Source organism: Myxocyprinus asiaticus, chromosome 6, assembly GCF_019703515.2.
Source record: "Myxocyprinus asiaticus isolate MX2 ecotype Aquarium Trade chromosome 6, UBuf_Myxa_2, whole genome shotgun sequence".
Classification (NCBI taxonomy): Eukaryota; Metazoa; Chordata; class Actinopteri; order Cypriniformes; family Catostomidae; genus Myxocyprinus; species Myxocyprinus asiaticus.
The window spans coordinates 35,278,063-35,412,718 of NC_059349.1; the positions used below are offsets into that span (position 1 = coordinate 35,278,063).

General features: G+C 38.9%; 2 protein-coding genes across 4 annotated transcripts; both read right to left on the minus strand.

Annotated features, from left to right (window-relative positions):
- Positions 1 to 2,128: 2,128 nt before the first annotated feature.
- Positions 2,129 to 30,001, minus strand: LOC127442770 (protein patched homolog 1). Its single transcript, XM_051700942.1, has 22 exons — positions 29,555 to 30,001; positions 27,712 to 27,904; positions 19,474 to 19,663; positions 19,297 to 19,366; positions 19,044 to 19,135; positions 16,774 to 16,969; positions 16,549 to 16,670; positions 15,751 to 15,898; positions 14,713 to 14,844; positions 14,469 to 14,624; positions 14,292 to 14,384; positions 14,042 to 14,167; positions 13,165 to 13,283; positions 12,300 to 13,036; positions 11,298 to 11,440; positions 11,000 to 11,180; positions 10,587 to 10,867; positions 9,294 to 9,431; positions 9,034 to 9,176; positions 5,038 to 5,428; positions 4,431 to 4,929; positions 2,129 to 4,281 (listed from the first exon to the last, which is right to left on the minus strand). Exons 1-22 carry the CDS (start codon positions 29,813 to 29,815, stop codon positions 4,247 to 4,249), a joined length of 4,446 nt encoding a protein of 1,481 aa, XP_051556902.1. The 5' UTR covers positions 29,816 to 30,001; the 3' UTR covers positions 2,129 to 4,246.
- Positions 30,002 to 36,200: 6,199 nt separating this feature from the next.
- On the minus strand, positions 36,201 to 102,015 carry LOC127442276 (translation initiation factor eIF-2B subunit gamma-like). Of its 3 annotated transcripts, none has more exons than XM_051700162.1 (12): positions 101,992 to 102,015; positions 95,627 to 95,813; positions 91,603 to 91,760; positions 75,394 to 75,553; positions 74,721 to 74,832; positions 56,590 to 56,679; positions 48,780 to 48,913; positions 48,487 to 48,677; positions 48,260 to 48,322; positions 46,807 to 46,955; positions 41,757 to 41,860; positions 36,201 to 37,581 (listed from the first exon to the last, which is right to left on the minus strand). In XM_051700162.1, the coding sequence occupies exons 2-12, from the start codon at positions 95,772 to 95,774 to the stop codon at positions 37,529 to 37,531; spliced, it is 1,362 nt and encodes a 453-aa protein (XP_051556122.1). In that variant the 5' UTR covers positions 95,775 to 95,813; positions 101,992 to 102,015; the 3' UTR covers positions 36,201 to 37,528. The 3 variants fall into 3 exon arrangements, with proteins under 3 accessions (XP_051556122.1, XP_051556121.1, XP_051556123.1); XM_051700161.1 differs by lacking the exon at positions 101,992 to 102,015 and adding an exon at positions 96,110 to 96,303 and having other exon boundaries at positions 95,627 to 95,783; XM_051700163.1 differs by lacking the exon at positions 101,992 to 102,015 and adding an exon at positions 95,896 to 95,960 and having other exon boundaries at positions 95,627 to 95,783.
- Between the last annotated feature and the right edge of the window lie 32,641 nt (positions 102,016 to 134,656).

Sequence of the window (134,656 nt, forward strand, 5' to 3'; positions counted from 1 at the left end):
TTGCTTGGCGTTTCTTATATTAACATCCTTTATGCTTATAAAATTACTTGAGACCACTTGAAGATATACAAAATCATAATAGTGTATTTGTTGTCTTAAAAAAAAAAAAGTAAATATCTGTTAATCTGTCGACTGTTTTAAGAGAACGAATATGGAACTTAATCTCTAGACCAGACACAGGTGAGTTTTCTGGATGATAAATTCTGATTGTCAACTGATGTCTGAAAATGAACATGAATGATAATTCTCTAGCTTGATATTGCACTTTTTTAGCTGTATGATTTCAGTTGTAAAACAGTAGTCTATTACTGATGATTGAGGTTAAGACATTTCAAATGATAAATGGTTAGTCCCGATGACTTACATTGTACTAGACAGTGAAATGTACAGTACAGGAACACTGAATAAATGAAAAGAAACAAGCCTCTAATGTGTACTAATGATTGTATTATGTAATATGAATATTGCGTATTATGTGTACATATTGTTCAGTGAGTGTTGTGTATTCTGTGTATCTTGTATATTATCTTGTAACTATGAGATGCAATGTTGGTGGACTAATAAAGTGCACTAATAAAGTGATTTGATTTCCATAACAATTTTAAACATTAAATTCATTCAAACTTTAAAATCAGTCATTCAGTTGGTTTTGTAGAAGCCATATATGAAGCAGTGTTAAAAAAATTATATTAACAAAAACATTATTTGGATTGAATGCCCATGAAGTGCAATACCATCATAACAAGCAAATTAAACAGCATTTTATATAAAATAACACATTTTAATATATGTATTCATAATATTAAATATATCCCCAAAAATATTTTAAAAAATCGATCTGGTCACACAATGCTTGGACATCTTATGTGGGCCAAATTATTTTATTTTAAACGTAAAAATTATTTAATTATTTAATTTGTATTTAATTTTATTTGTTTTAATTACAGATCTGCCTCTGGGTCAGAAACGGCAGCATCAAAACTGTTTCAGTGCATCATATCTAACATTAATTCAGTGAAGACTTAGAAGCAAAAGAGAAATGAAGTTTTATCCTCAGTATTTCTCCTTGTATCTGGATTAACTGTGCATCTATACGCAATAATTATATATACAGTAGTTGTCTAAAAGTTCTTCAGCATGTGACAGAAGGCTACATCCACAACGTGAATTAAGGCAAAGAAATGTGTGATGCCGCAGTTTCCTTCAGAATCAAAGCACATGCTTTTCATGTTCAACTAAAAAGAGAAAGAGAGAAGCCTCATTTTTTGGGCAACAGGAAGTGGTGTAATTCCGAAAAAGATACTGTAATAAACCATTTGGACTTTGGTATCACGAAAAAGCTATCAAAACGAAATTAACCGGTTATAAAACTTTTTCATTCCGGAACAATTGAAAGGGACTTCGTTCAAGTTTTCGGTTACGTTCTCCAAAAATTTTTGTTTGTTTTTCATTTTTGTTCCTTGGAACGTTTTAAGTACCTGATCAACAACATGCCACAGTAAAGCTTAACTTGTATTGAACCCAAAACATTCCTTTCACAAGGAAACAAGTATAACTTGTACTCTACTATGCTGCAGTTACTCTCCAAATATTACCCTAGATAGCCTGACATTATTCTTGCTTCACACCAGCCATTTTGACAAAGCAACAGCTTTCAACACACACTTTTTGACAAACTAAAACTAACATGTTGAACGAGATCTTGCCCCGTGGTCTCATTCGTTGTCTATGACTCTACAAGATAAAACCCCTGACCTGCTCTCTGCCTCTTGCAATACTAAGGGGCCTCAACAGTAACTTCAAAAGCCAGAGGTGTATCAGATTCAGACAGGCCCGAGGTAGCTGACAGATCAGCCCGTGTTGTGGGAAGCAGAGGAATTTACAGCACACACCTTTCATCTTCATAGGTGGGCTTATTGTAATGAGGACACTAGCCTGGGGAGTCACAACAATAAAACAGGAAGTGTGGAGCTGATACATCTATACTGTGTTCCCTCCTCTCACCTAATTACCTCACTCACACATTCTAAAAGTAATTAGATGGCAAAAGTGTTGTGCTGAAGAATGTGAACCACTTTTTTAGTAGTGAAAATTCAATGGTACAATGTATATAAACAACATCAAAATATGACAATTGTTCAAGCAAGCACGCATACAATCTTGAAAAATGCTAAGTCTTCTTCTTTTTCTTTTTTTTCTTCATTTATTTTGTTAGTTGAATTCCTATAAAGGGTGGAGGAAATGATGGTCACAAAAGGTTTTTTTTTCCCCCCTCAAAGTTTTCTGAAGTCACAGTGTTTTACACAACAACAAAAACAGAAACTCTTCAAATCTTTACATGAAAAAGGAAAGACACAGAGTCTACAAAATGTGGACAACCGTAGCCACCTCTTTCCTTCATTATTTCCAACAGCAATATGAAGATCTCAAAGCCCACTCCACCCAAACTCCCCCACCCCAAAACACAACAAATCTCAGAAACAAATAGATATAATTATATATTTATATTTATAATATATTTACTCTTTAAAAATATAACTTCAATCTAGTGACTAACATCTGTACAAACTACAAAAATAAAATTTTTATATAAATAATTTATATGGCATGACATACATTTGCAACAAAACCCCTATGCAGGACCCCCATCCCCTACCCTTGTCTCATTTCTGCTCAAGCCACCCCTGTCCTTAAGCTGTACATGTGCTTTAGATTGCTCGCTTTGTGTTGCGTTGTCTTCCAGATACAGTAGCTACTTATTTAGTTTTCATTAAAACTTATTTTGTTAAATAGAGAAAGAGTGTGTATGAGAAAAGTAAGCTGCCACTTACATTTAACCATTTTTCCCTGCATTTAATCTGGCAGTGATGTGACAAATACTGAATGAGTGAGCTTTCTGCTGAAATACTGGCTGAAATTGGACCTAAGTAAGAGAACTGGATCAAAGACAGTACTGAGAAGACCCTACACCAGCCTTGTGGGAGAAGCCCAGAAGGCAACTACCTGGTAAACAATTGTGCAGGTATTTTGCGAAAGCAGCCAGCAAGATGGAAAAAAGAGAAAACAAACAAACAAAAATCTCCTTTTTCAGTTAAACAAAATTCCCTTTCTGAATGATATTTGGGTAAACAACCCATTTGCCTGATATCTCCCAAAATTTCCTAAACAAATAGTGTCAAACTGTAGCTTACTCAATGTATGGCTAAAATAACCATAAAGAAAACAACTAAAGTGTAATTTAACCACCCCTTCAAGTATGTAAATGTAGACATTAAAAGATTATATACTGAAATATTGTAACAAATCACTAGACCCATAGTCTTGCTGTTCACTGAACACTGTACTAGACATATGAAGCAATTCACACTAACAAGGATATCTGAGACTATGAGAAGTCAAAAAACTTTGAAAGAAAATGGATGATAACATTTCTGTAACAGTCCACAACATTGAACAGTCGGTTCCTGAATAGTACAGTAACTCATTAATGAACAGTTTGACAGATCAGTTTTGTAAGATTGAAAGTTAAGGCACAGTGGTTGCTGTCAGTAAAATAAATAAAATAATATCAATGGAAGATTCAACAAAGAAAAATTGCTATGTAGGTTTTGATTTTGTACAGTGCAATCAAAGATAAGTCAACATCTTTGAACAATACAGATAAGCTTCCTATTGGCTGTGGTTTAATAAGTTGTTAATCTAAAGTTATATGTCTTTTGTTGGGGAAAGGGGTACTGCAAGTGTAGCAGCAAAAAAAAAAAAAAAAAAAAAAAGAAAAAGAAAGGAAGAAAAGAAAAAAGAACACTGACCTTACATTTCAATAGTCTAATATCATTTCACTTTTTACATATCACACATTTCATAATCTATACATAGTAAGGAACCAGAAGGCCTCCAAATCCTCTTATACATCTGATTTTTACACAAGAGAATACACAAGTTATACAGCATATTTTAAAATATTTTCCCTCTTTTTAGTATTATATATATATATATATATATATATATATATATATATAAACATACACACACACACACACACACACACACACACACACTTATTTATTTATTTAGAAATGTCTAAGTAGACCTTTTTTTTTTCTTTTTTTTTTTAAATTAAATATATCCTCTTTTCTGTGTAAGGTCTATTTACAGTTCAAAGAGACAAAAGACACCAGGCTAGGGTTGGGGACTTCCCAAAACAGCCAGAGATTCCAGACAAAGGGATGTGGGGGCTGGGAGCAGTCTAGCAATCTTTGGCTGCTTGGATCCATGCACCACCTGTAAAACATAGCAAAAATAGAATGTGGTAAGGATCTGTACGCACAGCTGTCTGTTTCTCCATAACAATTTAAAATAAATTATCTCTATGTCAAGTGTGGGAGTATGTTAAACTAAAACATCAAATATAATTAGGTCAGAGCTTTTACCTAGCGCCTGGTTAGCTTGATGCTGGCTTTTCTCTGTGGATTCCAGATCCTGAAGTTCCAAAGAGTCACTCTTATAATGTGTAGCTTTGCCATAAGTCTGAGAAGTCCTCTTAGAGTCCTCAAAAGAGTCCAACTCATTATCCTCGAAACCCTCGTGTATGTAACTCTGGTACGACCCCGGTAAACTGGGGTGCACTGCCACTGTCACTGAGGCTGTGGCTGTAACCATGGTAATGGCATTGTTGGGTCGCTGCAATGCCCCAGTGGTGTGAGTAGTCCTGTTTTGCTGCTGCCCTTTCCCTGGTTGTGACCCTGAGCCACACTGAGTAGTCCTGCGAGGACAGTGGGTCCTGTCACTAGGTAAATGTTGTCGCCTCTGCCCTTGGTACTCGTGTTTGTTATCCCATTGTGTGATCTGTGAACTGACCGAGTTGACGGCATTCTGGGTAGACTCACTGATCTGTCCTTTAGAGCTGCTTTCACTGAAAGGTTTTACCACCTTGGAGGCAAGAACAAATGCAAATACATTACAAAAATGCTCAATGGAAACTACATCTTAAGCAGTTCAATCCTTATACTTTCTGTCAGGTCAACATGAGGGACTTACTGTGAGCTTAGGGAAGCTGGGGTTCTTGCTGGCTTCAAGCAGAATATGAGAGGTGGGAGGCTGAGCTGGGGGTGTGATGTATGCGCTCCTGTCACAGTACTTGTACTCCTCCTCGCTGATGCCAGAGTTGGTGGTTGTTTCAGAGTAGTATTCAGAGTCTGAGGTGTCGGAGAATGCCTGACGTGGTCCCTTGGGGATGTGCCCAGCGTAGTACCCATGGTGGTTCATAGGTGGAGGCATGGGCTCAGGGGAGGGACTTTGTAGATGACTAGAACTGTTAGCAGGCACAACCTCAGCTGGGGGGCCCATGAGGGACAGCAGTACTGGAAGTAGCACCAAACCATTCAGGATTCCCAACAATGTCAGTATCGCCAGCACTGCAAAGAAGTATCTGCAAGAGACAAAACAAGTGAAGAGAATGTTAAAGCTAAATCAGTCACCAAAGAATGTTCAAACTAGATATGGCATAATGTTGCCATCTTCAAGGACAGTGGAGTGGGGTGAGAACAAGAGCTCTTGTAAGTGCTCTTAGGATGTAGGTTCCCCTCTTATTCATCATTTCTTTTCTCTTTTCCCTGCATTTCCTCTTCCTGCTTCCTCTTTCCTGGTAACCAGACAAATCTGGAAAGACATTCCTGGGTTCCATCTTTGTAGTGAGCGCTTTCTCTCTCTCCCTATGGGAGCCCTCATCTATCACCACTGCCCTGCCACTTCCTGAGGAGATGTGTTTACATTAGTGAGCAGATTCTACATGTCAGAAACACTCACCCTCTCTATTGCTTTCTCTCTCTCTGCTTTCTTCCCTCCCTCTGGCTTGAAAGCTGCCACTGCTGTTAATGTAATTTTACCCACAGCAACTTAATAGCCCCTCTCATTGAGGTACTATTTCACCAGGGCACCAAGGCGCACCACCTTTATGCTTATGCAGGGTAGGCCACGCCAGACCTATCTTTTTTCTATCTTTTCCTTTCTCCAACACTCTCTACCCTCTGTTGGCCCCCTACAGCCATATTGGCTCAAGAGCTAATCACACAACACTAGCATGGGAATCTGTTGAAAGGCATTTCTTTCACATGTGTTATAGACTGTTCTGTGTAGAGCCAGTAAAACCGACCCTCAATAACAGTCCATCAACAACAGTTCCAACAGTCAACAAGTATTCCGTGTGCGTAGGGGAATTATGCTGACAAATCTCACTCATTGGTCCAGGATGGTCTGAATAAGACTGTTACTAAGACGAGCTGTTTTACTCTTTGGACCACACCATTTCTCAGTAGAGGTGGCTAAAATGCAGAACCCTCAATGCAGTGCTGAAAACAAGCAGGAAACACCATCCTCCAATGCAAGAGCCAAGAAAGATGGAGGTCTGGTTGGCACTGGCGCTAACGGGTCTGGTAGAACAGTGTGAAGCGTTGCAGAGTTGCTCAAGGCTGGAAGCGGCACTGAAAGCGCATGTTTGAATGAAGGGGCCAAGGGAGAGGGTGGTGAATGAAGCTCTGGCTCATGTGAAAGCATTAGATGTTAGCTATAAAGTGGTGACTGATATAGGGCTGAAAAGAGCTATTGCAGTTGCACTCTGTGCCCTGGCTAGCATGTTAACATGAAGGGCTCGATAATAGGCTGCAGGGCTGCAAGGGTGTCTGCATCTCAGTGCTTCAGCTCAGAGCATTAAGGGAAAGCTCTAATTCATCACAAGGAAGGGAGTGCATAAGAAAATTAGAGAGGACTCCAGTTAAATGGTTACACCAAAAAGAGACAATTCAGCTTTTTTTAGCTGTGGTTCAGACTTCTGCAGTTAAGAAAAAGAGGGGGGGGGGATCTAGAAAAAAGTCTGGAATGTTCTCTTAACCTCCCACCCTCTTACCATTTTTGCTTCTGTCACATCTACCAGAAAGTTAGTTTTAAGAAAGAAAGAAGGGGGAAAATGTTCATCTTTGGCATATCTGCTTGGAGAATTCCAGGCGTACAGTGGAAACTGCTGTCCATTGACTCGTCTCCATCAATGAGGCTATGCGTTTACTTTGGCAGTCTAAGAACTACCAAGCACATGAATAAAAAAACCCTGTTAAAAGATTACAGTTCTGATGGTCATCATACCACTGAACCTCCATTTTGTATTTATTTTAGTTTTGCCTCTATCGTAGCTCTCTATGGAACTGAGACCTGTACTGTGTCCTAGTACCTTGGGTTTAAAAAGACTATAATTACCTATTTCAGTCATTATGCTCAGTCAGGGAGAGGTAATGTTTAAATTGACCTCTAAAACCCAAATTTCCAAGGTGGCCTGTCAGGGTCTGTGTGTAAAATGCAGCACTACAGGAGATGCTGGTCAGAATTACATGCCACATTTAGACCAGAGGTTGAGCTATGCTGTGGGTTTCTCAGACAGAGAGAAGCAAGCCTGCTCTCATTCTCCCAACCCTTTCCTCCCCTGTTCTCCTGTGCTTGCCTCATTAACATAGATGAATCAGACAGCTTGAGTGTGAACCATTTTCTTTTTTACTCAGCTTTATGAAACTCTCCATACCAATGCCTGAAAACAGTTCTCACACAGTGTGAGTGGCACTTTGATTGGAGTTCGAGAAAGGCACAATCAACCCTTCAACAAAGTTTGTAATGTTCAGTGAAAACATAAGTGCTGTTTAAGAATGGAAAAACAAAGCCGCCAACCATCTCTAGCTGCACCTAAGTCCACCTTTTGTTAGCTCATTCTCTCTGATGGTGCTGTATACATGAAAAGATTGGAAAAAGGGTGCTTGTTTATTTTACTAAGTCAACATTCCGAAAGTGGAGCGTGATTTATTTAAGGAGTAAAAAAAGAAAAAAGGAAAAAAGACTAAACCATCCATGGGCCCCGCTTGGGTTAGACCTCCAGAGTAGACCTAGTGTTAGGAATTCTGTTGTTTATATAAACTGTAATCTTTTCCATTCCAAGTCAGGGGTTGGAAAGGGTGGCTCGTTCTGAGAGGGGCCTCTGAGCTTGTTCTCCTGTTTATTCAGTGTCCCACAGCCAGGAGATGTTTACAGCAATGTATTTATGCTACTCCCCAACTAGAGGGCCAGACCTCTCTCTCTCTACATCAAAACAGGACCTCCCACTGTGAATGCCCCAGTGCTGGCACACTGTTTCACCAAATGGTTTGCTCCAATCCCCAATCTTTTCTTCAGCTTTACCACTGTCCTAAAAGCAATCTGCTTTAACACCCCCTGCAGTTTCCTAGAAACTCAAACCACACCGCTCTTACTCGTATTCAAGTTCTGCATCCATCTTTGGTGCAAAACGAGGGTGCTACCCTTTAACAACTAGAGACTGAATGAGTCAAGAGGCCTCCATCCTGGGCATATTTTTTATTTTTCACTGTGCTGCAAACCTCTAACTAACCCATTTTTATGTCATGGGTCTGTTTGAGGCGGCTCTCAAGGTTTTGGTTTGCTTCCAGCAGAGCCCAGATCCAGTCATAAAACACTGCTATTTGCTGTTTTATCTTCCTGTGAAGCAAAACAGTGCAGTGGTTGGAGGGAGTTTGTCATTTCTAGCTATTGTGTGCCTGACCCATTGAACCCAAGACTGGGCAGGGCAAACTTTTTCTTATGTGGTGCCCAGTTTAGGTGCAGATGCTCTCGACCGAAAGATTGGACTGTTGACACCTTCCCCACGATCAGAGTGATAAGTACTGCGAGTGTGTGCATGTATGAGTCACCACTCAGTAGGTTGTATATTTACATGTTTACAAGCAGCTGCTACACTCCCTTGATGTTTCCTCCATTTGTTGTGCATTCAAGCGAAAATTTGTAAGAATGCTGTGATGGTCTGAGGGGAGTTAAGATCCAGACTGATAAAACCAGGTGATAAAAGAGAGGTGAGATGCAAACATTACCACCTGTACCCTAGAGTCATACAGACAAATGTCTCCCTGCCTAAGGACCGTCAACCTTTTAAAAACCAGCATATGGGCCAACTACAGAGACCCTCCTGGAGAAATGTCAATCACTCACCTCATGATGAAGTCAAACTCTGAGCCGGCAAGCATGAGCACTCCCAGCAGAGTGGAGATGGCGCCGTCAATCACAGGAGCGAACATATGCTCCATAGCCACTGCTGAACGAGTGTTCCTGTCACCAATGGCAGTCAGGAAACCCTGCACAATGACAACAAAAAGAGAGTCATCGTTGCTGCTTTGTATATATATATTCAGCCTCATTGGCAGAAAAACAAATAATTATAACATCAGAATTAATGTGCAAGATGTTCTAACCATTGCAATATGCACAGTAAACTCCACTCCAATACCCACGGAGGCAATGAGGATGACCACAGGAATGGCGCTCAGCTTGATACCAATCAGGCCCATGATGCCAAAGAGTTCTACTGTCATCATGGCCAAAATAAAAACCTAAGGAGTGAAAGGAAAGATTAGAATGTAAGCTGCTACATCCAGTTATTCAACAGCATGTATGGCTGTTCATTGACTCCAAGAGGGATTATTTGCATGGAAATACTCAAAATGAATCATAACAGAGATGGGCCTCTTTGGCCAGCACTCTCTGCATTGCACAGTCATCTGCCCATGTTTCAGATTACATAGTGAACCATATCCTGGCCCCTCCCCCTGTCTTCTCAGTTTCAGGTCTTGGAAATTGAGTGACACTATATGATAAAAGAGCATAAGCATTACTGTGCTCCTATCTGCTCTTGCTTTTCTTGTACTATTTAGCCTACAATTATTTCCTACTCAAGAGAAACTTTTTTATACAATAAATAGGGCATTTGGTTAAGTCTTTGCCCTGAGAACCTTTGATGTTGGCAGGGGTCCCAATTTGGTCACGCTTAAATTGGAGATGGTAAAACCCATTTTTACTGCGGCCACATATAGGCTGTGAAACTGAAGAGGACAAGGCCAGTTTCAGAACAAAAAAGTGCATTTGTGCGGATAAAATACAAAACACTCTTTTCTTTATCATGTAAATACTGGATCTTACACCAAGTGAGTTAAAGTGACTAAAGCTAAACCACTACTACATCTTAACCAAAGCCAATGGCAACTTCTGGTCTCCTTGTTTCTTCATACAGAGCAGAGGACCCCACCAGCCTGTGTGAAATGCTTCCAAACCATGGAACTAACCCACACTCTCACTCCCCCCACTACACCCTGTCCCTGATGGATGAGTTTAGCAGGCCAAGGTCGTGACTGGGCAGATCCGTCCTATCCCCAAATTTCTTGACAAAGGCCATTGGAGGTAAAAGCCTTCAGAAAAGCTTTGCATTTCTTCTTTAGAAAACCTTGCTGCATCCAATTTGAATGATAAAAGAGGTAAGGGGGAAGAGTATGTATGTGTGCAACTGTGTGGATATGTGTATGCAAGCAGCATCTTCTAGACAACCCGCCAAGGCCCTCCCCAGAAAACTGCCCTGGTGGCAAACTTATTGAGCTGTGTAGAGGGGATCAGGGGGAGCAAGCGAAATTAGAGAATAGGGGAAGAGGGTAAAGAATAAGAAAAGACAGAGAGGGAGTAAGAAATGGATTAGGGTGAGAGGAGGGCAGACTTACGATGATGCCTGCGGTCCAGGGGTTGAGCAAGAGGATGGCGCACACCAGGAAGGTGCAGGCCAGCACCACGCTAATGGACAGCAAGAACCAGTGGCGCAGGCCAATGTACTGTTCCCAAAACAGGAAAGGATAACCGTTGGGATAGTTCTGGATTCCCTGACGCATGAACTCCTCACAGATGGAGCGCACACTCTCGATGGCTTCAATGAAGTCTGAGGCTTGTCTGAGGCCATTCAGGTAAAAAGGGAACTGAGCAAACTCTAGATGCTCTGCTGCTGGGACTGGAAGAGAGGAGAGGGAGAGCTTTGAGACAGATACATACCATTTATAAAAAAAGTAATGTTGTTTATAACCATGTTTATGACTGTAAACTAATGACACTGAAATTAGGAAGTTTAAAGGTGGTCACTTACTGCGAAGGTTCTCCCCGGTGGCATCATACTTATCATGGATCCATTCTCGTGGGTGGGGGTAAAAGTTGGCCTGGGAGGCTGCATACCCCAATGGGTCATTACTGACCCATACTGTCAGGTAGATGTAGAAAACCTCAGGGGGGATGACACCATCCTCATCCACCAGACGACGGGATGTAAGCTTTGAGAGAAATAAACAGTATTAATGACTATGCAACAAAGCAACTACAATTTTGGGCTTGATGACAATTATTTGGAGTGGCATTTCAACTGAATGCTCCAATAGTGGACCACACACCTGGCTGTAGTTGAAAGGGTCTTTCTTAGAGCCAGTCTGAATGAGAAGCTTGTAGGCCAGTGCTCCATCTTCTGTACCATTGCGATAGCTGTCATAGGTTATCCTGCCAGCTTCCCAATCAGCATCAAATGTAGCCTGCAGACCTACATGGATCATGGAGTTGTGCAAATTAGACATATACATTTTGACTTGTGAGAAAGCTGCTCAAACTTTTCTATTCTTCAAGTCACAACTTGGTAAGGTATAACAGAAGATGGTAAAATCACTCTTTCTTCACAGGAGGGAAAAAATGTTTGGTCAAAATGCATGCCAATCCACGCACACAAACAGACGTATAAACCAAATGCCCCCCTCAACTTTGCTGGGTTCTCCATCTTTCTGCCTGGTGCTGAATAAGTGTGTGGGCTGAATAAACTAACCAGAGAAAGGCTTTCGTGCTCTCCAAATTACAAAGTTTGGCAACAGCTGAAAAACAGTTTCCACAACCATTCTGTAATTACAGAGATCTCCTCACAAGAAAAGGAAATAGCTTAGGGGAGAACAGGGAGTGGAGGGAGAGAGAGAGAAAAAGAGTCTTTCAACTAACTCCAGTTTCCACAGCTTTTCAGTTCGCTGGGTTCTAACTATAGTGGATTCACCTCACAGTTAAGCTCTCATCATAAGCAAATGTGAACAGAGGGGTCACAAACAGTCAGAGATAACACCTGACCCTCCCTCATAATCCTCTCTATGGCCAGGTGGGAGGAACACAAAAGCAAATGACAGAAGTGAACTTTCACTGAACTCTTTCTCTCACCTTGACTGATAAGAGTGATTCCCACATAAAACAATGAACACAAATGAAAACATTAGTCTAGTTAGCATTCTTTGTCATAGTTATGTTTAATAGTTACCCTTTGGCATTTTTTATATCTTAATCTATAACCAACACAGAGATCATTATCATGTGAATGCTAATGCTAATAAAGAAAATTATAACTTCATAATGAAACCATGGCTTACCTCTGAGCCAGTCCTGGAAGTAATGTAGCCACATTCTGGGAAGTTTGTGATTGCTGTCCTTAACCACATATTTCACAGAGTTAAAGGAATTGTGAAGTTGTAGTAGCTGCCGTTGGGAACGAGCATAGTCAAAGCCGTCCATGGTAACCAGATACATGTTGTAGAAGGAGAAGTATTTAAACTGGGCTGTAATGAAGTCATACTCCTGTGTGTCTCTGGGGACAATGTCATTCAAGTAGAGTCCATCATGAACCATTGTGGTACCATAGAGGCTGAGGCTCAGAAGCACCACAAAAACAACAACCACCACAGTCTTGGTCTCGGGCTTGAGCAACAGAGGGGCATACTTTTCCCGTGCAAATCTTGACAGGTTCCAACGAAAGAAGGGCAGAGGCACGCATTCGCGACCCACTTTGGGCTCCTCCGCCTGGGCTAGAAGGTCTCGAGTGGAGCTGGAGTTGGTGAACAGCTGAGAGCCATAAGGGTCGGTGGTTGTGGGGGTGGAGATGACCATGGATGGATGGCTAGTGGAGATCTGGGAGGTGGGAGGCAGAATGGTGACAATATGCTGGCCAGCTGCATCACACTGGGTGAACGCCTGGACAGTGGTTGTGATGTGGGTGCTGGTGGTAATAGTAGAGCCAGTGTAGGTGGGGGTGGCAGGGGTGTGCTGGTGGTTATCATTGGCGTCAGAGAATTCTTGAGGCTGGATCTGGATTACCCGAGATGAACAGGGGCTTGAAGGAGTGAAGAAAAGAAACATTCAGTAAACATCTTGATGCTCTGATCAACGTCTTGAGCACAATAAAATTTGTAATATTGAAATAGGCTGAGATTAAAGAAGAGGAAAGTGCATTTTAGTTACCTATAGAAACAGCACAGGATGTCCAGTCTTTTGTCCTCCCGTCTGTGCAGGTCCAAGCTCAGAATGGCAGGGAAGATGAGCAGAACCATAGCAAAGTTAAAGACCACCACAATAGCCGCCTAAAATAAAAAATGAGCGAGAGAGACAGAGAGAGAGAGAGAGAGAGAGAGAGAGAGAGAAACAAAGAAAGAGAGACTTTAGGAAAGAGGCCAAGTCTTTTCGTTCATGAGCTCTACGCTGCCACCCGACTCCACAGTTGCTGTCTGAACTTGAGAAAAAACACTCCGCATTCAGGATCCCTCGCTGTTTTAGTGCCTCGGATTGAATCCCAGAAAGTAAAATATGCACCCTAAATCAACCAGCAATTCCCTTCCCTCCTCCTTCACTCCTCAAATAGTAAACAAGCCAAGCAAAGGGGACTCCCAAGGTCACAGCGAGTCTGAGCAGAACCAAACAACCCCACCCCCCCCCCACCCCAGCAGCCTCAGACATACATTATATTTCGTATCATTACAACACAGACCACCCAGGGTTAGCCTGGGGAGATCAGAGAAGCATAGTCTGATGGCTGGGTGATATACTGATATATTCACTCATCTCATTACCACTCTCTCTCTCTGTATCCCCTCCCCACCTGAAAACCAGGCTGTGACTTTAGGTGGATGAAGAGGTTTTGACCATAAAAGAGAGAATGCGAGAAAGAGAAAAGAACAAAAGCTGTTGTCATTCTGAATTAACTATGTCCACTTGTTTATTAAAGCCACTTTTCACTGGCCTTTTAGATAGTCACTACTCCTGCCAGTCTTCTGAATGAGCATCACATGGTGCAATGGTTTATGACATGCACTCATACAAAACACACTATGGATACTGGTACCTGAAGTGAGAAAGCCCGGAGAGCAGGAATGGGCACCAAGGCAGCCATGAAGAATGCAATCATGTTATTGATGGAGGTGAGAGCCACACTCGTGCCAGTTCTTCTCAGGCAGTCACCTGTCCTCTCCTATGCAGTGGTAATAAAAATGGCAAAGCATGAGCTAAGATCTTCTTCAGCAACAACAGAGATCCTCGGCAACACTAATATCTTCTACTAATCAAGTTCCAGAAATAGTTTAGGATGTACATACCTTGAATGGGATGTTGGATCTGGTCTCAGTGAAAGAATGAGCCAGCAAGAACATGTCATCCACTCCAATGCCCAGGGCCAGGAATGGCAGCACCTGTGGAGGAACGCACAGCACTGAGTTACAGCCAAGCCCTAGGGGAGAGTGTGAATTTAAGACGGTATTCAGGTGTGTACATACCTGTGTGGTGGCGGCATTGAAGGACAGCCCCAGCAACGAGCACAATCCAAGCCCTGCAGCCACAGACAGAGCAACCAGCAGCACTCCTGCCAGCCCTACAGCACCCTGGGACTTAGCGCAGTCCCAACGTAGCATGGTCACGCATGCGTATGCCAGCTGTGCACAGAGAGACATAAGTGTAAGGGAATAGCTCCACACATTCTATTAGCATTTACTGTATTTGCCACATTAATGGATGTCTCACCATGAGCAGATAACCACCTGCCACCCTGATTACGCTGATGTCGGAGAAAGACTTCATGATGTCATTGAGAGTGGTGGTAGAGAAGGCATATACATTAGAGGAAGAGTTATGAGGAATGCTCCCATGTATGACCTAGAAACAAAATCGCAATTTTAAAATTTAAAGCTTATCATGACAGTCCTTTATATGCCAAATTTCAATATTTAGATTGGAAATAGCATATATACGTGTTATTTGTAGATCTAGCTTGCAAATGACTATAATATCGTCATGGCCCATTAAATTACAGCCTGACCAATGTTTGTGTTTTTTGAATGAACTTGTGCACTCATTGCGGAATTCAGAAAAAAATCTTAAATTACGTTTTCTGACAAGCCACGAAAACGTTACATTATTCACTGTGGGCAGTATCCCCATACACCTCATATTTTATCCTAATAACACACAAACAAGATAGAGTCCCTATGAAGCTTGACAAGTGAGAAATAATGAGCACAGATGACAGAGGTCAGATGGATCAGATGTGATCACATGGTCTCTCAGGCTACTCCTTCAGCACCATGAATGGCCAACAACCTTAAAGGGAATGAAATACCCCTGCGTTTTGTTTTTACAGTGCCCTATCCCCCAGCCTCCCCTGTCTCCACTTCCCTCTCTCTCTCACTCTTTCTCTCTGAGGCAGTAGACTTTGCTGGAGACTCTTCCCTCCCTCCCACCCCTCTCTCTCTTTCAGTCAGTGTGCTGGGTGTCAGTTATCACAAAAACAGCTTGTTCCTATAACTGAGAGTCTGTCAGTGGCCTCCTAGGAGGACTTCGTTTACTAGGCATCTGAGAATTGATAGCATTCAGTCAAACGTTGCCATCCTTGGGTCTAAAGAAAACAACCTTCTTGCACCACTTGTGACCTCCTACGCTCTAACCATTCCTCCACTCTCTTTACCTCTCTGTCCCAGTCCGCCACCCTCCGTGGTCATTCATCCCATTCAGACCTCACAAATTTATGAGGGGGCGTGGATGTATTATGAAGCAGGAAATTACCTCAACAAACTTTCTTTGCCAGGACTCCAGGATGGCAGTGGCCTTGTCCTCGTTCCAGTTGATGTCATGGATCTCATAGTCATCTTTAAAGTGCTCGTAGAGCTGTTTGGGACTCATAAGGAGGAACATGGTCTGAAGGGCCTCCGCACTGTGGGGGGGAAGCAGAGGGCTGGGTGAGATCAGAGCGCATTCACATATACACGTGCAGATAACAGGGTGCAATGTGAGTGTTAAGAGCTGGAAGCGTTATAATACAGGCTAAAATGATGCGCGTGGCCCCTCACAGGCTGCTGTAAATCACTATCACTTTCAGTGAGATTAGGATGTGGTTCAAGCGTGTGCGGAAGGTCAATGCACTGCTCTCAGCTGCAACTTTCATTTATTGCAGATTAAAATCTGCATTAAAATACACACGTGGGATTAAATTACGAGGGTCATATAAATGTACCTTTGCATTTGTTTTAGGCTCATTTTTTGTTTAATTTGTATCATATGCATTTTTTTTTTTCTGTTTCCATTCTGCATTTCAGATCTGTCTGTATGTTATGTGGCTGTCCATCATGTTTAATTGGTCTTTCCTATACTGGGGTCAAGGGTGGAAACTGATCCCTCTTCATACAAGGAATTCTTTGGATGTGTGAGGTTATTAGAAGTCAGAAAGATTCCTCCCTCTCTCTCTCTATCTCTGTCTCTTTTTGGTTTTCTCTCTCACTTTCTCTCTCATCAGGGCCTCCTTAGAAAGAGGCCCACCCACATGCCCCTCCTTTCCCACTCCTCTCTTTTCTCCCTCTTTCTCACCTCTGCAAGGCATTCTGGGAGTTCTTTACTCTTTCACCCAGGATCAACTCCTCCTGCCAATGCATGAACTTCTTGGAAAAACCATGGCAACCACCCTGAAGTTCTGCAGAAATGTCAGGGACCTAAAGACAACACAGACAGTGCATTTAATGCAAATGTATAAAAACTTCAGACTCAGTTCACATTAATATCACATTGTCTTTTGCATTACAACACTGTGCCCACCTGCCACAGATCTTTATTAGGGGCACTCTGAGGGCAGTCTGTATCGTTGGGATCCAGGCAAGGCCGGTTCATATAGGCATGGCCCACCTGAGCCTTATCCAGCATTTCTCTGAAACCCTCTAGAGACGTAAACTGGCTCAACTCCTCCATTAACTTGAGAGGGTCCAGATTCATCCACTGAATGTCAGGCATGCCCCTATAAACAAATTAAAACATACAGTTATTAACTTAGCAATGTTTTCATGTATACCCCCTGCAATCAGAATGTATTGACCACTATGCGACTCTTTCAAAAGGTTGTATGCTTTTTTATGTAAAACCTCTTTCACAAACACCTCTCCCTTTCCACAACTGCTTCTTCTCTGGGCCTGCCAGCCCCAGTCTCTCCCTGGTGGTGGCAGGCTACAGATGCCGCATAAAGTAGCGTTTATTATCCTGTTACACGGAGAGGAATAATGTGCTGGCGGTCTACAGGCTGCTGTCTCTTAACTTTGTGCATTGAGTCATAATGATTACCTCTGCCTCTAAAACATCTTGATAAGGATGAGGGAGGGTAGTGGGTAGGCTGGGAGAGGCTGTGCCGATCGCCTTGCAAGCTTTGAGGCCAGTGTTCTCAAACCCTCAGCCTGCAGGTTTTAATCTATTGAGTCTCAGCAGGTGGGTATTGAAAGAGTGGACTTTTGTCTATTGATGTGCCAAGAACTAATTCTCTAGGTGTAGTGGAGTTACAGTTGGGTTCCTTTGGCGTGCTGATTTGTTACGAGGTAAGATGTCAACAGAGTGTTTCCGCTAAAATGTGCTAACACTGATAACTAGAGGACTGAAAGCATGCAAATATGCATTATCTTGTTATTATTCCATTATCATGGCCTTCAAAACTGGGAAAAAGATGCAACTCTCCCAGTCAACACCTATGTAGCTAAAAAAAAATCCCACTTAAACAAGACATAGAACCCAGATTGTTACCCACTGAGTGAGAGGGGCCATTCACTGTGATGAGAATTTGAGGGTAAAGAAGAATAAAATAGTGTCCTAACTACAGGCCCAATCTCATTCCAATAACTCATGAAGAGCAGCTTCAAATAAAGCTGGTCCTCTCTCATTCCCACATACCAAGCGCCTTTGCTTCTGCTTGCAAAGAGAGTCTCCTTTATCTCCTATTTTTTGCTTGAGTGAACCTGCCTGGGCCCTTTTGTTTTTCCATAGATTGCTGCTCTTTGTTCCCTCAAGTTTTTTTTCCTCCCTCCCTCCCTCTCTCTCTCTCTCTCTCTCTCTCTCTCTCTCTCTCTTTCCCCTTTGGATAAAAAAAAACAAAAAAAAAACAGCTGAACTGAAGCGGAAGCCTGAGAGGACATTAGCCTTATTGGCTACCACAAGCCTTCTTCGTACATGGCAAAATAGAGAGAAAACAAGAAAATATATAAAAATATTTTACAGGCCACTCATTCTTTTCATACAACATAAGTCTATGAGGATGTAAAATTTAAAAAGTCTCAATGAGAATTGACAGAATAAACCTCTGCTTAAAAAAAAAAAAAAATGTTTTTCAGGCATGAGGTGCATTTTCCACCTCCAAATTTTTTAAGCAATGTAATGCCTGGAAATGTATTCTACAATGTCCAAAGTCCACTGTTGATATCTCCCTCTTTTTCTCCCTCTCTCTGGGCCCACGACTTGAATAATGGCCATTTTATTTGTTAGACAACTTACAGCTCCGAGCCTGGGCGATTACCATGAGAATGCACAGTGTTACCCAGTGCTCACAAAGCCAGGCCCCCTCCAGGGCCCCCTCACTGATGGACACTCACTCGTAAACTGAAAGAATGCTTACCATTGTCTGACCCAAAGAGTCCCCTAAACCCCCCACCCCCCACCCAGTAGCAGTCATCTCTCTCCTTCTCTCTCTCTCTGTCCCCTTTCCATAAGGGCTTCCTCAGCCTGGAGTGGAGGGATTGGGTGGTGGGACAGGGGTGCAGGATTAAAGATTGTCCTGTAAAGCCCCTCACCACATTGATGACAGCTCAGCTTTTTCTAGGGACTTGATGTCGGAGTTTGCTGCAGTCAGCACCATATTTGGTTGAAGGTAAAGCTCAATTGTTATAGGAGCGTGTATTATATATATCTGGGAATGGTGCCACAGTCTAGACACAGTCCCCTAATCCAGGGTTAACTCTGTACCCCTGAGCTTAGATCTATTAATAATAGTACAATTAAGCAATATGTGACTTAATTACAGAAAAGTAGTAGGTAAAGTTTAGCAGAATGCTTACGGTAAGTAGGCAGAGCCTCCCTGCAATTTGGAGCCTTCCCAAAAGCAGTCCAATGGAGTCACAATCATACAGGGAAAAAGCTTGTCAATCATCTGTGGAAAAATGGCATATAATCTTCAATAAGGCAGAACTGATAGCATCGTACAAAAAGTAACAAGCTAAGTGGATCAACACTGTAATAATCGTCTGAATTACTAACAAGCAAACATTAATAAGAAAATAATTACAAAGCAAGCCAAAAAAACATCCTTACCCTCTCAATCATGACATTTTCTATAATTGGGACTCCGGATTTGAAGCAAATTTTATTAAGATCCCAAGATCTACAGATAGAAGTTGCACAGTCACATATTAAAAAGACATCCTTTTTAAGAGCAGAACCACATGTACATAGCTGTTACGAAATTCCCTGTAATCCCGCTGTACTCACTTTCCGAAAAGAGATACCTGGACTTTGCTGGCTGCCAAAGCAGCCTCCAGGTGGAGCAGCAAAGCCTCCTGGGTAAGAATATTGGTTCCTTCCTGTTTGGGTGTCTGTATGAGCATCTGTGAGGTGAACACTGACTCCTCTCCCTGCTTCTCCTTTGTGTAGCGAAGCTCCTTGCTCACCCGACTGCCAGCTGAGAAAATGTGGTAACACAGTCTGTTATTTTTCGAACACAGGGAAAGGGGAATCCTCTGTGGTCATAATTTAATTCCTTTCTGCTCTATTAGATGAATTGATTTAGGTCTATAGATAAATACACTAAAGAAACAATACAGTTCTATGGTCATGGTAACACTGCAACAATTGTTTCAACTAAAAAACAACCAATATCTTTAATATGAGTGAGAATAATGTCATAATTAAACTGAAATTACAGTCACTACATTTCTCATTCCCCTGTGTACCCTCCATCTAAACTCAGAAATAGAGGTGAGGGTCCAAATTGCACATTAAAGAGAGTGGGAGCGCTCCAAGATAGAAGGAACACTTTCTCTTAAGTATACAGTAACACAGCTCATGCTGTCAAACAAAGTTTACAAACACGCTTTTGCAAGGCTGATAGCCGAAATGTTGTTTAATAAATTAGACGATATTATGAGTTGTGCAGTTATAGTCTCTTTTTTCTATATTTTTTGCCAAAAGTTGCACCTCTGAATCTAAGGTGTGCGTTTATTAAATTGTCATTTCTTTTGCACAAAATCTCCCATAAATTCCCCCCCAACAAATGTTGGTAGCTAAAACACTCAGACCCACAGGTTCTTTCCTGGGTTAATCTTACTACCAATGGTTTAGGTGTTGTCCAACAGGAAGACTTGGGTAAATCTTAAAGCTTTTTCACTTGACCATTAATGGATAACCCAACAAAGTCTGTTGTTTATAATAGGAAGGTCCCAATCCCAAGGCTTTTGGTCTTGATCTTCAGGTCACCATGCCTGGATCCAAAATGTGAGCAGTTAATGGAAGGAGGGAGTGAGGAAAAAGAGTAGAGGCAGAAACGCTGTTCATGTGGTATGCTGAGCCGCAATGAAAAGCATCAAAGAGCGCAGAGGAAACTCCGGAGTCCAGCCCCCTAATTAACAGAGGCGATGGTGAAATGAGGACGCAGGGTATTTGCGGCCATGCCAAATGCACTTGAAACACCGGCCCAGATCAGAGCCTGCCCGTCTGCCTCTCCACATCCCAATACATGATGACAAGCTTGCAGTGGCTGGCTGAGCCCACCGGGTCACTTTTTCTCCCTGGCATATCTCGCTGCCTGCCTCGATTAATTGAGAGAGGGAGTGGAGGGGCAAGAGACATAGAGAAACATAGAAAAAACAAAAAGAGAGAGAGAGAGAGAGGAGTACAACACTGCTGTTCTTGTGTTAACCCACAAGCAGCTTTGTAAGAGGCTAAGAGATCCTATAAGATCTTTCCTTTAGCACACATGAAAGGTTCTGTTTAATGAATGAAAATGCCAGCAAAGAGCAGAAACAAAGAAATTACACCGCAAATACAAAGTGATCTTAGAAATGTTGTGAAGTTTCTCATATAGTAACTTCAAATTGAACAGATGAATACAGCATGCATACATTCAACCTCCGGGATCCATTCATGCAGCTATCAGCTATTTGACATCTGGGTTATGTAAACACATTACTTCAAAAAAATGTGGCGGGCTAAATCCGAAGGCTGTATCCTTTTGCAAAATGCAAACACTCGTTTGTGTCGATCTACAGACACTGTGTTCATATTTAATGCATTCAGGCATCTGCAGGAATTGAGCCCCAATCCTTGGGCCTGTAATTACAGGGGCTCCTGAAGTAAATTATAGCTATTTGTGTCTGGTTCCTCCCATCTGGACCACCCAGCTAGAGGCCCGAGTGGGCCCCGCCGCTCAGTCACCGCTCCACTCAGCCACCCTCCAGATGGAAGCTCTGCTCTGTTCTCTCGGCTCACTGCTGCTGCCGAACACTTAAAGAGACAGGGACGCAAATACTTTCACAGCCAGAAACACACTGCAGGAGGAAAAAAGGAACAACGATACACAAAATTGAGCCAGGATGTAAATTTGAGACTTGAACAGCTAGAACTGTTAAACGCAGGATTTATTTTGAGGCCTGATTTTCAAATCGCTAATCTTTGCTTTGAGTTGCTAGGATGGGATTGGAGTTGTTCATGATTAAAGCAAGACTTATTATCTATATAAAAAAACTGCAAAAATTCAGAAAATTGCCAAAGTCAAGTCTTGTGTGATATTGATCCAGCAGTACTCCCGTACCGAGCTTTTGTTTTCTCAAGCAGAGCCCCTCCCTTCTTTGTTGTCCTTCATTTTTCACAGCCTTGGGGGTGACATCACAGGCCAATTATCCATGAGGATCCAACCAATGTTCCCCAACATAACAGGAAACCAGCCTCAATGTCTCACAGATTATGCGATGGACTCTGTAAATTGTAAGAGCTGAAGCTAAACTCCAGTCAAACTGATGCCTCTGTCCTTGTTGGAAAAACCTGGGTTGGGACACAATAGTAGCAGGCTTCAAGGGAACTGTCTCAAGCTCCCACCCAGAAGCAGACCAGCAAAGAGAGCTGGTGTGACGAGGTTCCCTCCCAGTGGGCAGTATGGAAAGTGACATGTAATTAACCATGGAGAAGAAGCCCCCTGCTCCCCGGTATCACCCCGCCAGTGGACCCTGTCAAATCCAATCTCACTCATGTCTGCTCCAGCCCTGCTACTTTGACACTCTGCAACATATCACCCACAAATTCTATAAAGTCACACTGACCTGTACTAAAGTCACACTGACCATCGTACATACATTTCAAAATGTTTCTCTCTTCAGATAATATGTTTCAAATGTATGGTTTACTAAAATGCATTCGCATGCTTTAAAAGGAGCATAAGTGAATTTATTTAGCAGATAAGTGCAATATGCTTGTGCAATAAGACAAAGTTAAGAAATGTAAATGGAAACATACTAAGAACTGCACAGTTACCATTAAAAGTAATTATGACAAAGTTCTTGCCAACAGGGAAAAATAAATCTATTTTAAGATTCTTCAAAAAATGCCTCTAGACAATCAATGATTTGGCTATTTGTATGTGGCTCAGTAGCACTGAGCAGCAAAGTCTGAAACCCAGTGCTTTCTCCATTAGGACATGCCACCTTCAAAGTGTTGTGGGACAGATTAGAGGGATTTAGAAGCTTCTGAAAGGACTCACGCTGTTCTGGAGGAAGTCTCTCAAGGAACAGTGCTGAATCTTTTTTTTTTTACCTGTTTTTGCCACCCAAGTTACCCAAGACCACAGATAGAGTCAGGTGCCAGTGCATGCCCACTCATACACTCTTCCATACATGCATTCACTCTCTCTTTCTTTTTGCCTTCTTTCTCCCACACACATTAGTATATGAAACCTTCAAGAACAAAACAAGCTGGTCCAGCTCTTTTGCCTTGGGTCCGTCAAGCCCCCATCTTGTCCATTCCAAGCTCATTGTTTGATTTTTTCTTTCTCCTCTTTTCAGACACATAATGTAGACAAGAGGGATAGATTTGGCTTCAGTGCAAATCTTTTTAAACATTTCAGCTTCAGTGAAACTCTCAATCACAGATAGTCTCAATGGCTTGACCATGACTGAGAGAACCACCCCATCTCGCCCCAATACAGTGGCAGATGGAGACTGCTCCACCTCTGCCTCTATGAGTGCTAACTCAAGGCCACCAAGAGACTCAATGTGGGTTATTGTCACCCTCATTTTCAGTCTCTTTCAGTTGTTTCCCAACAAACAGGAAAAAATAAAGAAAGAAACTCACAACAAAAGCAATTGGACCCGGATTTTTCTCAGCGGATAAAACAATGTTCAAGAGAGGGAGGAAGGGTTGGCACAGTATGTATGGAAATAGTGTGTGTGTGTGTGTGTGAGAGAATGTGTGCAGTGCATTTGTACATCCACATGTGTGTCCTCCCATACATCTTTCGAGGTAATTTTTGGCCAGTATGAAAAAAAACAAAAACACACCTCATAGCGTGTATAAAAAATATATTGAATATTCCCATGGTAAAGAAATATTAAAAACAAATCAAGATGGCTGAAAAGTACGCTTGAGCTAGCACCTATTCAGACCTGTTACTTCTGTCAGCATTGACATAAATTTCCACCGGTTCTGGCATTTAGGTCCTGGCCATTTCCATATGTATAGCCTTCCCTGTACTAATTATGCTAATCAGCCCCAGTGTTGGCTGCTGTGAAAAATACCCACATTAGGCACTCCACTGGCTGCTAATGCAGCTTAATGTGTGGTTGAAACATACATTCATCCCATGGTGAAAGGCAAAATTTTTCCACATTGCTGGTCTCATTCAAACTGGAAATGAATTTATTGAGCCCAGAAACCATTTCTTTTCCAGCAAGTACCAAGAATTTTTTTTTTTTTTTTACCCTAACCAAAAGGACAAACTGTTGAGTGGGACAAAGGAGACCTTTTTTCACAAAAAGTGACCAGTTTCTCTTTTTTAATATGTATCAAAGAGAATGACCCTAGTTGGACTGAATGTAAGAAATACTGTCTGAATCGGGCAGTGAGAGGGGCAGCTTCATGGGGGTCTGGACCCCTCATGCCTCTGCTAACGTTGTTCTAGTAACATTAGCTTAAGAATATAAACACAAAGGTGTACCATAGCACCTTAACCATGGATTTAGGCCTTAACTCACCATCAACACTAGCTCTCTGATAGTGCCATGAACAGCAATTGCATCTTTCTCTTAACCATCCAATGTTTAAAAAACAAGTGTGAGGCCAAATGAACTGATTAAATGCAGAGAATGAAAATGCTGGCAGTGTGAGCGAAGCTTTAATTGGCTATGCTCTGATTTGGGGTAGAGGCTAAACTTTGGAGAAGGGATGCATTCAGTTCATGTGGCTGTTCTTGAGTAATGGGGGCTGGGGGGGTTGATAATAAACATTTTCAACTAACCCAAGTTGACTCTGGCCTTGTTTGTTCTTTCTACTGGTGAGGTCTAAGTCTCAGCAGTTAGAGTTTATTTATGTAGCTGGGGTACTGCAGCTTTCCATTCACCTCCAACAATGCCTCATAGAGCTTTCTTTCTCTTAAATTCGGCACCAGGACTGCAAGACTGTATTTTCTAATGAATTATTGCATTTACCTAGCATTTCTTTTTTGTTTAGATAACTGCTCCAAACATTGAAAACTCCACATGTGTCTCTGTAAAGCCTGGTCTTGTGCTGGATCCCTGGGAGGTACACTCTGCCTACATGCATGTGGACAAGGTCATTCATGTGATGTGTATATGTTCTTTATTCCTCTCTTCTGCTGCCTGGTGGCCTTATAAAACTCAACCAGGCCTGCTACCCAGATATCCCTGCGCACATTCACTTAGAGTTTGCACAGCTTGTCTGTGTGTACATGTCTGTCAGCCACACCAAAACTGTGTCAAAACGGACAAGAAAAATTAAGTTATGAGTGTATATGAGCACATAAACACATCCGTCTGTTTGAGAAAGTTTGCTGTTTGTTTAGCCCACCACACATTTTTGCAATGACCGTTAAATGCCAGCAATCCTTTTGGGAGGCCAGCATTACTCAAGCATATAATCACATATCAAAGTCTGCCCTTGTCCCCTAAGCTGATGGGCAACATGTCACTGACAAAGCTTTCCTCATCCTTCACTCTAAAAAGGGAAAAAAATATATAAATAAAATATTAGAATCCTTACAATTAAAACAAGATGTGGTACTTCTTGGTTTAGTGCAAGAAGCCAGATGAAATAACTCAAGCTCCTTTGAAACAATAACTTTTCTCCCCCTCTTTTAATTCTCCAAACAAATCCCCCACTGCAATCTGACACTTCACATAAGGACCAAACATGCAATCCAGAGAAATTTAAAGGTGTAGAGGCTAGAATGTTTCTTCTCTCACCAGCCCCCAAGTTTTCATTTCACTTTTTTATCCCCTCTATTTTCGGTCTTACAATGCAGGCTAAATAACACTTTCCCAAGAATCAACCAATGACTTCAACTTAAGTTCAACCCTGCTTCAGTAAAGTTTGAATTTTTAAACAACAAAACATCACTCTTGGTCTAGAATTTCAAATAACAAGCCATAACTTGGTCAAAGAGAGATAATAATCATGTGGTCATATCAGCAAACCATTCAAAAATGTGTTAATATCTATCACAGTTGGAGAGGTGAGGTTAGATGTAACCCACTGATCTATTTTAGGCTAAGTTTGATAGATACGTATATCATTAAATTCTGACTTCTTCTCTGTTTATAAAAGGCAATGAACAAACAGTGTAAATAAACTCCAAACACACTCATGCAAATGGAAGTGGGTTTTTGTGACACAACAGACAAAACACACTTTATTCTTTACAGTTTGTCAACACTTGAGTACTAAAGGTTAGTTTTTTAAGGCATCTTAACACCTTTACTAGGTTGCTGATTTTCACACATTGTTTGATGGAAGGCGGAAGCAAGTACGGATGGCCGGGTGGTCCCTGAGGACATGGACACTTGGTGGCCTGGGTGACATTTGGGTAGGGGGCTATAGCAGGGGTGAGGAAGGGACAGTTACCGCCTCAGGGGGTAAGTAATGAGGAGGCATATGCTCCAAAATGCACAGCTGGTCAAGTGTTAGTTCCACAGGTCAAGACTGCCACACTATTCAAAACAGCTCCCACACACAGCATATTTGAATATTTGTGTCTTGCTTGGACTTTTAATTGCAATGCAACTGTCCTATTCATGTCGATATAATATTGTTTTCTTTATGATAAAAAACGTTGTGGCTCGATAAGTAACTGCAAAACACCCTTAATATATGCAATTATTTAGTAATAACTTAAGGCACTAGGATGCTTTTTAAATTCAATTCCCAATCACAAGACCCATAATAAAACTCTTTTGTTTGCGCCTATGACTTTTTATGTGTATGTGTGCAGAAGTGAGTGTGTGTGTGTCTGTGTGTGAGAACTAACCTCTCCTTGTTACCATACCACTTACTCCCCATTCAGCCCTGAGCAGCTTTGTCAATGGGCTATTGGGGGAAACAACACAGGCAGAAACTTTAGAAACACAGGCACTGCCTCTTAAAGGCACAGCATTCCTTTTCAGCACTTTGGCGTTTCACTCCAGGAGCCCCATGCTTTATGCCTGCTTTACATTTAAACACAAATTTCACTGACAACATCTGACAACTCCCTTTGCTTTATACTCCATCTAACGTTCCCACTGGAGAGCACACGTTCATATATCACCACGTTTATAGTTTGGCATATTTTACAAGTAATTACAACAACAATACTAAACTTTGTGTGCTTTCTGACTTGCTGAAATACATATATTTGAATAAAACACTGTTATCTTCACGGAGTATATATATAGTGAAATAGAATGTGTGAGTGTGAAACAGGTGGGTAAACTTCAGCTGTATTCACTTTTTTGGTAAAGGGGGGTGCCGTTATTGTTGAATGGAATCCAAGAGTAGTGAAGGACCACACAGCGAGCAGGAGGGGGAGGGTCAGCTCCTCAAAGATGGCTAACGATTCACACAGCCCATCTGTGCAGGGGATCAGCACTGTGGTGAAAGCCTAGGGGGCTTAGAAGGAATTTGGCAGTGTGAAAACCAAATAAAGCTGCCCGAAAATGCACAGATAAGTGAGGTGCATGGAAAGGACGTCAAACGCAAGAAGAAAAAAAAACCATATAGTGCAGCACCCACCGCAAACAATATAGGCTGAAAGGGAGAGAACAAGAGACGGCTTGCATGTGCTAGGAAAAAGAATGCTACGTGTGCGTGACAGGAGATATGGAATTCCAGAGGCCATGGTCTACGTCCGCTCAAAGATCCAGAGACTTCATATCAGAAGCCCACACAAAGCCTGGGTCAAACATCACCCAAGAACTGCACTACGATTACCACAATCAAATTTTCAGTCAGAGAATATCCATAAAGCTAAGCACATTCAATCTGAAAGCAAAGACATTTAAATTGTATGGGGGCAATGGATCTAAAATTGAGCTGTGATAAAGGAATTTGTAAATGGTGCCCTATACCAAGCTAACATCATTGCGTACAGCCCCCAAATAAGTTGACCTGACCTTGTACTGCAGATCTCATCGATCAGCCCCAAAACCCACCCACACAGAACACAACCAGAATATGAAATCTCAAACTCACCTTCCACCCATAGTTTTTCAATGTCCGTTTCAATGGCAGCGACCCGCAAACCAACAGATAAGGCTCCAAACACAAGTAGTCCAATGAAAAGGACTTTTCCACAGTGTCGTTGGATGTGACAGCCCAAAGAAAAGAGAAAAGCCTGGAATCTCGCCCGAATCCACAGCGGTGCTTTCTGTCCCACAGCTTTCCCCTGAGACACAAGAGAGGAACACTTATTCACATGTTCAGTGATGCTATTGCAAATCAGTTGTAGCACACAGTGCCCTGCCAGGACGGTGAAATGCTTTGACAATGCAGAAATCAATATTTACAAATGAGGCTATTTAATTTTCATGCAGACATTTCAAATTGACATGATATCTCTTTTAATACAACAGGGAAGGTTAATAACATACAGCCTGGCATTCTTTACCATAAAAGTGCCCATTCCCAGAGATAACTGACATTCATTCCCATATCTTCACAAAGTTTGTCTAGCTCAGCAACACAAAGAAAGCTAAACTATGTCTTTAAGGCTAAGTTCAAATACCAGTGTAACCAGTTCAGGATTGTTTCCTCATTAATCTACACTGGGGATAAATGCTGAAAACCCTTCAATTCAAGTTTGTTTATTACATAACACGATAACTAGCATGAGCTGTAGAACATTCTTCAGCGGACTCACAGATCTCACAGGCCTTGAGTTTCTCATCTGGGCTGTAATCTATGCTTATCTCAGTATTAAGTAAGACAAAATGATTATTAAAAGTGAGAGGTGTAACAATGTACATGAACCAACATTACAGTTAGACCTAAATAAAAGTATCTTAAAAGTTGTTTGCTCAATTAGCATGTCATACACTGGAAATCCTTGACCAGAACACTACAACACATGGGACTTGGTAACCACAACTAAAAGCTGTCAAACATGTGTTTTATTATAAGCTATACTAATTGCTATGAGATATCCAATTCTTCTGACACTAATCATACATCTTTACTATGCTATTACATGACCAAATAGTAGAAGCAATTCAGAGCTTCAAGTGGCAAACATGGGAAATGTTTTCAGCAGACCCGTATTTGTAGAAATCAAAAGCCCACCATTACTGCTGCTGTGGCTAATGTCTTGCTAAATCTACTTAGACAGGTTCTCAAACTGTAAACTGTAGAAAAACAAACACTTTCGCGTGTAATTTGATCAAAAATTTAGATTAACGAAGCCAAGCTTGGTTTCAACAAGTTTCCTCTAACTGGCAGTGCTGGCTGCAGTATAACTGGACATGTTTTGGTTTCACTCATGGGAGTTTTGGCACATAGCCAAGCGTTCGTGCGCTTCACTGATGCTTTGTCAGATCAAACTTAATCAGCGAATTCATCAGCAGGATGCGCGCATTGTCAAACAAACACGCAACATTGTATCTAGACCAACCAGACTGAACACTGAGGCGAGTTAAACGTCATAAAGGCTCAAAACGCGCGTGTACCTTACTAAAGATGGGCTAAATGAATGGAGACTCTACTTTCATTCATGGAAAACACTGTCTGGACTCACGCTTTCCTATTGAGTGTAGTTTACTCTCTGCCTCTAAACCACTTTCTACTACACTAGATTTAATAACAACCCCTTTGAGGTGTACAGCTAATGTAAAAGTTGTCTGTTGATAATTTCAGTCTCACTTTCTTCAAGTTAAATCTACTAGTGTATCGTAACGATGATTAATTGGGATTTCCTCGAACAACACAACTAGGCTAAAGATTGTCCTTTACAATACCCAGACTTTTATAAAACTCTAAATAAAACTAAAAGAACAACAAAGCGGTGTGTAACCTATATTCCACTGGAAAATGTGTTTGTCACCTTAGAAATCTGTTTTAACGCAAACGCAGCGTGGCAGTAACTGGGTCTCCGGAGGAGTTCTGAGCTCACAGGCGGCGGAGAACGCGTGTATTTCGGGGGTAAATCTCCAAAAACATCACTGGCCCCCGGGTCTCTAGGATCCGAGGCCATAGTCCAAACGAGAGAGAGAGAAGAAGAAGCGTTGAAGAAAGTTAAAAGACAAACGCCGCGCGTTAGGCTGAAGCGATAATAACAATAATCCAACAAACAGATCGCGCGCATCCACCGGGATAAACTTGAAAGAATCTTCTTTAGTCTTTCGCTGAGCCGAAGTCTTCCAACTCCATCCCAACATTATGCGCTCGAATCCGTATAGATCCTTCGGTCTTCATTCGTCCGGCTATAGCTCGTAACTCGTTTTAAAACGGTGGAAAGTGGCGAGCGGATTCCTTCAGTCTACCTCTGATCCTGTTGCACTAACATTTGGAGAGGTAGCCCCCTTTGCAAATCCTGAAAAGGGTGGTTTGATGGAAAAGTGCTCTGGTTCTCATTGGCCGAGGAAGAGGCAAATTACTTTGCAAACATCTATTATTAGCTGCTAAGCAACAGCTCACCAAAGTGGAGGGAGAGGGAGACCACCCAGGCAGCCCTTCACATCGGTGCCGGGAGGGGGAAGTGCAAGAGGAACTCTTTCAGTACACTCACTGCTCTGCTGCCCTGCTCTGCACATTTCCAATAGCCCGAGTTCGTATTTTAACACGCTATCACACATGCCATCTATTGATACCACAGGCACAGATTTCTTTTATGCTGACAGTCTGATATAGAGCGCGACATTACAAGTTAATCTGGTGTAAACTCGCGCATACTTTCAAAAACTCCAGGAAGAGGACTAACAAACAAAATAAAATAAATAAAAATATGATTATTATTTAACTATAGGCTATATAGCTGTTTGATCTGTATTATTATTGATAATAAAAATAATAAAAATAATTGAATATAGGCTATGTAGCTGTTTGATCTGTATTATTATTGATAATAAAAATAATAAAAATAATTTAATTAATAATGATATATAATTCGTTTATTATTATTATTATTATAAACTAGTTTATCTATATTATTAGACAATAATAATAATAATTACATGTATATACTGTATGTGTATGTGTGTATATATATACACACACACACACATTCAGTATATACATGACACTTTCATCAGAACTAGTATTAATAACAACATTCTGAGACATGCAACTGGTGTACATGTAGCCTGTTGAGTATTTCCTCCCATTTTCTTAATTCAAGTTCAATCTGCTCTATGTATCTTAACAACGATAATTTATTATTCTCTCAGACACTTCCAAAAGTAGGCTAAATAAATTCCTGTAAAAAGAACAATAATGTGGTGTGTGTATTCCACTGAAATTTGTTTTAACGTTGTGTAAAACATGAAACTCATTCAGTTTTTCCATCTTGATTGGACAAAGTATAAATGAGTAACATAACATTCTGTTGATCATCCTTTATTGCTATTCTGGCAGCCATGACACTTGTGAAGAGCAATACACAGCTCTGGTTAACCTGACCATGCTAAAGAAATAATAGGTATCCTATAGTCCAATAGTTTAGATGTAAGAGAAAGATGTACATCAAAGGCTAATATAAATAAATTCAGACTCAAAATATATACACAGACAAGAGATAAACTGTCTATTGTGTTACGATGTTGATATGCAGTTGTACAGAGTTCAGTGTCCCTCACTTTTATACACACTATAACCAACATATTACATAATTAGTTCCTCCATTTATTAAACGATTATTCACTTTAACATGTATGACGTGTAACATTGAATTCTTACTTTAAAAGTACGAGTGTCCCGATCTGCATACTACTAAACGGGGTGTGCGCATGTGTGCATGCTGTGGCAGCCACAAATGCATTTCTTGAAATTATTTAATTTGATGAGGGTAAGGGCAGCTGGGAATGGGAGCTAATGTGGAATCTGAGGAATTGCTCCATGCGGTAGGGGGCCCCTTTAAGCCTAACAAACTGAGGGAGGTCCAGGCCGAGGTCTAGAGGCCTTGGATAAATAAACTGGGGAGATGACCATGCACTGTCCAGAAATCTGCCATCACACCATCCCTAAACATAAACGGCCAACGGCCCGTCCTTGCTTGTGTAAAGGTAATCTTCAAAAGTATAGAGCTCTGCAATCATATGGCAGCTGAGAGGCTCTGCAGACAAAGACGTATTTATTTTCCTCAAAAGCTTCAGGGCTGAATTTATTTATCTTTACTAAGGCATCGGCACGATGAACGGATTGCTTTGAAACTACCAGCTGAGATGGTTCCGCTTGCAGTTGACGTGTGTAAGCATCAGTGAGCCTGCAGTTGGGTTTACACACTTACAAAAGAATAACAAAAAGTACTTTTTGGGCAAGGGACTATGCTATTACCATGCTAATAATGCCATGGTAATAGCAATAAAAAAATAACAATAGTATTTTTTGAAGTGCCTTGGAGTACCATGTGCAAACCGTGTTACATGAATATGGTAATTATTCAGTACCATGGTATTACCATCCATGTATCATGGTACCACCACAGTACTTTTTATAAAAGGTAGTCTGAACAATATTTCTAAAAATACCAAACATAAATATTAGTTTGATCTGGTTGCATGTGCCACAATGCTGTTTAAAGTATAAAAAGTTTCGGAATCAGCTTTGTGGGCTATTCCGTAACAAAACCTATACATTAAGAAAAATGTAAGGATCCACAGGCTAAATTCGTGACTGCCTAGAATTATAAAATGACAATATATGTCTGCAATCTCAGGAATTGGACTTACAAACGATTCTTACCCTAAAAAATGTCCATGGTAACCATGCAAAGGCAATGGGCTTGTGGGGGGCCGGAACCCCTCATAAAATAATAGACTTGGGAGAATCCCAAATAATTTTATTTTAGTAAAGATAATAATGACAACTCTCTCTTGCATAAAATTGCCCCGATTGATTTTTTAAAATTATTTTTATTCTTCACCTTTGTTTCAACCAAACACAACAACTAAAAGCACTATAACAAATAAAAGACTGGAATCAATTCAAGCACTATATAGCATTACAAACAAATGAAACTCATAAACATCAATAGTTACACACATACCTGTTTCAAAAACAATAAAAATCCTCACGGAATATCCTTGACCTCTAGTAGCTACCTAAACAGGGCAAATGTGTGTTGTAAAACACATTTTGGTAGGTGACAAATATTATGTTAGTTAAAAGTTACAAAGGAACATAACTTTAACTTTGGAAATTAACCTAAAAGGGGGAAAGCATTCATTTTTCACACCAACACATACTTACCAACAAAAGTGTTTCTACATTATTTCCATGTTTAAAGTAGTACAAATGTGGCGCCTCACATTTATTAACATTAAATTAGCAATGTGGAATTTTTCACACAGGAAACATCCTTGAGAAAGGAAGTCAAAATTTGTATTCAAATTGGCAGTTACTGACTGTTTTGATCTTTATAAAGGCATGGGGAGACACTAGCCTCCAGCTAACATTCAGGACTTGTTTGGCGAATGTTTACAAAGCTTAAAATATTCTTAGCCCCCAAAGTGCTTTGTGACACAGTGATGTGTACATGTTGGCATTGTAAGGGTCCGTCAGTCTCAAAAGGAAAGGACCCGCCACCCACAGCCACAGATAAGATTAATTATGATAATGTATTTCTTTGCCCTTTGTCATCGTAATGAATGGCTTGCTTAAAAAACTTTTTCAGCCAGCTTTGTTTGTGGCCCTTTAACAGCGGTATTGTTGGGACAGAACTAGCAGGTGGCAAGATGAAATCAGACCCCTTTGTTTTCTTATCTCTCTACTTATTTAATTCTTTCATAAGTGTTTGTTTGTGTGTGTATATATGTGGTATGTACTTGATATAAACAGAGTTTGTGCTATAATTCTATGAGATGATCCATGTTCAAATTGTCTAAACCATGAATAAGAGTAGCTGATATGGAATACTTATGGGAAGTTTACATGTCCTACAGCGTGACTTACTACACTGTCTCTAAAACTAATTTGAACAGTATTTTGAGAATTATTTTATAATTATTACGCATTCAGTACTTTTTAAGTTAAATTGTCACACTGAAGGACCATTTAAAATTGACAATGAACTGATAAAATGTATATATTAATTAAAAGAAATGGTGACCAGTCACACCATCAAAAACATAAACTTTTCCTTATACATTCATATAACTTTTAACCGAAAAATATTGAGGTTGATTACAAAACTGCTCATAGACTTGCTATAGACAGCCAATCATTAAATCATTAAATTATAGAAAACTGCATATCCAATCCAAATTAGGAACAGGTCCAGTAAACAAAAAGAGAGTAAAAGTCCACACACTGATATTATTGCTCCAAATTTTGCTCAACAAGTGCGATGTTTTAACCGTTTTCGATTCATTAAAATTCACCCATCATATCTGACAAGCTGTTATGTATGTCTTTGACTTTATTTCTTACAGAGAGAATAGACACACCAGTCACAGAGGTGTAGGGGCTGTGTGGGATAAACAAGGTTTACCGTAATTTAGCGAGTGTCCTGGGGAGCATTTTAAAGGAGCCAGCATGTTCATTTCAAAGACCAAGCAGTCCCTCACATGTCATAGAGGTTATTGGCCTTTACAGGCCACACAGCATCCATACTGTCTTTGTTCAGCAGTAAGAAAGTACTAATTGTTAAGTGTGTGTGCACTGAAGGTGGGCGTGAGGGTTTGCAGGACGCTTGTGGGGGATGCGGCGTCTTAAAAGGAGTCGAAAAAGAGAGGAAATTTCGTTTGTGCCCCAAGAACACAGAAGACAAATTGAGGAAGTGTTCTGTTAATGTGTAGGGGTCAGCAGCAAAAATGCAGGATTTCTGCCACTTGGGTGGCCAACAAGCCTCTCAGCACCCTCCACCATGCTTAGTCCTTCAGACTAGCATCTCTCCACCCCACACAACCAACTACACAAATCACCAACCCCACCCCACACACACACATTCATACAGTCCCATAGAGCAGATTCGTTGACCATGCCTGTCAATTGGTCAATCAGGTCACTGCTTCTCTTGGTTTTGGGAGACCTGTGACACTATCCCCCTTTAAGACAAGTGGCAGAGACACTGGGACGTGTTGCAATTCTGTATTTTTATCCATGTCTCTGTGATTTATGAGGACACAGGCTTTCAAAAGTAACAGTGAACTTATAGTACTTACAGTAACTGCCACTCACACACATTTAAGCACAGGCTTGTTCACATTAGCTTCATTTACAGTGCAAAGATAAGCAGCCTTGGACCTTTGGAGACTTTTAAGAGCTAGCATCTCAATCACTCTAAAACAAGACAGAGCTTGCAATGGACGTCAACAATAATTTTAATTGAATAAATTTGAATAAATTTCAATTGAAGATTGTGCATTCTTTTCTATTGTTTACCATTAAATATACTTGTCAATGGAGATAACCTATCATCGATGCTGAATAACTAAATAACTAAAACCAGCCTAAGCTGATTGGCTGGTCAAAACGGGTTTAAGCTGGTCTCCCAGCTTGGCTAGCAAAAAAAAAAAAAACAGTCAAATGGCCATCCTGACCAGGCTAGGACACCAGTTAAAACCATTTAACCAAAAGAGCTAACTTGATATTCAGCTGAATATCTCTATAAATCTGTTTATTCCTTATTGTGTGTTTCACTTAGTTAGGCCCATCTTGAATCTTGTCTCGCTTCTACTTCTAAGCAGGCCTAGAAAACCCAGGCTGGAAGCTACACAGAGACAGCGAAGTGGACCTGATATATGATCTGTCAGTTGACATCTGATCCCAGGCCCAGGAAAACACAAGCATCTGTCACATTTGGCCCAAAGGGCGGGGAATGACACTGAACACAGCTCCTTGGAGCTCCAAACCAATGCAGCCATGGGGACTCCAACTCTGGGAGGCTGTCTAAATATACAAATGTTTCAAAAACCACTGCTGCCACATCTCCTCAGCCAGGTCTGGTGGTCTGAGCATGGACACTGCAGTGAGAAGGGGCAGAGGGCACGACATCTGATTAGTTATCACACTGGCAAAATGGAGAACATATGTTTTGCATTAGCAGAGGACAGGCATTCAAAAGAGATTGTCTCTGGGGCATTTGGGCTTTTAAATTATTTCATTTCTGCTTATCCTTAACATATCAGATACATCAGAGAGCCAAACAATCTTACAAACATTACATGTCTCCAGGGAAAAATTAATCAATTTGGGAAAAATGCCTTCACTACCTTCAAGCTTAATCTGCCAGAAGTCTTGAACTAGACAGAGTTCAACTGAGAAAAGGGAAAACAAATGAAGCAGAGATAAGCTCATAAAAACATTATTTTATGGATTTAGAGAGAGCAAGGAAAAAAAAAAAGAGATGTCACTGTAAATTAATACAATACACCTAAATACAAAACTTGGGAAGCACGGTCTTGAAGACAGACGACAGGCAATCATTCCACTGGTGACACTAAATGACTTGCATTGGCCCTAAAAACAATAAGAAGAGCTATAAATCACACTAAGAGTCAGAGCATCTTCCTGAGGCTCTGAATCAATCTTCACCAAGGATCTTAAGTCCTGTAATTTAAGAGATGCAGAAGTGCTGAAATGCTATAAATCGTTGACAGCAAAGAGAGATGGCAGAGAGAAAAATCTTAAGGAAATTCTCCTTTTAAGCATTTTGTGAAAGGAGTATGCGAGAAAACGAGAGAAAGAGAGAGAGAGAGAGAGAGAGAGAGAGTGTGTGTTAGTAGTCAGTCTCTGACTGGGTGGTCTATTTCTTTCATTCTTTTTGTGTACAAATAAACTTATCCCCATTGTGGTTATCTGTTCTTTTCAGCACTAGAGCTTGCAGTCCCAGTCACGGTGGTCATGCAGATGGGCGCTGGGATATCCACTGGACAAACACCACAAACAAACTGCAAACTACACAGACGCCCACCTAGAGCAACAACACCTGCATCCAAACATCATTCTATGAACTCATTTGCACTCAACTTTAGTATAAGCGTACAATTTAGAGCCACAATATATTTTAATAGGTCCTCTATTGAGCCATATCCAAAGAGCATTCTGTCACATGACTTCCAAACATCACTTTGTTGGAAGTTTATACAATTCTGTAAATGCATGTCCCATTTAAAGGTGAAGTGTTTTATTTCTATGACATTATAGGGACACAGAATGAAATTGCAAATATAATGAATGAACCAAACATATGGAAGCCCACAGAGGCCATGCATTATTTTTCTCTAGATAACTTTGTAAAAAGTCACAATAACTTCAGATCATGGCTTTTTTTTCCTCAAGATCTTGAGAAAATGAGTTATAACTTTAGACAGAAAAATACTAATGCACAGCTGCTTGTTTGGAATAAGTAATTCTTTTTTGCAATTCCTTTTATTACCACTAGTGTCACAAATTACATAGTTTGAACCTTTTTCTGTTGTAAAAAAGATGTAAATGTGACACCACTGTGTTCTTCCAAAATTACCTGTTAGTAGCAAGATTCAGTGAGGGTATCAGATGATAATTCAATGGTTCTTTGATATATACCATGGTACATTTTGATAACTATAGCAATAGAACATGCTACTTAAATGATACTATAAGGTACTATGGTAAAATGAAATTACCATCATGGTAATGTCCAAAAACATGTCAACACCATATTTATGGTAATATCATGATACTTTTTTGTTGGGCCTGCACCCACCAAACTGGTGAAATAAGAAACAGAAATAAAGAATCAGAGTCTTAAGATAAATAAATCCACATTTACACATAAAAAAATGGATCCTGTGCAAGGGGTATGCACATGGAAGCGGGTTCTTCCATCCCGGTTGGTCTGTACTTCAGGACTGTGATCCATCCCTTCTCCACCAGGGTTCTAGATCTCCATGAGCTGGTCGGATCCAACAATGATATCATTGGTTCTTTCAGCTGTAAGGGGAGAGAACAAGATTCTGAGAATGAGCTGTCAGGCATCTGTCATGCCTCAAAGGAGATGAGCTGTGTGTTCTGTAAAGATTCAAACATCTGAAAACAGGCTTTATTCACAAGAGTCGTTTCAGCATCAATGATTGTTCCACTGAATCAAAGGGAGGAAAATAAGTTTGAACACACTTTAATAAAGTTTATCTGGACTGTATACCCTTGTGGACCATTCCATCACATACTGACAAGCACACAGTTTACAAATTTGTTAGGCTTATACACATTCAGCCTAGGAAAAGCTGATATCCTCTTGCAGAAATGTGGCTATTCCAAACTAAACTTTTGAGAGCAAGATTAATGATCCATATAAAGACATATTTTAGGGTGAAGGAATCTGCACAAAAGTCTGTTTTTGTGTCCTGAGTTTGGGGAAAGACAAATAGAGCATGTTATGTCAGAGAGCGAGAGAGAGAGAAAGAGGGAGGAACATGGAGAGGGAAGGTTAGAACAAGAGAGTTTAAACAGTATGAGGAAAGGTACATGTCAGCAGGCTTCGTAACACCTGCAAATCTATTGCACTTTGCAACACAGTGAAAAGTGACAGGCCAGGTGGTCTTGGAAGTACAACCCATCTCCAGGGCATGTGATGCTTTTAGCAGCCATAACCCAATACACTAATTCCCCCAAGGACAAGGATGCTGGGAACACAGGACCTTATAGAGAAAGTGTTCTGCTAGAGTTTATGAGATGTCTATCACTCCTTTGTGGCCAACACACGAGAGCAGTAGTGGTAAACAGCTCACAAACAGAAAGAGCGAGCTTGAATGAGACAGAGGAGAAAGAGAGTGTGTGTGTGTGATGTTGACTACAAGACCACCATAGTGGAACAGCTATAAAGTCTACTTAGAGAAGTCTAATAACTCAGCAGCTGGTTGAGATGATTACCAGTGAAAAGATGTCAAATGTGACATATAAACTACAGGTACCTAGTCAAATACCAAGTCATGTGCTGAAATAGAAATAGAAATTTTGGCTGATACCAATATCTTATGATTATTTTAGCTTTTGGCTGATAAACAATTTGATGGCCAATGGATAAATCTATACTGTTTTGTGTCTTTTTTTTGTGTTCATGCTAAAGATTAAATCTAGAATTTTACATGCTTCAGGCATCAAAACACAATGTACGGTAGAAAAGATGGGACATTTATTTTGTGAATCTCAAAGATATCAGGGTAATTTTTACACCCCAAAATCAAATAAAAAAAAATATAAGCACATTTTCCCCCAAATTCCCAATACTGTAATGAAAAACGAAAAGAAAAAAAGAACTCACAATCATTACTATAATACAGTAATGACAATCATCCTGTCGAAACAATTACTTTTTTTTCCTTTTTTTTTTTTAAATCAGCATAAATAAAATTCAGTATAACAAATAGTACCATGACAGAAAAACTTAAAACTGAACTTGAATGTGCTGAATGTCCCATATAATATATATATATATTATGTAATATACACTGGCAGCCAAAAGTTTGGAATAATGTACAGATTTTGCTCTTATGAAACAAATTGGTACAATCAGGGTAACACACGTCATCGGATGGAGCCGAACAAGAAGTAAACAAAGCAGAAAGACTTCAACATTTCCGGGAGTACAGTAGGGAAAGCACATACACAAACTATACTCATTTATAAACGGCAGTGTAAATTATCGACTGTCCCTTACCTCTGTGTATATGCGCTTGTACATTGGGGGAATACCAGTGTTTTATGTAAGAGAGAAAACCCCACTATTGCTGCGCAAATTGCAGGTTGCAACAGAAAGTTAAGGAAACAAACACAGCGGGGGCCTGGGTAGCTCAGTGGTAAAAGACGCTGGCTACCACCACTGGGGTTCGCTAGCTCGCTGGTTCTAATCACAGGGCGTGCTGAGTGACTCCAGCCAGGTCTCCTTTGGGGTTGCTAGGGAGGGTAGAGTCACATGGGGTAAAGTCCTCGTGGTCGCCATAATGTGGTTCGTTCTCGGTGGGGCGTGTGGTGAGTTGAGCGTGGATGCTGCGGTGGATGGCGTGAAGCCTCCACACGCGCTATGTCTCCGTGGCAACGCACTCAACAAGCTACATGATAAGATGCGCGGGTTGACGGTCTCAGACGCGGAGGCAGCTGGGATTCGTCCTCCGCCTCCCGAATTAAGGCGAATCACTACGTGACCATGAGGACTTAAAAGCGCATTGGGAATTGGGCATTTTGAAAAAAAAAAAAAAAAAAAAAAAGGAAACAATGTAAATAAAGCGAAGCAACAGAGAGTAAAATAGCAAAATAATTTATTTTTTAAATGTTATGTAAACGCCTTAGTCTGACTAAGATCTTACCAGTCGGATTTATGCAAAGTCAGATTAACAGACCTAGACCAGGAGTTGTCAAACTGGGGTCCAGGGGCCCCCAGGGGGACAGAAGGGGATAGTAGGGGGTCCACGGAAACATTCAAAGGAAAAAAAGTTTTTTAAAAAAGTTTTACATTTCAATAACATTTATTGTGAGAAGCACTTTACAAATACATTTGAATTTAATTGAAAATGTTTATCTTCAGCTTTATACATTTATATTCTAATAGCGAAAATAAGATACACACTGTTAAGGTAATAAATGAAAAGTAAATTCTTTTATATATAATATTTTAATAATTTATTTTGGCTTTAGTTCAATGACAAAATAAAAGCCAATTATTATATTTTGCTAACATGTCTTTATAATATCACTTAATATTTTTCTCACAAAGTAAAAATAAGTCTTATTACATGAAAATATAATACTGCATTTAGATTTTAGGAAGGTCCCTTGCAAGGGGATCATCATATTTGGGGGCCCTTGGCATCCAAAAGGTTAAAAACATGACCTAGATAATGCGATTGTAGCTCGGCTTCGTCCAGCATGTACTGTAAACACCTTAATTGGACCTCAATTGGTCTTGGAGAGGTAATGCACGACCAAATGTTTTTCACCTGGACATCGAACGCAAAACAAGCAAGTGGTATATTATTTAATTATGCATCATGTATACTTGGACAGAGCGATAACTGCACACGTAAACATTCAGACTGATATATCATTCATCTCTTCTTTTGTTTTAAATGACAACATTTGTAAGCAATATCCTTAACCATCAGAGGGGTTCAGAGTCTTTCAATTTTCTAGCCCTGACCTCAAAAGGAACATCATGCTCTTTATTTCAGGAGGGTCGACATATCAAAAACACAGAGCGTCTCTGTACTTTAATAAAGAGAGAAATTTCTGTTCATTAAAGTACGGAGATGCTCGGAGTTAATGTTCAATTTGTGTGTCTGCATTCAAAAGAACTAGTGTCATCCCCAGGGCTACTGGAAGGAATGTATTGCAGTTATTATAAGCAATGCTTTTTAAATAATAGGTTACATTAACCACTACTCTAGGTTTTTGTGGGAAAACTTTGAATCATGGTTTCTTGCTGCGCTTTAAGCAGTGAAGACTGAGGGGTGTGTGTCTGTTGGGGGAAGTACAGGGGGTCTAGCTTGTAATTTGGGATTTCTGGGAGCACTTCAATAAGCCCCAGCGTTTTTAATGGTTATGGCCAACTAATCGAGTCCAGCTCAAGTGATGATGGAGAGGTAGGGGGTGGTGGAGATGTAGAAATGTTGCAGGAGGAGGTGGTGGTGGGGTTTGGTTGAGGCAGCAACACCCTGTTGTTCAGTCAATTAGACCGGGCAGCCTTTGGACATCTTAGAGACGCCTTAAGGCACTGTCATTGATGGAGAGGCTAGAGACCAGGCGCGGACCACCCAGAATACAACAGGCTCAAGCCAACCCCCCCCCCCCCCAACACACACACACACACACACACACACACACACACACAAACCTCACAGTGATCTAAGACTGTGAGGATTAAGCATATTAAAAAATAAAGCTCAATTGTACACACAAGCTTAGGTTTTAATGCGCTATTAAAACAGATTAAAATGCACATACACACACAAAATCACACAAACAAAAAGGCAGACATGGGTGTGAGAGCGCACACATAAACACAAACACAAAAGCTGGTTTTAATACGCACAGAACGGAACTCCAGAAGTTTAGAGTGTGTGTATTTTGTGTGTATAGTGTAACACACAGTGCACCGGACCGAATCTTCTCACCCTCTGGCTCGACGTGCTGACTGCTCCCCACAAGACAGTACTTAATGTCAGCTCCACGTCCAATCACTGCGTTGCTGCAGATCACGCTACCTTGAATGTTACACCTGGTGGAGGAGAGCAATCTTGGATGAGTCTCATTTCAGTGTCTATAAACAATGGCACACATTATGATGATAGTAATAATCACATACATTCTTTATGTCCTACCTACAGGGTTCCCAAATTTTTGACCAATGAATAGTCATGGCATTTACATTACTTTTCTAGTTGTTTGGGACAATGAATAAAAATGTCCTTTATTGCTGCAGCAACTAATCGATAAAATTGATTTTCTCCAGCACATAACTTGCACTTACTGTTATTTTCTTTTATTTAGGTTTTGCATTATTTTTATACTGTCTTTACGACCAGGGAGCGAGCAAGCACACGCAACTGCGTCAATCAAACAAGAGCAACAGAGTAAGGGAGCACAATCATTTTGATTAAACTATGCAGTATGATAAACATTTGTTGTTAGATAATAAATCTAGGTTTAAATGCAACCGTAATTGAAATCCAACATATAATGCTAGAAATGTTGTTTTATAAGAACAGTAACTGTAAACAGAGTTCCTTATATTTATAAAGACATTATAGTAACATGTTACATGTTCAGTGGTGTGTGTTTTTCTGCATACAATCATGTATATTTTCGATAAGTAAATTTTAATAAAATATAGTAAGTAAAATTTGGCTTTGATCCGATTTATTGAAGAAATAATCGAAGATTAGTCGATTATAAAAATAAGAGTTGCAGCCCTAGATTAAAAATAAATCAATAAATAATAATTTTATGGAAGTTACTTTTAAAAAGAGCAATGACTTTCCAATGAAATAATTAAGAGCTGAGCATAACTAGAAAAATGTATATTTACTACAAGAAGTTTCATGACTCTTCCATGACTTTCAAAGATTTTATAAATTTGTCCGACTTTTCCAGGACTGGATATTACAATTTTAAAATTCCCTGATATTTCCAGGTTTTCACTGACCGTGGGAATCCTGTAACTAGTAACAGAGACTATTTAGCAGAGACGGGGCACTTCTATTAAAATGCATGGGAGAAACTGGAACACCTAACATTCAATGGGTATAGAAAGAAAGTCTCTTTTTAAAGGTAAAAGAGCCAAATCACCTTTTAGATACAGACATCGCCTGTCAATCAACTCGAAAACGTGCATGCGCATTAGCAATACAAGCCGGGAATTTTTTTTTTTTTTTTTTAGGGTAATCTGAGGTTAAGAAGCACAATTTATGATACCATTGATGTCAGATTTTACTGCTGATTTGAAATATGCTTTTTGATCTTAATCTTGACCAACCGTTTTGGAGATTTCTGTCTTTCCCCATTCAAGTAGATAGGAGCTGCACTTGTATGTCACTTGTTTACATAGAAAAATAGCTGCCCGAGAGTGTTCCAAAGATGGCCACCAGTGGACTGACTTGCTAAAAAGACTTTGCTAGTAATAAGTCCACCAGGTTGATTAATCAGGTGTTATTTGGCCATTTTGAGATTATTGGTATCAGCCGATAACTGAGAATAATATTGACATTATTCTCATATTCGGCAATTAATTTCAGCAATTTTTCATTTATAACCATTATATCGGCCACACTGCTTTGTAGATATCAGCATTGTCCATTGAAAAACCCTAATCAGTCCACAAAACTATTCTATCTAGTCCTAACCAAACATTCCAGATATTATGCAATAAATAACTTCTACATTTATATAATACAGGAACTGAATCAGTAATCATTGGCAATGCTTACATGCTTCATTATTTCTCTTTGAAAAACCTCAGTTTATGTCTGGAGTTTTGCGCTCAGCAATGCATTTCCGAGCATAATGAAAGGCTGATATTTGTGTATCTGAGTTGTAGACAGCCAAGTGCTAAGGAGCCCAACTTTGAACAGTGTGCACTTAGACGGATACACACACACACTCCATGCACACACACACATCCCTGTGCTGCTGTCTGTTTACACCATACAAAGAATAATATTTTCCTGGGATCGCTTTGGCACCATAAAACTTTATTTGCACAGTTTTATGTTTACTTGGATTGCCTGTGCCAACTCTTAACTTTTTTTTTGCCCTCTCTTGCGGTGAAACATATTTACCATGAGTGTTCTACTTTCATGTCTTTTTGCTAATTGCACAGCTGAGGGTCTTGTCCTTTCCTCACCCGACCCTCTAATACCCTCCCTCCCTCCTTCACTCATGACAGTCCTTAGACCCCCCCATCACAAATCTGAAACCTGATATCTCAGTGTTTTCAACAGGCTTGTTTTATTTTCCTTTAGGCACTATTAGCATATATATTAAAGACAACATCACCGTGTGATGTACAGCAACCAACACTAGGCAGCTAGGACAGTGCTCTAGTCCTGCTTTTAAATTGTGTTCTGTGGTTTAATGTCCGGATGTCATAGGACCTACGGGAAGTGTTATTTCACACTTTCCCTGGCTGTACCTGCCATATAGGGAACAGAAATTTATAACAACCACAACATCTTATTAAACACACTCCATGATTTTTAGTTCATGGAACAGGGACAGCGGACAGGACCTCTTGTCTTTCAGATCAAGGTGCGTCAGACAGCAAGGCCGTGTAATAGCTGACGGTGGCAGGTTTCTATTGGCAGCTACACAGGGCGCTCTATTCAGGTGCACGGATGTGTACAGGCCAGAGAGAGAGAGTGTGTAAGATTGGAAGAAAGGGAGAGAGTGGGCGAGACAGAGGGGGTAGATGGGAGATTACAAGGTTTGGAGTTTTAAACAGAGAGACCACCAAAGATGCAGTGCTGAAATACCACTAATTACTGACACTGTGCTCCTCATCGCTGTGAACCAACAACCCCCCCCCCCCACCTCCTTGCCCTACACCCCCACATACCACCATCATGCCCCCCCCCCCCAGCTTTGTAAACAACCACTCCAACATGCAAACAAAAGGCCGAAAAATGCAAGTGGCGCTTTTAAATGCCAGGGATTTCCTAATCCCCTCTTTCATTTTTTATGTTTTGAAAGAGTTGCTGTTCCTTTCTTCTCTTCCTCTATCTTTTCTTTCTCTATTTCTTTCATGCACATGACTAATTCGTACATGAGGGTCACTGTGCTGGCTCTGGGCTCATTTTTTAAGGGGAAAAACTGGTTTAGAGCAAAGCTCTTCCCTTCGATCTCAACATAACAGAGTCTTTTTTCTACCACCCAGAGCTGATTTGGTACAATTCATGTTATCCTCTACTTTCTCAATGGCAAGCAAGATCACCATTAACTCAAATCAGCTTAAATGTAAACTCTTTTTGAAAAAGGGGGTGAAAAAAATCAATTGTTCATTCAATAGTCTGTGATCTCAGAAAAGAACCATCCAAATAAAACTCTCAAACAAGACTTGTCCAAGTTTAGCAAGATGTGAATGAGGAAGTGTCTTTTAGTCATGCGTGTAACACTTTTAACGAGACACTTGTTTCTTTGAGAATATTTACATCTACATTCATCGCTTTTCTGTAAATTTTTTGTACTGGGGGCCTGTTCAGGGTCAGCGAACACCTTTAGCGGTTTGACAACGCAAGTTTCTGTTTTTTTCTCAACACAACAGAAAGCAGAAGCGGCCACCCCCTGACACACCGCCCACAGGCAGAAGCGCCCAGTCTCTGGATGTATCCACAGCACTGTCTGCACATTCAAGCCTACTTTTAACCGACAGCATCTGATCTTTGGTCTCTACATGTTAAACATCAGATCCAGACCAATAAACACCCTGGAGACAGTCAACATGTCTAGCATCTTTGACTGGGGATGTTACAAGACAACAAAAGGGGTGCATGAACTTGCAAACATTTTGATGACATATGGGAAGTTCACATATCCTGTGGTGTGACATGCTACACTCCATCTAAACTATTTGAAACATCATTTTGCTAATTCTTTTATAATTATTACACATGCAGTTTTTACGGTCACATTAATTGAGATGCTAACACTTTACAATAAGGTTGTATTCATGAACATTAACTACATTAGTTAATATGCACAATATTAACATTATAACATTAGTTAAACATTCATTTACAGCATTTATGACTATTGCTTAATGTAAATTTCAACTTATACAAATACATTTTTTAGGAAGAAAAGCTTTATAGGTTAACATTAGTTATTGCATTATGAATTGACATGAATTAAAAAAATCAAATAATTTGTATCTTCATAAATTAACATGAACTAAGATAAATAAATGCTGTTAAAGTATTGTTCGTTGTTATTTCATGATACCTAATGCAATTACTAATGTTAACAAATAGAACCTTATTGTAAACTGTTAACATTGAGACTTCACACCGCAAAAAGGCAAAACGTGTTTAAAAACAGTTAAATCCTTGTGACCAGTTACAGGATGTAAGATATACACTTTCCCTTAAATATTCATATACATTTTAATCTAAAATCTTGACATTTTGATAAACATATCTATGGACACGTTATGCATCACCTACTCATTTACAAATTATGTCTTTTATTTACCTGAATTTCTAATCAGACCAGTCTACCAATCCCTGAGGGATTTCATTTAATTGAAACTAACAGCAGTAGACATTTCAACATCATTAATGTGATATGTGAGTTAGCTATGTTAGGCGTTTTGTTACCTGATATCTCAGAATTTTCTTGTTATTTTAGGGGTTATACCATCTAATGCTTTGGAGTAAGTAGATACACAATTAACTTTACATTTTTCAGGTGTCTGAAAGTAGCTCAACCTAGCCTTTTTCAAAATAGTGTAGATTTTTCAGTAACAAGTTATTTATTCAAACAAGTACCTTGAAAAAAACACTTTGCTAGATGTATTTTGTCCCATTGTACTGCGCACACAGACTTTCAACATAATCGAGCTGAGATGATGATCAAACCCACTCTCATAGAACATCCTCTCTCTCAAATAGACTAGTTTGGGTGCTGTTGCAGTCATAAGCAGTCAGAATAGACTTGGGTGAGATCACCTACCCTTCTTCAATATTCACACCATTCATGATGATGGAATTGGTTATCTTGACCTTCTCCTTGATTGTCGTTGATGCGCCAATTGTCGAGCGCTTGATTGATGTCTTGTCTGATATCTGACAAGACGGCCCAATTATGCTGTCACTTCCAACCTAAATAAGAGAGATGGCACCATTTTACAGATGCAGTAATTTATTAAAATAGCACACTGGATTTATTTACCACACCAATTATCATTGTATGTGTATTCTTTAAAGGATTTGTATGACGTATAATATGAAATATGTATTTTTAAGCATACAAAGACCAGAGTCAGTAATTAACTTTTCCAATAAGGAGCAATACTGTCCCCTGGCTTTGATATTCAGGGAAAAATATTTTACCTTTGTGAGGGTATATTTTTTTCTTACTATAAATTATAAATTTCTTATATATAAAATACATATGAATAAATTAGAATTTATTCCTTATTATCCATAAAATAAAATCTGCATAAACTTATATTTTAAGAGATTATATGTAGAATAACTTGGGCTAAAATAGAATTTTAAGAGCTATAACAGGTTTCAGATACAATAAAAAAAAAAGAAAAATTCATTACAGGGGCATTTTTTGTCCCAACAATTTGAATTTTAGGTACATTTTTGTCACTTTTGGTGACCCTTTTCTCCCCAAGCCCCTCTGAGCCACAGACATATCATAGTGACCACGTTTACAAGCACTCCTGGGTTTTTGCAGTAAGCGGCGTTCTGAAACGTCATGTAAACAAGAATGCTGATTTCCTTACGCCATTTAAGGGATTACGAGAAAAAGGTTTAACACGCCCAGGTTTCTCATGGAGAATGCGGCTTATGTGGCCATGTACACACATAAGTGGCTTTCTAACAGGTTTTTGAGGAGTATGCAAGTACTTGAACAGACAGAATAATAGACGTCATAGGATGGAGCCTAACAACAAGTCAACAAAGTGGAAAGAATTCAAAATTTCTGGGAGTACAGTGGGAAAAGCACATGCACTATAAACTATACCCATTTTTACACACCAATGTAAAACATCGATGGTCCCTTTCGTTCACATTACTGTATATGCACTCATACATTGGGGGAATCCCAGAGTATTATGTTAGAGGGAAACCCCACTATTGAAGTGCATTTCCTCTGCAGGTTGTGATAGGAAATTAAGGTAACAAGCGCAGCAACAACTCTGGAATATCTAGAAATAAAGTGAAGCAATGGAGAATAGCTTCCTCAGATCCCATGTTTGTTATTTACAGAAGCGTCGCAGGGAAATTACGTTGCTGTGGAGAAAGCTGCTTACTGACCGGTTAAAGAGTATGCCGCTTATACAGTGCATGTAAACCGGAACGCTGCTTTCTCACAATACACCGCTTTCTCATCTCCATGTAAACGCAGTCAATGACTACTACTGTATTAGTGATATGTCTAAAGGACTCACCAAGGAGCGTTCTGAGACTACAGCAGTCGGATGGACTGGAGGGTCCTCAAACAGCCTGGGAACCTGCGGGACAACAGAAACCATCCAACAAATTCAATGCAACCAATATATGTAGCTCAAATAACATATTTGATGGTTGTCAGAGACAACCGTTTTAACAGTATAAATAAAACCAAGCACATTCTAGCCTCTGCTCATATAACAACAGTTCTTTCGGTTTGTCTCACCACACGGTTGGCCTCTATGTAAGCGGCAAGCGTGTTGACACGGTAACACATGCCCTCCTCCATGATGTGAATGTAGCAACGTAGCTTTCCGCCATGATAGGCCTCGCTCATGTCTCCACGGTGATCGTTCCAACACGACCTCTCACGGGCAAGCTGCAGCAGAGCCTCACCTTTACTAGAGTTAAAGAGCTCTGTGAACACATATGAGTTTGTGAAAGGCCAACGGTTATTATGCAAACATAACATTCTCTTAATAGGTGACTAATTTTAATCAAAACAAAAGGGAATTTTACCCAAATTAGCGTGGACATCCTGTTTTTTCTGATTCTTTTCAGAATCGTCTGTAGGATTTGGTGAATTGCAGGACTTTAAGAATTGTTTACGTACCAAATAAGGCACTAATTCTCCCCTAACTGAAGTGACAGACCTGTAAATATAAGCATATTGTAAGAAAGCAATTGTACTTACAGTCAACATGAAACAGTGCTCCAAAACCACTTTACTTTTGTAATCTGACATATTTCCAAGTGAAACAAGATATTCCACAAGGAAAATCTCTCATATCTGACTGGAACCCATTTTACAACCCATCGGACATATTTCCAAATCAAAGAAAAATATTTGATATCTGACAATGCAGTTTAATGAAAGGTACATTATCATTTACTGTGGCAGCACAGTACTTTCTTTAATTTCAGAATCAGAATGAGCTTTATTGCCAAGTGTGCTCACGTACACAAGAAATTTGTTTTGGTGATAGAAGAAACAAGCAAGTGCACACAGAACATTACAGTGAGACAGAATATAAAACAAGGTAAGATTATAAATAGACATACAAAAAAAACTGGACATATAACATAGAATGGCGTATGTACATGTGCAAGTGGTAATATACAGTATGTGCAAGGTAGGGGTATGTACAGTTATTTAATTAAATATGAGTGAATTTACATATGTACATGACATACAGTATTTATACATTATTGCACTATGGGAGTTCTGAAGGCAGTTTAATTGTTCATGTGGAAAATGGCCTGAGGGTAAAACCTGTTCTTGTGACTGGATGTCCTGGTGCTGAGTGCTCTGTAGCACAGGCCAGAAGGCAACAGTTAAAAAAGGGAGTGGGCAGGGTGTGTAGGGTCCAAAGTGATTCTACCTGCACCTTTCCTCACTCTGGAGACGTACAGGTCTTAGAGGGTGGTCAGGGGTCACCAATAATCCTCTCAGCAGCCCTGACTGTCCGTTGTAGTTTCATTCTGTCTGATTTGGTAGCTGAACAAAACCAGACATTTAGAGATGTACACAGGACAGACTCAATGACGGCTGAGTAGAACAGAGTCAGCAGCTCCAGTGGCAGGTTGAACCTCAGCTAGAGAAAGAAGTACAACCTCTGCTGAGCCTTCTTCACAATGGTGTCTATGTGGTTGTCCCACTTCAGGTCCTGAGAGAGCAAGCTGTTCAACCTCCCACCTGTATGCCGACTCGTCACCATCGCGGATTAGGCCAATGACCGTGGTGTCATCTGCGAACTTCAGGAGCTTGACAGAGGGGTCCTTTGCAGTGCAGTCATTTGTGTACAGGGAGAAGAGCAGTGGAGAAAGAATGCATCCCTGAGGAGCACCAGTGATAATAATGAGGGTCCCAGATGTGATTTTCCCCAGTTTCACAAGCTGCTGCCTATCTGTCAGAAAGCTACTGATCCACCGACATATTGTGGTTGGCAGAGAGCTGTATCAGTTTGGTTGAGAGAAGATCAGGCATGATGGTATTGAAGGCTGAACTGAAGTCCACAAATAGGATCCTAGCATAAGTCCCAGGTCTGTCAAGGTGTTGCAGGATATACTGTAGTCCCATGTTGACAGCATCATCCACAGACCTTTTTGCTCAGTCAGCAAACTGAAGGGGGTCTAGCAGGGGTCCAGTTATGTCCGTCAGGTAGGCCAAAACTAGTTTCTCAAATGACTTCATGACCACAGACGCGAGAGTGACTGTGTTTTTGTTTTTTTTTGTTTTTTTTGGGGGGGTAATGATGGTGGAGCATTTGAAGCAGCAGGGAACTTCACACTGCTTCAATGATCTATTAAAGATCTGTGTGAAAATGGGGGCCAGTTGGTCAGCACAAACTTTCAGACAGGCAGGTGAGACACCGTCTGGGCCTGAAGCTTTATAACACCATTTACAAAAATGTACGAAAAAGCTATTTTTTATTTATTTATTTTTTTTTACAGGGTGTGTCGTTTTTTTTTCTTTGCCCGACGATGAAATGCCCTGACCAATAAAATATAAGCTTTGGATCAAGTGTCAGGGACCACTGCAGTTACCAGAACCAGTGCAGCTGGTGGCACTAAAGCACAGAAAGCTGTTTTGACCACCAATACTAAACACTAATGTAAATCGTGAAAGAAATCCTAAACAAGCAGTGAGGATGTGTATTTCATTTGCATCAAATGCCATAAAAACTGTAAAAAAAAATAAAAAATAAAAAATAATTATCATATGGGTTCTCTTAACATGTAAATTACATTGATGCATCACTGCCTTGCATCCCCTACAAAAAACTTGCTGATCTTACGTGGATTGTCTTATTCATATTGCTGAATAATGTATTTCATATTGCTGCATTTAATCTTACGTGAGTTCTCTTATATCCCTAATATAATTTATATTGCAGCCTCTTTTCCATTGTATCACTTTTTAAATAAACTACTTTATGTATTCGCCAAATATTAATAATATTAATACTATTGCTGTGACTTGCAGTGCACTGTGCCTTTGTATACCAAAAACGTGGTGGTGTCTCCATAAAATTATGTAATCAATATTGCTATGCTATCACTAAGTCGTTAACAGTAAAGTATCTTATAATGGGTCAGACTGAAGATGGGTTTTGTGTTTAGATACCGTCATGATTAATTCGTAACATGATGAGTTTTGAGCAAATGTATAATACAAGTAGATATACATGGCAATAAGGTACAATCAGTACTGTTCTGATTAAAAATATTTGTTTGTATTACATGTGTGCATTACCAAGTGATTATAAACTCAGACTGTGTCTGCATGATAATACTGTCAGTCAACTTGTCCAGCAGGTGAATTGCAATAGTTTGTGAAAGTGTCTCGAATGTTTTCTTCCTCGTTGAGAAAATAAACAACACACTCGTCATTGCTGCTGCAGCTTTAGAGAGATGCGGTTTTATTTTATTGTTCGTCTCGCTAGAGAACTCGCTTGTCTTTCGGTGCTTTGAGCCACCTACCATACTGGGTTCAAATTGATTGCCGATTAGCAACACCTTTTGTAAAAGGCATGAATGTGCTAACAGCGATCGTTCGCTTCGCCTTTTAATGTGAAAGGACCATTTCTGACTCACTTTTTTCCAAATATTTTTTCGCTGCACTGTCCTGTTCCTAAGTTGGGTTGCACATGCACACATTTTCGGTTTAAAAAGATAAAACAGCCACCCTAGTGTCCATATAAAAAACAAATGCACATCATTTCTGTACCAAAGCAGAATACATCAATAAAGAGCTTTTTAGAGTCTCAAGTGTTACATATGTGCTGTCAGCAAACCTCAAGACATTGCCCCTCATAATAGAGCATGTCAGTGTGGGTTTTTCCAATGTAAAATGCCCTCCAAAAAAAAAAGAAAAAAAAAAAGAAAAAGACAAGTAACCATTTTTTTTATATATAATTTATGATGTCCTAAACAGTTAAAACTGAATCATGGTTTGAAAACATATAAGCTTGAGAAATCAGTAAATTTGAACAATTCAGAATCTATGCCATATCCTTAAATCAGTCTCTCTCTCTCTCTCTCTCTTTATTTTCTTTTAGGCAAGATTAAAATTTCCATCTGAATGCCTAGAGAGAAACAACAGTTACTATGTCCATTTTCTCCTTCAGTACGCCATAGCACTGCAGGCTCAAGGGCGACAGAGAGAGAGAGAGAGAGAGAGAGAGAGAGAGAGAGAGAGAGAGAGAGAGAGAGAGAGAGAGAGACCAAGAGAGACGAAGGGAGGGAGGATGAACAGAAAAAAAGAATGTAAACGAGAGAGAAAAGGCAGCATAAAAAAGTCAAACTACTTTGATGAGAGAAAGTGGGGAGAGGGGAGAGGAGGGGTTTAGGGGGCAGATTAGATGAAATGATATTTATATCAGGGGGAGAGCAAATTAAAATGTCACAGCGGAGAGAAGCCCCTCGCTTTTCTGAAGTCTGTAAGAGGGAGAGGACCTAAGAGAGGCCATGCATGGCACCACTTTACAGCAGGCTGCCCGGCCTCACAATGTCAGTTACAGGAGCACAAAGGGGACTGAAGGGGAAGGGAAACCGAGGGCTATTGGAGAGGATGAATGGAGAGCTGAGGGAGGAATGAAGGGGTGGACTGTAGAGGACACAGGCCGACTGCAGGATTAGAGATGCTGCCGTTTGAGAGAAAGACTAGGAGTGAAAACGGTGCTGATAAGATGCTTGCAAAGAAGCACTGAGAGCATTTTTTGTTATTCCATTAAAGGAATATTTCACCCAAAAATGAAAATTATTTCATCATTTAATCACCCTCATGCCATCCCAGATGTGAATGACTTTCTTTTTTCTACAGAACAAAAACAAAGATTTTTCGAAGAATATCTCAGCTCTGTAGGTCCATACAATTACATTTACATTTATTCATTTGGCAGACGCTTTTATCCAAAGCGACTTACAAAAGAGGAAAACATAAGTGAATCATCTTAAGGAGACAGTGGTACGAAAAGTGCCATATTACAAAGTTTCACTAGCATCAGAATAGTATTCAAAACAGAATAAAGTGCAACAGGATTTTTTTTTTTTTTTTAAATGACTGGTTAAGTGCTCATGGAAAAGATGTGTTTTTAGTCATTTTTTGAAGACAGAGAGTGAGTCAGCTTCACGGATGGAGTTGGGAAGGTCGTTCCACCAATGTGGTATGATGAAGCCGAAAGTCCGGGAAAGTGTTTTGGTGCCTCTTTGTGTTGGTACAACAAGGCGACGTTCCTTAGCCGACTGCAGGCTTCTAGTGGGCGCGTAGCTCTGCATAAATGTTTTTAGGTATGCTGGAGCAGACCCAGTGACTGTTCTGTATGCCAGCATCAGAGCCTTGAATTTGATACGTACATCAACCGGCAGCCAGTGGAGAGAGACAAGGAGTGGTGTAACATGTGCTCTCTTTGGTTGATTAAAGACCAGACGTGCTGCTGCATTCTGGATCTTTTGCAGGGGTCTAATTGCACATGAAGGGAGGCCTGCAATGAGAGCGTTACAGTAGTCCAGTCTAGTTATGACAAGTGACTGGACAAGCAGTTGTGTGGCATGTTCAGAGAGGAAGGGTCTTATCTTCCTGATATTGTAGAGTGTAAATCTATATGATCTTGCGGTCTTTGAGATGTGGTCTGTGAAATTTAGCTGTTATCGATGGTTACCCCTAGATTTCTGACCGATTTGGAAGGTGTTACTGTAGTTGCACCCAGCTGCACAGTGATGTTGTGTTCAACAGCAGGGTTGGCTGGAAAGACGAGTTCAGTCTTGGCTGGGTTGAGTTGCAGGTGGTGCTCCTTCATCCAGACCGAAATGTCTGCCAGGCAGGCAGAAATTCGAGCAGTCACTGTGGTGTCGTTGGGCTGGAAAACAAGTAGAGTTGCGTGTCATCAGCGTAGCAGTGGTAAGAGAAACCATGTGTCTGAATGATGGGTCCCAGTGATGTTGTGTATATAGAGAAGTGGCCCAAGCACTGATCCCTGATGTACCCCAGTGAGTAGCTGATGTGGCTTGGATACCTCACCTCTCCAGGCTACCTTGAAGGACCTACCTGAGAGATAGGCGTTAAACCAGTCAAGCACAGTTCCTGTGATGCCCAGAGAGGAGAGGGTAGAGAGTAAGATCTGATGGTTGACTGCGTCAAAGGCTGCAGAAAGGTCCAGCAGAATCAGGACGGATGATCTGGATTCAGCTTTCGCCCGTCTCAGCGACTCAGTGACAGACAGCAGGGCAGTCTCGGTGGAGTGTCCACCATACAATGCTAGTGAATGGTGATCAGCATTTAAATCTCCACAAAGCACAAACAGTAGTAAAAGAAATACATATGACTCCAGTGGTTAAATTAATGTCTATAAAGCAATACGATCACGTTGGGTGAGAAACAGATCAATATTTAAGTTCTTTTCACTATAATAGTTTATTTTTGGTTGCTCTACAATGCGCATTAATGAGAGGACCGAGTTCACACAGCCTCTCGTGTGATAAAAACGCGTTGGCATGTTCACGCGAGAACTGATCCATTACAACTGGAATTGCAGCTTGGTTTATTTACAACAGAACGCTGTTCACAATCTTCATTGGTTTTCTTTTTCATTTGAACATACCAACACACTTACATCACGCAAGAGGCTGCGTGAACTCTGTCCTCTCTTGAACGTGCACTGGAGAGCGACCAGAAGTAAACAACTGTAGCAAGAAGGACTTAAATATTGATCTGTTTCTCACCTATAGCAATCATATCGCTTTAAAAGGCATTCATTTAACCACTGGAATTGAATGGATTACTTTTACTACGACTGTCTGTGCTTTTTGGAGCTTTAAAGTGTTGATCAGAGCTGAGAATGTCTTCTAAAAATTTTCGTTTGTGCTCAGCAGAGGAAAGAAAGTCATTCACATCTTGGATGGCATGAGGGTGAGTAAATGATGAGAGAATTTTCATTTTTGGGTGAACTATCCCTTAAAGGCATAAAAAATAAAAATGGTTTTATACACTATAGTGTGATTTTCAAATACTAATAATGACCTGATTTCAGGTCAGAAAAAACTCCAAGACAATGTGAGATTAAAATTGACCCTATTGACTTTCTTAAAGCTGATGTGTTATTTCTTCCAGCTTAATATGCAAAGTCAACTATAAGTAAGCCATTTGTAGGTTGATTTCACCTGAAAGTGTAAAACTGTGGCACTACTAAAATAGTCCTCTGTTTGTTTGAGAATCTAGTCCAGTCAAACTCAGCAACATTGGCTTGACTAATAGTGTATGTTGGGGCAGAAGTATCTGTTTGTAAAAACCAATGGAAGACGGGGGAGTTTTCTGTAATCTGTTTGAGAACAGAGACTATTTCTGAAATTCTTTTTGGTGATGTTAGTGCTGCAGAAATTAGGCTACACACATCAGCTTTAATAAATGTCTCTGGTTTTACTGCATAATTCATCAGTGTTCATTACTGTTTTTGTAATCTTTAATCAAAATGTATCAACTTTCTCCATCTCCGATACAATTTGTTAAAAATAAATGTAATTATGGAGAACGCAAACAAGACAGGTCAGACTGATCCTGGGTCCCCATGAGCACACACAATACCCACTAAACCACAGCTCTGACTAATGTATCCAAAGGTATGAGTAGCAAAAAAAATTATTCAGCAACAATTTCAAAGCCTAATTTTCATGATCCAATCAAATCACAACAAATAAAATTAAAAATGTAAATTATTTATTTCCCATACATTTTTTCACTTAGAAATAAATTACAGTATGGAAGTTAAATACATTGTGAATGCTCTTTAATTATGTCTTTAAGTGGGGTTAATAGACAGAAAACTAATTTAATTAAGCATCATCACCAGGGGAAAAACATTTATTATGACCACCCTGATTATCTTATCACCCTGATATCAACTGATAATCCTAAAATATTAAAACAAAGTTAAAGGCATAGAAAGACTTTGTGTCAGATGTGAGATTAGGGTTAACATATAACTGCAACCCCAAATTCACAGGGGGTGCAGACAAGCATTATCCTTTTAGGTGGCACATTGTAAAACAACTTAACACCTCCAAGGAAAAACATCTGACCAGCTCAAGGGCACGCACACACACCCCACTAAAATACATGTATACACATGGCCACACATAAAAACACAAGTACACAAACATACACACACTGTAAAATGTCATATATTCCTTTTTAACTGTTAAAAATGGCTGTAGTAGCTACATCTTAAAATCCCCATAAAAGTAAGAGTGAATGTTATGGTACAATATGCAGACAGGCAAAGACAGACACAGAGTTGTGAAATTCCTGTTGCACTGGGAAATACCAACTCACTTGTTGTTTACTAAGAAATCAACCACAGATCTCTTCAGGCAGTACAGGTGGGCATCCAGCAGGCCTGTTTTGATGAGCATTCTGGGATGTCTGAAAGAGTGACACAAACAAAAGTGTAAGTAAAAGGCAAAGAACCAGGAAGAGAGAGCAGTGAAGACAGCAAATAAAAAATAATGACAGTAAATGTGTCGCAGAGAGATTGTGGCTGCACCAGTACATCGTGCAGGGTAAATATGGAATGTGTCTTTGTGCTTGAGGGCGAAACAAAGTAAATACATAACAGCTTTGACAAAAAACATTGTTAGGCACACTGCTACCCTGGTTTCCTCAGATGTTATATAATTAGACTATATAGCTTGCCTTTACGTTCCATGCAGCCTTTAATTTTCCTGTCTCACTCCCACTCTAATTGGTCTATTTGAGGCTCTGTTAGAGTGCTATAATGACCCCCAAAATAAGAATAATAAGTGAAACACTTGTGAGGTGACATGAAAGAGATGGAATGTGGTTGCATATTTAATTTGTCTCCAATAAGAATGTTAAAATGTAAAAGGTGAAGAAAAAAAAATTACCAACTACTCCATTCACTTTTTTGCATCACAAACGTTTACATCACGGCTGCCATGGCAACCTATGCCGGATTATGGTTGCTGCCACAGCTCACGAGTAGTGAGATGTCAGGCGCTCCATCAGACCCCCCAGATGGTTTTATAGGCTGCCATTGACATGAAAATGCTCCTGGAGCCCCTCCACAGTGCCACAAAAGGCCCACAAAATGGCTGCCCTGGGGCCAGAGCATTTTACGTGGAAAAAGAGTTCAGTGCATCGTGACGGACAAGACAAAGTGTTACTGAATGCAAAGCAGAGTGGACAGCAATGAGAGTAAAGCTGTCAAAAGTATGTGAGGACTTCCAGTCACATCCACATGCAAAACACAGTGTCTGGAGAGATGAGTTATTACAGCAAGTTTACTGGGTCATGGTTTTGTAGAATGGCCTCAATTCAAGATGATGCAAAGTCCATCAAGCGGCAGTGCAAAGTTTATACGGTGGGGTTCAAAAGTCTACATTGAAAATCTGGGATGCAATATTAAATTTAAACCTGGAAATAAAAATAATTTAGGATTTTGAAAACATTTCTACACTATTTCTAGATCACCAATCATGTCAACAAATTTGTGACACTGACCATGTTAATGCCTTTGTGCAAGGTTTAGAATTTCTTGCTTCCATTGCAGCACACAAGATGCTCTTTGGTCACTGAGTCAATGCCAGCTTGAGTGCATGCTGTCAATTAAGGATTAAATTGCCCCAAAATTTAATTTTTTAATCACTCAAAATAAAAAATGTAAGAATATTACTTACCTTAAAATTCTTTCATAATTTACTCATATTAATGTAATTTCCAAGCTATTATGACTAACATCCTTCTTTGAAACACAACAAGAAACAGAGTTAGAAATTGTTTTCCAGAGGCATTTTTTTTTTTTACTTCACATGGGCATATTTTTTTCCTAACCATGTACAAGTTGTCAAATACTTACATTTACATTTATTCATTTAGAAGATGTGTTTACCCAAAGCGACTTACAAAATGAGGAAGGATACAACATAAGCAGTTTATCTTAAGGAGACAGTAACACGAAAAGTGCTGCATTACAAAGTTTCAACTGCATCAGAAAAGTACTAGGCAAAACAAAGATTAGTGTGCAACAAGAATTTCTTTTTTTTGAAATACATTTTTAATTGGTGTGTATAGTCAAGTGCTCATGAAAAAGTTGTGCCTTCAGCCATGTTTGAAGACAGAGAGGGAGTCTGTTTCATGGATGGAATTGGGAAGGTATTTCCAACATCGAGGTACAGTGAAGCCGAAAGTCCGGGAAAATTATTTTTGTGGCTCTTTGTATTGGTACCATAAATGAACTTCAATTTAGTAAGTCACTTTTTCATACAATGTATTTAAATGTATTGAATTCATTACCTCTTCCCCATACAATTAACTCAACATCATCTCATATTTTATGCAATAATATGTATAACCAGGCCTAAAATGGCATATTAAGAACTAATTTATCAGTTTTCAGACGTTATAAATAAAAATACAGAGTAATTATTACAGGTGCATTTGTTGCCCCCTTAGGGGCATTTTTTTACTCATTTTCTATGGCACTTTAGCCCAGAGTTCCCCTTAATGTCTGCCCATGACTGGAGAAATGTTGGAGAATGTTGATGCTGACATTCTAAAATTTAACCTAACATCTCGTTTTGTGCTCAATGGAAGAAAAAAAGTTAAATGGATTTGGAAAGAAATGTGAGTAAATAATTACAGTTTTTGGGTCAACTATCCCTTTAAAAGCTGGGGTATTCCAAATACTAAGAAATTTTGAAATTCGTGTCAATTTGTCAATTCTTTCACTCAAAACTTTTCACTCAAATTGTTATGCTGATACTATAATGTAAAAGCAATGTAAAAAAAAAAAATTTAATTAGAAAAATGGACTCTTTTGAACACTACAGTATACAGAAAATACTACCACCTGTAGTAATGCAGTGCTTGGCTGCTCTATACCATGCAGCCTGCTTTAAACACAAAACAGCCCCCCACTCCGACATTTACGAAACGAGAAGGTAAGAGAACCATCTCATCTATAGAGCTGTACTGCTTCCCTCCACCAGATGACACACAGACAGCCTGAAACACTACAGTATTTACTCACCCAAATCTCAAAAACAGACTCACAGTGTGTAAATCAGGGCGTGCGTGGGGACGGGTGTATGTGTGGATACATTACATATGAGTTATGATGACACTGAGACGTTCCATTAGGCAGCAGTTGCTGGATTCCTGAAAAGCAGGAAAAGTGCATGCAGAGACAGAAGAACACTCAGATGTTCTCGGCTACATATGGCACCAATGTGCTTGGCTCACACACGCAGCTAGTGCTAGCAGACTGCAGGGAGAGATCCAGAGGAGGTGAAGAATGAACAAAGGCATGATTTATGGGAACACCCAACACGTGACATCATGGTTTGGCACCTGCGGGCAGGAGAGCGAGTGAATCAGAGAGAGAAAGAGAGAGAGAGAGAGAGAGAGAGAGAGATGGGCTGAATGAAGGAATGATGAGTAATAAATATGGATACTTGTGGTTTCGGAGGAGGAATGAGTGGTAAAGAGAGAGTGGCAGAGGGGCAGGAGGAAAACGGCGCAGTCAAACATAGAGCAACAGGTGTTGTTTATAAAGTGAGAACACTACAAGGCTCACAGAGCAAACCCTAACCACAAATTATTCCTATTCATTCAAACTATTCACTACTATGTTGTGCAACTAGATTTCTAGAGAAAATGCGAGTGGTGCTTGCCTGTGCAAAACTTGCAAAGAAATTGCTATGTGGTTGCTAAGGTCTTCTATGGTGTTACTATGTGGTTGGTAACCGGCTGTACCAAATGGTGGCCAGGGCACTGCCATGTGGTTGCTAAGGTGTTCTGGCAGGTTGCTAGGTAGTTACTTGTTGGAGCAAGTCAAAAGAGACCATATCACCATGTCTCTATGATATTGTCCCTAGATATGGTTTAGGTTCCTCCTTTAATGTAATTCAATGTGCATCCTTCAAGGCTAGTTAATACTAGCTCCTTTCTAAGTCTGATTGCTTAGAAAAGTGAAGCCCACACGACTGAAACTCGTCTCCTTCTATGTTTTGAGTTGGCGACAGGTCTGAGACTATAAGTTTAAGATCATGCGACCAGAAGTCTCAGATTGCATGACAAACGGTCGTGTAGTGTTCACACTCCTGCAACTCAATCAGACTAGTTGCAGACGCTATGATGGATTTCAAACCTTGCTTTTGCAAAAGATGCTTTTACATTATAGTATCAGCATAACAATTTGAGTGAAAAGTTTTAGTGAAAGAATTGACAAATTAACATGAATTTCAAAATTTCTTAGTATTTGGGATACCCCAGCTTTTAAAGGGATAGTTTGAAATCCCAAAACATAATTACAAAACATATGTCTCCCAACCATTGTCTCGTCAATACGGTCAGTTATTTTTCTTATTTCTTCCCGTTCTGTGCAAATAAGTAAAAAACAGACACTAGCCATTCCATGTTGGTTGTTGACATGTTTTCACGAATAAACTCTCCCGTTGCTATGTGTGTGAGTTTGTGAATGAATCATGGGATTGTAGCATCAGTCGGGGACGAATGGCTGAGTAGTTGATACAACCAGTGTAGTTTGCGCACCAACACAAAAAAAGACTGAGTCGTTAAGTGTGTGCAAGGTGCTCACTGCAAGTCTTGTAGCATGCACTTGGGTTTACACGCTTAAGTTAGTAAATAAAATAGCTTTTCACTATTGTATCCATTAGTATTATTATTTTTATTATTCAGGCTGGGAGTCTATAGCAGCCCTATGAACCATACATAAGAAAATTATTACATTTGGCACACTGATAGGGGTGGGTATGAATAGTCCATTTTTCCAACATCAGCCATATAACCTCTCCACCATTTTGAATTTGATGAAAAAGTAATGTATATTTTAAACACTTTGTCCGATTTCAAAGAAAATAGGAAGGGGTCTTCGACATCATGTCCTGAGGGTACCTAAGCAGTTTGGAGACAGCGCCACATAGTGGTCAAAATGCTTAGCCAATTTAAATGAAACTTTTAACGTATCATTGCTTCATTATTCTAAGTCTTCTGATATTGGCAGATATACACATATAAATGTATTTTTTATTTTTTTTATTATTTAAAACCTGCTGCTCTCAGTTTGGAATGTATCTTTGGCACTTTTAAGCTGTGTCAACTGAATGGCCCAGTGGTTAACGCTTGGAACACAAGTCAAAAGGTTGGGAGTTTGAGTCCAGGAAAAAGTGGTTTTAAAATTTTTACTTGTGTTGATCTCAGAGTCTTCATATTGTGCTTACTAAAATGCAGACTGTACTTTATTGCGTAAATACTGCTTCAATTAAAAAAATTAAAAAAAATATTGTCAATTTTCCAACATCAGCCATATAACCTCTCCACCATTATGAATTTGATGAAAAAGTAATGTATATTTTAAACGCTTTGTCCAATTTGAATGAAAATTGGAAGGGGTCTTCGACATCATTCCTGAGGGTACCTAAGCAGTTTGGAGTCAGCGCCACATAGTAGTCATAATGCTTAGTTAATTTAAACAAAACTTTTAATGTATCATTGATTCCTTATTCTAAGTCTTCAGAAATTGGCAGAGATACATTTCTAAATGTATATATTATATAATTTTTATAATTTAAAACCTGCTGCTTTCAACTTGGAATGTATCTTTGGCACTTTTGAGCTGTGTCAACTGAATGGCCCAGTGGTTAACGCATTGGAACACAAGTCAAAATGCTGTGAGCTCGAGTCCAGGAAAGAGCCGTTTTAAAATGTGTACATTTGTTGATCTCTGAGTTTTCATATTGTGCTTACTGCAATGCAGACTGTACTTTATTGCGTAATTCCTGCTTCAATTTGAAAAACATTATTCTGTAAATATTTCCAACATCAGCCATATTACCTCTCCGCCATTTCGAATTTTATGAAAAAGTAACCTCCTATGGTATTAAAAAAAAAAAAAATGACACTTTCCTTTGGTATTCAAGGTCATTTTTGACCAGGTTTAAATGTGTAACCCTTTTTTTATAATTATTATGATACAATTTGTTCTTCCCTGAAGAACAAAAAATTATGCATTTCTTTTGGGATTTTATGCTATTTTCATCTTATTTACATGTACATTTCTAAATTTTACCATTAATTTACATATACAAATAAACAACTTTTTTGGAAAAAAATAATAATAATAATAATAAATTAGAACGCACACTTCTATAAGTTGAAACAAAGACAATTGGAGAATGTGACATAAATTGGAGGCAGATTGCTGCCATGTGGAGAACAAAATATAAATAACATGACTTGAAAACCATGTCATGCCAGTAACAGCCAGTAGATGGCTGTAGTCATCTGACAATGGTGTTACAAAGAGAAGACACAGAATAAGCATTTTCTACCAATAATTTTTGAAACATAAAAGTGCAATAACTCAAAGTAAATGCATAATAATTTCAAGAAAATTAACAAAGAAACAGAAATGAACTGCACAATTCTGAAAATTCAATTAGAGTATAAAACAGAAGAATCAGAGTAAACATTCTGCAATTTCAAACTTTGTATAGTAAAAATTTATTTAGCAAGTGAGTGTGTGCGTGTGTGTGTGTGTGTGTGTCAGATTGCTGTCATCAGTTGGAAAACAACAGATGACTTGAACTGGCAACAATGATCAAAACATCTCCAATTATTGATGCCCTGGTTCTGTGTGTGCATGTTCTACATTATGAGTGTGTTATTGTCTCAACCCTTCATTTCTGAGTGTGTATGTTTAGCATTGTGGCTGATTTATTGGTTTTATTTGACCAATGCTAAAAAAAAAAAAAAAAAAAAGCATTGTGTTAAAGTCTCACCAGTTCATTCTTAAGTTTGTGTAAGTGTGTGTGTGTGTGCGTGTGTGTGTGTGAGTGGGTGTTTATGTTTTGCATTGAGGATGTTTTAGAGTCTCACCCTGTAATTTCTGTCTGTTTTCTTTCTGCATTGTGGCTGATATATTTATTGTATTTGACAGATAAAAGAACAAACCAAAAAAACGTTTTTTTTTTCTCGTTTTTTTTAACGACCACTTAGACTTATTGAATTAAGCCCAATCTTTTTTCTTTTTCTTTTTTTGTATGTTCAGATGACAAATGGAGGAAAAGTCACCAAGTCTTGTACTGCTCAGAAAAAAGGAAACCATTTTTATAAAATTTTAAAAATGTTGTCCGATTGTGTGGCACAGTGTATAGAGCTCTGGGTTTCAGTTCAAAGGACTGGGTGAACCCCAATTGGATACCCGCTTCAGCTGGTACAAATGTTGTGACTCTGTTGTGCCAGAGCTCTTTGCAATGTGCCTAGAGAATGGCTTTAGGGATTGGCCCCGATCACCGCTGCTTGCAGCTATCTTTAATTGTCAGAGAAAGGGTCTGGTAGTTAGTAGGGATGTGCAAAACTACCAATTATCATAATCAACTAGTCAATTGGTTGTTTGAACGACTAGTCGGTGTTGAGGAAAATAAAGTATAAATAGGCTCTGTTATGTTCATGTGACTCTGATCAGTTGCCTTTTAGAGTGATATACGAAGGCAATGTTCAGCACTCAACTTAGTGACTAATGGATATTCAACAAATAAATAGACTAAATAAATATAAAATTTTATTGCACAAAACTATCAAAGCAAGAAATAAGACTCCAATACAGAGCAGCACAAAACCGCTTTTGCACACCCTGAATGCATTATGATGCACTTCAATGTAACAGGAGTGTTTTAGGGTGTTTTATTGGCTCCTTTTTAAATCATAATGATAACAGAAATCACCCAAATGGCCCTGATCAAAAGTTTACATACCATTGAATGTTTGGCCTTGTTACAGACACACAAGGTCACACACACAGGTTTAAATGGCAATTTAAGGTTAATTTCCCACACCTGTGGCTTTTTAAATTGCAATTAGTGTCTGTGTATAAATAGTCAATGAGTTTGTTAGCGCTCACGTGGATGCACGTGACGGTGTGGTTGTTTCATCCCCGAATTTTCCACTTCTTAATAAGTGATTGAACAGTACTGACTGGCATTTTCAAGGCTTTGGATATATTTTTATATCCTTTTCTACCCATTACCTTGTTAAATGGGTCTTTTGACAGTTCTTTTCTGCTCCCCATGGCTCAGTATCTAGCCTGCTCAGTGCATCCACGTGAGAGCTAACAAACTCATTGACTATTTATACACAGACACTAATTACAATTTAAAAAGCCACAAGTGTTGGAAATTAACCATTAATTGCCATTTAAACCTGTGTGTGTCACCTTGTGTGTCTGTAACAAGGCCAAACATTCAAGGGTTTATAAACTTTTGATCAGGGCCATTTGGGTGATTTCTTTTACCATTATGATTTAAAAAGGAGCCAAACAACTCTGTGATAATAAATGGCTTCATATGATCACTATCCTTAAATAAAAGACAGTTTTTTTGCATGATCAGTCATATTTTCAAAATCAATGCCAAACTTTCACAATTTCTGCCAGGGTATGCAAACTTTTGAGCACAACTGTATTTAAGCAGTGTAAGACAGAATCAGCTAAATACTTTAATCTCTCCACAGCACCTCATAAATACAGGAATATTGTTGATGCAGTACTTTTCTGTAACAACAACGCATGACTAAACCTAAAGCATTAAAGAGACTGTTCAATGTTAAGCACAGCAAGATATCGTCATGCAAAAACGCTCTCTTATAAGTTGCGTCCCTCAATTAATTTGATAATTGCATCTCCCTTTAAAACTATCCCCCACCTAAAATACTAATGTTAGTAGTTGACCCCACTAATCGACTAGTCAGTTGTTACACAGATAAGTTACACGACTTATACTTCTGATAAGTCGATTAGTCAACCACCCTGGCACATCCCTAGTAGTTAGTGCTAGAGGTCGACCGATAGTGGATTTTACAGATACCGATAACTAAGTTGGGCAGTACCTGTCGATAACAGATTAATCTAATTTAATAAAAAAATAAAAATAACACTCAAAGTAAAATAGTGCTGAACTTTATTACAAAAATAAACAGTACTGACTGAACCATGAAAATGTACTTTTTTTTAATGAAATAAATATATAAATATATGAACTAATATTCTAATTTCTAAATCAACGTTGTTCCTTAGACGACAAGAGGGTGCAATTAATAATTAAACCGTTATATTATTACATAGAACATTCCTATCCTGGCTGTTAAAAAAAGAGCATTTCATTTTCAACTAATGCGCATAAAATAAATAAATTAAAAGTTTTAGTCGGTCCATGTTCTCAAATGTTAAGTCAAAAGTAAAATGAGGGGGAAAACGCTTCAATAGACAGTTCACATGGTGTTACACTTGCACTGATTCCTACTACTCCAGACTCAAGCTTCATAATAACAGTGAAATACCACACTGATTCTTATTCAGTACAATTGTATGTAGAGTAGCAATATTCACAGATAGCTGTTGGTATTTGGCTGAACTCGGAGGTGAAGTGGCTCAGACTACGAGCCCAGGCCAAGGGCTGTTCAAACAGACGGAACACAACAGAATGGAACAGAACGCGAGGATCTCGAGGCACACATTTCCAAGTTGAACATCTTTCCTGACAAAGCATTTAAACAACTCATAGAAACGCTTATAAAGAGAGCAAGACGCAATGGGCATTTTGTTTTTCTATGCAAACGCGTGCTGTTTATTCAGCGTCTCGTGCATGAGCGCCGTTTTTTAGATGATGTGTCTAATTAAAAAGGACTTTAAAAGCATATAGAAACAACTGCTTTCTGTTAAACTGTATTTGTTGCGCTGTGTCTAGCCTTTTTTGGTGCAAGAATGTGATCGATCAGAAGTCATCGTATTACAGTGAAGATAAAAAAAATTATTGAAATCAGATGTGTTTCTGATTTGTTTATACGTTTCTCTCGGCTACATGAAGATATTAATTTGCTTTCTCACATCACTAGCTTTAAATATGCAACTTAGTTGGCTAACGAATTCATAAACGTGACCAGCTGGATATAAACTAATGCAAATAGATGGTAATAGATGGTAGCAATCGTGACATTTAAACGTGGATAGGACTTGCGTGTATTTTTGTCACATGTTCTAACTGCTTGAGGTTAGCTTTAATGTTAGCATCCTTTCAGCCTTGTCGGCAAACATACTGCTGTTCTCTACTAATGCAGCATCTAGTCAACAAATTAATTACTTTATAATGATATAACAATGTGTACTGTAGTGTATGACAACATGTAACAATGTACCTTTTCATTGTTGATGTTTTAAATCTGCATCTGAAGTGTTCCGCTCCATGCAGAGTGTAGTCTCACTTGTCAAAACAAACACCATAAGCCATCAGTGAAGTGCCGCTCTCATACTGTATAACTACAGCGGACCCTACCCAGCTGCTCCAGCACCGGACGCAACGGGGAAAAACTATCGGTGTGGATTTTTGCCCATAATCGATAGTTCCAGAAATCTGTTATCAGTGCCGATTAATCAGCAAAACCGATATACAGTTGAAGTCAGAAGTTTACAGAGCTTTGTGATGGCCACTCCACTACCTTGACTTTGTTGTCCTTAAGCCATTTTGCCACAACTTTGGAGGTATGCTTGGGGTCATTGTCCATTTGGAAGACCCATTTGTGGCCGAGCTTTAACTTCTTGGCTGAAGTCTTGAAATGTTGCTTCAATATATCCACATAATTTTCCTTCATCATGATGCCATCTATTTTGTGAAGTGCACCAGTCCCTCTTGCAGCAAAGCAACCCCACAACATGATGCTGCTACCCCCATGCTTCACGGTTGGGATGGTGTTCTTTGGCTTGCAAGCTTCACCCTTTTTCCTCCAAACATAGCGATGGTCATTCTGGCCAAAAAGTTAATTTTTTCTTTCATCACAACAGAGGACATTTCTCCAAAAAGTAGATCTTTGTCCCCATGTGCACTTGCAAACTGTAGTCTGGCTTTTTTATGGCAGTTTTGGAGCAGTGGCTTCTTCCTTGCTGAGCAGCCTTTCAGGTTATGTTGATATAGGACTCGTTTTACTTTGGATATAGATACCTGTCTACCTGTTTCCTCCAGCATTTTCACAAGGTCCTTTGCTGTTGCTCTGAGATTTGCACTTTTCGCACCAAACTACGTTCATCTCTAGGAGACAGAATGTGTCTCCTTCTGGAGCGGTATGACGGCTGTGTGGTCCCATGGTGTTTATACTTGTGTACTATTGTTTGTACAGATGAACATGGTACTTTCAGGCATTTGGAAATTGCTCCCAAGGATGAACCAGACTTGTGGAGGTCCACAATTGTTTTTTTTCTGAGGTCTTAGCTGAATTCTTGTTATTTTCCCATGATGTCAAGCAAAGAGGCACTGAGTTTGAAGGTAGGCCTTAAAATACATCCACAGGTACACCTCCAGTTCCGTACACCTCCTATCAGAAGCTAACTGTCTAAAGGTTTGACATCATTTTCTGGAATTTTCCAAGCTGCTTAAAAGCACAGTTAACTTAGTGTATGAAATCTTCTGACCCACTGGAATTGTGATATAGTCAATTAAAAGTTGAACAATCTGTCTGTAAACAATTATTGGAAGAATTATTTATGTCATTCACAAAGGAGATGTCCTAAATGACTTATCAAAACTATAGTTTGCTAATATGAAATCTGTGGAGTGGTTAAGAAATTAGTTAGAGTATGTAAACTTCTGACTTCAACTGTATCGGTCGACCTCTAGTTAGTGCATTACTTCCATGTTGACACATACTGCTCATGAGGGTGAAATTTGAAACCGGCTCGCAACATTCCCCGATCTCACTTCCCCTTGCATTTTAAGTCTGTTCTCTACTGTGTCTAACAAAACTTTTTTATCTTGAAGCAACTGTCATGGAATGTCATTTAGCGCAACACTTCACAAAAGTAAGGACCATGATGTGAAACCAAATGTCTGCAATATTTTTTGTCAAATAAATGCAGTAATTTCCTCTCAGAGTCTGTTTCCTCTTGGCGTTCCTTCATGTTGTCCAAGCTGACAAGGATGACAAAAATCTGGGAAAGGCTTCCAGGCTCGCTGAGTGACTCACACTATTAGTTTTAATGGCTTACTAAACAGCCCAGCACAATGAGCAGCGTAGCAGCGCAGTGAGGTCATACGTTGCACAGCGCGCTGTCAACGTCGACATGGAGCCCGAGCAAATTTATCTAGGCTTCTTTGGGTCCGGACGCCCCACAAGACGCAGGGCCTTTGTTCTCTGCTCGCTTGTCTGAATTGACAGGGTAAATAACTAACAGACTGAGAGAGGATGAGAGAGACAGGAACTGACTGGCACTACCTGGGTTTGATGGGTTGGTAAATCTTAGCACAGGACATATGGCTCACACCTACCCCTCAAACATTTGCAGCCAGTTCAGAGAGAATCATGTTTGAGCAGCATGTTTAAAAGAGTGAGCTGGATTACATACCATGTTAAACACTGTTAAACACACACAAAACGAATGAGAAGCAATGTTGACATGCCTTTTCTCTGAGGCGTCTGTGAAATTTTACTGCTTCTTAAGCTGTCGGTGTGAGAAACATGCACAATTGTAAACAATTACAACTGTGTGTGGGAGACAGAGAGACCTCACCTGTCAACAATTTAAGGTGGAAAAAGAAGCAAGATGAATGAGATTAGATTCTGTAGGAAACTGTAAAATCAATTCAAGTGTCAACTAACATCACATGTGTAACACTCTTTCGCCATGTTCTGCCACTACCAAGAGTCTTCAACCCTAGATATTCAACAGGGCCACCTGTTAGATGTCTTTAACCCTTCTACTGTCTTAGGGTCATTTTGACCCGTAAAGATAAATAATCACTTCTAAAAAGTTTTTGGTATTGATAGCAGGCTTTGTGACATTGTCAAGAACATCTAAACAAAAAATAAAAAGTACATTTTCAGTTTTTTATCAAATTTAGTTTAAATAACTTTTTTTTTGTTGTAAGTATTCTATCTGCAGTCTTACATATTTTACAAACCAGTTATGGTCTTTCACCTTAGGCCTTTTAAACATGCTATGCAGCTTTAAATAGTGGTTTTGTAAATATATGAATCTAATTCTGAATCAAATTTCAAAATTTAGCACTTCACACATACTGCTGTTGTGATGGAAGTTGTGTAAATGTGTGAAATATCATGAAATATTCATGTATCTGGAAATGGGACACCAGTTCATGTATCATTTTTTGTGACTGCCGAATTTAACCCAAGGATTACAGGTGAGTACTGTTTTTTAGGAAAAAGGAGGGTTCCTGCATCTTATGATGATGTTATGATAAAAATGTGTCAGTCATCTGCACGACTTGATTTGAATTGTCAAAAAAAAAAGCAAGTTGAGGATTCCGTTAGGACAGAAATGTATAGGATAAAAAAGAGCAGCCTTGAGCCATTGTGAGAGAACAGTGTTTTTACAGGTCTTACAAATAACAAGGAATGACATAACGCATGTGGATTGCACATATAGGCTTTGCTCTGTATAAACACATCGGAGACGACTCAGACAAACAGACCAGAATCCAAAGTACTGTTAAACATTAGCAGACGTCTCTTACCGCATGGAGAATTCCTGTGTCCTTGAAAACAGCAGAAACTCAAAAAGAAGCCTTGGTCTTGAAACATATAGCAAATATGTGACAAGAGTTTGACAAAAAAACAAAACAAAAAAAAGATTACAGATTAAATGGATTGGTCACCCAGGGCGTTCACAATATAGACAAGAACCAATACAGTTTGCATAAAGTTTCTTCACCTCTTCCTTTTATGCCATTGAGTGTGAGGTGCTTACAGCTGTGTGCAAACAAACAAGTTATTGTGTAATATCAAGAACAAACTAGATTTGAATAAGTGAAAAGACAGATTTTGGTTTGCTCCTCCCATAAAGCTATTTTACGACATAGAATGGACCTTATTCACAGTAACGACATCTTACATTTTTGAGAGGAATGACAATAAGGATGTAAGGGATAGAATTACAGTCTCCTTTAATGGGTTGTACTGCTGTTTAAAGTGTTATGGATCGTTCCATATCAGTGTAATATGTGTCTTGAGATAACTCACCTGTATCTGTGACAGTACTATTTAATGTACAGTAATTTCAAATCAGATGATTGCAACATTCCAAAATAGTTGGGGCAGTCAAGTGTTTACCACTGTAAAACATCACCATTTCTTCTAATAACACTTAAGCGTTTAGGCACTAAAGACACAAGTTTAAGTTTAAAAAGTGGAATTTTCCACCATTCATCCATTATGCAAGTCTTCAGCTGCACAATTGTACGGGGTCTTCGTTGCTGTATTGTGTGCTTCATAATGCACCACACATACTCAATTGGAGATGGTCAGGACTGCAGGCAGGCCAATCTAGCACCCACACTCTCCGCTTATTTGGACAGTATGTGGTTTGAAGTTGTCCTGCTGAAAATGCCAGGACATCCCTGGAAAAGACGGTGCTGGATGGCAGTAAATGTTGCTCTAAAATTTGTACATATCTGTCTGCATTAATGGTGCCCTCACAGATGTGCAAGTTACCCATGCCATGGGCACTGACACAACCCTGGCCCATACAGGCACTGGCTTTTGGACCTGACGCTGATAACAGCTTGGATGGTCCTTTTCCTCTTTGGCCCGGAGAACACGAGATGGCTGTGTTTTTCAAAAACTATTTGAAATATGGACTCATCGGACCAAAAAACACAGTTTCACTGTTCTACTTTTCATCTAAGATGAGTCCAAGCCCAGAAGTCGGCAGCGCTTCTGGACAGTGTTGATGTAGGGCTTCTGCTTTGCATAGTAAAGTCTTAACTTGCATCTGTGGATGCAGCGGCAAATGGCGTTGACTACAAAGGTTTATTAAGTAATCCCCAGCCCATGTTCATGATCCATTACAGATGAATGATGTTTTTTTAAGACAGTGATGTCTGAGGGATCAGAGATCACGTGCATTCAGAAGTGGTTTTCATCTTGCCCTTTACACACCGAAATTTGACCAGATTCCTTGAATCTTTGAACTATATTGTGCACTGTAGATGGTGAAATGGCCAAAATACGAAAAAATATTTACAATTTAATATATTTTTATTTTCACATTACACTAATGAGAATTCAGCATTACATTAACTTAATGGTCCAAAAAGTAGGCTACATTTTCTTTATGCAAAATTTAATTCCTTTCTTCGATTTTTGGGTGAAATATGCCCCCGACATGTTCTTGATATGTTTCTTGAGATTCACCTATTGGTTGCTTTTATTAATGTTAATACTTTTTAATACTTGTTCATACTATTGTGAGTATAAGTGCATTAGTCTGGTGGAATACATTTCCAAACATCACAGTACACTGTGTTTGTTTGTTTTCATTCTCCCAGTGCACGGGACAGCACGCTAACAGCTGCTGCAACTCTTCTATTATTGGACAGGATTTACAGTGGCTTAGACACCCCAAAATATTTATGAGCTCCTAACACAGACAACCGCACACAGAGCCCTATCACAGCTCTACTACTCCCAGAGCCCTGACTGTCCCCCTGCACAATTCTGAGCCAAAACCCTCAGAACAAGGAATGGCCGGACCCTCGGCCTCCAGAACCTAAACCACAGGCTCCATGTGAGGAGCTGACAATCTGATGAGCCTTTCCAAAATCAAAGCAACGATGGCATCGGATGACATAAAAACATTAAAAATACAGGGAGGAAAGACAGAAGAGATACTCGGGCAGTTATGTGATACAATACACACTCACTGAGCACTTTATTATGAAAACTATGGTCCTAATAAAGTGCCAGACATGGTCTTCTGCTGTTGTAGCCCATCCGCCTCCAGGTTCGGCGAGTTGTACATTCTAAGATGCTATTCTGCTCACTTCAATTGTACAGAGTGGTTATCTGAGTTACCATATCCTTTCTGTCAGCTCGAACCAATCTGGCCATTCTCCGTTGACCTCTCTCATCAACAAAGCGTTTCTGTCTACAGAACTGCCGCTCACTGGATGTTTATTGTTTTTTGCACCATTCTGAGTATGTTGTGCATGAAAATCCTAGGACATCAGCAGTTACAGAAATATTCAAACCAGCCCGTCTGGCACCATCAATCATGTCACGGTCTAAATCAATGAGATCACATTTTTCCCCATTCTGATGGTAGAAGTGAACATTAACTGAAGCTCCTGACCCATATCTGCATGATTTTATGCACTGCACTGCTGCCCCATTATTGGCTGATTAGATAAATCGCATGAATAAGTAGGTGTACAGGTGTTTCTAAAAAAGTGCTCAGTACGTGTATGTGATACATTACATACCTTTGAACTATCCACATATAGTTTAAGGTACACTAATTGTTTTTTCTATTTAAAGAAGTTTAACCCCTAAAGAAATAGTACTTTTAGAAATTTGTTTAGAGATATGTTTAAAATTATGTCGAGATGACAAAAAAAGCTCTTTTATTCTACATTGGGGTGGTCTTAAATCATGGTCCTCCCCATTATCATACACATTATCAGTTGCAGGAATACATTACTCATGGTTGACCAATACATTTCTACAATGTCATCTGCAACTGAAAATTTTGCTTTGTACTGATGCTGCATCTTTGCTGATAAGTGTCAGTAGAAAGGTTAAGACCACTGTTGCATTGTTGTTTAGACAAATAAAAGCAACTGAAACACCTTTAAACAGGTATCCTTTCAAAAGAAGACAAGTTACACAAATAAGCCGTATGGTCAGACCACATATACTTATGTGAAGTGATCTTGTCATATGATATGGTCAGCAGTGTCATTTCATCTAGAAAGAGTAAGTAAAAGAGTCATTTGATTGTGAAAAAATTAGTAAATTAGTAGTAAAAAATAGGAATAAACTGGCACTTAAACATGAACTTATTAAACTTTGACAGATGAGGGAAATAGGCTATTGAAATCAAGTACATTGCACAGGATCAGATAGTTTAAACAATTTATGTTCCCATAGTCCTTGAGGTAAGAAATAATAGACATAGCTCCAAAACTTGTCTATTATTAATTATAAAACCTCAGACACAGAGAAAAACCAAAGAAAAGAGAAAACAGTGAGAGAAAGGGAGAGCAGAAAGGCCAAGGAGACCTCAGCATGGGTCAGGAGGGAAGGAGGTTGGAAAAAAGGTACAATCAACAGTTAAGAAAGGCAGCCGCCTGGTGAAGCAGGGCTAACAGGCCAGCACAGAGGAGGCCCTGGTTTTATTTAGCCAGCCCACATAAACACTGGGTCATCGCACTGTTCTGAGGGAACGGCACCTCCTTCAGCCCACTGCTATGAGGGCAGTAGCCTTAAGGCCTTTTCACAAGTGCAAATCTTTGGCATGACATTTACATTTACATTTATTCATTTGGCAGACGCTTTTATCTAAAGCGACTTACAAGAGAGGAAAACATAAGCGAATCGACATGCATGGCAAACTTTTAAATGGAAACAATGCATCTCTCTATGAACTTCTTCACAAAGGGTTAGGCTGTGCCACTTTATTTTAAGGGATAGTTTATACAAAATGAGCCTAAATCACTATTCACTTTCATTTAGGGCTGCGATTATTTTGATAATCGACTATCTAACGATTATTAGAATGTCATTATAACCTACAGTATATGTTAATTGCTAATAATCATAGGACATTACTTTAAAGGCTCACACAGCTGATGTTATTTTTCATTTAGTATTTAATTTAACATGCTATGCCAACATGTAAACTACATGCTTTAGTTATATAACATGTTATATTTACATGCTATTTTTTTATCATGTTTATAATTTGGTTTATTATTATCATTCTGTTAGTTTTATTATTTATTTTATTTATTTTCAAAAAGGAGACTTTTTTACATATACTTCCATAAAAAAAAAATGGTTTTAAGTTTCAATTATAATAAAGCATTTGTTCAACTAAAAAAATAAATAAAGAAAACTTCTGTTTTCACTCCTTTAAAGGTCATTGTAACTGATAATAATAATTGTGTAATACCGTATGCCGTGATATTTTCTGAGACTGTTATCGTACCGTAAAAATCTCATACTGTTGCAACCCTAGCTACCATTTTAGGAAAAGTGCCAAATTATGTACATGGTTTAATAAATTAGCAATTCATCAACATGTATGATATACATTTTAAGATTTGGATACATTTGCTGTGACGTAAAATAAAGTTTACCTTCCATGTAGAAATTTTACTTTGATGTACAAAAAAACGAAAATGCATCATTTGTTTCTCTCGCTCATGGGCAACTGTATATTATGGGCCCTTTCTAAAAATATGGTCACAAGACAAATATTGTGCACAGTGTCCTAGATAAAGGGGGTGACACAGCTTACCCACACAGACACATCTTCCCCCATGTTGGATTTGGTGTGCCTGCTGGCATTATAAAACTACCAGTAATTAGAAGAGAAGTGTAGTGCTAGAACAGAGTGTACCTGAAGTTATGTTGACACTTACTTGCGCGTGATGGACTTTCGGAGAACAAGGCCTTCCTCCAGATCTGCCTCGTTGGCCATGAAGAGAAGCCGCTTCCCTGTGCCATCCACGCCAACAAAGTCCCGCTGCTCTCCTGCCACAGGGCACAATTCCAATCTGTCACAGCAAACTCGTAAAACATCACAACAGGACACACACAAAGTTGAACTATATTCTGTCTGAACATAGACTGCTAGTCAACAAACTGAGACATTTGCAGGTGTACAAAAATAAAGTCCATTTTAATATATTTTGAGTTCAATTAGGAAAAGAGGAAATAAATAGTGTTTGGAAACAGCGCAAGAACATTTTTGTTTAAAACACTCGATTCAAAATCATCCTTTTCAACCAAGTAATTAGCTTATCATTGAAAGGCTGACTGCTGGTGTTGATGGAGATGGGCTAGGATTAGTCTCAGCCTCAGACGTCATGCACACGGTACGTTGGCAGTCTGAAGGTCTGGCTACGCGAGACTAGGCTAGGATGGTTGACAAGTTGACGAGTCTGTTCATCCTCTTAAAAGCACTGCTGATACAGTCATCAAAGAAGCACTTGTTCACAAATTCCCTGCCTTAAACAATACATTTCAAGATAATCACTATTGTAGTTTTATATTTATTGTAGTTTATCAACTTATTAAACAGCATTTATGTACCTGCTTTCTTCTTGCCCTTCTGGCCAGGGACTGTCTCTGTGAATTCATGCACTTTGCTCATGAGCATCGACAGTGTGGCGTTGTGGGCACGGAAGAGGTCCACAACCTCATGCAGGGCTACGTCAGTTATCAAATCACAGCTCACCACCAAAATGTTTGTCTGCAGGAAAATAAATGCAAAAGGTTGTACAAATCAGCTATTCCACACACAATTTGATTATAATGCCAAATGGAAGAGCAGTGTGTTCCGTACACATAATTAAAACGATTACTTTGAGGTTTTAAAATCAGCAGTTGGGCTAAAATACTTAATCTTGGCCAGTGGCGCAAAATAAAATAAAAAAATAAAAAAGTATTCTCTTCATACACTGAAAAACAGGATTTTCTTTAACAAGAACGTAATATTTTGTAACTTACATTTTAGACACAATATGGCCAGTTATTTTGTCTATATTTGCTCCTCCAACTAAAATAGTTTCAAAAGAAGCAAAAGCAGCTGTTGCATATAATCGAGCAATGCACTAGATGGTACACAAACAAGAAGAATGATAAAAAGGCCTCGTCAACACTAATGTTTTCATTAAAAACTTTCATTAAAAAAAGTTTTTAGTTTTTTATCACCATCGTTTCCAAAATATGTTGCAATGGAGTGCGTTTTCGAAATTCTTCGTTTTTTGTGGAGGAAAACGCTGTTCTAATGTGTATAAGAGGCGTAAACTTAGCGAAATTAATGTGTTTAAATTGAAAAAGGCATTGTATGGACATGGCCAAAGAGTGAAGCGTCCCAGTACTGTTATACTATCCGTACTCTTGGTCAGTTAGATTAAAGGACAAGAGCTAACTGTTATAAATATGTAATATAATATAAAATGACAGTCAGATTAAAATGACTTCAGGGAGCAAAACTCATGATACAAAAATGTTTCATATGGTCCCTCAAAGATTTGAATAAGACCAAAACTTTTATTGTCAATTTATGATACATGTGGAAAATAAATAGCATATTGTGAAGATCAATCAATCATTAAATATATTGCCCATTCACGTTTATTTGCCTCAAGCAGTTTTTCATTTAAAGACAGAGAAAACAAAGATGGCTGTGGGAATATGTATATTGTTGAATGATTAGATTAAAATCTTAAATGATTAGTTCACCCAAAAATGAAAATTCAGCCATTGCTTACTCACTCCTGTGTTGTTATAACTCCATATGTCTTTCTTTTTCTTAACACAAAGGGAGAAATTGTCAAAAAATGCTGTTCTCAGTGATGTCATATAATGGCAGTTTATGGTGACCACCTCTTCAAGCTTCAAAAAGACACAACAGTATAATTCAGATGTCTAATAAATTATTCCATGAGACTCATGATTGTTATGAAAGCATACGATAAGGTTTGGTCCAAAACAAACTATAATCTAATGTATTATTTAGTAAAAATGTTCACTGACCGTTATTCTCCCGTGGGCGTTCATGAGTCTGCACGCGAGCTTTAGAGCTCCTTGCACGAGAGCAGCAGTAGTTAAGCAGCATGCGCAAGATTGGGCGTTTAGGCAGCAATTACTTTTTCCACACAAACATATCGATTCACTTCAGAAGACATTACTTGATCGGCTGGAGTCGTGTGGATTACTTTGATGCTGACTAAATGTGCTTTTTGGACCATCAAAAATTGGTGTCCATTCACTTGCATTGGATGAAGCTAAAAACCTGGGATACATTCCTAAAAATCTTAAATCCTCTTCTGATGAAGAAAGAAGGTCATACACATCTTGGATGGCCTGAGGGTGAGTAAATTATCAGCAAATTTTCATTTTTGAGTGAACTATTCCTTTAAGAAACATAGCACTGTGCATAGAAACACTGAAAAAAAAAAAAAGAAGCCATAGAAGTGATGTAACAGTGTTGTAGTCGACACCAGCTCATCCAAGTCCAAGTCCAGTCCGAGACCAGAGTAGGTTGAGTTCGAGATAAGACCAAGACCAGAAGAGGCACAAGTTCAAGTCAAGACCAAGACCGGAGAGGGCCGAGTCAGAGTCAAGACCGAGACCAGTAAAGGCTGAGTCTATGACAAGAGTTTTTTTATGACTGTATTAAATGTATAGTTTAAAGGACTATTGAATCTAGGTGCATATATCAAATAACCTTCATTAATTATTTGCTTAACCTTATGTTGGTTAAACAATATTACCAGTTGAGAATAAAAATGTAATAAATGACATGTCCTAGGTTAAGTGAACAAATTGGTATTACAACTACAACATGTCAATGTTAACAAAATGTCAATGAAAACTCAAATTAAAGGTTTAAAGTGCCTATGTGGCTTAGTTTGGCAATACGGTATTATATTCCATTCAAGTCAAGTAAACATTTCTGCTTTATAAAATACAGTATTACTTTACTATAACTAAAATGGGCCTAAAAACCAAACAATAATGTATTAAATATGACAATGTTTACACACAAAGTTAATATAAACATTTACATTCAATTTGTTAAAAATGTCTAAAAAAATACTATATTTCATTCACTGTGAGTCAAGTAAGTATTTCTGCTTACTTTTGCCTGCATGATTTCATCTCGAGATATGCACAGAAACGTTTTTTTTGTTTGTTTTTTTTAGAAATTATTACATTCTGGTGACATTGAGAGAAATATTTTACAATTTTCTTCAATACAGTACGTGTTATAAAAGAATAGAGGCTGTTCAGACCAAGGCAGTGCAACGAACCCAGATAGCACACGTACGTCTCCGAGATGTTTGTTTTAGATCTTTTAATCTGGAAAGCATCTACCATCTGATAAACATCTTAAAAAGATCAGATTTACAATCATTCTAAATCATAAACGTCTCAAAAACATTTGCTGAATGTCTTATTGATATCCGAGACATACAGTACTTTTTGACATACGTCTTATAGCAAACAACGTAAAATAGACGATATCCAGATGTACAAACACACATCAAAAAGACATCTGGGTGTTGTATGTGTGCTATCAGGGAAAACAGGTGTCTTGAGACATGTTTTTAACAGTTGATTTCTTTTTTACTTGACAATTTTTTTTTTAAAACAATGGTAGTCCTCCTGCACAAAAAAAGGCAAAAAACACAGCGATACGTAATGTAGCAGTCAAAGACATCTGTTTAGCATGTTTACATAGAAAAACAACTGAAAAACAGCATAGATGGACACAACAATGCGTTTGGTGTAAAAAGTCCCTAATTAACAAGACACAGCACCAATGGAAGTTTCTAAAAGTTACCTCTAATAGGTAGATAGACAGACAGATATTTACCTACAGTCTTTTGTTGGCTGTAGGTAAATATCCACTTTATCCAACAATTGGTTTGTTTTCCATTTTCTAAAATATCCCGATGCTGTTTTAATGAGTGAGAAACTGCTGCAAATTTTTCAGTGAGATAGCAGTCCGAACTAATCAGACTGAATATCCAATCGATTCAAACCTTTTTGCAAACCTGTTTGGCCAATTCACTGAAAAAGAACGGACTCAACAGAATGATTTATTTGCGAACTGGGCATCACTAGTTCTGATTCTACTCAGCAGATTGAAATGCGGGACAAACATCAAGATTTCTGATATTGTCAGTTAAAAATATTTGTCAGATAAGTCAAAGCTTTCACTGTATATTTTTTGAAAAGGGACTTGACTACACTTGTTCAAGTTTGAGTCAAGACCGAGTCAAATTGCTCACGAGTCCATGACAAGACCAAGATAATAAAATATGATCTTGGACTCGGACTCGACGACTATAAAACTGTGATGTAATGTTCAACAAGTTCACACAACTTGTGCTGTGTGATCAAATTTGGTAAGGGCATTCATCCCCCCCTCCAAAAAAGAAATAAGCAAACATTTTGTTTATTTTTATAACTTTCTTAAATTTGTTTAATTTGGGAGGACAAAAATTAAATTAAAATCACTGTGAAACTACAATCAGCACATTGGCATCGTGTTGGGTGTTGTCTTGACACATTGGCTTTTAAGGCTATTATATGTTATTATTACATGGCTCTCAGGATTACTTGATTCTGATTGGTGAATCTCAGCATTCTGCTGTCAAACACGTAATGATTGCTAAACCGTATAACTGATTGTTTTCTCATGCATCTGATTTCCTAAATAGTTGTGCTAGTTAAATGCCTCTTGAATCACTTTGCAGTCTCTTTGTTCTCACATAACAAAATCATTTCAACTCAAATTAATATTACATGTCCATTAATTTATTTATTTGTTAAGTAGCAACAAAAAAGCAGGTTAAAATACAGTCACCCTTGTCATTAATGCAAAACATATTTCTTCAGGATTATATTGCTTTGTGCCGGGTCCCTGCTGTGACAATGACTGGCTGACTGTTCATTATCCTTTACTTGTAGCCCTAATAACTGGCTAAATAAAAACAATGAAAAACAATTTTAAGTAAATGGTGGTCATTACAACTATAATGTTGCCTAGGGGATGCATTCTGTGCTAGCTCTTCTGTGGCCTGCTACAGCACTCCATAAAGACTTAATGTATAAAGACTCTCGCTGTATTTCTCTTGATGACGGTCACAACAAAAGGAACGTTTATAAGATGATGTGAGGATGACATGAGAAATTGAGTGACTGATGGGCCAAATCTCTTGAATAAGCTCAGTGTTCTGCTTTAGTTTGCGTGTGTTCGTGTGTGTGAGCGTGAGTGTCTATGAGTGAGCACAGGCATGGAGAGGAACCCAACGATAAATTCTGTTCGCCTTTGCCATTGTTTCTGTTTGAGTTGTCTGGTTCCCATCTGGTCTGTCCATCTCAGGCCTGCGGATAAATAAACATGGGAGCAGGAGCGGGGAGCAGCCCGTTAGAGCATGCCTTGCTCTGGGAGAGCCGCATGCCTCATTGGGGAGGCCAAGGGAGAGGCCCTGCCGTGATGCTTCGTTCCAATACAGTTACGGTTCTCTTGTTCTGGCCCCGGGGCAGAGGGCCCAGGGGCCACTGCAGCACATATGCTCAAAAGATAACAGAGTGCACTGTGCTGTCTGTTTAGAATGAGCTAACTGTGCTACTGAGGAAGGAGAACAATCCCTCCTCACTGCAAACCCAGCATGAACTCAAGCTAATGTGCATGTGAATAAAGCACAACGAAACTGACAACAGAGCAAGACCCACTCACAAATAAGTGCACTTTTTTTTACTTTTTATACACTCATTTAGGGGAACAATCTACAGAAAAATTGAAATATGTGGTAAATATATACATTTTTGGTAAAATATATGTGTACTACACTCTACAACTGGATGTCCATTCTCATGTCCAGTGATTTTCAGTATGGAACAAAAATCCTGTGTGGAAATATGTAGCACTGATTAATAATCAAGACAATGACCATATCGTAGAACAGTACAGATATTTTAAGTTCATAGGGATAAATGAAACTCATAAAAATAATTATGGTTTACAAATATATGGAAGCCCACAGAGCCCGTCCATTATTATTGTTTTAAGATAATTTATTTTTGTCTTTTTGTTTTGGCATACAAAAGTCTACAAAGCAAGTAACATATGCATAACATAACATACACTTATTTCAATAAAAAAAGACAGAAATATTACAATAAAACATGGCCTCTAGATAACTTACCAATGTTAAATAACTACCATGTTTGCATAGTTAGCCTAAATATTTGCAATGTATAAAATGCAATAATGCTAAATGCTAAAATGTTACAGTGTCTCGCCTATTTATTATTATAGATTATTATAGGCTATGACGTAATTGGTTAAAAAGTAAAAAAGATGGCATGATCAAAATATAATGCATCATATTTTGTCATTATGTGAAGATTCGCTGGTCAACTCGAAAGAATGCTCACAACGGGTCTCTCCGTTTCTCCTTCAGGTTATCGTAGTAATCTACGAACTTAGAAGATTGTGCAGAAATCTTCAACTTCCATTTTGCTGAGATGCAGGTGTGTGACGTCACTCGAGTACTCGTGCCCATCCCTAGTACATGGGGTGTTTCTGCACATTTGGCTGAAGCGTAGCCCAATAGAAATAGGCTTTGCACAGTAAGAACAAAATTCAAAAGGAACATTGCTGCTAAGTTTTCATCATAGTTCTGCAAGCTCATATTCTGCGCATTCCTAGGCATAGCAAAAGCATCAATTAGGAGAACAGCAAGTGTCAAGGGGGTAAAAGGGAACAAACTACTTACAAACTGAAATGAAGACCTACAGTTGGCATTTGGGGGCTTTTTTTGATCACAAAAAAACAAAATCCATCTGGTCTGAGGCCTTGGCATTAGAAAGCATGCAAAAAGTCAATCTGACATACATATTTCCCATTCACAATCAAGACTGGTCACTGCTATGGCTCAGTGTAGTCAACAGGCAGGAGATGTCTGGAAATGTGGACTCAATCAGTCCCAGGGTAAATAAAAGAAACAGAGTGAAGGAAAAGCAACCACACTGCAGCTATCATTCAAATAGCCAAACATTTACCATGACTTCACAGTCAACCAGGAATGTACACTGTTGAAACGGCAAAAAATTTGACCAATGCCAGCCCACCCATAATAAACCACCCAAGTAAATCGATCTGTCACTGCAGCTCTAACCACTTAACATTTCATAGCTGGGGTTTCTATTTTTGAGGGGACCCGACAAGTGGCCAAATGCCTGAGGCCTGACAACGGCCATGCCCTCTTGGCCACAGGGAGGCTGGATCAGTGGCCTGTCTCAGTCACAGGGCCACTGAAGCTCTGGAGTGGGCGTCAGCTGTTGGATCATCTGAGCACTGCTGCTGTCGCTGGGCCTTTCAGCAGGCCGCAGCTCTGCCCTGCACTGTGCTGCACTGGAGTGGAGGCACAGGGAGGTCAGCCCACCCACAGACACTTCCAGTTCTGCTTGGCTGCCCCCTGGGCCAGCCAGGTGAGACCACCCAAGAGGGGAGCAGAGGAAGAGAAGAGAAAAAGAGGGAGGAGAAAGAAGAACAGGATAAGAGGGAATCAAAAGGAAGGGCAGAAGAAATGCAGCTCGCATTTATCTGCCACTACGAACAAGCAAACTAACTCGCTCACAATTCCGCTGTGATGACTATGTTACAGAGATAGTTCATCCAAAAATGAAAATTCTATAATCATTTACTCACCTTCATGTTGTTCCAAACTGTATGACTTTCTTTCCATGGAATACAAAAGTAGATGTTAGACAAAATTATTGTCTGACAGCCTCAGTCACTCAGTAACATTCACTTTCATTGTATGAAAAGACGCAATTAAAGTGAATGGTGACTGAGGCTGTCATTCTGCCTTAAATCTCTGTTTCACAGGAGAAAGAACGTCATTCGGGTTTAGAACAAAATAAAGGTTATTAAATGATGACAGAATTTTAATTTTTGGGTGAACTATGCATTTCAGTCTTAAGATAAGTGACTATGAGAACACACATCTTGGTTTAATCCAATTGATATACACAAATGTTGTGTGTACATAAAATCCATCACCACGAAAATCCGAAAAAAAAAAGCAAGAGAATCAAACCCTGACATTTAATTGGCGTGCAGAATGGCTCCAAATACCTAAAAAAACGTACATTTATTCTTCCTGACCACCTGGTGCAAACAAAGATTTAAAAGTGCATTTTTCGGGAAAGATGAGTACACAAGTCGATCAGGAAAGAGCTGATCTCGTTGAACTAGGAGACTTATTACTAACAAAAGCTGGCAGAACGCGACAACGCGAAGATTATTCAGTTTCTGTACAAACATTGACTCAATGCATCAGTATGAATGCAAACACAGGCTAATGAAAGAGAGCTTTAGGAGCCAGGCACTCAGTCAGATGCTTCCATTATGTCCACGTTGTTTGCTGAAGCAAGGGAGTAGACTCTGTGTTTAGACCATACAATAAAATGGGGATTTACTGCCCCTATTGCCAACTCTCATCTCTCAACACATAGTGGGGCTGTTCGTGCACTGGAGAGCTCTGCAACTCAATGCTTTTAATCTCTCATTTCTCTCTAGGATTAGAAATAAACGCATCTGTGCTGTTAGCATGCTCCAGCAGGCCCTCCTTCTCAACATTCCCTTTCCACTGCATTTATATTTACTGTGGTGGAGTTAATCTCCTGTGAGGAGCGTTCGCACATGTTTAAGACATTGCCCTCTCCAAGATCTTGCAGTTTCATAGTATTGTGTGCAATGGTACATAAAATTGACAAATGAAGTATTAAAGTACTACAATAATGCATCAGACGGATGCAATCTTTTGACCTCAGCAAGAAATGAATTACTAATTAGTGATTTAGCAGATTATTTTATCCAAAGCAAGGAGTTCTATAGCAATCCAATTCATATCTAGTACGAGACCCCCTGGATGTGCGCAATTTGACATTTTTGCTGATGGGCACTCAGTTCCAGAAATGTCTTTGTGCCAATCAATTGAGGCATAAATGCCATGTGACTTACTCTGGAGCTGCAGGATGCTGAATGCTTGATGACACTACAGCAGTCTCAAGCTCTTTACTAGTGACTATCCTGAGCTGTGATGTCAAAGGCAGCAGAAGAGGGGAAAAGTCAATTGCACACTTTTAAGAGAGGGCACTGGTAGAAAATCTATAACTGAATTAACTAATATATATATATATATATATATATATATATATATATATATATATATATATATATATATATATATAGACACACACACACACACACAGTTGTGCTCAAAAGTTTGCATACCCTTGGAGAATTGGTAATATATGTAAAATTTTTAAAGAAAACATGAGTGAGCAGGCAAAACACATTTCTTTTATTTCTTATGGGATTCATATTCAACTGTAGGTTATAACAGAATGGCACAATCATAAAACAAAACATGGCAACAAAGAAAAAAATTAAATGACCCCTGTTCAAAAGTCTGCATACCCTTAGTTCTTAATACGGTGTATTGCCCCCTTTAGCATCAATGACAGCGTGCAGTCTTTTGTAATAGTTGTCTATGAGGACCCAAATTCTCGCAGGTGGTACAGCTGCCCATTCATCTTGGCAAAATGCCTCCAGGTCATGCAAAGTCTTTGGTCGTCTTGCATGAACCACATGTTTGAGATCTCCCCAGAGTGGCTTGATGATATTAAGGTCAGGAGACTGTGATGGCCACTCCAGAACCTTCACCTTTTTCTGCTGTAACTACTGGAGGTTCAACTTGTCCTTGTGCTAAGGGTCACTGTCATGCTGGAATGTCCAAGAGCGTCCCATGCGCAGCTTTCATGCAGAAGAATGCAAATTGTCTGCAAGTTTTTTCTAATAACATGCTGCATTCATCTTGCCATCAATTTTCACAAGATTCCCCGTGCCTTTAGAGCTCACACACCCCCAAAACATCAGTAAGGATGGTTTTCTTTTCACTATAGGCCTTGTTGACCCCTCTCCAAACAAAGCGCTTATGGTTGTGACCATAAAGCTCTATTTTGGTCTCATCACTCCAAATTACAGTGTGCCAGAAGCTGTGAGGTGTGTCAAGGTGTTGTTGGCATACTGTAACCGAGCATACTGTAACCGGGCTTTTTTGTGGCACTGGCGCAGTAAAGGCTTCTTTCTGGCTTGTTTTGTTCACCACTGTCTTTTTCCAGAGCAGCCTGTATTTCTCCTGAGGTTACCTGTGGATTTTTCTTTGTATCCCGAACAATTCTTCTGGCAGTTGTGGCTGAAATCTTTCTTGGTCTACCTGACCTTGGCTTGGTATCAAGAGATCACCGAATTTTCTACTTCTTAATAAGTGATTGAACAGTACTGACTGGCATTTTCAAGGTTTTGGATATCTTTTTATATCCTTTTCCATCTTTATAAAGTTCCATTACCTTGTTACGCATGTCTTTTGACAGTTCTTTTTTGCTCCACATGGCTCAGTATCTAGCCTGCTCAGTGCATTCATGTTTGAGTTGGCTAACAAACAATGGGCTAACAAACTCATTGACTATTTATACACAGACACTAATCGCAATTTTAAAAGCCATAGGTGTGGGAAATTAACCTTAATTGCCATTTAAACCTGTGTGTGTCACCTTGTGTGTCTGTAACAAGGCCAAACATTCAAGGGTATGTAAACTTTTGATCAGGACCATTTGGGTGATTTCTGTTATCATTATGATTTAAAAAGGAGCCAAACAACTATGTGATAATAAATGGCTTCATATGATCACTATCTTTAAATAAAAGACAGTTTTTTTGCATGATCAGTCATTTTTTTAAAATCAATGCCAAAATTTCACAATTTCTGCCAGGGTATGCAAACTTTTGAGCACAACTCTGTGTGTGTGTGTATATATATATATATATATATATATATATATATATATATATATACACACACACACACACACACACACACACACACAGAGTTGGGGAGTAATGGAATACATGTAAAGGGATTACGTTTTTAAAATACAAAATATAAGTAACTGTATTCCACTACAGTTACAATTTAAATCATTGGTAATTAGAATACAGTTACATTCAAAAAGTATTTTGATTACTGAAGAGATTACTTTGCATTTTATTGTCATTTTTTTCATTTAATATTTAGTTCTTTCAGATGGAAAACATTTATACATGTAAATTATGCGATCCAAAGTGCATTTGAACAGCGGTGAAACACTTTCTTATGATGTGTTGCATTCATACGAGTAGACAGAGAAGTTTGAAGTAAGTTTGGAGCTGAAGAAATAGAAATAAACCTTGTGTAAATTGTTAGCTTTACGCTAAGCTAAAATGCTATTTCTAGCCATTTTACATGCACGTTACCAGGCACGATCATATTTGTTTTAATCAAGAAAATTCACGTTGGATCATAATTTCTTTTTTCTAGTAAGACCTTTGATATTAGGGCAACAATTGTATTCTTGATAATAATTTTTGTATTGTTTTCTTATAAAAAATATCAAAAAATCCTTAAAACAAGATCAGTTAGATTGATCTTCTTTTAGAAACAACACTGCATAAGATATTTAGATTTTTCAGAGAATGTATTATTAACGTGTATTTTGTCTTCCTGTACTGGCAGAGTTTTTATAGTCAAAACAAGTGAAAAAATCTACCAGTGCTGAAGAAGTAATCCAAAGTATTTAGAATATGTTACTGACCTTGAGTAATCTAACGGAATACGTTACAAATTACATTTTACAGCATGTATTCTGTAATCTGTAGTGGAATAAAAGTAACCCTCACAACACTGTGTGTGTATATATCTATATATGTATCTATATATCTATCTATCTATCTATATCTATCTATATATATATATATATATATATATATATATATATATATATATATATATACACACACACACACACACACACACACATATATATAACCATACTGTATATGCTACTTCTGAATGCCCGCCAAAGCAGAAAGATGCTTTCTGGAATAAGATTTTATTAATCCCATCTACCACCAGAAGGGGTTAACTGGACCATGCTAAACATCGAAACCCTTTTGACCCTCTTGTCCAAAGACACTTACAATATCTCTTCTGTTCGGGTCAGTAGAGTACAGTAGACAAACCTCTCTTTTGATTATGAACATGAACATTGACAATCTTGTTTTCACACTGAACACAAACTTTTATAGCATCTGGAAAGAGTGCCACCTATATGTCTGTGGTGGTACCATTCTTTTACAGTAGATACACAGTAAACCCTTTATTTGAGAGAAAAAAGCAAATAATTGGAAAACTTCCACATTGTATCAGTTTGAAACAAATTCAGAATCATGGCTTATATTCTAAAATATTTTCATTTTAGAATATATACTGTATGTCCACCCGGCAAATGAAAAATTAGTGTAAAATCCCACAGACTTCCATTGAAAAGGTCCACTAGGGCTGCACAATTAATTGATTAATCAATAAATTGTGATACAACCTTGTGCGATTATTAAACCGCAAAGGGCTGCAATTTAAATTACATAAATAAAGTCCGCTCGCTTAAAAGTTTGTGCAATGTTTTGTCCTGTCTGCAGTGCATTATTACAGTGTTTCCAGAATGGTTCTGCGCTCCACAACTCCATCTCGTGCTCAGAGTAACAAATGTGCTCTGAGTTCAGTTCTGTTTGCTTACGTGTGCTGAGCATGTTATATATTTAAAGCATAATTCACGTAAAATTATGTAATTCTAAACATGTTTGGCCGCTATACAAATACAGATAATATACTCCATGACACAGGGTATATGTAGACAGAGAAGATGTTAAAATAAGGAGTCTGTTATACAGTTGTTGTGAATTCAGCTACATATAGAAACTCTTCCTGCAGATGTCTGGCAAAATAAAAGCTAACCCTGTTCCTGGAGAACTACCTTCCTGCAGAGTTCAGCACCAACACACAGGATTTTCAATTAATCCTTAAGACCATGATCAGCTGGTTCAGGTGTGTTTGATTAGGGTTGGATCTAATCTCTGCAGGAAGGTAGCTCTCTAGGAGCAGGGTTGGCTACCCTTGAGCTAGATGGTTTTGAACTCTTTTACAATTACTATTGTATAGTAATAATAATAATCAATATAATAATATTACAATAATATAATATTCAAGTTGACTGGGTTCCAAAAAAAATAAATGATTATGAATAGAGGGCTGAGGCTCGATCACAAAGTGGACAAAAACATTTACACAATGGACAGGTACAATGTTAATACAAAGAGTTTTATTTATTTATTTGATTGATTGTTTGTGGCTGAAGTGAAAAAGGTCTAAGTTTGGTTCTTTTAAAGAGGATTCAAGTGTATATCAAGTTTTTTTATTGGCAGTAGAACATGGGCAAAACATTTCCAAATTTGGTCATGAGGAATCACTTACCAGTTTTTTGTTAATCATATCACAGTTTAAAACACAATTGCAAAAAATTTCAAAATAACACCAATGCGAATTTTGTCCAAATCATGCAGCCGTAGTTCCCACACGTATCTAGGGATCAGGATATCAGGAATGGTCTCTTTTGACTTGGGCCAGTAAGCAGCTAACAACCATTTAGTAATGCCCTTGAACCACCTAGTAACCCCTAGTAACCACCCAAACACCATGACATTGCATAAATATAAACAAGTATCATAAGAATAATAAAAAAATTATAATTATTAATTAAAGCACTCAGTAATTCTTTCCTCATTAACAAAGTTTAGCTTCTAAAGACATTAACTGTAATTTTGCAATAAATTTAGAAAATCATAAACCACTCAAAAGACTCCAGTCATACCATTGTAGGGCTTTACTGGTTGTTTAGATCAGTGTTACTATCAGAAATAATTAATAATTATTTCTTTAGTTATTAATTAATATTTAAATTAATTAATTGAATCTAACTCATTAAAACCTCATATGGGGCTCCAGTAAATGTAGTGTGCTACGTTTAGGAGCAAGTTTGGTTATTAGCAATAATTAATAATTATCAAAGATAATTATTAATTATTAAAATCAATAGAACATTGATGAGAATCAATGTTAGCTTTTTTAATCCTTTAAATCAACAATTATCAAAGATAATCATTAATTGTTAACATCGATGAAACATTAATTAAAATTAACACTAGCTTAATGATCATTCAAATTCAACAAACATCAAAGAAAACTGATCAATTATCAAAAATCAATATAATATTAATAAGGATTAACATTGACAAGGCACCAATGGGATCTGTGTATCTTTAAGAAAACAGGCAGTTCTGTAAAGAATGTCTGTAAATAAGCGCATATTAACCAGAGAGGACTCAAATGGTTTATTAACCACAACCATGCCATTCATGATTAGAATTAAATGTTTGTGTTGTTTTTGATCAACAATTGACTGTAAAGAACTGAATAGATATTAAAGGAGACATTATTCAATGACAAACTTGTACTTGTCCTTATTACAGGACAAATACCCCTGATACAAGTGTCTTGCTTAAGATCATAATGGTGAAATCTCATGGATCACCCCTTGTGGGGTTTGAAACAACTACATTTTGGTTACCTGCCTAGATCTTTAACCACTGGGCTACACCATACACAAGAAACACCAATAACATGTCAAAGACTAGATTCACGCTGCCTTAAACCCAACAGTGACCCGAAGAAGCCCACCAGGATGTTTCTGTACCACCCCATTCCAACTACACAACAACCCCACACATGTCCTGCAGGCCCGTTAATGTCTGTAAGGGTTGAAAAAGGGTTGTGACATCATGTGTTTGTACAGTTAGTGGTCTCTGGCCGCTGAGTTTTCAGCAGGTGAAATGAGGCACTCTGTGGATTTGGACCCAGCAGTGCCGGACTGCATGAATCAAAGATCCCCCTGTGGCACACAGGATCTGCACCTCACATCATTCCACTGACCCCAGACCAGCTCACATGGGACACAGGTGAGGCTGTGTATGCCTGCGTTTACATGCCTCCGGGCACACGCTTATGTTCACATGAATGTGTGTATGCTCACGCTGTGATTGTTTCTTCCATTTAGTTACCATGCTTACAGTGTCTTACAGTGATGAAACAAACCTCTTCATCACTAATGATCCTCGTGATGATTTGATCCTTGTCAAATCACTTTCTTAGAAACTAAAGTGTGTAATTTCTGCTGTTTTTAAATAAGTCTCTGAACACTTCTCTGATCAATGTTGCTCTGTCAGTTTGGTTGGGATGCTCAAACAAATAGAGCAATGTTTTGATAGTGTCACATAGCCACATTGTTTACACTTTTGAGTGAAATCAAGTCACAAAGGGCTTACATATAGTTGTACAAATGAAAATGTAAATGTGATAAATGAAAGTTATGACATGTCAGCAAGAGAAGACTCAAGCTCTTTTCGAAATCCTAGTTAGCTCCCTACTTGGACAGCACTTTAAGGCATTATAGGCATGCTCCGAAATGAAAGCTATTTCAAATGGTAAAGTACCTTTTAAGGTACCTTCTTTTGGCCAAATTCTAAGGCAGCAGCAGATGCATCCTTCATAGAGTACGCATTGCACCAAGCTCAGTGAAAAAAATTTATCCAAGATGGCAGACGAGGCAAGAGAAATGTTGATTACAATTATACTTAATAAAATCAATATCAAAACAAAAAACAGTTGTAAAAATGTCACGTTATACCCACCATTTGTGTGCACTATGTATTTTAATGCTTAAAATTATTGTGTTTTTATTGAATGATTAAATATTGTCACTAGCTAGCTTAGCAACATCTCAAAGGCAGAGGTGTGTTGACATTCACAATTAACTTTGCACAGCGAACTTCCGCGGGCGAAGAAAGAGTGGGTGGATGTTCAGTGTGTGTGAAACCAGCAAAAAAATGACTGCCAAGCAGCCTCTCTTTAACGCTGCACTTTATACTCTGGGAGAGTAAAGTTTTTTTTTCTTTTTTATTTAAAGACATCGCTAAAATTATGTCCTTGTCCATTGTGAATATTCAGTGCAGCTGTGTACGAAGCACCGCCCACACAGAGGTCACTGCCAGACCAAGCAACTTCTTATTGGTCAACACGGCGAATTCACCTATCAAAGTTCCCCTAACTTTGACTCCATGCGAAATCTGCGAAAGGAAATTCTTCGCCACCGGAAGTCAATCATGCGAAATTCATAATCGCATCGAATCCCATAATTTCACTGTGCAAATATAAATGTGACGGCATCTTAACACAAAACTCGATCCGAATCATTTGTGAAACGAGTCCTCATGTCATGTCAAATCCCTTTCTTAGAAACTAAAGTATGTAATTTCTGTTGTTTTTAAACAAGTCTCCCGAACACTTGCCCCATCATTGGTTGGATAAACGGATGCTCCCACCCCAAACTCATGCCATTAGTTGAGCCAGTGTTGCTCTGTCAGTTAGGATGGGATGCACAAACAAACAGAGCAATGTTTTTAATGTTTTGAAATTCATGATCGCACGGATTCCCATTGAGATGAATTTCTCCCACAGAATTTCACAGTACGATGCTAAATGTGACTGTGCCTTAACACAAAACTAGATTCAAATCATTTGTGAGTCGAGTCTCCTGTGTGGAGTTGCTGCCTAAGTAGAGTGTTCAAAATCAGTGACTTATTTGGTTCCATTTCAGTGAGGATGCTGCCATAAAAGGCAGCTGCCTAAGTAGGCAGCAGACAGCAAGGCAGCTCACTAGGTTTGAGCAGAGCTTCAGTGTTATCTCAAGAGTTCTCCAGGATTTGGACACTCCACGCACCTTAATCTTTTGCTGTATGTGTCGGAGAGCATCTGCAGTGCCCATGTCAGCTTCCTCCTGAATACACACCACATCCAGCTTCATCTTCACATCTGTCTTCAGACGCTGATCTGTGCTCAGGGTCTTCTGAACCTCTTTAGTAGTGATGACAATCACCTCTGAAAGAGATCACCAGTCATGACGTTAACTTGGCTGCTAAAAAAAAAAGGTGAAACAAAGATAAACCAAAAGCAAAATATGTGTTCATTTTTTGTTTGTATTTTATACAATCATGCACATTTCTCTTGCATCATCACATGATAACAGTTTTGACATGATTATTTGATTTAGCAAGAAATGGAGGACATACTCTACAGGGCCAAAGGATTGTGAACATCCCCTTCTAATTACATCTGGCAATTTCAGCTACACCCCTAACTAACAGGTGTACATGTTCAAGCATACAGCCATAACATCTCTCTTAGGCAAACATTTTCAGTGGAATGGGATGTACTAAAGAGTCAGTGATTTTCAACGTGTTACTGTCATAGGCTGCCACCAGCAAAATGGTTTACTTGGTCTGGTGTGGAAGAACTTGACTGCTCTGCACAAAGCTGATTAAAATAGTCAAGGAAGGACCAACTCCCTCTTAATTCCCATGGTTTTGATTTAAAATTTTCAACAAGCATAGAAGGGTGTGGTGTTCTGGTGTCCAAATACTATGGTCTATGTAGCATAGTTTCGATTGGCAATACAGTTGGTTGTCCAGAGCACACATTTTGCCTGCAAAACCTGACTTCATTAATTTTGTGAAAAATACTTCACAAAAATATATTAGACAGACACCTTCAATCGAGTCTTTGTGAATTATCTGCCGTATGCCCAGTGAGAGACAGAGAGTTTTGGCCAATTGGAAAAGACTTTTCCCTGAATCCTGCATTACTGCGCAAATATTTTCTAGCAAAGCGGCTTCCTTACCATAATTTGTGCTAAGACTTGTAAAAGCTCATTGCAGGGTCTTGTTGGCTGGCACTCTAGCTGTTAACATGGCAGACTGTGCCACACATAAATGTGCATACTATACTGCTAGGCAGGCAAAGGGCCATACCCACAAACTCCACATCAGCTGGATTGAACAGTTAGTCAATATGGCTACGTGTGAACAATAAACATTTATTATGATTAAGGTATTAAACACAGATGCCCAAGAATTTATGCCTCCTCTACTGGCTCTCAAATGAGCTCAAGCAATGAAGGGAACATAGGGTTCTAAGTTATCAATTTTTATTTATTTCTACAAAAACAACAAAGTTCTTATTTTTATTTTTTGAAGGTAATTGCTGCAATGTAGTTATTACCCAGCACTATCATTTTGCATACGTTCCCCCAAAACAGCTTTGTAAGAACATGGGTGGGCCTAAAGAAGGTCTCCTTTTTCAGAGCATGTGCATGATTGAAGACAAGCTGGCCTTCATTAGAAAATAAGGCACTCTGCCATTTATTCTCACATATTAGACTTGAGATGCCCTGCAGACTTCTAAGCAATAGACCAGAGTAAGCTGGCTTCCCTTTTTATTCCCCATCACAACTTTTACAGACAGTTTGCCAGTTATGCAATCCACTGACCTCCATAACTGTGACAATTTGAATGCTTACATTAGAGGCCTTCACGTGTCCAGCCTAACCCGAGGACCCGAGACCCAACCACCTTTTATACGGTCAGCCGGGTCCGGGTCGGGTCCCATTCTATTGCTGCGGGTCTGTTTAACATTATGTGTAATACCCGAGTCGATCCGAGAAGACCCGGCCATGATCAGACAGCACTGATGATGATGGTGCTGTGTGTGTGTATTGTAACTTGCAACATTGTAAAATTAGGATGAGAAAGTGTGGGCCGGGAAATAAGGTGAAAAATGGAGTGGAGCCACAATGAGCTGAGTGACGTCAGAGCGGAGTTAAGGCACACGATAGCAAATTAGCAATGCTAACGTTAGCAGCCGTGGCAATGAACGAGCAATCGTTATTATAGTTCAAAAGGGCAAACAGTCAAAATTATCTTATGCGAGATACAAAAAACTGCAAAGCTGATTCTAAAAAAGTCGCATTTGGACTCACAGAAAACCTGGATGTATTTTACCAACTTTCTTGGCAAGGAGGATGGATTATATGCATCACGGCCAGGCACAGGGAAGAAGGCTACTAACGCTACATTAGATATGACACAAAGTTTTGTTTTCACAACTTGTAAATTAACTTGTTAATAGCAATCAGCTGTGAAATCAGTGTCGATCGGGTCTGTGTCTCCTGGCCGGGTACAGGTCCCAGCTTTCAAATAATAGACGGGTCCGGTATTTCTCGGTTCTGCATGGGTACAGGTCCAAGCTTTCAAATAATAGACGGGTCCAGGTAGGACATTTTCGGGTCTCTTTGGGTTCGAGCACAAATTTTTGGACCCATGAAGACCTCTAGCTTACATACATTTAGGACACATAGGGTGGGTTGCACCAATAAAGATTACATTAAGCAGAGTTTAGAGCTAATCCAGGGCTTGTTGATCCAAGTTTTATTTTAATTTGTGTTGCAAGGTTTAACAAATCAGAGATTAAACTTTTAACCCGTGATTAAAATGGTCACCTGCGATTAATTTTGTCCACCATGATGGATTCTGAACTTAGCTGTAGATCGTTAGTACACATGGCCAATCAAGGAGGTTAAGAAAATGTCACAGCAGTGTGTACAATGTCATAAGCTTTCAAATGTGGCATCATAATTTAAGAAAAAAGGACCACATGGGTCTCGCATCAACTGCCTCCCATCGTCAGTGGCACTATTGTGGCCAGAAATTAACAGCACATGCTGCCGAATGGAATTAGTATAAGAGAATAGGGGAGCAATAAAGATCACCTGTTGCTTGTAACCGCTCTCGTTAAATGCCAAAATTACCACCTATTCTCGCTTCTCCTGAGAGACCCCTCTCTGTCCGGTGTCTCCGCATGTAAAGGATGGGAAGCGGTTAATCGTGCTGCCACTGAGACGAGCCGCTGCACTCACACACCAAATTTGAAAGCACACATTGCGGCCAACGGCCCTACATTTCAGACCATAATAAACATAAATAATATGATACACATCTTTCAGAGGGCTGACAGCACATCCACTGTTTGTTTACCTGCTCATTCATGTTTAATTGTTGGTCAGTTTTTTTTATTTAAATCACATCAGCTGCCATTTTTAAGTTAATCCCTAACTGAGATTTCAATAAGAGTTAAAAGTATTGGAGCAACATGATTAAAGTTAATTCAGATTTACTGTAAAATTTAAATCAGGATCAAATCGATGGTTAAAATGTAACCCTGATTATTTTTAAACACGGTTTAAAGTTTGGTGCAACAAAATTATCAGATAAACCTTGACTTAATCTAAATTTAAGATTAATCCTTGTTGGTGCAACCCACCCATAGTCATCTTTCAGGTTTATTTTTATGTGCAATTATGAATCATAGAACTAAACAGAATTTAGCAAGATACTGTAAAACATTTCAATATTTCATCACACCATTTTTAGTTAATTCCTACTGACATTACAGCAATATAATTTAATAATGAATGTCAGTGTGATTGACAGATGGTATTGGGTCAGCTGTTACTGTACCTTTTTTTTTTTTCATTTAACTTCACTTATCTAGAGAGCATATGCATCTATTATACATATTTAATGTCTATAAATATTATTTGTATAAAACAAATAATTTATACAATATAGACCAAATACAGTACCCTACCTCAAAAGCTGATGATAAGATTTGGTATAAAAATTGTCACTGACTGACTGTGAGATTTTTGAATATAGAAACCAGGTAGCATATAGGCAATAGATATTTAAAAATCTATATTATATATTGAATATAGATAGAAATATCAGTTTCCCTCTAGGACAGTCTGTATGTGCAAAATATATGAAAACAAAAACACCCATTCTTCTCAAGACAATGACACAAAACGGCATTTTAATAAACTTCATTGTCTGCTATGACAGCATGTTTACCTTCAAAGCCCACTCTCTCCAGAAGATTCAAGGGGTACCAGATGAGGGGTCTGTTCCCCACAGGCAGTAGGGGTTTAGGGGTGTTATAGGTGAGATCCATCATTCTGGACCCACCACCAGCTGCCATCAGCACCGCCTGCAGCTCCATCCTTAACACCTGCAGGACCAACCAAGCGCCACATTCAGTCTACATACAATAAAATGGCAAAACACCACATTCAGTCTACCTATAATAATGGAAAACATTGTAAAAGACTGACAAGTACAACCTTATGCTGATTATTCCTTGTTCAACCTGCTTTATCAAGACAATTCTCCTGACATAACTCTTATTTCATCATCCATACTGGCTAAACTACGAGCACTGCAAAACATCACTGTTGCCAATGCTGTTATTTAATAAGACAAGGTTTTTTTTTATTATTATTATTATTTATATATATCCCGGTATATATATATAATTTAAGCATCTTCTACACTTACCGGGATTGGTTTATGATTTAAGTGTTTTGTAAGTAAACGTGTGGATGTGCAGTACTGTAGCAGAGGCTCATGTGGCGCCCTCTGTCAATCACCTGCATCAAACAACTACAGCTAAAACTGATAGAAACTGATTTATTTAACCATAAAGACAATAAATGACTGAAATATGGGAAGAGCCTAAAAAAACTGTAATAGTCTATAAAAACTGAAAAGCTATTTTGAAATAATGGCATTAGACCGTTACATTTATTTGGGTCGTACGGAAATCTTGAACCGTAAATTTGGTTCCTAGCCCTGCAAATACTGATTAGCGCAGTATCCAGTATGAGCTGAAAGCGTGAAGTTTTATCAGACATTATATTCAATATTCACTGCCTGAGTAGAAATCCTACAAAATACTTTTATGATGTATGTCATTTTAACTTTGTAAATACGATATTTAATGACTTTTAGATCATATGTTACACATAATAGTATACCACAGCTATAGATTGTAAAGGAGCAATATGTAATATATTTTATGTACTAAAGCATAATATTATCATAAGGTTATCAGAGATTTAGGAAGCATGCTAAATTGAAATACTGGCTTCCCCTAAAACAATGCAACAGCTAGTATATTCTGCTTTGAAATGTCCGTTCCGGGCCGGAATTTCTGTTTGTGTTTTGGCCTGTGTGATCCCGCCCACTGCCCATTCACCAACAGTATTTTGACACCCTGGGTTGCCAGATTTGAAACAAGTTAGCGGGCAAACACATCACGCTGCAGCCATGGAAGCCAATACATCTAGCTAACATTGACAGAGTTATAATTTGCAAACAATAAAAACATTGCAAACGTATAAAATAGCTGATCAACTCCATTGTCATTTGGCTCGTTCCTGTTGCGTGTCCTCAACCTGGCAACCCGCGTGAGCTTCGAGTCTAGAAAAGAGGGGCGGGGGAGACGACTCTCTCCAATATTTTGAATTTGGACTGCAGTACCCATTTTAAACGCTTGATGTCAATGTTATTACTCCTTTAAACATTTATTGTTCTGTTTGTTTTTCAGTTAGCAATATGTGCCACAGAATTATTGAACCACTATATTACAAAATATTTCACATATTTACACATCTTACAATATGTATATGAAAAATAATTGTGTCCTGAGCAGGTTTGAGTAGGCTACATTTAAGAACATTTAGCTAAAACCAACTTTCCTAAAAAGTATCTTTAACATATGATTGTATTTTCAAAATAAACATGTTCATGAATTATGTGAAGCCAGTCAAGTTATAGTCATATCTATAGTGCTTTTCACTGTTTCAAAGTAGTTGCGATAACAGTCACTCCCTGGGGACTCTATTTCACAGGCAGACTCATTTGATTATGTAGGTCGAGAGAAAATTCTTACAAAATCTTTAAAGTCAGCATGAAACGGATGTTGCGACCAAATTTACTTCCGTATTGTGACGTATTTCAGAGTGAAACAGCTTATCGAACAAGAAAAAAATGTAGGGCGGGATTTGAGTTTATCCATTGATTGTTGAATGGATTGTGAAAATATGGCTGTTGCATAGCGGAAAGAGGCAGATGTGAATGCGAGTTTGCAGCGGACACACACACCCCTACCACCGTGCTGCTCGAGTTATAGCCAGTTATCAGTGAAACAGAGCGGCGATCTCAACACATTTATGATCAAAATGACAACATAAACGCACGAGCACATCGAGGTCTTTGCTTATAGGCTGTAGCCATTGAAAAACGAGTGAGTAAAAGATAACCATATTTTAACGTTTTGAATCTCAATACACTAAATATAAAGGGGGAAAAAACACTTACTCGTGCTGTGCATCCCAAGATAACTGCATTCAAAAATATAAATAAACTCCAGAGGCATCTGAAGCGTTGTATTCATTAGTGATCACCTCAGCAATTCAGGCGTGAAATGTCTTTAACACAACCACGAATTCGCCATTATTCCTCCTCATTCGAAATGTAAATTCAAGCCAGCTGACCTGTAACTAAGGAAGTTTGGGTTAAGGAACAATAGTTTTGAAGGTCTTTTTAGTTCCAATTGTTTTCAACTATATACAAGGTTGTGGTATTTATTCACCTTATGTGCCAGAGAAACTTGCGCGCAGCCATTTTGAAAATTTTGTCTTGGAACTTCCGTTCTAGCAGTTCTATATAAATATCTATGGTGTTGTTGTCAAAGTGTAATTAGCTAGCGAATTGGATTTACCGGTTATAGAGTTGTCAAAAGCATTTTAAAGTGTTCAAGGTATGTCATAACAACTGGAAGCAGAGTGGGGAGATTTTAAAACAAGAGTGCTTCATTTATAAATACACAAGATCCTACCTTTATGCTGTGGACATACTGATATTCTTCAGTGCTCATGAAACTCCAAGAGACAACAAAGTCATTTAAAATATCTCTGTAAGACACCTCTTGCCATCTTTTCGTGTCATTCACCCATCGTGTTATTGTTAAGGTGAGCAGATGTTTTAGTGTTAAACCGGGACGGGGGAATTTTGCTACTATTTTTATACACATACACGTGATAATGTTTTATTTTATATTCGTTTACAACTGTTTTAATCACATTTAAGCCTCTAAAACATGTAAGGTGACAAATTAATTTTAAAAAGTACAGTTGTACTTTTCTTTATGTTATGAGCTTGCATGTGAAATAATACAAGATATCACTGTTGGAAATGTCATGTCATCCACACATTTTAACACAAATTATTAACAAGTTGAAACCTAAAAAAATTAAGCAGAATTGTACATATAACAATTAAATGCTTGTATCATGAAAAAGTGCAGTGTTTCATAGATGTCCAAATGTGATCTGCCAGGTCCAATTTACCTCTGCGGGTGTTGGAAAAAACTAACAATCAGGGTGACAGAAAAAACACCTGACTAGCATTTTCACGTAGTAAAGGTGTGGAGTAGACTCACACCATCAACTCTTGGTGAAAAATACTTTCTGTGCTCCCACACATAATCCATTTTGATAGACTCTTCTCAGTACACTTCAATACAAACAGGAAGTTAGATGACAAAATTCGAAAGAGCGTGCAGCGCGGAAAAGGGGCAGGGCTGAATAAGGTGATAAATGATTGGAGAAGTCCTGCATATGTCACCATAGAGAAGTCTGTCGTTTCACTGGAAGATCCAGTTATAAAATTTTGATTGAAGATTACGAGATTAATTTTTCTTAAAATAAAACATATGCATGGATGAATCGTTCACAATAAGATCAGCAAACGCCATTTAGAAAATAGATAGGGTGAATTTTCATTTCATGCCGACTTTAATGTTATTTGTGCAGAGGACGTTTTATGTAACACATGTTCATGTTTAAAGTAATGTACATCTGACAGTCCTAAAGAGATGAGGTTTAATAATCTAGATTATAACAGTTTACAAACTAACAATTTTACACATAATTTCTTGACTTGTCCTTGTCCCTATGACATATCTTTTAACTTAATTTGTAAAGATGGAAATCATATTAGTTACATTTTCTGTCATAATTACATCAAATGGGTGAATTGTATATCATTTCATTATTTGGGTTTGAGTGGATGTTGCCATTTTTGTCATGTCCCTTGGTGTATCCATCAGTTAAAATTGAAAAACTGGCAATTAAAGAAATATTTCAGATGTGTTTTCCCAATTTTAATTTTTTCCCTTTTTCTAATCAAAATGTTTCAAACAAAGCATGTTTCATTGTGAAAATATTTCATTACTATAGATCATTTTATAGATCATTTTATTTCACTTTGCATCCTGTTTGTCTTTTTTAATGTCCATTGAACTAGCCTAACAAAATGTATTAACCTACTATTCACCCCTTTGCTCACTTAGTAATTGTTTCTTCATTTAAAATGTTTTACTATTAAAGAAATACATTGTAGTTGTGAAACATATGTATTCAGTCATGACCACTCACATGAGATGCAGACTTCAGTCATATCAGTAACCTTATAAAGGCTATTTTATTCTATATAGAGAGGGTCCCCTCATGGGGGCTGCCATGTTAGAATCACATGACCAGCCGAATATTACTTGCTTAATATCATTATCCGCCATGTAATTGGACACTTTTACTCAGGGATCAAATGAATCCTGTCTGACTTTGAATGGTGAATTTTACTCTGTCAGTCTGCATTTTTGTGTGACAGGATCGTGACATCATTGTTCTATGTTTGTCTTGTGTTTCGTTTTCTATCTTTGTGTGACCGTGCAGCTTTGGTTGCTGTTTCCCTGCCATGCGCTCTTCGGTCGGTCTCGTATTTCATGTCCGGAGCATGGTGTCTGGATCCAGACTTCCCTCACGTCAATAGTCTGTGTCTGTCTCTAGCGACCGCGGACGCACATTGCGCTCGCTTTGCGCTGCTCGCCCGGGTCGCGATCTGTCTTCACGTTGTGCTGAGGCTCGGTCACTTCGGTCTGAGATGTCGGGTTTGTTTGTGGCCGAACTCGTGCACAGGTGTCCTGTCTCGTTTTGTCACCTGTTGCGTGCATCGCGTTGTGTTTGCCTCGCGATGTACGCTCAGGCTTTGTCTAGTGTGAGAATGCATGCCATTGCTTTGTTAGCATTGCCATGCATTCTCTCATCTTGTCTGTCAGTTGGCATGGGTGCATGTTGCCTATTGTCTTGGCGCTATGCACTCGTGCCATTTGGGTGTCTGTGTTTTGTGAGAGCATGTGGCTTTGTTTTGTCTCTGTATTTCCACATGTCTCTCAGTCTTGCTTCATACTCCGCCTCCTTGTTTGCCCATTATCAGTTCATTTGTTTCACCTATTAACCTGTTGATTTCCTTCCCTATTTTAGTCTCCTTGTGTGTGCTGTCTAGTGCCAGTTTGTCTTGTTTTGGGTTCATGTCAGTCTGGTTTTTCCCTGTTCGGTTCTGGTCAGTCCTGTTTCCAGTATGTCTGCCCCAGCCCAGCTTCAGTGGGCTTCCAGCACTGGACTTTGTGTTTTCCCCTACGGGGTAGTATATGTTTGTTTTTACTATTTTTGGTTTAATAAATTCCCCTTTGTTTTTACTCTGCGTTTGGGTCATGCCTAATGATTCCTGACAGACAACTGAAAACGATTGTGTTTGAATGATGCTGCATCCACACCTCTAGGTGTCAGTGTAAGTCCAAGACAAAAACTTACTGAGTGCATCTTTATTAGAGTTGTTCAGCCGTGACGTCAATTGGTAGACGAACTCGGAAGACTAATTCGCCGTGGGTTTTCCTCAGGAATTTCCTATGGGTTTTTATAATGGGGGTTTTTAAATTTGAGTAAAATAAGGTCTGTGGTAAACATTACTTGATGATAACAAAACGTCCACGTATAACATAAATTACACCTCAAATGTGATTTTTAAAGTAGCCATGTGTTTTTTATTTTTATTTATTTTTTATTTTTATGCAATTCAATACAGCTTCAAAATTCATGTTTGAGGTAAGAAATTGTGTAATTTATGTTGTAGGACAAAACGTCCACGTATCAAGTGATGTTTACCACAGAGCTTATTTTACTCTAATTTAAAACCCCCATTATAAAAACCCATAGGAAAATCCAAAGGGAACCCATGGAGAATTCTCTTCCGGGGTTTTGGACTAAAACCTGAACAGTTGTATTGTGATTTTGTGATATACGAAAACTAAAATGATTTACATCTTTAAAAATTCTGTCAGTGGCAGCATCCTACAGGAAGTGACGCCAATTTTGGAGGGAAAACAACAGGACAAACAATAGCATGTGTAGCATGTTTTGTTGTAGGCTATGAGTTGGTTTGTCTCATTTTGAAGCTTTCCATTTTAGATACAATTAAAGAAATTGGTATGATAATATCAAAATGTAAACAGATATTTAAAAGATATCGAAAATTACCTTCAAGTTGACACTCCTGTACAGTATAAGATGTCCCTCACTGAGAAATGACTAACTTTAGCTCTTTATTTCTTTCCTGTTAGTTTCCATCCTAATAGGCATCTTACTAATTTTCGTGTGTGTGTGTGTGTGTGTGTGTGTGTGCGCGCGTGTGTTATATAACCATAATAAATTGAGAGTTCATTAACCACCACTGCATCAAAAAATACATTAAATAAAATACCAGAATGATTCTGAATGCATCTAACTCTTTAAAGGAGGTCATATATCAATGTATAATGCTTTTATAGTATTAACAAGAACTGTAGTAACCTGTGGTATTTTGGCAGAATGGTTACCATGGTAAATGTTTGTAAGGCACTTTTTCTTCCCACATTAAAAATGCTCTCTTTTCCTGAACTTCCCTGGGAAGAGTGTATTAAGAAAATGTCCAGTTTCATACTAAAAATGTAAAGTCTTTACTCAAGCCCAGTTCCCTCTACCAAGATCCCCTCCATCAACAGGCATGGCCCAAACCCCAATTCACAGACCTCCGATGTAACAGCAAATTGAACTCTGGGAATGTGGCTTAGCTTTGTTTTCTCTGGACAGGAGATGAGCTTCATTGGTCGCTGCCTGCATTTGAAACATTGGAATAACAGGGCAGGCTGCTTCCATTAGAAAAAAGGTAGAAAGAAAAGTAAAAGCAAAGGAAATATTGATGTTAAACCTCTGACTATTTGTGTGCTGAATTTACACATTTGGTATGCTTACTAAACACCCTCGACTCCAAAACTGTTTGTAAATCACTCTCTCCCAAAAATCTGTCCACTCTATCTTTTCTATGTTTGAACAATGAAGCAACATTTTGAAAGGATTACCTGAGAAATCTCATATAGATTACATGACCCAAGTTTAGAAACTGGTGCTTTGCCTGAACAGGCCACTGAATTTTCTGAGGGGTCATGCAAATGGATCACAAACAGAGAGCCAAAATAAGCATTTATTGAGTACTTGTGTATATACAATGTGTTTACATATATGTATGTATTCTTTATGTGGAATATATATATACACTGGTGGCCAAAAGTTTGGAAAAATTTACAGATTTTGCTCTTATGGAAAGAAATTGGTACTTTTATTCACCAAAGTGGCATTCAACTGATCACAAAGTATAGTCAGGACATTACTGATGTAAAAAACAGCACCATATTTGAAAAAAGTCTTTTTTTTTTTTTTATCAAATCTAGACAGGCCCCATTTCCAGCAGCCATCACTCAACACCTTATCCTTGAGTAATCATGCTAAATTGCTAATTTGGAACTAGAAAATCACTTGCCATTACATCAAACACAGTTGAAAGCTATTTGGTTCGTTAAATGAAGCTTAACATTGTCTTTGTGTTTGTTTTTGAGTTGCCACAGTATGCAATAGACTGGCATGTCTTAAGGTCAATATTAGGTCAAAAATGGCAAAAAAGAAACAGCTTTCTCTAGAAACTTGTCAGTCAAACATTGTTTTGAGGAATGAAGGCTATACAATGCTTGAAATTGCCAAAAAACTGAAAATTTCACACAAAGGTGTACACTACAGTCTTCAAAGACAAAGGACAACTGACTCTAACAAGGACAGAAAGAGATGTGCCAGATGGCCAGATGGCCAGATGTACAACTAAAAAAGAGGATAAGTACATCAGAGTTTCTAGTTTGAGAAATAGATGCCTCACATGTCCTCAGCTGACAGCGTCATTGAATTCTACCTGCTCAACACCAGTTTCATGTACAACAGTAAAGAGAAGACTCAAACACAAACATTGGACAACAGATAATTGGTAAAGAGTGTTATGGCTCTTAACCCCATTGAGCTTTTGTGGGATCAGCTAGAGTGTAAGGTGCGTGAGAAGTGCCCGACAAGACAGCCACATCTATGGCAAGTACTACAGAAAGCGTGGGGTGAAATGTCACCTGAGTATCTGGACAAACTGACATCTAGAATCCCAAAGATCTGCAAAGCTGTCATTGGAGGATTTTTTGATGAGAAATCTTTAAAGTAGTTTAAGAAGTTCTGACATTTTTCAAATTGTAATATTAAATTTTCACGTTATTAATGTCCTGACTATACATTTTGATCAGCTGAATGCCACTTTGGTGAATATATACATACACACACAGTTATATTTATTTATATTTCTTTTGAATAGTGAATGGGGGTGGGGGAAATTAACAACACACATTGTGTCTATTGAATTTTATTTTTAATGAAATGCACAATTTAAAAAGAAATGTATTGAAGGACAGATACAATAAAATATAAAAAACCAACATTTTTCATGTTCAGCTTAACAAGCAAATTTGCTTTTCATTTGGCTGTGTGAGGGAAATGATACTAAATAATGTTGGTGATGTGCATCACTGAAAACTTCACACCAGAAGTAAAAAATAAATGTGCAATACAAAATAAGTCCAATCAATTGCTTGATATAGTCTATATAATTATTTTCTATTGAACCCTGTTTAGATTTTATTATGTGTAATTGTTTTTTTTTTGCATACAATTAGACTGTGCACTATAGTGATTTTACTTCTGTAACACACTGACTCGTGTGGCTTGTTGCTTTCATAAAAATGGCAGCAACAGCAATATGATAAAATACACAGATGTTCAATATATTGTTTATTAAATAATCAAAATAAACATTTCCTACACCAAGTTTTATTGTCCGTTAGCCTTTATAGTTACCAAGCAGCAGAGCAACTTGCCGGATTAATAATTTACAGTCGCAGGTGTGAGTGTAATGGCATTTTACAACTACAACAGTGGCTCATCCACTATCTGTTTCATAAATTCGTTTTTTAATATATCTTGACTTATTACAATACACATACAAGTTCATATTATCAACATGAAGTTATTTATGTGCATTACACATACTATTAAGTATATGCAGATTAAAGATCAGAAATCACCCCCAATAAATATATGCTTGAATTCCAGGATTCTCACTTCTACACACTTCTAAGTGAAGGTCAGTGGGTCGATTTTAACATATACTTATAATCTGGAAACCATCATCAATTCTATCCAGCAATAATCTTTTTTATGTTTTAATACCCTCCAATTAATCTTTATTTACAAGCTGTTCACTACATAAAGGAAGGCAATAGTTTTGCCATTACAGCAGTGGGCTCTGGTTCAAGGGGAGATATAATAAAAGTCAATCCAAGTCTCTAACACTCCTCTAGTGATTATCTGCTCTTTTATAGCACTAACCTGTGACCATGACAAACTACTCAGGGCTTAAGACTAAAGGCAGACATGATTGTGTTAATGATAGTATGGAAGGATGGGGCACTGACAGGAAACGTGGCACAGGTGTTGCATTATAGAACACAGTACTTGATGAGTGCTACTTGACATGAACATGCATACAAACTTTAATAAAATCTATGTGATGGAACCTTATTTAAATTTAAACAGACAAACACCAAACAATTAGGAAAAATATCTTATAAAAAGTTTCATTTTGAAGTCATCAGCACTGCATGAGTCAAGTCAAATCTTTTTTATTTGTATAGAGCTTTTCACAACACACATCATTTCAAAGCAGCTTTACAGAGCATTATGCTGTAACAGAAATTCTGAAATGCCTTAAAGCACTCATTGTGTGGTTTGAATGAATAAGTCTTGCTTTATGTGAGTAAACTGAGTAGATATTGGTGGGCAATGTAAGAATAATGATTTAGGGTCTTTGCAGTCCATCCCAAATCCCAAAAGTCTATGACGGGCAGACTTCAAGGTTTAGAGGTCTTAGAGACCTATGAGAACTGATTATAAACAAAATTTAATGAATAACTTCCATGAAAATTTTTACATTACATACACTACCATTCAAAAGTTTAGGGTCACTTGCCTGAAAATGTTCTCATGATCTTAAAAACCTTTTGATCTGAAGGCATATGCTTAAATGTTTGAAATTAGTTTTGTAGACAAAAATATAATTGTGCCAACATATTAATTTATTTAATTACATAACCAAAATTTTATTAAAAAAAAAAAAAAAATTTTTTTTTGTAATGGATGACTTGGACCGAATAATTAAGAAAAGCAGCCACTAATTGCCCAGCATATAGATGAGAACTCCTTCAATACTGTTTAAAAAGCATCCCAGGGTGATACCTCATGAAGCTGGTTTAGAAAATGCCAAGAGTACATTTCTGCAAAATCTAGCAAAAGGGTGGCCAATTTGAAGATGCTAAAATCTAACATAATTTTGATTTATTTTGGATTTTTTTAGTCACAACATAATTCCCATATTTCCATTTCTATTAGTTGTGATGACATTACTAGTATTCTAAAATGTGAGTTTTTTTTTTATTTTTTATTTTTTTAAATAAATAAATAATGAATGAGTAAGTGACCCTAAACTTTTGAATGGTAGTGTATATTTGGTGGTCTCAGATATTATTCAAGATATAAAATATGAACATTTTTTATTCTTTTCTCTGTTTATTTGATTTGTATTCTTACATTTAAAAAAAAAAATCAAATGGGAAAACTTAAGACCATACAGTGCATTCCTGTCAGTTTTTATTTTAACTGCACTAACTATCTTTTAAATGCATTTGTTCTACTATGTGCTATTGCTGGGGTCAAATTGAACCCAAACAAAACAAAAAAATTACTTTCTTGAATAACAGTTCTATCTTTCTACTGGGTTTTTATTAGGTATATTAAAGAATTCATATAAGAAAAATAACAGTTATTATCAAAATTAACATTATTATTTCTACACATACAGCATTATTATCTCTAAGATCCCAAACATAAAGAAACTACAGTCAATCTCAACAGAGCATGAATGCCCTGGCACACTTCCTACAGAATCAAAGAACGAATGGGTGTGATGTCATTTAGAACACAATCTGACCAAAACAAAGGTGTTTTTGAGTTCGTTTCTGTGGTTTGTAACAGTTAGCCATGGTGAACTTTCAGGAAAACTTTGTACCAACTGCTAAACACCTTTTTAATGCCATTGGACCATGTCATCAGTAGGTGTGACCTGGAGCTGCACCTACTTTGAGATTTTTCAGTAACATTGTTCAGTCAGTTAAGACCAGTCAACATGAACACACTGGCGTGGAGAGATATTAGTGAACTTGTGTAAACTTACTTACATCTGTACGATCATTTGCGTAGATACATTTTTCATGAACATATTATGCATAAAAATAAAATATTATTTTTTGGTTTAATTAGTCTACAAAAGGAATCAAATCTACTTAAATACTCTTAAATGCCCATTCCCTATGTTGTTTGATAAGCTGCTCCACTCATGTACCGTCTGCAGCAAAAGCCTTTCACACATCTGCCCATGGCAAGGTATGCCTATCATCATTCTTTTTGTTTGTTTTCTACCTATTAAAACTCCTTTATACACTAATCTTTGCAGCAGTATCAGCGTCATCATAAATGACAACAGAGTGTAATTGGCGCATATTATGGATGAGTATAGCATGTTAGTGCATTAGCGCTATAAATGTAGAATATAAACATGACAAATTACTTGTTATCTACTGCATATATATTACTTTAAATCATCATTGAGTGGTTAAAACAAATTCTTTGAGGCATAAAATCATTGATAACATATTTTAATATGTTAAAATTAGGTGTGGGGGGGGGGGGGGGTTGCTTACCTCAATCCGGGTGGCGGAGGACAAACCTCAGTTGCTTCTGCTTCTGAGACAGTTAGCCCGCACATCTTATCACGTGGCTTGCTGGGTGCATTACCATGGACACAGCGCATGTGGAGGCTCACACTATTCTCCACTATCTCCGCGCACAACTTACCATGTGCCCCATCGAGAGCGAGAACCACTATATAACAACCATAAGGAGGGTAACCATTGTGACTCTACCCTCCATAGCAACCGGGCCAATTTGGTTGCTTAGGAGGCCTGGCTGGAGTCACTCAGCACACCCTGGATTTAAACCCGTGACTCCAGGGGTGGTAATAATAATAATTAATAATAATAATAATTTTATTTGTTTATCACACACATTATACATTTGCACATATACAGTGAAATTCTTTTTTTCACATATCTCAGCCAAGCTGGGGGTCAGAGGGCAGGGTCAGCCATGATACAGCACCCCTGGAGCAGATAGGGTCAAGGGCCTTGCTCAAGGGCCCAACAGTGGCATCTTGGCAGTGCTGGGGCTTGAACCCCCAACCCAGAGCCTTAACTGCTGAGCCACCACTGCCCCTTAAATATACATTCTAAAGGTTTCCCACAGCGGTGTAGCCGGTGTCTGAATGTTCACAACAGTATGCCGTTGCTCAGCTGTTTTGAACTTCTTTTTGGCTCTGAGTGAAGAACGAAAAAGCACTTTGCCATGGGTATGCCGGGGCCTTGAGGGTTAAATATGGATTCAGGTGTAAAACTGCAAAATGTGTTGTAAATCCACCAAGCCTAAAGTTATCAAGACAAATAAGCCTTTCCAGCAAACAGTAATGAGGGCAGATAGATAAAAGCACACCAGAGTCATGAGGCTACAACAGACTTGAAGCTCTGTCTCGATTTCCTCTGATTTCCTATTCCTGGCCATTGCAGCTCTTGTAAATCATTCTCAGTTCCCTTAAACAAGCCAATTGGATTAGGTTGGTTTAGATCATAAACATCTGCAGGGCCAGACCACCCAGGGAGTGAGTCACAATTCTGACCGCTGCCTCGCTGCAAGCCACGGCCAGGCCGAAAGCACAACACGTTCGGTGTGGTTTGTGTTTGCGCCACTTCCTGGACCCAGAGAGAGAGCGACAGAGAAAGAAAGAGAGAGAGAGAGGGCCCCATCTGCCATGGAAACAAAAACAGCCCCCCACCCATACCCCCAAACCACCTTATTCACGGTCAGCCACCGATAGACTGTGACATAGATAAACACACTGAGCTCCACAGGCTTCATACTCCTCTGTCCTGCTTTTAGAAAGCCCTTTTTCATTCACTGTTCCTGGAATCAAAGAAATCCGCCATTCACAAGGGTTTACAGGTTGGCTTCACAGACATAATAATGCATGAGGAAACAGAAAAGGATCCTTGTTATGACAAGTGAAGGCATAGAAAAAACATTTTATGTTGTTTACTTTAGAGATTAAGGATTACGTTGGTGTGGTCATGAGGTATAGTGTGCAAGTGAGGCATTTCAGCATTGGAGCTCAACTCAAAGTTTTGGGTTAAAAGACCAGAGGAATTAGCCCATAGTTTGACAGAGTCTGGCCACATGGTTTTCATTCATACACAATTGGACTCTGCTGTAGCAGGTCTCCCAGTGAGTGCTAGTTGACATGGAGGTTGAACTGTAGGAATACACATTCACAGTCCCATTAGCAACTGATAATGGTGCATAAATCACGACCACACAACCGCTCAGTCAGCTCCACACCGAACTGCAGCACTGTCTAGTTGTGAAGGAATTCATGAATGCCAATTTGTAAACTGCAATTAGCAAAAGAATTATAGGCCTAAATGGCTTTGCTATTTGGCTGCAGAGGTGTTTGTGATCTTACTTTTTAAATCCAGGACTCAACTACCATAATGTTTTTTTTTCACAGGCAATTTGCATCCATTCATCTTGCCTATGCACAAAAAAAGTGTATTTGTGTGTATGTGATTATTGGTGTGTGTGTGTGTGTTTGAGTGAGAAACAGAGTAAATGTCTGATGCAGCAGCTATGATGTTCCAGCTGCAAAAGGAATATGAAACCATTTAAAAAAATCTAATATTTGCCAGATTGTTAGTGCTGCCCTACTGATAGCCACACAGCTTTATTTTAAAACATCTGGTAAAAAAAAACATCTATTTGATCAGAATGATGTAATATTCAGATGCTTAGTGTTAAAGCCATAATGCAATATATAAATAAGAGAATGTTAAATTATTGTAAAATGATTTTCTTTTGCATTTGTTTTGTCAAACTTGCTGCTTTCATAAGGCCAAAGATTACATAGCCAGAGATGGAGCACATGTATTAAAATGAATGGGAGATGTTGGAACGCCCAATGGTCCCTTTTCACATATTCGGTTTTGGAATGTGGAAGTAAACGATAGCAGGGTAAACTTGTATAGTGGTAAATGAAAGACCAAAGCAAATATAATTATTGATTACTCATTTGCTCCTGCAGCTAAAGAAAGAAATTCACTTTTACACTTTTACAGCTTTCCAAAAAAAAAAAAAAAAAAAAAAAAAGAGCAGTCGATTATAGCAGTCAGAAGAGAGAAAGAGGTCAAATATTCAGTCACTCTCTCAGCAGCTGTATGAGAAACCTCATTGCAGCTGTGGTAACAAGTTTTTTTAAACTTATGCTGCCTTCATGTGCTATTGGAATTATCCTGCTTCCCACTTCTGAAGTGGTAATTATGAGTATGTTGCATTCAAGTGCTTTGTTGTTGGAAAGAACAGGAAACATGGATGACACCAGGTTCATTCATACATATTTGTTTTAGGAATTTTTATTCTGATACCAGTTACACCATAATACATATTACTCAGTTAGCTTGCTGATGATAGTGGAATTCTGGTCAAATACAAGCTATTTTCACAGTGTGAAAATGTACAACATGTATCAAATTGTTGCTGATATACATAAGTGAATTTGACCGAAACGGCAAGTGCAAACAATTAGCTGTATTTAGAAAAATGAATAAAACCTGTCATTCTCTACAGAAACAGTAATCTCCTCCACCATGTTGAAAGTTTATGACTTTATCCAAACTCGTAATTTCAAGGATTCAAAATGATCTCTCAGTTTCCCAGTTGCAGTGATGGATTGGCCATCTGGAGCACCCGGAGTTTTCCTGGTGTGCCGGTCGAGTATTGGGCCGGTCAGTCGCCCTACTCTTATTTATTAAGCACTGCCATTTACTGCTGTGCTTGGAAAACACCAAATACTCCAAAATTATGATGAAACAGCACTACCCGATTAAAACCGCACATCACGAGAGCCGAGCGGGACCGGCCCTCCTGCGCAAAGCATCTACTGACCGCAGAGCGAGAGTCGAACCGGACCAGCACTCCTGCGCAAAGCATCTACTGACCGCAGTGCCAGAGCCGAACCAGACCGGCCCTCCCATGCAACGCTGATGAACCTGCTCTACACTCGCACCACACAGTCCCATGGTAAACACAGGGCGAGATTTGAAAACCTTAAAGACTCTGTGCAAAGCTCTTTAAAACCAGATTAAACAGCCCTGACATTCTAAACAGCAGTGAGGAGGTAAACAGGAAAACAATGTGTAATTCACAATGGTAATTATAGTACATTCTTTTCAATCCACACATAACCATTCTTGTTGCACTGCAGTTAGTAACTATATGTAAAAAACATGGTGTTTTGGCAGAAATATTGCATATATCTGAGATACTGTATATGTCACTATAATGTTAATTATATTAAATAATGTATACTAGGGGAATATAAGTCACTTTCATGGCAGCTGCTTTTTATAGTCTCTACATGGATATTGTTTTCATTATATTTGATATCATTGTTTGTTTTTTAGAAACAATAATTACATCTGTAATAAGGAGCATGGTTTTACCTGTCATCACTATGTTCTTACTAATACCACAGTTAAACTCTGGATACTATGCAAGAACTGTGGTAAATTTTCATAAGGGCAAGTACAAAGGATAATTTAACAAGAACTTTATAGCCTGGACCCACGTGAATTAAGGATGAAGCTATGAGTTTTTCCCTTCACTGTAAATATGTTCAGTTCTAATGAACTTTAATGGAAAAATTAATTCAAGTTATTCAATAATTAAGATCCTGATAAAAGACAAATATCAGTTAAGAAGTCCTACTGTCATAGCCTTTCATAGATGACAGATTTTATTGTTGTTATTATTAGTAAATTCACATCTCCCTCACAACTGAATGCTTTACAGTCAAATGTACATTTATATGCAACAGAAAATATGTAAGGGATAATGTACAGTCAGCCGGTTGTTATCGCACAATAAACCCCGATAGGGTGATCAGAACACTGAAGGGGTTTATTTTGCAATAACAACCGGCTGACTGTACATTATCTCGCTTATTACACGGCTACTAAACAAATAAATAAATACATGGACATAAAATATTGATTTGAGTTGAAATTATGTAATTTGAAAAGCTGAATCAGAGTTTTCTGTTAGTGTTTATTTTGCGACAATGTCCATCTGCCTCCTCATTATCCAGGCTATTACAAGACTACTTGCCAAATAAACAAATAAATGGACATGAAACATTTATTTGAGTTGAAAATATTTTATTACCTTACTTGGAGAGATTGCACAGTGATAAAAGAAGCAAGAGAGAAGGCTCGCAATGACCCGGATGAGCAGTCTGATACGTGGAGCTGCGGTGGTTACAGAGCAATAACAGAATGCTAGATGGTGCCATTGACCAATCAGAATCGAGCATTCCAGGCCACTGTGTAATAAGCAGTATTATTACTGATAACTGCATTTGCAATTTAATAATAACATCACTATCTACAATATTATCATCGCCTGTCAAATAATTCAAGAATGCGTACGCACATTAGCTGGACCAGCCTGAAAAATATAATTTTTACCTTGATCTGAGCTAAAGAAGCACAAATTATCACATTGATGTCAAATTTTACTGCTGATTTTATATATGTAATTTGATCCTAATCTTGACCAAATGTTTTGGAGATTTTGGTCTTTCCCCATTTAAGTATACAGGAGCTGTTGTTTCATACCGCTTGTATTCATAGAAAATAGCTGCCCGGTAGTGTTCCCAAGATGGCCGCAGAGTGGAGTAACTTGCTTTGAAAGGGACTTTGATAAGACACATTTTCTTGCTTGGATTACACGGAGTGCCATAGGTACCTCAGTCCTAATTTTAAAAATTATTTAATTTCATTTTAATGTTCAGACGGAGTCAGCAATAAGTAATTGATTTGTTGATTTCCTCAAACTGTACAAACACTGTGACTCTGTGTTGCTTTTAAAACATTGTTTTGTTTCAGCATCCAGACCAACCAGTATCAAGAGTTTGAGACAGGACTATCTTTTTGTCTGACCAATGGTCAGGGGAATAGCCATTATTTTTGCAATTCCTTTTGGTGATGCTAGTGGCACAGAAATTACAGACTTCACTTTTAATTCAATAATTTTAGCTCAGTTGGCTTCCCATAAAATATTATGGGTATTTCTACTGTTATAAAACTATTTATACACTATTGCTCCAGCAGTTTAAAATAGCTTGGAATTGTTCATTGAATTTATGCAGTATGTCCAGTAGCTCTTTCAGCAGGTTATTGCTCTTTAAGGGATTCATTAATGCTGGAATTACTTTTGGAAAGACTATGCTCCACAGAGATTTGTAATTTGTGATAACTGCACTGAAAGTCATCATTAACTCCCTGGCTTTAAGCACAGGCTTTGCAGGGTGACACTTCATAAAACCCTTCAGATTCCTTGTAAAGCCCTACAAGTAGACTGTTCTCCATCCTGGCATGGGTTTTGCGCTGGGGTGGAAAAAGTTAGACACATCCCAGTGACCTCTCCCTGAGCTGCAGCCTTGTCTGGATGGGCCACTCCCTTCCGGTGCTAGGGCCCTGCGAATGCCAGGCTCCCTGTGCTAGGTGAGTGTCAGTGTCAGACTTTTGACTGTTTTACCTGCTGTCAGGGCTTGGCTTGCCTCATATCCCGCTTTGTTAATGACTGCCATAACTCCTAATTGTGGCAAGAGTCCAGGCAGAGAGTCACAGGCCAGCCCTGTTTAATGACAAGGAGGAAATGAGGGCATAGGGAGAGACAGAGAGTAAGAAAGCCATAGTAAAGTCTCAGATTAAGGGTACAAATATTTAGACTACTGAAATATAACAAATGGACCAATGTTATGGGATTTATTTTATAATACCTAAGAAATCTGAAATAAATAAATAAATAAACAAACAAAACAAAATAATTACACATTTAGTCAATACTGAGTTATGACCAAAATTTTGTCTCTTAGTAAGATCTGACCTGAGACAGATGGGTTTTACTCAGCTAAGACCACATTCAGAGAAAAGATAGTGAGACTATTTCAAAGTCCACATTTGGTTGGACATTCAAAAAACTTTGAAGCCATTTTTCTCAGTTTTTACTTATAAACATAAAGCATTTTCCATTTTGCAATGATTGTACGTATTGCTATTGATTGCATATATTGCTATATTGCACATTGCTGCTTTGTCTCAATGTAATCAGTAAATATCACTTGTCATTTTGCACATTTTACTATTCTGCACCGCTTATGTAATATTTGTTCTACTAATATTGCTTAAATAACTCTTATGTATAATTCTTATGTATTACTTTTTATTCTTTTTTTTTAAAGGGATAGTTCACCCAAAAATAACAATTCTCTAATCAATAACTCATCCTGATGCCATCCCAGATGTGCATGACTTTCTTCTGCTGAACACAAACAAAGATTTTTAGAAGAATATTTCAGTTCTGTAGGTCCATTCAATACAAGTGAATTGGTACCAAATTTTGAAGCTCCAAAAAGCACATAAAGGCAGCAAAAAAGTAATCCATATAACTCCAGTGGTTAAATCCATATCTTCAGATGATAAGTTTGGGTGAGAAACAGATTAATATTTAAGTCATTTCTTTTTACGATCAATCTTCACTTTCAATTTAACATTCTTCTTCTTTTGTTTTTGGCAATTTTCATTCTTTTCGCATATCACCACCTACTAAGCAGGGAGGAGAATTTAATGTAATAACTGACTTAAATATTGCTTCTCACCCACACTTCTTAATCACTTCTGAAGGTATAGATTTAACCACTGGAGTCTTAAGGACTACATTTATGCTGCCTTTGTGTGCATTTTGGAGCTTCAAAATTTTGGTACCCATTTACTTGAATTGTGAGGATCTAAATAGCTGAGATATTCTTATAAAAATCTTCATTTGTGTTCTTCAGAAGAAAGAAAGTCATGCACATGTAAATGATGAGAACATTTTCATTTTTTGATTGAACTATCCTTTAAATGGATTTTAAAATGAAATATATGAATATCTTTTATTTTCTTTATCATTTCCATGAAAAGCACTTTGAATTACCTCTGTGTATAAAATGTGCTATACAAATAAATTTGCCTTGCCTTATCCAATATACTATGTATCATTAACTTGTACTTAGATATTTATAGTTGTGTGTATTTATATATACTTACCCGCACCATATGTTATGTATAGTGTGTATGTACAGTGTATGTATGTACAATAAATAGTGCTAAGCACCCTCAAACGTACCTTAGAGCACCCTCAATTGCAGACCAGGGCAAACTCCTGCCCGCAGGTCAATTTATCATGAACGTTTTTTATTAGATCTTTCATTTATCTGGCTTTGGGACCTATCACGGACCCACAATCAGGGTTGCCAGATAATAGATGCAACACCACAATCAGAGATTTATACTTGCACAAACAGGAAATAATTCACCTCATGTCATACTTAATTTATGCAGTCTGGCAACTATTCGTGTGAGTGTGCGCTCTCTCTCCTCTTCGAAAAAAAACCTTACAGTGCTTAATAGTGCAATATTCTACTCAAAGAAAAGTGTGATGCAGCCACTCTGTGTCCATTCGTGATGCTGCGTGTGATGTTTAGTGCCAAGTCTGCGTGATGAACTTTAGTAAAATCACAATAGATCTTCGCATTATTCGCACACAGAGGGGACACGCAATGCGAGTAAAACAAAGTGAGAGAGGAAAATGTTTGTTCTTTGTGTTATCTGTGAAATGCTGAAGTCCCTCACACCTGTATGTGAATGTTACTGTGGCAGTAATCATTTTTCAGTGTCATGCAGCCTGTTTTATTCAGTTGTGTGCTGAATGGGATGCCAAACATTGACGAAACCCACATCATGACCCATGAGCGTGTAAACAGGTTGATAATGTTTTCAGAATAAAACAACTTTATCCACTTTGTGGCAAACATTAAATTAAGCTTTTAGAATCCATAATTTCCGAATATTTTATTTTACTATTAAACCAGACTCCTGATGTAGGCGAATAGTTAAATTGAATACTAACTTACCACTGCATTGAAGTATGGTAAAATAAACAATTCATAATTATACTCAGTCTTAATTCAGTTTTACTAACACGTGATGTAAATGAAGCACCAAAACTTCAAGCAATCACAGAATGGTCCCATCAGTCAATAAACACTTCAGAAAATTGTGCATCATTCATTGAGTGCATGAGTGCACTACTACTACTGGGATTAAAAGATACAACTATGTAAAACTTTTTATCATCCATGTTCTACTTAACGGCTGATGTGGACCCTGTACCAAAATACCTGCACACCCCTGCTCAATTGAATATGCAAGACTAATGTAAGACCTTGAATCCCAGCAAACACACAAAAATCCCTGCAGTTTGTGAACACACAATTGCTGCATCAAAACTTATAAACGTGTATGTTTGTGCAAATCAGAATGTCCTAATCTGCAGGCGCAGCATTTTGCTGTCATTTTCAGCGACAGAAATTTTTTATTTACATTGTTTTAGTAGCATTTAAACATGATTTAATAAATGTGAAATTACAATGCATCTCCACTTTATACAGAGTACCCCCACTATTTTCAGAAGCACCTTCACTGATTTTGATCTGGATCTCACTTTATCTTGTCACATTTATGTACTATGTTACAATTAGCACTTCTGTCACGTCTCTGGTTCTGGTTTGTTTTGTTTGTTTTGTCATTTTCTCTCCCTCATGTCTCGCATGCGTGTTCTGTAGGGGAAACATAGGGGGAACAAACTTCGACACTAACCTAAGGGAAAACATAGGGGGAACAGATTTCAACAATAACCTTAGGCGAAACATAGGGGGAACAGACTTCGACACTAACCTAAGGCGAAACATAGGGGGAACAGACTTCGACACTAACCTAAGGGGAAACACAGGGGGTACAGACTTCGACACTAACCTAAGGGGAAACATAGGGGGTACAGACTTCGACACTAACCTAAGGGGAAACATAGGGGGTACAGACTTCGACACTAACCTAAGGCGAAACATAGGGGGTACAGACTTCGACACTAACCTAAGGGGAAACACAGGGGGTACAGACTTCGACACTAACCTAAGGGGAAACATAGAGGGTACAGACTTCGACACTAACCTAAGGGGAAACATACGGGGTACAGACTTCGACACTAACCTAACAGACTTTGACACTAACCTAAGGCAAAACATAGAGGGAACAGACTTCAACAGATCACCAGCATGCATGATTGGCGTTTCCATGGGAACATTGATTATTCCCGGGGGAACGCTCATCATGCCACTGATAAGGCATGCCGAGCAACACCTGTTCTCCTCTAATTCACTCCCTTCTTAAGCCCGTCATGGTCTCAGTATCTTTGCTAGATTGTTGTTTGATGTTGAGTACTAACCTCACTCTCTCTGCCTAGTTGCTCCTGTCTCATGTATCTGTTGGTTGCCCACGTGTCAGGTGTGTGGTTGCCTTCCAATTTTGCTGCGTGTCAGCTGGTCTTCCACGGAGAATACCTCGTCTCTGCCCGTGTGTCAGGAGTTAATATCGCCCATCTCTGCTGGGCGTTGTTCTGCACCTCACTAAGCTTCTACGGAGAATTCTACAAATCTGTTCCTGACTTCCACAACGCACACTCACCCTACGAACACACTCTTCATGGATTGCCCCTTGCGCAGCCATGATGCGCACGCTATCGGAGATCGCTTCCCGCTGCTGCAGCCAGTGCTGGGATCTTTGACATTCCACAACCCAGTGACTGCTCATAAATGCTGTTAATAAATCATTTGAACTGTTCTTCTGCTTTTTGGTCTGTTTGTCTCACTAACGCTTGTTTCAATTTCTGATTAGATGGTAATTGTATTTCATTGCCCTTGTACTCTGCACAATGACAATAAAAATTATTCTAATCTAATCTATTGCATTTATACTTTGCAGGGCACAGTTTTCGGTTATTATGATAATGAATTAATCATAACCTGAGTTTATCTCTTCACTCTGATTTACATACACAACCTCATTTTTGCCCCATTCTTGTATCTCAATATTTGGCACGCTTGTGTGTTGCTGTGTAATTACCTGTATCATTTCTGAATAGATTGCATTTGTGAGGGATTACAGGCATGTTGAATCTGTCACTGTCTTTGGCTATGGGATGAATTCTTGCACTGTGTTTGGATAAATGTATTTTTGGGGGAAAGGCAAGCTAGAGATGTAAGCTTGCACAGGCATATTCACACATGCACGTTCACACACCACTCTAACCGCACTCTGTGATCTCTGTGTGTGTCTGATTTGCCTGTGTCCACCCCAAACCCATCGGTCTGTGAGGTCTGTTAACCACACATGCTCCCCACACCACTTAAAACATTTTGACTGTCTCCAACGCCATGCCCAGACTATCTCTCTCTCTGCCTGTCTCTCTGAACGTGGGGAGCCTGCCTCCAGGCACTGAACACCACCATTCTTGGCTTGGATCTTTTGCCCTCAGTACTGGGACTTTCTTGAGAAAAATAATTATGTATCTCGCTATGGCTCATTACGGTTGGGAATTTTCTATTAATTGTGATTTAGGCACATCTAAGCAGTATAATCGCAACTCATTTTATGGCTAACTTGTCATACCCAAGGCATCTTATGATATGTTTCTCACCCTGTGTCTAATGAGACACAGGGGGAGAAATCTTTGGTTGCTCTATGTGTCTACATCTGTGTGTGTGTCTGTTGCTGAGGTCTATAGGGATTGTGGCAGTTTTGTCCAGCTGGACCAAGTCCATCTGTGACGAGGAGGGGGGCGTGGCCAGGCCGTGATGGTGCACGGCCGGCGCTGAATCAGCTGATCAGTGGGAGAGTGAGATAAAGGGGGGCTGGAAACACCAGTTCGAGAGAAAGAGACGCACGTAGCCACATTGAATATGTGTCTGTGTTTGTTTTATGTTGTTTTAAGTTTAAGTTTTGACATTAAACTTACGTTTACTGTTCAGCCATTTCCCGCCTCGTCCTTGATCACCTTTATACTGTTAAAGTGGTGCTGAAACCCGGAAAGGAGGAGGGATGCTCTGTCATCCACCAGTGGAGCAGCCGCGGCCGTCTGCCTGGGGACGGAGGGGTCGCTGCCAGACGGCGAGAGCTGGAGGAACCACTGCCATCTGCCGAGAAGGGAAGGAGCAGTTTCGTCCGCCAGGGCTCGTAGGGCTCGCTGCCATCCACTGATGGAGGAGCGAGCTGTCATCCGCCAGAGGGCAGAGGAGCAGTTGAGGACCGGGCGACAGTGTGTCCGGCAGGGAAGTTTTCTCTCTCCCCTCTCTCTCTCTCTCTCTGTGTCTCTCGCTCACCCTTTCCCTCTCCCCACACATCCCCTCATCTCACCCCCAGGTTCCCAAGAGGCGGGGTGGACCACCAGCTGACAGAATGGCCGGAAGGGCATCATCTCCCATCCAGAGATGGGGGGGGAGTAGATCAGTCCGGTATCGCCCTGGCCTGAATCGGGTGGGGGCGGAGTGTGAAGAGGAGGAGCTGAATCAGCTGAAGAGCGAGATAAAGGGGGGCCGGAGACGCCAGTTTGAGAGAGAGATGCACGTGGCTGTGCTGTGTGTGTGTCTGTGTTCATGTTTGTTTTATGTTGTTTTAAGTTGAGTTTTACCATTAAACTTTGTTTACTGTTCAGCCGGTTCCCACCTCCTCCTTGCCCGTCCTTATACTGTTACAACATCTTTTAGAGAGGGAGAAATCTAGGGAGAAATCATAAGCATAATGGATTAAGAACACAATACAAAAAGGTTGTTTGTATCTTTGATAATTAAGTTACAAAATTATTTTAGGTAACAAAAGAAAAAAGTGTATTTCTAAAACACTATTGTGGAAATCTCATACAGTATTTGGTCAGTCCAACCAAGGCACACCTTCTGCAGAAGTATAAAAAAACTCCTATAAATACATATATTGTGGCAGGGTGAGCGAGAGACAGACACAGTGGGTGTGGCGTCAAGCCTTGGAGAGGCATTTATTGGAAACAATAAAAAACTTAAAATGTCCAAAAAGGGTAATAAAGTGTCCAAGGGGGAATGGTGTTCATAATAAAGGGGGAATCTGGCATCCTCGCAGTGAACGGGGCTCCGTGAAAGGGCAGGGTAGTGTCCATAGGACAGCCCAGGCACTGGCTGGGTCAGTCGGCCGCTCACGCTCCCCTCCAAGTCCATGGCGCGAAGGGTGGCGGCGTCACTGGCGGCCTGTCCTCCCAGGCCCGCGGCAAGCGTGAGGGGAAGGCGGCCCTGCATCTAGCCCATCGGCGGTAACATGAGCTGTCCGAGGAACGGCTCCAGCAGCACACTATCTCGTCCAGCTCCGAACCCTAAGAGGGGGGGGCGACGATGACGAGCCGGAGGGGTTGATCATTCTGCCACAATATATATATATATATATATATATATATATATATATACAAACAGTATATATATACAGTTGAAGTCAGAAGTTTACATACACTTAGGTTGAAGTCATTAAAACCCTTTTTTTCTCCCCAATTTGGAATGCCCAATTCCCACTACTTAGTAGGTCCTCGTAGTGGTGCAGTTACTCACCTCAATCCGGGTGATGGAGGACAAGTCTCAGTTGCCTCCACTTCTGAGAACGTCAATCCGCACATCTTATCACGTGGCTCGCTGTGCATGGCACCGCGGAGACACCCAGCATGCGGAGGCTAATGCTACCCCCCGCAGTCCACGCACAACTTACCACGTGCCCCATTGAGCGCGAGGAGGTTACCCCATGTGACTTTACCCTCCCTAGCAGCCGGGCCAATTTGGTTGCTTAGGAGACCTGGCTGGAGTCACTCAGCACACTCTGGATTCAACTCGCGACTCCAGGGCTGGTAGTCAGCGTCAATATTCGCTGAGCTACCCAGGCCCACAAAACCCATTTTTTAACCACTCCACAGATTTAATATTAGCTAACAGTAGTTTTGGCAAGTCATTTAGGACATCTACTTTGAGCATGACACTAGTAATTTTTCCAACAATTGTTTACAGACAGATTGTTTCACTTTTAATTGACTATATCAAAATTCCAGTGGGTCAGAAATTTACATACACTAAGTTAACTCTGCCATTAAGCAGCTTCAGAAAATGATGTCAAGCCTTTAGACAGTTAGCCAATTAGCTTCTGATAGGAGGTGTACTGAATTGGAGGTGTACCTGTGGATGTATTTGAAGGCCTACCTTCAAACTCAGTGCCTCTTTGCTTGACACCATGGAAAAATCAAAAGAAATCAGACAGGACCTCAGAAAAAAACATTGTGGACTTCCACAGGTCTGGTTCATCCTTGGGAGCAATTTTCAAATGCCTGAAGGTACCACGTTCATCTGTACAAACAATAGTATGCAAGTATAAACACCATGGGACCACGCAGCCATCATCCTGCTCAGGAAGGAAATGCATTCTGTCTCTTAGAGATGAACACAGTTTGGTGTGAAAAGTGCAAATCAATCCCAGAACAACAGCAAAGGACCTTGTGAAGATGCAGTGATATCAACAGTAAGACGAGTCCTATATCAACATAACCTGAAAGGCTGCTCAGCAAGGAAGAAGCCACTGCTCCAAAACTGCCATAAAAAAGCCAGACTACAGTTTGTAAGTGCACATGGGGACAAAAATCTTACTTTTTGGAGAAATTTCCTCTGGTCTGATGAAACAAAAATTGAACTGTTTGGCCATAATGACCATCATTATGATGAAAATGGGTAAGGCTTGCAAGCCGAAAAACACCATCCCAACCGTGAAACATGGGGGTGGCAGCATGTTGTGACTGCTGGGACTGGTGCACTTCACAAAATAGATGGCATCATGAGGAAGGACATTTATGTGGATATACTGAAGCAACCTCTCAAGACATCAGCTAGGAAGTTAAAGCTTGTTGCAAATGGGTCTTCAAAATGGACAATGACCCCATGCATACCTCCAAAGTTGTGGCAAAATGGCTTAAAGAAAACAAAATCAAGGTATTGTTGTGGCCATCACAAAGCTCTGACCTCAATCTGATAGAAAATATGTGGGCAGAACTGAAAAGGCATGTGCGATCAAGTAGGCCTACAAACCTGGCTTGGTTACACCAGTTCGGTCTGGAGGAATGGGCCAAAATTCCATTGTGAGAAGGTTTTGGAAGGCTACCCAAAACATTTGACCCAAGTTAAACAATTTAATGGCTATGCTAACAAATACTAACAAAGTGTATGTAAACTTCTGACCCACTGGGAATGTGATGAAAGAAATAAAAGCTGAAATAAATCATTACCTCTACTATTATTCTGACATTTCACATTCTTAAAATAAAGAAGTGATCCTAACTGACCTAAGACAGGGAATGTTTTCTATGATTAAATGTCAGGAGTTCTGAAAAACTGAGTTTAAATGTATTTGGCTAACGTGTATGTAAACTTCTGACTTCAACTATATATATATATATATATATATATATTGTATATGTACTGTATATACACTCACTGAGCACTTTATTACTTTATTAGGAACATTATGGTCCTAATAAAGTGCCCGATGTGGTCTTCTGCTGTTGTAGCCCATCCGCCTCAAGGTTTGACGTGTTGTGCATTCTGAGATGCTATTCTGCTAATTACATTTGTACAGAGGGGTTATCTGAGTTACCGTAGCCTTTCTGTCAGTTCGAACCAGTCTGGCCATTCTCCGCTGTCCTCTCTCATCAACAAGGCGTTTCCATCTGCAGAACTGCCACGCACTGGATGTTTTGTGTTTTTGTCAATTCCTAAAACAGAGATTAAAATATATTTTTTGACATATGAAGAGAAATAGGCCTAATAAACTGTTCTCGGCTCTTTATATAGCTCCCTCTATATATCCTATATTACCCTGCAACCTAATTTGAATTGGTCAGGGTGCATTTATAAGATTACTGCTAGCAAACAAGTACATTTGTGGTTGTTATATTAATATAATATAAAAAATTACTTACAATGATGTGTTTTTCAAGTTTGACGGTGAGTTCTTGAAAGACGATATCATCATCGTGTATTTTGCTATGCAGGCAAAGAAGACATTTAAAAATGTTTTTTGGCGCTTAAATGCATTGGGCAACGCTATATCTGAATGGTAAACCTTGTTCTGCGGAAACTCTCACAACAAGACCTACTAGTCTATTTTAATTTAACGCTACAGAATTTATTAATTTCAAAGTAGCATGGAATGGCAAATTTTTAAAAAATGTAGTGGAGTAAAAAGTAAGATATTATGCTTTTGAATGTAGTGAAGTAAAAGTTTCCAAAAATAAAAATACTCTGATAAAGTACAGATACCTGAAAAATTTACTTAAGTACAGTAATGAAGTAAAAATATTTAGTTACTGTCCACCACTGGTATTCAGATATACAACTATATTCAGATTTACAATTACATATTTAGATTTATAACTATATATTCAGATTCACAATTATATATTCAGATATAATAAATAATTGTATGTGATAAATACAGTAAATAAGGACATTTCACTCAAAAATTAAAACTCTGTCATCACTTACCCTCATGTTGTTGAACACATATGACATTCTTTCTTCTATGGAACACAAAATAAGATTTGGGCAAAAACAGCCACAGTCACAATTCACTTTCATTGTATGGTAAAACAGATGCATTAAAAGTGAATGGTGACTGAGGCTAACATTCTGCCAAACATTTCCTTTTGTATTCCACTGAGGAAAGAAAGTCATATGGGTCAGCATGAGGGTAAGTAAATGATGACAGAATTTACATTTTGGAGATGAATTTTGAACCCAGATCTCCTTGCATGCCCCTGAGAAAAAAAATTGTTAAGTGTTGACCAGATTCATAAAGATATGATTTATACTTGGATGACAAGACAGGGAATAGCTTGCAGATTCCATGTCAAATGTAGCGGACATAATACTTGTGTGGTTTTGTGATGAATTTTTGATGTGTGGTTTGAGTTTTGTTGTATCACTATAGCATCCTTCACCTGCTTTACTGTCTAAATATTCTAATGTGTCTGTAATGAATAACTCAGCAGGCTTGGATCCAAACACAGAAGATGGCTGAGAAAGACACAATGTCATTAAGACAGGTATAATGACGCCCTCAACAACAATAGTTTTAAATTTGCTGTTATGTATATTTGGATGTTTGGACCTTTGTGCAAAATGCTGGTATTTTGTCACAAACACACCACACTGAAGGTATTTTGGCTCTCTCTCATCATAATTAGACTGACGAGTGGTCAGAGTAGTCCTTGGTGTCTCATTGTGGTTTGATGGAGATTACTTCTGCTGTGGGCACTGTGCTCGAGCTGTCAGGTGCAGACACTCAGCTGGCTCTCATGAGAGATTCACCTCTGGGCTGATATCTGGCAGCATCTCCTTCATTCTCAGAGAATTCCTTATTCTCCCTGCAGTGGCTGCCAGGCCTCAAAACGCTGTCAGAAACGCTGTGGCTTTAGCTGAGCGCTGTGTGAGGTCCACCTTCACTGTGTGAGCAGTCTGCTGGCAGAACAAATATGGGTGGGACTTCTTGCACACACACACACACACACACACACACACACACACACACACACACACTCTCTCACACACACACACACATGTTGGTTTTGCTATACTTGTGAGGACCCTCCATAGACATAATGATTTTTATACTGTACAAACTATAGATTCTATCCCCTAAACCTAACCCTACCCCTAAACCTAACCCTCAGAGAAACCTTTTTGCATTTTTACATTTTCAAAAAAACATTTAATATGCCATTTCCCTTGTGAGGACCACCCAAAAGGTCCTCACAACCAGAAATGTCCTCACAGAACAGGTTGATTCTCAATAATTGGTCCTCACAAGTATAGCAAAACCTGTACACACACACACACACACACACACACACACACACACACACACACACACACACAGGCTTACTCAAATCAGGTTTTTATTTAGTAGGCTAATGAGGACATGACTAAGTCATGGCTAAACTGTCTGCATCTTCACTTCACTGTGAACCAATTCTGGGTAACTTGTGTTCAAATCCCTTTTGATTATGAATTTATACAACATGTCTTTTCAGAACAAACATTTAGTATAATCACATTTAGCTTTGTGATTTTTTTAAAGGTGCAATCTTTTTACTCAATTTTTACTCAGTAAAATTTTTTACATCTAAAGAAATTCATATGCTCTGTGTTTATTTTTTGTGCTAATTGCTAAACTTTTTTTAAAAAAATAGTAATACAAAAATTTTATTTTTGAAAAATATGTTTTAAATGCATTACACTCGCATGAGGCTCTAGCCATATCATTCAGTCAACTCATACAGTAAGGGGAGAAATGTTGAGATCACATGACCAGCCATTTTATTATCAGACAAATTTGACTTTATGGAATAAATGTGAAGTGTGAATAATGTGTGTAATTTTTTGCCACTAGTTTCACCAAAAGAAATAAAAAAAAATATATAATTTGCAAACAGGTTTCCCAAACACTCCCGTGTCTTTCACTGAATGGGCAAACAGATCAACATGGACACAGACATGCTGCTTCCAAATGTTCATGTGTCCTGAAATCGACCCCATTAAAGCATGCTTACCTTTCCCTGTGGTGCTACTGATAGTGCATTGTGTAAGCAATCTCAGAAACCTAAGTTCTGGTCCCATGGAAAACAGAAAGTATTTTAGTTCACAGAAACAATAGAAAGCATGATTTGGAGGTTGCATTTTCACTCTAAATTTACATTTATACTCCACTGTCGGCTAGGTTTGAGGTTTGGGGTTTGGGTCAGGGGGTAGTAGTAAGAAAATATGAATTCCTGTTGACTGTATCATTTACATAATTTACAACTAAAATTAGGCTACAACTATTATAATGCTTATAACGCCACCCTGTGGACATATGGCCCAGAAACTTGTCAACAGCACTTCTTGCATCGGCCACTGGGGGCAGTGGTTCGAATTTCAATAAGCATCCAGTAGATGGCTTTCAGCAGCGGAGCTCTTAACATACAGGACTATCACAGAATTCACATTGTGATCAGTCTAAGTAGATAGTACCATTTACCAAATTAGTATTTTAACATTGAGAAAAAAAGAAAAAGAAAAAAAAAACAACAACAAAAAACACTTTGCTTTAAACAAAATGTGCTATTCCAATAACAGTGCAGGCCATACCCATTAAATTACTGTATATCTGAATTCATGTTTCAACAGAGCTCTCTCCCATCACAGCAAACACAAACTTTTATCTCTTTATTAAACATATACATGTGCAAACACTAGATTTAGAGGCAATTTTTTTAATGAGAATTCTCCTCTCCTGGCAATATTTCCCTGTAAACACAGGGTGATGTTTGAAAAGTATCTCAGGATGACGTGCATCTTAAAATAATCAAAGCCAAACTACAGTAAAGCCACCCAAGTAATGTTTTCATGTTTTCGCTGTGGTCGTGCACCTTTGTGTTTAATACTGAGTTCAGGTGCAGTAAGATGTCTCCAGAAGACTATTCGAGATGGAACCATTTAAGTTTCTGTTGAAATAAATGTTTACAGCATTCCAAACATTTTGTATGAGACAGTATGTGTGGTCCTGTCGGCACCTAGTGAGGGGTGATGTCTTGTAAAGGTGTGTATCTGTGTGCATGCTTGTTTTACCTGTGTGTAGTTAAGCGTGTGTATTTGGGAGAGAGAATGATGTCTGAGTCTGTGTGTGGGAGGATGTCTGCACATGTGAGTCTCTGTGAGTCCCATAACTTTTTGACCAAAGTTCACACACACACACACACACTTGTTTTTGTTGTGGGGACTCTCCATAGACTTCCATACATTTTATGGATTTTATACAGATTTAACGATAATTTATTTCCTCTAACCCTAACACTACCCCTAAACCTAACCCTCACAGAAACCTTTTTACATTTTAAAAAAATAAACATTGTTTAGTATGTTTAATAAGCCATTTCCCTCGTGGGGACTGCTGGATGGGCCCCACAAGGTAGGTGATCTCAGGTTTTACTATCCTTGTGGGGACATTTGGTCCCCACAATGTAGTATAAACATGTACACACACACACACACACACACACACACACACACACACACACATGCTTGCATGTATGGAAAAGTAAGAAAGTTCCACTGAGACTGTAAACACAACACCACAAAATGTGTGGAAGCAATTGTGTGAATTAGGAGACTTTTATTATCCAAGAAAGAGAGAGGGAGAGTGAGAAAAGAGGGAAAGTTGCCACGTTATAATGAAGTATCTAGTTGTACTGTGCTGATTTTGATGATTTTCTATTTGCACAGCGCCTCTAAGTGGTCAGTTTGCATATTGCATATACTTGTGAAGCAGACTCTGCATTATCTGCATGATGAGAGGCAGTCAGGTTGTGATTTCCACCAAGCAGTGCTCAGGTTCATGGGTCTCTACTCACACAGGGGCCGGTGGGGCCCGGGGACTGAGGGGGCCTGTAGAGGGGGGCCCGAGAATGAGAATTCCTGCCTGCTATGGCTGGTAGCAGCTTCCGCTTACTCTGGGAAATCAGTTGAACTGGAGCCATCCTGTGAATCCCCATGCAGAAATAAATCATTCTTAACTAGCCCCCTCACACCATACAGCGACACAGTCCAGAGAACCGGGCGTGTGTTTCTGCCCTTTGCAGTAAATGAGTTGGTGTCTGTAGGAGTGTCCACATATGTGCTTTGTTTAGATGTGTGGCAGTGTTTGTATGCACTATTGTGTGTGTGTGTGTGTAGGTGTGTGTATACAGCTGGATTCATTTTTTATTCCACTCCCTGGAATAATGTTCCTCTCCTACGCAGGGCTATTTAACAGAAATAGAGAGAAAGGCTTATGAATGAAGACTGCATAGAAATGACCGCCCATGTCTTACAACTTTTACCCCATATGGTCTTTTTCTATTTCTCTCTCTCTCTCTCTCTCTCTCTCTCTCTCTCTCTCTCTTTGTCCTAAAAAGAGGCAGAGCCCCACACTAGCCAATAACACATGCACAGCAGTGGTGAGGGCACTTTTAGTAGCTTTCATAAGCATGCAGCTTTTCGCAAAGTTACTACTGTGCCATATTTAAAAGATGCTCAGTCAATGACAAGCACACACACATGGAAACATGGACACCCAGTGATCTTACATGCATGAGTATTGAATTATAAGATTTTAGAGTGAATGTTTTGAATCTTGAACATGATTTTAGAGTGAAAGTTGTTTTATCTTGATTGTATTGAATTTGACCAAAAATTACATCATGATTTGCTACCCTGACCTTTTCAACTAAGTATAATCTTGCAACTAGATTGCACAAAAACATACTGTCATAATCCAAGATTTATGGCAGATATTTAAATGTGCATGTCATTTTTCTTTTCCTCATTTAAAAAGTTTTACTTCCAAAGACATGAATAGTAATTTTCAAGCAAATGTATAAAATCATAAACACTCGCAGAAGATGATGATTAGGTCATATCAGTAAAGCTATTTAATCCACATGGAGAGGCTCCCACATGGGGACTGCCATGTTAGAATCACATGACCAGCCGAAAATTACTCACTTAAAGGGATAGTTCACCCAGCTCTGTAGGTCCATACAATGCAAGTGAATTGTGACAAGACCTTCAAAAGCTCCAAAAAGTAGATAAAGTCAGCATAAAAGTAATCTATAAGACTCCAGTGGTTTAATCAATGTCTTCTTAAGCATTCCAGTTGGTTTTGTGTGAGAACAGACCAAAATGTAACTCCTTTTTCACTGTACATCTTGTCATTGCACTCTCTAGGCACAATCATGATTTCAAGCGCGATTACACTTCCTAGCACCTGACGCATGCGCAGAGCGATAGATTGCACTATAGGAGGTGTAATTGAGCTTGAAATCATGATCAACAAGGAGACTGCTGTCAAGATGTACAGTGAAAAAGGAGTTATATTTTGGTCTGTTCCCTTTTTGGTCACCCAAAACCAACTGGATAGCTTCAGAAGACATTGATTAAACCACTGGAGTCATATGGATTACTTTTATGCTGACTTTATCTACTTTTTGGAGCTTTTGGCGTTCTGGTCACCAATCACGTGCAGTGTATGGACCTACAGAGCTGAGATATTCTTTTAAATATCTTAGTCTGTGTTCAGCAGAAGAAAGAGTCATACACATCTGGGATACATGAGATAATTTTTATTTGTGGGTGAACTAACCCTTTAATCTCATTAACTGCCCTGTTATTGGACACTTTCACTCATGGATTAAATAAATCATGGCTGACTGTGAAGAGTGAATTTCTACAATGGCATCTTTATGGGTTTGCTGAAGGGGGGATTCACCCAGGGTGCCATACAAGCTAGAACCACCACTGTAGAACGCCACTGAAATAGAACACCCAACGGACAAACAGGCAGTCCTGTCCCAAACGTATGTCATTGGTTGAGCCAATGTTGCTGGGTCAGGCAGGTTAGGATGCACAAACAAACAAAACAATGTTTTTTAATAGTGCCTCCGTGTCACAGTGTTACACTTTTCAAGGAAAGCAACCTATTAATAGCCTATAGTTGTATCTGCACATTAAACTTTTAAACTTAAAATTTACTGATTGCACAATACATGGGGTCCATCATTAGATTAAGGCTATTAACCATACTTCTCTGCCACTGTCTTTCTTGAATGGGCTCAAGGGAATCAGAAAGACATCGCTTGAAAGCTGGCATGCCAACAACACTCCCATCACCTCGTTGACTCATTGCCAGTAGTAGTGGCACTAAGACCACCCCAGTGCAGTTCCCCACCCCCTGTGCTATGCTCATTAACACACTGGACTACAGAATAGTACTACGATTAAGTAATGGAATTGCTATGCTACATTGACTTAGGATCTCACTAATTCCTCACTATAATATTACATAATGACATTATATTGTATGAAAATTGTCTACGTATAAAACTAAATGAAAATCTAAAACTAGATGACCACTATATCTGTCCACAGTTAGTTATTTTTGAGGTTTGTGGGTGGGCTGTGTGACGTTCATTAAAGTGGTCTCAGCAAGTAAAGTGATCTAATTAGCTTTCACATTATTATGTAAATCAGCTGCATTAAAATATTACATATGCTCTTCCTTCGACAATGAACTCACAATCCCAGAGACTTTTATTTTAATATTTGCTCAGCTGAGCAATGCCAAGTTTTGGGCAATATAAACACTGGAGTGACTCTGTAAAATATATTATTTGCTTTAACTGACCACATTTACAATTCACAAATCGTATGATCGTCCCCAAGAGAAAGACATGAGGTATCAAATGTCCATGTTATCATCCACCAAGGATTTAATTTATATTTTTGTACAAGTTAAATATACTTTTTGTGGGTTACTAAACTGCTCCTGAAAATCCAAAGAATCAGGACGATTTCCTTTCTCAAGCTGGTGAAACAGATAGCATTTTTGCTGATTAAGCTCAGATTGAAGGCTGTCATTAGTGGAAGTGGTCAACCAATCAATGGTTCAAATGTAGTCAATTCAGAGAGGTGGATTTGCTTAGATAGGGGAAGTGGTCGGGACTTTCCAGATCTGACCATACTGCACTAATCTCTGGCTGTCCAGACATTTGGCTCATTAAAAGTAACTCTAAACAGAATTAAAGATGGGTTATACTCTGTTGTAATTCTACCCACTGGACAGAAAAATCACAAATGAGATCATTTTAATATCTCAGTTGTATCTCCTAGACAGCAATGAGATAAACTGCGAGACAAAGACTCAAATAGAGTATACTAATACACTAATCTCACAGGTGCCTCCTCACAAGAGATCCCAATGTCTCAAATGGCGCAGATTTGCCTAGATACCAAACTGTACAGTCAAAAGTCAGAGATTTCATTATGATCTCAAACATTTCTCATCAAATTTCTACCAAGACTAAATTGTCTGAGCTTACCACATTCATTTTAAAATTCTATTCTCTTACTGTATGTCATTAAATGTTTAATATATGTCTATTTTTTTTTTTTTTATTTTGTTAGAAACATCTGAGACAATGTTTATGAAACATAACAGAGAACTTAACTAAGTCTCCTGAGCCACGAAAGAGCAACCTCTGAGGAATATTTTCCTCTGGGTACAGCCCATTTGACAACATAATATACACCATTGACATAATGGGCAGTTGATAACTGAGAGTGATTGGAAAACAATTAATTAGGGTAAAAAATCCTATTTCAAGTATCTTGTTCTATAATTGGGGCTGGACATTATGCTTTATACTTCTGTGCAAATAATCTGCACGTCTACATTTGTTCATGTTTTTTTTTACATTGAAGCTGCTTTGAAGCTGCTTTGAAGCTGCTTTGTCATTTACCACATCAGTCACATGGATCTGGTTTTTCATCAGTGAATGCTTGTTCTAAACTGCAGCAATGCTGCACTCATTTTTGTCACTACTGATTAATGATTGCCCTCTGGTGGGAGACTCGGGCTATGCCCGTAAAAGGTCCACTTACAAGTTGCCTTGACCAGATTTGAGAATCACTGTCCTGTTATGCATGCTCTAAACCCAATAGACTTACTTTGCTTTCCTATTATATTTATGATGTAGCCTATTACCAAAATAAATAGCCAAATCTGTATCCCAACAGCACAAATTAGTAATTAGTGGTATTACAGTATTCTTTATTTATGTATTGTTATTTTTGCACTTTTAATTATATGCGAGGCCTTGCTTGATTGACATAACCACAGACTCCACCATAATATCCTATGACTAAAAAAAAAAAGTAATTGTTAATAAACAAATGTATTCAAAGAAAAAAAAATATGTAATAGGCTTCGGATTAATGGATAAATATCATATTTGATGCTCCATAATACTCCCTTCTGATTATGGCCATAGTTTGTGGTGGAACAACCTGGTGTAATAATCTTTTTGCCTAATTATAACACAGTCCATACCTCCTCTCCAGTCGTCTCCCCAAGAGTGGACTCTTCAGGTCCAGTGGCCCCTCCCCCCATCCAAACCTCAGTTGCCCCACCTCCTCCTCCCTTTCACCCTCTGCTCTTTTCTCCTGGTTGCCTGGGCAATGCCTAACAAAGCCATCATTTCACCAATTTCCACAGAAACAGGTGCTGGCACAATGGCTGCTTCCTTCTACACTGAAAGAGAAGGTTAGAGAGGTTCATGGGAACTCGGGCGGACAATCTCAGAGCTGTCCAAGTGTCGTCCTTAGGCTCTGACATAAAAGAAGGCTAATTTGTTGTCGCTGTTTTCCCAGGAAGGGGGGGGGGGGGGGGCATATTTGGTGAAACAGACCCTCTGATATCAATCTCAGAGTAGCCAAGAGGTCTTGCTCTGATGTGGCTGATGTCCAGTGTTTAGCTTATGTGGAGTGACACGTGTTTTTGTGTGTATGGTTATAAAACAATTAAGCAAAACAAGACAAAAGCAGCAGATCATGATGCAGGTATCCACCTGGTATTATTCACATTATTCCAAGCACCCTCCCTGCCTGTCATGCTACCTAGAACTAAAATCCAGGGGTTGGGTGCTGGCAGCACTACAAAGTAAGTCTGGATATTTGGGCAAGGGGAGGTTCCCTTTGCAATGTCCTAAATAAAGTTTTGTGGGGAGACAAATCATTTTAGAATGCCGGTAAGCTTTCACAACTGTGTACTACAAAGACAGTGACAACGTTGGTAATGCTCTTCTTTGTATTTGCAGCAGACTGAAATGCCTTTACATCTAAATCTGCTTTTATGTAAAAAAAAAAAATTTAAAGAAAGAAAAAGAAAGAAAAAAATTGTATGTATAAAACGAGTTATAAAACTTGCTATCGCTACTGTAATAAACTCTGGCATTTTGATTCATGAGAAATACGATTGTTGTGTTTAACTTAATTTTTTCACTTGAGATATTTGCAGGCAAAACTCTTTCTATGGTCATCAGTACAAATTTCTGTATATTTGAGTTGCTAGGGCTGATTTATCAGTGTCTATTGAGAAAGACTTGTTTACCCTTATTAGTTTTGTTGTTTCACCACATCAGCCTCTAAGGCACAGCCTCCTACGATTCAATTTGGAGGCCACCAATGCACAAAGTAAAACACTTAACAAAAGAGTATAATAAAACATTGGGGGGGGGCACACTTTCTCCTTCACTGTGAAAAATGTACAGAGGTGAGAGAGAAATACTTTGACAAACTCTCAAACCTCATGCCAGTTTTCTATTTCAGCAGAAACAGATCAAATGCAGGTGTTATTGGGGGAGGACAATCATGCATCAGTTGCAGCAAAATTCATTTTTGAGCTGCACACCCTCAGAAACCAATCACTGCCTTAATGTGCTTCGATCACAATATTTTTTTAAAGTTCATAATGTCTTGTTAAATGCTAAAGACTCTCTCTCTCTCACACACACACACACACACAACACACACACAAGGAATTTGTCATGTGACAGAAGCTTCCAGTGCAAGAGAATGAAACGTATATATATATATACACACAAACATATACGTTTAAACATATATACATTTAGTGACATAAATATAAAATAAGATATAACAGATTAAAAAAAAATAGAAATATACAATAGCGCAATAATGTTGTTCGAATGTTTTATATACAGATATACAGTTATGTGCAGGTGAGGAAGTGTATTGAAGAAGAGGTAAGATATGTAAAAAAACTGAATGAAATATAGATATAAGTTGGCATGGATGGACTGAATATTGCACATGGTTGTATTGACCAAAGGAAAGTATTTGGGGTCCGTTTGAACTATTCATGAGGTGGATGGCCTGAGGGAAAAAAACTGTTCCTGTGCCTGACTGTTCTGGTGCTCAGTGCTCTGTAGCGCAGGCCAGAGGTCAACAGTTCGAAGAGGTTCTGGGTGAATGGGGTCAAGAGTGATTTTACCAGCCCTATCATGTCAAAAAAATCGAATGTGTTTCTCCTGTTTATTTCTTTAGCATAATAGGCCATTAAATATTGTATAACATAATTATATATATATATATTTAAGCAATATCACAGGAGCAAGAGTGCCTGCGCCGAATCACAGCAATGCTCATGTAGGGCAATATAGCATGATTGCAGTGCTGATGTAGGGCCATATAGCACGATTGCAAGTGTGATATTGCTTATGTACAACAGTTCAATAAAAAAGTACATTTAAAAAAAATTGGAAAACCTGAGAACAGTCATAAAAACACATTTGTGCATGGAACTACTTTCTTACCCGACGGATCAGAATCTGGTTCAAACCAAATGATGCGTCCAAGCCTTCGTTAGTAATTAAAAAATGTCACGGCTTGTGCTGTTTCTACCAAGTTATTGGATAAACAAGGATAGATGGATGTGTGTGTGTGTGTGTGTATGTGACAGAGAGAGAGAGAGAGAGAGAGAGAGAGAGAGAGAGAGAGAGAGAGAGAGATGGAGTGTGTGCGATCAACTTTTGCCACTCCCAAGCAGAAATGCTGTCAGCTTTCTCAGTGGAAAAATAGCCATCCAAGCAGGGGTATTTCTCCCTATTTTGCGGTAGCCGGTGCGCAAGAGTCATTCACTATAGAAACTGCAGCAGTGGGTGAAATTCTTGG

Coding starts and splice junctions, on each gene's coding strand:
- LOC127442770 (XM_051700942.1), bottom strand. CDS start 29,815: ATGCGCGCGATCTGTTTGTTGGATTATTGTTATTATCGCTTCAGCCTA. Junction 16,671..16,773: donor CTAATAAAGATCTGTGGCAG/GTGGGCACAGTG, acceptor TGTTGTCTTTAG/GTCCCTGACATTTCTGCAGA. Junction 13,284..14,041: donor TCCGGGCTTTCTCACTTCAG/GTACCAGTATCC, acceptor TTTTTATTTTAG/GCGGCTATTGTGGTGGTCTT.
- LOC127442276 (XM_051700162.1), bottom strand. CDS start 95,774: ATGGAGCTGCAGGCGGTGCTGATGGCAGCTGGTGGTGGGTCCAGAATG. Junction 48,678..48,779: donor GGATGTCCACGCTAATTTGG/GTAAAATTCCCT, acceptor ATGTGTTCACAG/AGCTCTTTAACTCTAGTAAA. Junction 37,582..41,756: donor TCAGCACGTCGAGCCAGAGG/GTGAGAAGATTC, acceptor CTCCCCTTACAG/CTGAAAGAACCAATGATATC.